The sequence below is a fragment of the Convolutriloba macropyga genome, chromosome 11 (assembly GCF_964194025.1).
Source record: "Convolutriloba macropyga chromosome 11, txConMacr16.3, whole genome shotgun sequence".
Taxonomy (NCBI): domain Eukaryota; kingdom Metazoa; phylum Xenacoelomorpha; order Acoela; family Convolutidae; genus Convolutriloba; species Convolutriloba macropyga.
In genome coordinates, this window is record NC_134478.1 from 32717800 (window position 1) to 32835299 (window position 117500).

The following is a 117500-nucleotide window of genomic DNA, read 5'->3' on the forward strand; positions in this document are numbered from 1 at the left end:
TGTGGCTAAGTTGTAGAAACTTCTGGCTAAGTATATAGAAACTTCTAGCTAAGTATACAGGAACTTCTGGATAAGTATATAGGACCTTCTGGATAAGTATATACGAACTTCTGGCATTTTGACTTCTGGCGCTGCAGACTTTCGGCATTTTAAAATGTGCGCGTGTTAATTAATACTGCGCTAATTTGTGCAATTTGGCGATAAAGGACAAAGAAGTTCCTTCGTCGCCATGATCCATGCTCCAAGGCTCTTTTCACATGCTTTAAGTTAATTTTGTGGGATTGAAGAGGTAAAATGGACCAAACGACGGTCCACTGTATTTGGTAAGGATGCTGGCTCGGAAATGTCCTCTAACTTGTTGAGTCAAAAATAGTAACTTGACAAGATTTTTGAGAGTGGAGTCTCCGGGCAATCAAAAATGTGCTGCTATTTAGGTACGATGGAGCGACACTGCTAAGTTCTGCCGAAAGGTTCGACCCTTTAGCCAATAAATGGAGTCCTGTCTCTGCTATGGCCACCCCTAGATGTGATGCTGGTATTTGCGTTTATCAGAGGTTTTGAAGCCTCTGCAATAAATTGAAAGCAAACTGTCAAAAATTGTAGATCGTTGTTAATTTATTAGTTATTAATAGCCGCCCTCATCTTCTCAGCCGGCTATTATTGCGCTCGTATTTTTTTTTACAATTCAAAGAATTTGAATTGTATTGGGGCGCTGTCTTTTTTTTTAAGATCTGTTCACACATTTTCACGATTTTTGAAGTCAAATTGGAGTAGTGATTTTGGTCACGCCGAAACAGGAAATGGAGCGAAAAAGCGAGTGGTTTTGCGGCGTGAATTTTTTTCGCTCTCATTTTAAAGTAGAGTGAGAAAACGGTGTTTGAACAAAAATTCGGTTTCTCGGTAGTGGTTTTTTGTTCACATGCGGCAATTTCACTCTGATTTTTACTGTTTTTTTTCGATTTTTTGGATCGGATTTTTTTTCTAAATGGTTTTCCCAATCAATTCGCAGCTCATTCTAGGCCTAGTTTTTTGTTTGAATTTTAATTCTCATTTCTCGCTAGTGGTTTTTTCGTTCACATGCGGCATTTTGATATTGATTTTCTGTTTTTTTCTTACTTTTTTTGTTCTGATTTTTTTAAAATGGTTTTTTCAATTCACTGATAGTCCTTTCTAGGTCTAATTTTTCTGTGTAGTCAATGAAAATTCTTTGAATTGTACGTCAGGACTTGTCCTGCTATGTTTTTTTTACTTCGTCAAACTTTTTTTCGCTTTACCATTTTGCCGCTTTTTCGACATTTTGCGTGAAATTTTTTTGACTTATCTAGGCTAGTTTCTCTCCTCTCATTCTGCTTAAAGTGAATTTGAAAATCAGTTGCTCAGCAAAGCAATTCAAAATGAACAGAGTCAGTATAAAAAATTGAAGTCAGTAATAGAAACGGGATAAACCCATAAAGCCCAATTTTAGATGCCCGCTATTTGAACGTCGTTCCTATAAGTCTTAGTTACCATCTCTTATGCTTATTGTTATTGATAGTAGCCCCTGTAGCCTCTCTCTAAGAAACAGAAGTGTTTTCAACTACGAAATGCCATCAAAATAAATCGGACTTAAAAAATATGTTTGTACAAAAATTTTTTTTTTTCAATATATTCTTTTCGTTCAATCCCAATCATGCTTATTGGAATCAACGGCGGCTATTTTCCGGCAATCTGCCGGGTATGTTTAGTTTGAATGCTGTCAGAGGCATGGAAAGTTTTGCAATGAAATTTGTAAATTTTGGTTAAATTTTAGTGCTGATAATAAACTTCAAATAATTTATGGTGCCAAATTGTTTTTGCGAAATTTTTAACCTTTGATGTTATGCATTCGTTATTATCCCTTTGCGCAAAATGGATGAGAAGTCGACCCGAAACAAAATGATCCTGAGCCACTTCACTCCCAAATTCAATCTATGCAACTTAAGTTTTGGACCCAAATTGGGTTGCGTAGTAGCTGCTTATCATTGATGTGTTGCCTTTCGACAACTGATTTGAAGTGAAACGCAATGAAAATTCAACGCAATGAAAATAAGCCAACAAACAGGTGACTTCCGGCGCTGTGCATATCGTTGACTTGCACGTCATGTTCCAAAAAAATAATCTGTCAGATCAAAACTTAGAGCTTTGCGAGATTATTGGAACAAATTGAGCCAAAAGAAAACAATTAAGCGAAACAATCAAGGAATGATAAAAGCTATCCATCGTTAACCGTGTCGTACGTTTGCGAACTGCATAGATTTAATTAGGTTGAGAGGGAACCATTAGCAGTACTTATTTGTTTAGAACCACCTAATAAGAAAGCATTTAGTATCAGCTGAGTGCGTACGATAGCGCATCTAAATACAACAGTTTCTAACGATTATAGGTGAAAAGCTTAAAGAAAGATTTTACCTAGTTTTTAAAAGTTTTTAACCCAAAGTTTTCCCTTTCATTATATGTAATTCTCTGAATTCAGAGTTTTATCGTGTGATCATTTGTTTTGTTTTGTCTCGACCGTACTCAAAAAGTTCACCTTATTTTTGAACAGAATCGAATGCGGATCGATGATGACGAGCTTTTCCGGAGCGAATGATGTTTACTCTATTGTGTAGAAGATATTTAGAATCGCAGTGCGATTGCTGTGTTTTACTGGGAAGCAAGAGAACAGAAGCAGTTTGATTACTGACTCAGTCGTAAGATGACACACAGAAGAATGATTTATAACATTTAAAGTTTACAGACATTCTGAAAAAACAACCATTTCTGAAGTCAGATGAAATATTTGTAAGTCAGGAAGGTTGATACAACAGAGATTACAATAAAAGTTGTCACTGACATGACTTCTTTTTGTCGAAAACGAACGGAAGTGACTTTCGACAAGAACCTCACAACACAAAATACAATCATGCAAAACACTCGCAATCAAAGGAAACTAATTTATTTAATCTAAATCAAAATAACAAACATTTTTTACTAGCACTTTCGAACGATAACCCCCACCCAAATTGATGTTTTGATAATTGCGTGCTCGAGGACGATTAAGATGATTGCGTGCTCGAGGACGATTGTCTAAAGCATTGAGACTAGACACTGCGCGCTTCCCGTTGATCCTAGATGGAAATAATCCGAGTGTTAGACTACTGATAAAACATTTTCACCAAACAAACATGCATTGTGGCACAGAACAAACTAGAAGTTTATTAATGGAACTCTATTGGATTCTTAGGTGCAGGGCGGTAGTCAAACAAACAGTTAGACAATGTATTCCATGCAGACGTATGATCCAAGAAGTAGCTGCCCCCCAAATGGCTGACCTCCCAGAGTTCAGACTACCAAGAGAAAATCATCACGATTTCCAAACCACAGGCTTAGACTTCGTAGGACCCTTTCCAGTTAAAGAACATGGAAGAAACAGGACTCGATACATACTCGTCTTCACGTGCTTAGTAGTACGCACTGTCCATCTAGAAGTTGCCGTCGACTTGGCAACAGATTCAACAATCAATTGCATCCGTCGCTTTATAAGCCGTAGATGAAAACCAAAAAAGTTTTTTTCCGATTGTTGAAAATCTTTTGTTGGATCAAATAACTCTTTGCAATCCAGTATTGCAAGCCTTAGAAATTCCCAAGACTTTGCAAGTCACTTGCATCTGATGCAGGTTGAAATTGAGTGGGTGTTTAACCCTCCTGCGGCTCCACACTTCGGTGGAAGTTGGGAACGCCTAGTGCAGATATTCAAGTTATCTCTGTACAAAGTAATTGGGTCAAGAACCCTTTCAGATGATATTTTGTGGACACTGGTATGTGAGATTGAATCCAATATGAATTCTAGACCTCTAACTAATGTCCCGAGTGAAATTAACGATCCTCTGCCTCTCACACCTAACCACTTTTTACTCGGAAGAGCGTCACTTAACTACCCTCCTGGTCTCTTCGAATCGCAAAAAGTCACCGTGTCAAGGTCATGGAAATCTGCTCAAGAACTAGCCTCGCACTTTTGGAATAGATTTCTTCGCGAATACATCCCTAATCAACAGACAAGGTCGATGTGGAACAAAACTTCTGAAAACCTCAAGGTAAATGATTTGGTTTGGCTACTTGAAGACTTCACGCCACGAGGTCTCTGGCCTCTTGCAAAAGTTATAGAAATTTACCCCGGTTCAGATGGTGTAGTACGCTCCGTGAAACTGAGAACTCCACATGGCGAGAAAGTAAGACCAGTCATCAAGCTAAGCAAAGTCTTAATAAACAAATGAGTTATTTTGTGTTCTCGTTCTCACGAGCAGATGTATTCTTTAGTTCTCAATAGGAAAAGGTATAGAATTGTAAGTCAAATCGTCTCCAAAAGTTGATGCAACAAGTTACATCATTGCAAAGTTTCACATCAAATGTCTAATTTTTGCGATCATTAGTCAAGCATTGTTACCATATTTGCAGTCCTTTTGCGTGTCAAACTTTTTTTGGGATATTCTTTTGCTCAATTTAGTTTGTCCCCCTTTCAGTCGCCCATAACTTTGGTTCCTCCCAAACTTCCCCTTTCCAATTATTATATTTGCAATCGATTATCTTATCTTGCTGATTTTACACCGATATCATACAGTACAGCAACAGTTCGTGATCCTACAGTTGGGGTCGAGGATGTCACTGACATGAATTCTTTTTGTCGAAAACGAACGGAAGTGACTTTCGACAAGAGCCTCACAACACAAAATACAATCATGCAAAACACTCGCAATCAAAGGAAACTAATTTATTTAATATAAATCAAAATAACAAACAACATTTTTTAATAGCACTTTCGAACGAGAACCCTCACCCAAATTAAGATGTTGTGATAACAAAAGTAACAGTTGAACTAAATTACTACATTCAGGTATTGTACTAAGTTTTTCTCCTTCAGAAAAATATTAGCTTTTTGTGTAATTTAAATATGCACTGTTTATCTCTTATTAAAACACAAGCTGTAACCAGAAACACAAATGTACTAGTTGTAATAGCCAGAGTTTATTTGCTTTCCAATTTGCTTTCAAATTATGCTTTGAGGACAATTTGAAATCACTCATCAAATTTGGAGACGAATAAGTTTGCACATCTGGTGCGATTGGGGTGAGCGTAGTCCGATATCATTGCTTGCGTCAGTCCGATTTCGCTCCTCGACTTTTTATTCGCAATAACGGACAACGAGTCTACATCTTAAGTTTTTTCGCTTCTTGCAGACGTCGATGCATTGCGATTGCTCTCATTTGTTCTAATTTCTCAATTTTCTTAGAAGGTATTGGACTTTGGCGGCAGAAGGCGATTATACTCCGATGCAACTTCATGTTTACTGCAAGAGAGTTTTTGAATTCTGTCTAATTTCTGCAGCTTTCAAAATATGCCCCACAAAAACTACTTGATCTTCATGCTTTGGTTCTTTACATTTTTTACTGTAAAGTCTACACATGGACAAACCGTTATCAGGTGAAAGTTCCACCTTTAGCTCTGGATTAAGCGGGATATCTGTTCATATCTTTCTTAATTTTACAGGAGAATACAAATTCGTACTTTTTTGAGTACTACATCCCTAGTGAACTTTGCTAGGAAATTCATAGTGAATCTAATATATTAAATGTAAGTCGCACTTGAACGCAATGGTTAACAACGCTTCTATCTTCACGTGTTTTAGCGATCTTTAAACATGCAGCCTACACGACCATGTTTAAGTGCCTGATCTGTAAATGTTTTTTCGCTCATTAAGCATACGGCTTAGCAAAAACAAGCGAGACAAAAAGCCATCGACCAATTTTCGTATGTAGCCACTACGGATAGACAATAGCAACAGGCGTCGGTAGCGCAATGGATTGGACCTGTGACTCTGAAGAGAGGGGCCGGGGTTCGATCCCGAGTGGTGGAGGAAAAGGATGCATCGTTTACTGGGATACAAAATTCGGGAGTTGGTTGTCGTTTTCTTCCCCTCTTCATTTCTTTGGTTTTTTGTTACTTATATCTTCTTTTCGTTCTTTCTTTATTCCTTTATCTTTTCTTTCTTTCTCCATTTATTTCTCTCCCTCTCATCTAATATTTTAAATGGAAGTCGCACTTGAACGCAATGTTTAGCAGCGCTCCTATGTTGACATGTTTTAACGATCCTTAAGAATGCAGCCCACACAATCATGCCTAAGAGCCTGCTCTGCAAATGTTTTTTTTCGCTCATTAAGCATACGGCTTAGCAAAAACAAGCGAAACGAAAAAGAAAATGATTAAAATTTTGCTTCGGTATATTAAATGTTAACAACGCTCCTATCTTCACATGTTTTAACGATCCTTTAACATGCAGCCTACACGGCCATGCTTAAGTGACTGATCTGCAAATGTTTTTTTTGCTCATTAATCACACAGCTTAGAAAAAACAAGCGAGTCTGAAAGCTATCGACCAATATTTTTAGTATGTAGCCAATTCAAGAGACAGCAGTAACAGTTGTCGCTAGCTCAAAGGATTAGACCTGTGGCTGTGAAGCGAGGGGTATGGGTTCGAGCCTGAGTCGGTGCCAAAAATGTCCTCTGTTTTTTGTGTCATAAATGCTGAATCTTGTTTTTCAACCACTACTGTGGTTCCTTCTTGCTCCCTCCTTCATTTCCATTCTTATTGATTCCTCTATATCTAATATATTAAATGTAAGTCGCACTTGAACGCAATGGTTAACAACGCTCCTATCTTCATGTGTTTTAGCGATCTTTAAACATGCAGCATACACGACCAATTTTCGTATGTAGCCACAACGGATAGACAACAGTAACAGGCGTCAGTAGTGCAAGGGATTAGACTTGTGGCAGTGAAGTGAGGGGCATGGTTTCGAGACCGAGTCGGTACGAAAAAAGCCTCTTTTTTGTCTCAAAAATGGTGAATCTTGTTTTTCATCCACTACTGTGTTTCTTGCTCCCTTCTTTAATTCCCTTCTTATTGATTCTTCTATATCTAATATTTTAAATGTACGTCGCACTTAACGCAATGGTTAACAACGCTCCTATCTTCACATGTTTTAACGATCCTTAAACATGCAGCCTATACAACCATGCTTTGGTGCCTGATCTGTAAGTGTTTTTTACTCATTAAGCATACGGGTTACCAAAAACAAGCGAGACAAGAAGCCATCGACCAATTTTCGTATGTAGCCACTACGGATATACAACAATGACAGGCGTCGGTAGTGCAAGGGATTTGAACTATGGCTGTGGAGCGAGGGGCATGGGTTCGAGATCGAGTCGGTGCAAAGAATGGCCTCTGTTTTTTGTCTCATAAATGGTGAATCTTGTTTTTCATCCACTACTGTGTTTCGTTCTTGCTCCCTTCTTTATTTCCCTTCTTATTTATTCTTCTATATGTAATATATTAAATGTAAGTCGCACTTGAACACAATGGTTAACAACGCTCCTATCTTCACATGTTTTAGCGATCCTTTAACATGCAGCCTACACGGCCATGCTTAAGTGACTGATCTGCAAATGTTTTTTTGCTCATTAAGCACACAGCTTAAGAAAAAACAAGCGAGACTGAAAGCTATCGACCAGTATTTTCCGTATGTAGCCAATTCAAGAGACAGCAGTAACAGGTGTCTTGCCACGGTATGTGGTTTATGTTACTGTGTCTGTTTGGCCTATTAAATATGGTAATATTTTATTTTTATTGAGCGCAATGGTTTGCATCGCTCCTGTCTTCACATGCTTTAACGATCCTTAAACATGCAGCCTACTCCACCATGCATAAGCTCCCAAACTGCACATGTTTTTGAGCTCATGAGAATACAGTTTCACAAAAACAAGCGAGACAATAAGCCAAATAACAAAAATTTGCGTATGTAGTTAGATGAGTAGACAAACGCAACAGGCGTGGGTAGCGCAAGGGATTAGACCTATGACTGTGAAGAGATGGGCTTGGGTTCAAGCCCGAGTAGGTGCGGAAAAGGATGCTTAGTGTACTGCGGTGAAGATCTTGGATTTGGATATCTTTTTTTTCTCTTTTTCATCTGTTTCCTTTTAATCGTTTTCTATATCTTCCTTTCGTTCTATATTCACTCATTCGTTCTGCATTGCAGTCTCTCCCTTTCATCTATCTATCTATTATTTTAAATTTAAGTCGCACTTGAGCGCAATGGTTAACAGCGCTCCTATCTTCACATGCTTTAACGATCCTTAAACATGCAGCCTACTCCACCGTGCTTAAGCTCCCGATCTGCACATGTTCTTGTGCTCATTATGAATGAATGCAGCTTAACAAAAACAAGCGAGACAAAAAGCCAATGACCAAAAATTTGCGTATGTAGTCAGATGAATAGACAAAAGCAACAGGCGTCGGTAGCGCAAGGGATTAGACCTATGACTGTGAAGAGAGGGGCAGGGGTTCGATCCCGAGCCGTGGAGGAAAAGGATGCAGCATTTACTGGGATAAAAAATTGGTGAGTTGGTTGTCTTTTTCTTCCCCTCTTCATTTCTTTGTTTTTTTTTGTTACTTATGTCTTCTTTTCATTCTTTCTTTATTCCTTTGTCTTTTCTTTCTTTCTCCATTTATTTCTCTTCCTCTCATCTAATATTTTAAATGTAAATCGCACTTGAACGCAATGTTTAAGAGCGCTCCTATGTTGACATGTTTTAACGATCCTTAAGAATGCAGCCCACACAATAATGCCTAAGAGCCTGCTCTGCAAATGTTTTTCGCTCATTAAGCATACGGCTTAGCAAAAACAAGCGAAACGAAAAAGAAATTGATAAAAATTTTGCTTCGGTAGCCAGTACCGATTGACAACAGCAGCAGGCGTCTGTAGCGCAAGAGATTATACCTGTAGCTGTCAAGTGAGAGACATGGGTTCAAGCCCAAGTAGGGGCGGAAAAGGATGTATAATGTACTCGGAATTAAATTTGGGATTTGGTTGTCCTTTTCTTCCCTTCTTCGTTTCTATTTTTTAAATTTATATATTCCTTTTGTTGTTTATTTATTCCTTCATCTTTTATTCCTTTCTCCATTTTTTTCTCTCCCCCTCATCTAATATATTGAATGTAAGTTGCACTTGAGCGCAATGGTTAACAGCACTACTATCGTCAGATGTTTAACGACCCTTAAACATTCAGCATACACCACCTCAACGCTTTAGCGTCTAATCTGTAATTGTGTTTTGCTCATTAAGCATACAGCTTAGCAAAAAGAAGCGAGACAAAAAAGTCATTGTCGAAAACTTTGCGTATGTAGCCAGTTCAACAGACAACCGCAACGGGCTTCATTAGCGCAAGGGGATTAGACTATGGCTGTGAAGCGAGGGTCATGGATTCGAGCCCATATAGGGGAGGAAAAGGATTTATAACTTACTGGGATAAAAAAAATGTTGAGTTGATTGTCTTTTTCTTCCCTTCTTCATTTCTTTGCTTTTATTTGTTACTTGTATCCTCTTTTGGTTCTTTCTTTATTCCTTCATCTTTTCTTTCTCCATTTCATTCTCTCCCTCTCATCTGTTATATTAAATGTAAGTCGCACTTGAACGCAACGGTTATCACCGCTCCAGCTTCTGTTTTTTGGCTCAAAAATAGTGAATCTTTTTTTCGTTCTTGCTCCCTTCTTTATTTCCATTCTTATTTATTCTTCTACATCTAATATATTAAAGGTAGATTGCTTTTGAACGCTATGGTTAACAACGCTCCTATCTTCACGTGTTTTAGCGATCCTTAAACATGCAGCCTACACGACCATGATTAAGTGCCTGATCTGTAAATGTTTTTTCGCTCATTAAGCATACGGCTCAGCAAAAACAAGCGAGACAAAAAGCCATCGACCAATATTCGTATGTAGCCACTACGGATAGACAATAGCAACAGGCGTCGGTAGCGCAATGGATTGGACCTGTGACTCTGAAGAGAGGGGCCGGGGTTCGATCCCGAGTGGTGGAGGAAAAGGATGCATCGTTTACTCGGATAAAAAATTGGTGAGTTGGTTGTCTTTTTCTCCCCTCTTCATTTCTTTGTTTTTTTGTTACTTATGTCTTCTTTTCATTCTTTCTTTATTCCTTTGTCTTTTCTTTCTATCTCCATTTCCTTCTCTCCCTCTCATCTAATATATTAAATCTAAGTCGCACTTGAACGCAATGTTTAGCGGCGCTCCTATGTTCACATGTTTTAACGATCCTTAAGAATGCAGCCCGCGCAATCATGCCTAAGAGCCTGCTCTGCAAATGTTTTTTTTCAAGCCCAAGTAGGGGAGGAAAAGGATGTATGATGTGCTCGGAAATAAATTTGGGATTTGGTTGTAGAAGCTCGTTTTATGCAAATTCATTACGCTCCTTTAACATAGCGCACCTTAATCACAGCAAAGCCAAAATTGTCGCTTAACCAAAAGTTGCTGTTAAATAAGGTAATGGACGCCAAAAATACTCGTCGGTAGCCTAAGAGGTAAGAGCTGTGGCTGTTAAACGAGGGGCAAGGGTTCGAACCCGAGTTGCCACGAAAAATCCTCTATTCTTTTAAACCTGTTCTGATATGATTTTGTGATGCTTATTTGAGTACTACATCCCTAGTGAACTTTGCTACGAAATTCATAGTGAATCTATATATTAATTCTAACTCGAATGCTATATACCACCATGTTTAAGCGCCTATCTTCACATGTTTTAGCGTCCCTTAAACATGCAGCCTAGCGTAATGCATGCATCCTATACCACCATGTTTAAGCGCCAATCTTCACCATGTTTTAACGCTCCTTAAACATGCAGCGTGTTCTGTGACTTGGTTTTATGTGTGTGCGTGCGTGTGTACGTGAGCGTTCATGCGTATGTGTGTGTGTGTGTGTGTGTGTGTGTGTGTGTGTGTGTGTGTGTGTGTGTGTGTGCACGTAGGCATTCGAATGACCATTTTGCTCTTTTCGGTTTTGGGACGTTCAATTCGTTTTCGAACGTTTGATTAGGTTTCGAACGTTTGCTTGCTTTTCAAACATTCGATTTGTTTTCGAACGTTCTTTTAACTTGACCGCTTACGTCTATGTGACTGTGTTTGTTTGTGTGTGTGTGTGTGTTTGTGACCTTCAACTGATAAAATTTAACTGACGTTAACCATGGCTCGGAGTACAACCGCTGATTTTACCCTTGTGCGTTTGTGTGTGAACCTGTTTGCGCGCGCGCAAGTGTGTGTGTGTGTGTGTATGTGTGTTTGCGTGCACGCGTGTGAGACCTTGAGCTGTTGACATTTAACTGACGTTAACCGTTACATTGAGTTGCTTTAATGCAATACTGATTGTTCTTTTTATATATTATCATTCCTTTTTGCATATCCCAGATGGCCAACGATTTGGTAAGCATCCATTGGTGATTAAAATTAATTAGGGAGGGCAGGTCTGAACTGGTCTAAAAATTTGTGAGGTTTTGCTCACATTTTTTTCACTTTCTCCGACTCTTATCCTGCAATTCAGTTATCCTCCTGACTTTTCTTCGCTAAAACTTTTCTTCGCTTTTCTTGGCTAAAACGTTCTTCGCTTTTCTTCGTTAAAGACAACTTTACCAGAAATGACAGCTTTACCAATAAAAGGACTGCAGCAAAGCTTTAAAGCTGAGATCGAAAAAATTGAGCAACAAATTATGGTTGCTGCTGAGCGGTTGCAGACGGCATTAAATTATTCTGTCTATAAAACGAAAAGCCAAGAGTCTGACAGAAAGAAACTTGAAAAGTTGAGCAGGGCCTTAAGAAAGTGCCCCGAAATAGATAGATTGAGAGCAACTATCAAAAAGACCTTCTTTTGCTCACTTTCCCTACTTTCTTTTCTCATTTTCTTTTTCTTTTCTCACTTTCTTTTCTCACTTTCTTTTCTCACTTTCTCTTCTCACTTTTTTTTCTCACTTTATCTTCTCACTTTCTCTGCTCACTTTTTTTTCTCACGTTCTTTTCTCACTTTCTTTTCTCACTTTCTTTTCTCGCTTTCTTTTTTCTTTTTCTCTCACTTTCTTTTCTCACTTTCTTTCTCACTTTCTTTTCTCACTTTCTTTTCTCACTTTCTTTTCTCACTTTCTTTTCTCACTTTCTTTTCTCACTTTCTTTTCTCACTTTCTTTCTCAGTTTCTTTTCTCACTTTCTTTTTCTTTTCTCACTTTCTTTTCTCACTCTCATTTCTCACTTTCTTTTCTCACCTTTTTTCTAACATTCTTTTCTCACTTTCTTTTCTCACTTTCTTTTCTCACTTTTTTTTCACACTTTTTTCTCACTTACTTTTCTCACTTTTTTCTCACTTTATATTCTCTTTCTTTTCTCACTTCTTTTCTCAATTTTTTCTCATTTTTCTTCGCACTTTTCTCACTTACTTTTCCCACTTTCTTTTCTCACTTTCTTCTTACTTTCTCTCCTCACTTTCTTTTCTCACGTTCTTTTCTCACTTTCTTTTCTCACTTTCTTTTCTCGCTTTCTTTTTTCTTTTTCTCTCGCTTTCTTTTCTCACTTTCTTTCTCACTTTCTTTTCTCACTTTCTTTTCTCACTTTCTTTTCTCACTTTCTTTTCTCACTTTCTTTTCTCACTTTCTTTTCTCACTTTCTTTCTCAGTTTCTTTTCTCACTTTCTTTTTCTTTTCTCACTTTCTTTTCTCACTCTCATTTCTCACTTTCTTTTCTCACCTTTTTTCTAACATTTTTTTCTCACTTTCTTTTCTCACTTTCTTTTCTCACTTTTTTTTCACACTTTTTTCTCACTTACTTTTCTCACTTTTTTCTCACTTTATATTCTCTTTCTTTTCTCACTTCTTTTCTCAATTTTTTCTCATTTTTCTTCGCACTTTTCTCACTTACTTTTCCCACTTTCTTTTCTCACTTTCTTCTTACTTTCTCTCCTCACTTTCTTTTCTCACTTTCTTTTCTCACTTTCTTTTCTCACTTTCTTTTCTCACTTTCTTTTCTCACTTTCTTTTCTCACTTTCTTTTCTCATTTTCTTATCTCATTATCTTTTCTCATTTTTTCCTCCCTTTTTTCTCACTTTCTTTTCTCACTTTCTTTTCTCACTTTCTTTTGTCACTTTCTTTTTTCACTTTCTTTTCTCACTTTCTTTTCTCCCTTTCTTTTCTCCTTTTCTTTTCTCACTTTCTTTTCTCGTTTTTTTCTCTCTTTCTTTTCTCACTTTCTTTTCTCACTTTCTTTCTCACTTTCTTTTCTCACTTTCTTTTCTCACTTTCTTTTCTCACTTTCTTTTCTCACTTTCTTTTCTCATTTTCTTATCTCATTATCTTTTCTCATTTTTTCCTCCCTTTTTTCTCACTTTCTTTTCTCACTTTCTTTTCTCACTTTCTTTTGTCACTTTCTTTTTTCACTTTCTTTTCTCACTTTCTTTTCTCACTTTCTTTTCTCCTTTTCTTTTCTCACTTTCTTTTCTCGTTTTTTTCTCTCTTTCTTTTCTCACTTTCTTTTCTCACTTTCTTTCTCACTTCCTTTTCTCGCTTTCTTTTCTCATTTTTGTCCCTTTATTCTATCTTTCTTTTCTCACTTTCTTTTATCACTTTCTTTTCTCACTTTCTTTTATCACTTTCTTTTCTCACTTTCTTTTCTCACTTTTGTTTTCACTTTCTTTTCTCACTTTCTTTTCTCACTTTTTTTTCTCACTTTCGTTTCTCCCTTTCTTTTCTCATTTTTTCCTCCTTTTTTTCTCACTTTCTTTTCTCACTTTCTTTTCTCACTTTCTTTTCTCTTTTTCTTTTCTCTTTTTCTTTTCTCTTTCTTTTCTCTTTTTCTTTTCTAACTTTCTTTTGTCGTTTTTTTCTCACTTTCTTTCTCACTTCCTTTTCTCGCTTTCTTTTCTCATTTTTCCTCCCTTCTAATTTTCTTTTCTCACTTTCTTTTATCACTTTCTTTTCTCACTTTCTTTTCTCACTTTCGTTTCTCACTTTCTTTTCTCACTTTCTTATCTCACTTTCTTATCTCACTTTCTTATCTCACTTTCTTTTCTCACTTTCTTTTCTCACTTTCTTTTCTCACTTTCTTCTCTCACTTTCTTCTCTCACTTTCTTTTCTCACTTTCTTTTCTCGTTTTTTCTCACTTTCTTTTCTCACTTTCATTTCTCACTTTCTTTTCTCACTTTCTTCTCTCACTTTCTTTTCTCACTTTCTTTCTCACTTTCTTTTCTCACTTTCTTTTCTCATTTTTTCCTCCTTTTTTTCTCACTTTCTTTTCTCACTTTCTTTTCTCACTTTCTTTTCTCACTTTCTTTTCTCTTTTTCTTTTCTCTTTCTTTTCTCTTTTTCTTTTCTCACTTTCTTTTCTCTTTTTTTTTCTCACTTTCTTTTCTCACTTTCTTTCTCACTTCCTTTTCTCGCTTTCTTTTCTCATTTTTCCTCCCTTCTAATTTTCTTTTCTCACTTTCTTTTATCACTTTCTTTTCTCACTTTCTTTTCTCACTTTCTTTTCTCACTTTGGTTTCTCACTTTCTTTTTTCACTTTCTTTTCTCATTTTCTTTTCTCATTTTTTCTTCCCTTTTTTCTCACTTTTTTTTCTCACTTTCTTTTCTCTCTTTCTTTTCTCTCTTTCATCACTTTCTTTTATAACTTTCTTTTCTCACTTTCTTTTCTCACCTTCTTTCCTCTTTTTCTTTTCTCACTTTCTTTTCTCACTTTCTTTTCTCACTTTCTTTTCTCCTTTTCTTTTCTCACTTAATATACTCACTTTCTTTTCTCACTTTTCTCACTTTCTTTTCTCACTTTCTTTTCTCACTTTCTTTTCTCACTTTCCTTTCTCACTTACTTTTCTCGTTTTTTCTCACTTTCTTTTCTCACTTTGATTTCTACACTTTTTTTCTCACTTTCTTATCTCACTTTCTTATCTCACTTTCTTATCTCACTTTCTTATCTCACTTTCTTATCTCACTTTCTTATCTCACTTTCTTTTCTCACTTTCTTTTCTCACTTTCTTTTCTCACTTTCTTCTCTCACTTTCTTCTCTCACTTTCTTTTCTCACTTTCTTTTCTCGTTTTTTCTCACTTTCTTTTCTCACTTTCATTTCTCACTTTCTTTTCTCACTTTCTTCTCTCACTTTCTTTTCTCACTTTCTTTCTCAATTTCTTTCTCACTTTCTTTTCTCATTTTTCCTCCCTTTTTTCTAACTTTCTTTTCTCGCTTTCTTTTCTCACTTTCTTTTCTCACTTTCTTTTCACACTTTCTTTCACTTTCTTTTCTCACTTTCTTTTCTCACTTTCTTTTCTCACTTTCTTTTCTCACTTTTTTTCTACCTTTCTTTTCTCACTTTCTTTTCAAGCTTTCTTTTCTCACTTTCTTTTCTCACTTTCTTTTCTCACTTTCTTTTCTCACTTTCTTTTCTCTTTTTCTTTTCTCACTTTCTTTTCTCGTTTTTTTCTCACTTTCATTTCTCACTTTCTTCTCCCACTTTCTTTTCTCACTATCTTTTCTCACTTTCTCTTTTCTCTTTCTTTTCTCACGTTCTTTTCTCACTTTCTTTTCTTCTTTTCTCATTTTTTTAAGCACGAATTTAAGATTACGTCGTATGTGACGACCTCATCTACTGTAATAGATTGTTATTATTCAGCTCCAATTATGATGGAGGTAGATTGGCCAAGTCCTTCACTTGGACACGTTTGGACTTTTCATCTCCAGCTTTCGCGCTCCCAGTTGGTCGGCACTTACAGCACATGTAATCCCCTCGGGGCTTTCAGCTGTAAGTGCCGCAGCTCTTTTGAATATGGGGGAGATGAATCGTTCATTCGTGTTTGGGTGTTGGACTTGGAGTTTATAGGTAATTTGGGAGTATAAAATGTGATCTCGAAAGATGCGATTTTTCGAAAAATTAGGGTTTAATTCTCATCCGCTCTTCGCCTGTTTTACCGCACCTTAAACATGTAGATTAATGTTTTATATGAGTTGCGCTCTGCCAACGTGTAGAAGTTCGTTATCTGTACAAGTCTTAGCAGTACTTACGTTTGCAAAATAGCTCAGCCAATTAAGTCTTTAATCAAAAATTGGTGCTACTTGGCGTAATATACTAAACCAAACACATCGGTAACGTAACGTAATACCTCTGGCTGTTGAAGGATGGGCATGGCTTACAGCCCGAGCTGGTACCAAAAAATCTCAATTTTAAACCTATTCTTTTAAATGATTTTCTTGTGATGCTTTTGCGGGCCTGCTAGTCTATATATTAATTCTAACTCGAATGCTATATACCACCATGTTTAAGCGCCTATCTTCACATGTTTTAGCGTCCCTTAAACATGCAGCCTAGCGTAATGCATGCATCCTATACCACCATGTTTAAGCGCCAATCTTCACCATGTTTTAACGCTCCTTAAACATGCAGCGTGTTCTGTGACTTGGTTTTATGTGTGTGCGTGCGTGTGTACGTGAGCGTTCATGCGTATGTGTGTGTGTGTGTGTGTGTGTGTGTGTGTGTGTGTGTGTGTGTGTGTGTGCACGTAGGCATTCGAATGACCATTTTGCTCTTTTCGGTTTTGGGACGTTCAATTCGTTTTCGAACGTTTGATTAGGTTTCGAACGTTTGCTTGCTTTTCAAACATTCGATTTGTTTTCGAACGTTCTTTTAACTTGACCGCTTACGTCTATGTGACTGTGTTTGTTTGTGTGTGTGTGTGTGTTTGTGACCTTCAACTGATAAAATTTAACTGACGTTAACCATGGCTCGGAGTACAACCGCTGATTTTACCCTTGTGCGTTTGTGTGTGAACCTGTTTGCGCGCGCGCAAGTGTGTGTGTGTGTGTGTGTGTGTGTATGTGTGTTTGCGTGCACGCGTGTGAGACCTTGAGCTGTTGACATTTAACTGACGTTAACCGTTACATTGAGTTGCTTTAATGCAATACTGATTGTTCTTTTTACATATTATCATTCCTTTTTGCATATCCCAGATGGCCAACGATTTGGTAAGCATCCATTGGTGATTAAAATTAATTAGGGAGGGCAGGTCTGAACTGGTCTTAAAATTTGTGAGGTTTTGCTCACATTTTTTTCACTTTCTCCGACTCTTATCCTGCAATTCAGTTATCCTCCTGACTTTTCTTCGCTAAAACTTTTCTTCGCTTTTCTTGGCTAAAACGTTCTTCGCTTTTCTTCGTTAAAGACAACTTTACCAGAAATGACAGCTTTACCAATAAAAGGACTGCAGCAAAGCTTTAAAGCTGAGATCGAAAAAATTGAGCAACAAATTATGGTTGCTGCTGAGCGGTTGCAGACGGCATTAAATTATTCTGTCTATAAAACGAAAAGCCAAGAGTCTGACAGAAAGAAACTTGAAAAGTTGAGCAGGGCCTTAAGAAAGTGCCCCGAAATAGATAGATTGAGAGCAACTATCAAAAAGACCTTCTTTTGCTCACTTTCCCTACCTTCTTTTCTCATTTTCTTTTTCTTTTCTCACTTTCTTTTCTCACTTTCTTTTCTCACTTTCTCTTCTCACTTTTTTTTTCTCACTTTATCTTCTCACTTTCTCTGCTCACTTTTTTCTCTCACGTTCTTTTCTCACTTTCTTTTCTCACTTTCTTTTCTCGCTTTCTTTTTTCTTTTTCTCTCACTTTCTTTTCTCACTTTCTTTCTCACTTTCTTTTCTCACTTTCTTTTCTCACTTTCTTTTCTCACTTTCTTTTCTCACTTTCTTTTCTCACTTTCTTTTCTCACTTTCTTTCTCAGTTTTTTTTCTCACTTTCTTTTTCTTTTCTCACTTTCTTTTCTCACTCTCATTTCTCACTTTCTTTTCTCACCTTTTTTCTAACATTCTTTTCTCACTTTCTTTTCTCACTTTCTTTTCTCACTTTTTTTTCACACTTTTTTCTCACTTACTTTTCTCACTTTTTTCTCACTTTATATTCTCTTTCTTTTCTCACTTCTTTTCTCAATTTTTTCTCATTTTTCTTCGCACTTTTCTCACTTACTTTTCCCACTTTCTTTTCTCACTTTCTTCTTACTTTCTCTCCTCACTTTCTTTTCTCACTTTCTTTTCTCACTTTCTTTTCTCACTTTCTTTTCTCACTTTCTCTTCTCACTTTTTTTTCTCACTTTATCTTCTCACTTTCTCTGCTCACTTTTTTTTCTCACGTTCTTTTCTCACTTTCTTTTCTCACTTTCTTTTCTCGCTTTCTTTTTTCTTTTTCTCTCACTTTCTTTTCTCACTTTCTTTCTCACTTTCTTTTCTCACTTTCTTTTCTCACTTTCTTTTCTCACTTTCTTTTCTCACTTTCTTTTCTCACTTTCTTTTCTCACTTTCTTTCTCAGTTTCTTTTCTCACTTTCTTTTTCTTTTCTCACTTTCTTTTCTCACTCTCATTTCTCACTTTCTTTTCTCACCTTTTTTCTAACATTCTTTTCTCACTTTCTTTTCTCACTTTCTTTTCTCACTTTTTTTTCACACTTTTTTCTCACTTACTTTTCTCACTTTTTTCTCACTTTATATTCTCTTTCTTTTCTCACTTCTTTTCTCAATTTTTTCTCATTTTTCTTCGCACTTTTCTCACTTACTTTTCCCACTTTCTTTTCTCACTTTCTTCTTACTTTCTCTCCTCACTTTCTTTTCTCACTTTCTTTTCTCACTTTCTTTTCTCACTTTCTTTTCTCACTTTCTTTTCTCACTTTCTTTTCTCACTTTCTTTTCTCATTTTCTTATCTCATTATCTTTTCTCATTTTTTCCTCCCTTTTTTCTCACTTTCTTTTCTCACTTTCTTTTCTCACTTTCTTTTGTCACTTTCTTTTTTCACTTTCTTTTCTCACTTTCTTTTCTCCCTTTTTTTCACACTTTTCTCCTTTTCTTTTCTCACTTTCTTTTCTCGTTTTTTTCTCTCTTTCTTTTCTCACTTTCTTTTCTCACTTTCTTTCTCACTTCCTTTTCTCGCTTTCTTTTCTCATTTTTGTCCCTTTATTCTATCTTTCTTTTCTCACTTTCTTTTATCACTTTCTTTTCTCACTTTCTTTTATCACTTTCTTTTCTCACTTTCTTTTCTCACTTTTGTTTTCACTTTCTTTTCTCACTTTCTTTTCTCACTTTTTTTTCTCACTTTCGTTTCTCCCTTTCTTTTCTCATTTTTTCCTCCTTTTTTTCTCACTTTCTTTTCTCACTTTCTTTTCTCACTTTCTTTTCTCTTTTTCTTTTCTCTTTTTCTTTTCTCTTTCTTTTCTCTTTTTCTTTTCTAACTTTCTTTTGTCGTTTTTTTCTCACTTTCTTTCTCACTTCCTTTTCTCGCTTTCTTTTCTCATTTTTCCTCCCTTCTAATTTTCTTTTCTCACTTTGTTTTATCACTTTCTTTTCTCACTTTCTTTTCTCACTTTCGTTTCTCACTTTCTTTTCTCACTTTCTTATCTCACTTTCTTATCTCACTTTCTTATCTCACTTTCTTTTCTCACTTTCTTTTCTCACTTTCCTTTCTCACTTTCTTCTCTCACTTTCTTCTCTCACTTTCTTTTCTCACTTTCTTTTCTCGTTTTTTCTCACTTTCTTTTCTCACTTTCATTTCTCACTTTCTTTTCTCACTTTCTTCTCTCACTTTCTTTTCTCACTTTCTTTCTCACTTTCTTTTCTCACTTTCTTTTCTCATTTTTTCCTCCTTTTTTTCTCACTTTCTTTTCTCACTTTCTTTTCTCACTTTCTTTTCTCACTTTCTTTTCTCTTTTTTTTTCTCTTTCTTTTCTCTTTTTCTTTTCTCACTTTCTTTTCTCGTTTTTTTCTCACTTTCTTTTCTCACTTTCTTTCTCACTTCCTTTTCTCGCTTTCTTTTCTCATTTTTCCTCCCTTCTAATTTTCTTTTCTCACTTTCTTTTATCAATTTCTTTTCTCACTTTCTTTTCTCACTTTCTTTTCTCACTTTGGTTTCTCACTTTCTTTTTTCACTTTCTTTTCTCATTTTCTTTTCTCATTTTTTCTTCCCTTTTTTCTCACTTTTTTTTCTCACTTTCTTTTCTCTTTCTTTTCTCTCTTTCATCACTTTCTTTTATCACTTTCTTTTCTCACTTTCTTTTCTCACCTTCTTTCCTCTTTTTCTTTTCTCACTTTCTTTTCTCACTTTCTTTTCTCACTTTCTTTTCTCCTTTTCTTTTCTCACTTAATATACTCACTTTCTTTTCTCACTTTTCTCACTTTCTTTTCTCACTTTCTTTTCTCACTTTCTTTTCTCACTTTCCTTTCTCACTTACTTTTCTCGTTTTTTCTCACTTTCTTTTCTCACTTTGATTTCTACACTTTTTTTTCTCACTTTCTTATCTCAATTTCTTATCTCACTTTCTTATCTCACTTTCTTATCTCACTTTCTTATCTCACTTTCTTATCTCACTTTCTTTTCTCACTTTCTTTTCTCACTTTCTTTTCTCACTTTCTTCTCTCACTTTCTTCTCTCACTTTCTTTTCTCACTTTCTTTTCTCGTTTTTTCTCACTTTCTTTTCTCACTTTCATTTCTCACTTTCTTTTCTCACTTTCTTCTCTCACTTTCTTTTCTCACTTTCTTTCTCAATTTCTTTCTCACTTTCTTTTCTCATTTTTCCTCCCTTTTTTTTAACTTTCTTTTCTCGCTTTCTTTTCTCACTTTCTTTTCTCACTTTCTTTTCACACTTTCTTTCACTTTCTTTTCTCACTTTCTTTTCTCACTTTCTTTTCTCACTTTCTTTTCTCACTTTTTTTCTACCTTTCTTTTCTCACTTCCTTTTCAAGCTTTCTTTTCTCACTTTCTTTTCTCACTTTCTTTTCTCACTTTCTTTTCTCACTTTCTTTTCTCTTTTTCTTTTCTCACTTTCTTTTCTCGTTTTTTTCTCACTTTCATTTCTCACTTTCTTCTCCCACTTTCTTTTCTCACTATCTTTTCTCACTTTCTCTTTTCACTTTCTTTTCTCACGTTCTTTTCTCACTTTCTTTTCTTCTTTTCTCATTTTTTTAAGCACGAATTTAAGATTACGTCGTATGTGACGACCTCATCTACTGTAATAGATTGTTATTATTCAGCTCCAATTATGATGGAGGTAGATTGGCCAAGTCCTTCACTTGGACACGTTTGGACTTTTCATCTCCAGCTTTCGCGCTCCCAGTTGGTCGGCACTTACAGCACATGTAATCCCCTCGGGGCTTTCAGCTGTAAGTGCCGCAGCTCTTTTGAATATGGGGGAGATGAATCGTTCATTCGTGTTTGGGTGTTGGACTTGGAGTTTATAGGTAATTTGGGAGTATAAAATGTGATCTCGAAAGATGCGATTTTTCGAAAAATTAGGGTTTAATTCTCATCCGCTCTTCGCCTGTTTTACCGCACCTTAAACATGTAGATTAATGTTTTATATGAGTTGCGCTCTGCCAACGTGTAGAAGTTCGTTATCTGTACAAGTCTTAGCAGTACTTACGTTTGCAAAATAGCTCAGCCAATTAAGTCTTTAATCAAAAATTGGTGCTACTTGGCGTAATATACTAAACCAAACACATCGGTAACGTAACGTAATACCTCTGGCTGTTGAAGGATGGGCATGGCTTACAGCCCGAGCTGGTACCAAAAAATCTCAATTTTAAACCTATTCTTTTAAATGATTTTCTTGTGATGCTTTTGCGGGCCTGCTAGTACTTTTGAAAGGACAGAATTGAAAGCGTAGAGATTCTTACACACATTTGTGGTTGAGTGCTGTGTCGTCGCGAAAACTTTCTTATGTGTAATTGGATTTTGAATGTCCGGTTGAGACGTTTTCAACGGTACTAGCTTGTGTGATCTAAATCTTGCGGGTGTAAATTGTTTGGCGGATTTAAGCACAGTAATTAGATTTTGTCTTGAAATTTTACAACAGTTTGATTGTAAATATCCGTCTGTATTGCAGACTGAAATTAGGCAGAAAGCAATTATTTACCTTTTGACAATTGTTCACTCGGTTTACGTTCTGAATTTGAGATTTTTTTTGTTTTCGCTCCCTTGCTTCCCTATAGGTAATTAATTTTTATAGCGTCATTTGGCTATGATGAAATGGAGTTTATATTGCTAACTTTTAAATTTTGTTTGGTGCAATATATACGTAGTTGTTTTTTTCTTCAGTAAGAAGTATGTCGCACTGTGTTGGATCAAATTAGTTTTATTAACTATAAGCTTTTCATCGTTACTGGAAAATTGCGCTAAATTTTTTTGCGGTTCGCCTGAAAGTTTCAAAACTAATCTCATTCTAGTGCTTTGTAAGTGTTCTATTTTGAAATTTGAATGAGAACAGACAGCCTATCCAACAAGTTACACAAATAACATCGTTTTTGAATCGTTTTTCATTAATAGGGCTCTACAACTTGTGATGGCGTTAATTTTTTTCCACTTCAAAGATATTTAAAGCATTCAATTCACCAAAATACCCCTAAAACTTTTAACTCATTAGCATTGCCGTAATCTTAAACACATTTTAAACAACGAAACAAAGAATGCTATTATTTTGCAGCCTTCTCGTTATTTTTTTGCCGAAGCACTCCTTAACGTGAAGCGTAACTTTTTTCTGGACCGACTTTACTAGTTTAATTTCAAGAGTTTTGCGATGTTTTTTAATCTTATGAAAATGAGCTTCATGTTTTTTGTCGGAAGGAAAATTTAATAATATTTAAAGTATTCAGTTGACCAAACTACCTCCAGCAATTCTAATTCATTAGCTCTGCAGAAATCTTCAACAGACTTAAGAAACAAAACGAAAATGCTGCTGTTCTGCAATTTTTATGGTATTGTCGTCAAAGTAGTCCTTGACGTAAATTGTTGCAGTGAAAACGTGTTTCTGGGTCTAGGATAAAACGTTGAACAACGTTAGTTTTGCTATGTCTTTTAATCTTGTTGATAATGGACTTCATGTTTTCCTGTTCAAAAGCTTTTTGTTGATTTTCTAAGCAAGGGTATCAGTGAATGGCATAATTATGATAAGTTTGTCATGAATTGAATTAAACGGTGAACAGAATCCAAAAAAAACAGGGCTAGATTTTCAAAAATTGTCGATGTATAAACATCCGATGCATTTTCTGCGGTCTTTATTTGTGCAAGTCTGATAAAACTTTTTGTTAATTCTTTTGCAACTATTTGAAATTTTTCTAGTAAAAATCCAATCTTGTTAATAACTCTCTGCTGATTATGATTTTGGTGTTTAGATATCAATATGTGTTCTTCAGTCCTATAAAAATCTAACCAATTGTTTTCGAAATTTTGGCTGACATAAACGCAAACCAATAAAAGCGTTGTTTTCAAGCCTTATGGCCTGTCATATCATCATAAATTGTGTACCAAATACAGTGCCGATTGGTATTAGTCCAATCGGCACAAATAATTTTTTTTAGTATAAGCGTACAAAACACCAATGCTTGTTAAATTTACAGTTTTTTGCTCTCGGGTTGAACTTAATTAGTATGAAATTTAATTTTTGAGACTGTCCTGATTTGACATTTAATATTTGTATTTGTGACCTGACTGAATTAACTTTCTCGAATAAACTGTTAGCTTATTTGAGTGGTCTCCTTTTTGCTAATATCAGTATTGGGAAATGAGTTTTTGATTTCAACATGCAGTTAATTTTTAAATGTGTCTTTGTTTATGAAGTTAATCTAAGTATGTTTCAACCCCCTTTATAAACGTATTGGAACTGGTGAACAGAGTTCTGTTTTTGTTATGAAATTTTCTGTATCAAATGTTGAATGAGAACAGGCAGTCTATCCACCAAGTTAGAAGAATATTTTTGGTTTTTGGAGTTAGTGTCCTTCTATTATTGATAGTAGCGCTCTATAATCTGTGATAAGATTTTTTTTTTCTCCATTCTGATGATACTTACTGCAATCAGTTGCCCAAACTATCTCTAATAATTCTAATTCATTAGCACTGCAGAAATCATAAACAGATTATACGAAACGAAACGATAAAGCTATTATTTTCCAGCCTTCACGAGGTTATTGTATTATTGGTTTATTGTGATGTTACTCCTTGACGTGAAGGGTTGCCTTTGACATCGACTTCATATGTTTAATCTCTTTGGTTCTGTAATCCTTTTTTAATCTTAAGAAAGCGGACTTCATGGTTTTCTCCCCGAACAGAAATAGTTGATTTTGCAAGCACAGGTCCCAATAGATGGCAAATTAAACGGAGTTTGGCATAAATTGAGCTAAACAATGAACCGATCCCTAAACAATGAGCCAATCCCAGACACACAAAATAAAACAAAAAATTCCCTATTTTGAGGTCAACCATGAAATAATGCACTGGTTATCTCATGTAACAATAAATCTGTATTATGAGTAATTGGATTTTATATGTATGTGCGGTTGAGAAGTTTTCGAAAATCTAAGCTGGCCCTGTGCCTGTTGTTGTGAAACAATCAAGTCAAGCGCATGAAAACTTGACTCAAGTCCTTGAACAAGTTGAAAACGGTTACCCGCAAATATGTAATCATCAAAAAAACTGTAACAAAAACCTTTACTCAATAAAATCTTTTGACTAGAGATTTTGTTCCCATATATCTATAGAACAAGTAATTGGTGACCCCGACGGACAGAAGCTTCCTTTACGGCCCTAAACGTCGGACTTGAGTCTCCCCACCGTTCTACATTCTGTGCTGGACACAACACAAAAGCACCACGTAACAACTGTCACAGCAAGGACGTGAGGCCCCGAGACTGTGCGACGCACGAAATACGGAACAGAAAAGACCAAAAGACTAAAGACAAAGGCCCTAAAGAAAAAGACACTTTTGGAGCCAAATTTTTTGGGTTACAGACGCTACCCAGAAGGACGATTTTTTTGGGGGGTGTCAGACGTTACCCCTTGAGGATTTTTTTCTACTACGGTTTCAGACGTCACCGTCGCTGATCGCCCGAGGTTTCAGACGTCACCTCCAGAAGTCCTGTTCCCCGGTGAGATCAATCCAAAAATCAGTGTTTTTTACAGGTCAAAAAAGAGAAAAAAAGACAAAACCTGAAATTTTTCCATTTTATCAAAATTTCACTGCTTTTTAGGCAAATTTCTTTGATGCATACTTGCCGAAATTGATTTAACGCAATGACAACTTCTTAGTGCAAGAAATTGTTCCTAAAAACGAAAATTGTCGAGAAAAACGTTTTTGAAAACAGAAATTCAAAAAACGTTCATCAAATTTTTAGCCTGATATTGTCATAGAGGCTACTTTTAATAGTTCAACCTCACTTTTGAACTTGTTGTTAATGAGCCAGAAAGGTCATTGATTGTAAAAATTCAATTAGCTATTCAGAAACGAAAATTGTCGAGAAAAACGTTTTTGAAAACAGAAATTCAAAAAACGTTCATCAAATTTTTAGCCTGATATTGTCATAGAGTCTACTTTTAATAGTTCAACCTCACTTTTGAACTTGTTGTTAATGAGCCAGAAAGGTCAATAATTGTAAAAATTCAATTAGCTATTCAGAAACGAAAATTGTCGAGAAAAACGTTTTTGAAAACAGAAATCAAAAAACGTTCATCAAATTTTTAGCCTGATATTGTCATAGAGTCTACTTTTAATAGTTCCACCTCACTTTTGAACTTGTTGTTAATGAGCCAGAAAGGTCATTAATTGGATAAATTCAATTAGCTATTCAGAAACGAAAGTTGACGAAAAATTCGTTTGTGACAACAGAAATCCAAAAAACTTTCTTTAATTTCTTGGCCTGATATTCTTATATAATCTTTATTCCATAGTTCAAAGTCACTTTTGAGCTAGTTGTGACAGAACCAAGAAGGTCATTACTTGGATAACATCCTTCAGTTTTTACAAAAAACGAAAATTGACGAAAAAAAAACGTTTTTGGCCAGATAAAATCAAAAGCATTCTTTTTAAACTGCCTGCTTCATTCTATTATGGAAAATTATCAAAATCCAAAAAACGTCCCTTAAATTCTCCTGTGAGTTTTTTGTTCTCAACAGAAATTAGCGAAAAAAACTTCATTTGTCAAAAATAACTGAAAAAATCTTTCCATACACAGCAAAAAACAAAAAAGAGCAAAAATTGTTTTTTGAAAGAAACCTATTTTTTGCAGAAGTCCACGGTCTCAGACGTTGCCGTCTGCGAAGTCCCTTAGCCCTATGGTTTCAGACGTTACCATACTGAGAAGAAGAAAATAACGGTTTCAGAAGTTACCAATCTTTGATTTTTTTTTTCAACATCAAAACGGATTCCTTTTCACAAAGAGATCTCAGACGTCATCTCAATCAATTCTTTGAAAATCTAGCCATATGCGACAACTTGGTCTAGTGTCATGGTTTTGGAGGGCACTAAAAGCACTACGAGATCACTCAAATTAACACAGAGTTGGAGAAAAGAAAAGTTTTCAGAAAAGAAGAAAGTTACAATTTCTACTAAGTTTTCAAGCTTCTTGTGGTTTATTACAGTTCTTCAACCTTTTGTGTTCTTCTCGTAGCCCTTGTTGCCTACACGCATCGTATTTAAAACAAGTTCTCAGGTTTTAGCCCTCAAAAAAAGAACTTGAAAAGAAACAAAAAGAAATTTGCTTCCTATAAATTTACGGAAAGGTCTGTCAGATTTTACTCGCTAAGGTTTTACGGTTAGGGTTAGGGAAATAAGTGAATTTTTCCGGTAGTTCTCAGGTCTGGTGGTGGATCATTAGCTATTTGTTGAGAACTTTTATCAGGTTTAAAATTTTACGAGAAAAAATTAATTTAATGTAACAATTATACGGGTTCTGGTCTAATATCGTTTCAACTGCATAATTTTAGCAAAGCACAAGTTTCCTGTCAATCAGAGTAGCCAAACACATTAGTTGAAACAGTCAAAGCCAGCTATTTAAGCAAAACTTGTGTTTTTTTAATAAAAAACAAGCAATTATTTGGGTCTGTTGAACAAAAGTCGACTAAAGCGCGCGAACGTTCGGAAAAAATTTCAAATTTGTTTTTAGCGCTAAAAAGCTAGATTTAGCAAGCAAAACACACACCCTAGGAAATCTGTTGTTGAGAAAAGTTGCGTCGCTGAATTTTTGAACAAGAAAAAACTAGGATCATTAGCATTCAAACCTTAGACAACTTTTACATCAATATTTGCGTCGCTCCGGTTCTTTAAGCCGTTTTTTACCTTCAATAAAGAATTTCAACGTCACGTCTACAACTGCAACAAACGCGGTCAACAGAACACAACAAGCAGCAAGATGTCTAAGCAGATCACTTCTGAATGCCAATTTGCCATCAACATGTTTAAAGCGACAGAAATGGCCATGAAAAACCAGCTCGACCTTTTGGAAAAAACCATTCAGCAAAGAAAGAGTTTTCGATCCTTGTCTCTGCTGATTGAACGAACCAGAGCAAACGAAAAGGAACTCAAGGAGATTTAGCAGAACGTGATGAAGCAGCAGCCTCATCAGAATACAGCAACATCAATTCTGAGCAGACAGACCAAACTAATCAACCGTCTTAACGAACTACAGTTGCAAGTTGATCTTTTGGACGATGACGATCAACTGAGCCAGTCCTCCCAACGGATCAGAGATGATATCAGCATGATCTCAAGCAGAGAAAACCGATCTCACCAATCTACGCCCGTCTCAATAGACAACAATGAAGACAAACAGCTCCCATGTAACCTGGAACAACAGAAAAGCAGCCCAGCCAACCCAATTCAGCCTCCCGCTATCCCACCTCGACCGGGAAGACCAACACTTTTACTTCAACCGTCAAGTGTTCCACAAATAAACTTCGAACGTGTTCTTGGCGCTCACAAAAGACCAACAGAAATGCAAAACTTGGAAATCAATCAGCAAGAACATAATTTTACAGGAACTGATAACCACGTTCACAATCCTTTCACACAAGCCCATGATACACTTGTCTTTAATAGTGCAACTGATGACATTCAATATGCCACTATCAACCCTAATAACCAAACAAGCTTGCCACCCTACACTCTCCACACAGCCCCGATCACTATCGACAACAGTGAAGCAAATGAAAACCATTTGATAAACCTTTTGCCGCCTATAACTAACCTGAGCATTTCAAGCGACAGTATTACAGCTAAATCGGAATATTGTGCGTCAAATATCCCTGAGGTCAGCATTACGGAGCATTTTTTTTCAAAACCAGTGACTGACAATAGATTCATATTTCAAACACCAAATCAAGCTTGTCATGATACCCAAAAGGAACAAATTGCTAGATATAACAAAGGCAAATCAAATCCTGTTATTCAACAGCATTCATTGCAAGTTTTTGCTAAAGAAACTGATTGCAGCCCAAGCAAGAACTCTAACTCAGGAAGGCAGTACCCCACTCAATTTCCAACAAATGCGAATAGTTGCCCGCAGCCAACAAAAAATCAATCAAGTGTTGTTGGGGGAAACATTCAATTACAAAATCCGCAGTACACATATGCCACGCATGCTGAGAAAGTAGCCCAACAAAAAAATGTTGTTCTCCCTTCTGAACAAGAGAATCCTCAACTGTTTCAGCAGCTTAATAACAGTTTGTTTCCACAAAACCACAATCAGTTTCCTAATAAAACTGCTATGCAGTTTTCATCACTTTCTACTCAAAGTTACACTCAGAAACAAACGAACGAAAAACCTGTGGCTCAACTTCGCTCACAACCAACAGTTTTGCCTAACAATTTGCAAAATTATCAAAATCAAACTGCCCCTGACATTCCAGCATCTTCAATGCCCTTTGGTGCAAATGTACCAAATTTCGTTGACTCACAGACACAGAGCAACGCAAAACAAGACCAAATTTTTCACTCAAACAAAGAGCCCAGCAATTTAATTGTGAACAACTCACACGCCAGTGCATCAAATGCTAATTTCAACCCCGTTACACAATTGACTAATCTTGATTATAAACATTCTATTAAATTACCTCAACTAAAGTTACAAAATTTTAATGGAGATCCTCTGCACTTCCATGAATGGATTAACAATTTCTACAGTATGATCCACCATAACACATCAATCACAGATACACACCGAATAACGTATCTACAGAATTCTGTGTCAGGGAAAGCCAAAGACTTGATACACGCGTATTCTTGCGACCCGTCGTATTACCAGACAGCCTTAAACGAGCTGATAAATCACTTCGGTGACCGAACCATCGTGGTTAATGCCTTTATCAACCAACTAGAAAATTGGCAAGTCAATCATCAGAACAAGCAAAGTTTTATTGCCTTTTCGTCCTTTTTGAAAAGACTTGTTCAGGCATTCCAGTACCTTGGTTTTATAGCAGACCTTCAATCAACAACGCTACTGAAAAAAGCCAAAAGAAAGGTTCCACGCAACCTCATCCTTAAGTGGACCGAGCACTGTCTCACTCAGTTCCGCTCAGACCCATCACTTGCAGAATTCCAACAGTGGTTAGAGCTTCAAGCTCAAGTTTATGATAAAGTTAACCGGGAAAACCCCATAAGAAACACATTCCCCAATTCGAAAAAGTTTGGAAGCTCAAACTTCAACGCTGGTACAGCTAACAGAAACTTTACATCACAACCTTTAAACTCTCTAGTTGATAATCAGGACAGGAACCAAAAGCATCAATTGCAACAGAGTCTGCAGCCGCAGTCAACCAATTCTTCTCCGAAGAGTTTCAACGCAAACAGATCTTGCGAAAAATGCAAAAGTAATCACAGCCTTGCAGTTTGCCCTGAATACCAGCTTTGTCCTCCTAGTGAGAGATACAGCATTGTTAGCAAAAACAGTTTGTGTACAAATTGTTTTAGCAATAAACACCACAAACAGACATGTCCGTCAACTAAACGATGCCAAGTATGCAGTGGTTTTCATCATACAACATTGCATGACCCAGCAAAACAAATCAAACGACCAACAGCAGCTTTTTCAACAGAAAACGCACAAAAACCTCAGCCTACTGTTTTGTCAAACAACAAGACAGCGGTTGAAAATACGATCAATATTTCTCAGACAAAAGGCCTGCCTGCAGAATAAAAATTCAAACAGCCGCTACGGGCAATCCTTCAACGTTCAAAACCAAACCAACCCTCAAAGACGAAACCTAAATGGAAGCAGTACCAATCAGTCTTTTAGCATCAACCAGAGTCCCGATGCACCAAAAAACTGGTATGAGCAGCTTCAACTCATCCCCGTTTCCTTTCTGAAAAGAAATAAAGCCTTCGATACATATGCCTTAATTGATCCTGGTAGTCAATTTAGTTTTGTTCTCGATGCCATTTCAGAATACCTTGAGCTTCCTTGCGAATCTCAACAATCAGTTCCTCTTCAGTTCCTTAACACTGAAAATAACATGACTCTCTCTAAAATAAATGAGCCAGTCACCATTACTCCTTACAAATCATCAGAAATGATCATTCTAGGCTCAAAACGACTCTCACTTGACGTATTCCAAACAATACTGGCAGAGAGCGAAGCCATCTTGAATTCAAGACCTCTCACAAATGTCGCTGATCTTCCCGATAACGAGATGCCTCTCACACCTAACCACTTCTTGATTAGTCGTCCATTCAACTCTCTGCCACCAGGAAAATTTGACAGCCAGACTCCAGCCAGCTTCAGGACATGGCGAAATCTGCAACAGATGATGAACCACTTCTGGAAGCGACTTGTCAAAGAATACCTACCGACACTACTCAAGAGATCAAAATGGAATGAGAACAACCAGTCGCCACTTAAAGTTAATGATGTTGTCTGGATCCTGAAAGACATGACTCCTCGTGGAATTTGGCCTCTTGGGCGTGTGTTGGAGGTGTACCCTGGACGAGATGGACAACACCGTGTGGTGAAGGTAAAAACGGCTTACGGTACGTTCGTTCGCCCCGTTTCCGCACTCGCACGCGTTTTGGCTGATTAGCCACGTTTTTATAGTTTTTTTCACGTAACGGTTTCTAGGCAACTTGGGTTACCCGCTCTTCAACGACATGTCCAAACGTGTTGCTGGCCCCTTCTTCTGCTTGGAGCTTGTTGTGAAACAATCAAGTCAAGCGCATGAAAACTTGACTCAAGTCCTTGAACAAGTTGAAAACGGTTACCCCCAATAATGTAATCATCAAAAAAACTGTAACAAAAACCTTTACTCAATAAAATCTTTTGACTAGAGAACTTGTTCCCATATATATATATATATATATATATATATATATATATATATATATATATATATATATATATATATATATACATATATATATAGAACAGCCCCCATCAGGGTAAATAGACCATTAATGGGGGGCTATATTTTGATGGGGGCTAGACCAAAAAAGCTCTTGCTATCAAAATCTCTGGCAACTTCGAATAAATACTTTGCAATGAAAAAAGAAAAACAAGTCTGGCAAGAACAAATCTGCAGTTATTATGCCTAAAAAAACTAAGATATTTCAAGAGAAGATGCACAAAGAGTGTGGTGGAAATACTGAACAAAAAGAGGAAACAACTTATCACAACGACAGTGGCAAACACAAGAACAGGAACCGAACTCCCTTGTCCTCTAACATAACAAGAAGGACATCAAACTATCACATAACCACATAACTGGTTGCTTACTTAGAGAATGAATGGAAACAACTGTTGCCACATTATCAAACGAAACTATACTCATAGAGCTCAAATTGTGTCCACCGCATAACAAAATGTAATGTTCATAGAATCAGCCAACATTGGTTGATCTCCGAAATATCAAGTCAAGAGTTAACAAAAGTCAAAGACCCAAAAACTGAACATATACAAACGTATTTTTGTACATATATATGCCCATGTTATTGGGCAAAATTTTATGTGCTTTAGATGAATTGTCTGCTTTGTCTTTATTCGTCAGTTTAAGACCCTTGTTAAGTTAGAGTGAATTCGCAACTCTTAAAGGAGAAAACTATTTGATCTTTTTTATTCAAGCAATATTTTTGATTCTTTAATTACCGCATTAGTAATTTCGTCATTTTTTACAGTTGCAAAATGATTTTAAAATAAACTAAATCATGGTTGGTAAACCCTGGCTTTTATTAGGCAAATTATTGGACAATTATTGGAGTTAAAAAAAATTATATTAAGTTGAAAAACTACTCATTCTATTAAAAACGTTTTCAGTGCTTGAAAAAATTATTTTCAATAGGAAGAATGGTTCTGCAACTGAACGTAAGATATTAAATCAAAATCCATTTGAATTTCAGCAGATTTTGTGTTCGTGCAAATTAGACTGTTACGAGCTTCATTAGTGACTCAGAAGAAAAGTCTTCTAGGAACAATATTAATTCAAAACATTTAAAATATGCAATTGAAATCACGCTCATAAAAGCAGCAAATGGCCAGCTGAAAAGTCAAGGTTTAAAATAAAATCGGCAAAAGTACTCTCAAGCTACTTGTGTGTGCTGCCTCTGAATGCCGCAATCTGAAGCACAAGGTAAATTGCAAACCTTGAGTTGAACAATTGCCATAGAATATAATTGATGAAAATTGCTATGGGAAACTTGAAACACTTCAATTCCCGATACCGCACAAATCGTAGCAGTACCGTCCTTGAACCTCACCTAGGCTCTTTTCTGTTATTGCCCCCCAGCCTTAAATAGCCAGTCTTTTTGCACAACCCAAATTTGTACTTTTTGGTTCATAGAGATCCCATATTTTAGTCATAATAAATCCACGGTACCGGTGTACGAATGGATGAATTTTTGTTTCCGTGGTCAAAAAAATTAGTGCCATAAAGCTATTCCTGTGTAAGAAAAGCGCAAAAATATTAAAAACACGCATTATTCTTTGTCTATTTTCAACATCAGCAAACATAGCCGGCAGATTGCCGGAATAGCTGCGAAAGAATAGACCTGCGTGCCATATAATAGAGATAGAAACAGATACAGATCTAAATTGAAAAAAAATCGACGCCGCTCAAAAAACTAAGTAAAAAACACTCAGCGATAAATTAATAAAGCTTGTTAAAATTCATTCCGCAGAAGCCTCTTATTAGGGACCTTTACTGCACAAATGAGTTCAAACTTAAGTTTTAAAGTGCAAAAGTCATTTTATTGAGTGAGGTAAGTCACGTATGATCAAAATCTAATCACGCAAATAACCTAAAAACTTTTGCTAAAGCGAGTAAGAAATGACGTCACGCGCGCAAATGCCGTTAGTGAGAGGAAGAAGCCATTCAGAAAATTTGACTTTTTCAGCTGTGCTGTGTGAACAAATGTAATACGAAAAAAGAGCGTCAGACGACAAAACAAAAAAACATAGCAGGACAAGTCCTGACGTACATTTCAAAGAATTTTCATTGACTAAACAGAAATACTAGACCTAGAATGGACTATGAGTGAATTCAGAAAACCATTTTAAAAAAATCAGAACAAACAAATAAGAAAACATAAGAAAATCAATATCAAAATGCCGCATGTGAACAAAAAACCCCTAGCGAGAAATGAAAATTTAATTCAAACAAAAAACTAGGCCTAGAATGAGCTGTGAATGGATTGGGAAAACCATTTAGAACAAAATCCGACCCAAAAAAATGAAAAAAACAGTAAAAATCAGAGTTAAATTGCCGCATGTTAACAAAAAACCACTACCGAGATACCGAATTTTTGTTCAAACACCGTTTTCTCACTCTACTTTAAATTTGGAGCGAAAACAATTCACGCCGCAAAACCACTCGCTTTTTCGCTCCGTTTCCTGTTTCGGCGTGACCAAAATAACTACTCCAATTTGACTTCAAAAATCATGAAAATGTGTGAACAGATCTTAAAAAAAAGACAGCGCCCCAATACAATTCAAATTCTTTGAATTGTAAAAAACAAGAGCACCGCAATATAGCTTCGCTCAGCTTACAGCTTCGCAGCTATAAAAACAAAGCTCAATTACCGTATAGGGCTTAACTTCAAAACTTCGCTGCTTAATTAAATTTTAAAGGCCGTTTGTATATAATTGTATATGTAAGTGTATCAAATGCAACCAATAGGCTATAAAATAGCCGAATAACGTCGAGCGAATTGCTCTCAAACGACAGGCGAGGGGTTAGCTTTGTCAGCAGCTTTAGCTTAATTGAAGGCGCGTGAGCTGAGAGCAGCGTAGGAGAAAGAGAGGGGGTGCACCGCATCGGGTGGGAAACGGTGCACGGCGAGGCACAGGTGGGAATGAATGATGTGGGGGCGAGGTGGGGTAGGGGATCATTTTCTAAGAACCGCCATTTACACCAAAAATATAAGTCTCCCAAATTTGTTTCTGTGAAAAGCGTACTTGGAAATTAGTGAGCTCAAAAGCTCTGAAAGAACTTAAAGCCCACTTTGCGCTGCCTCTTCATCCCGTTTCTGAGGACGAAAAACCAAATGGGCCAGACGAAAAATCGGTCACGCGAACAAATCGCATTTGAAAAATCAAGAGGATTAATGCAATTGCTACAAATTTTGTTTGAGATCTATTAACAATGATCTCCTAAAAAAAGCTATTTATGATAAAATATTTCTGCTAAAGTTCAGCGTGAATGAGGGTAATAGATGATATCATGCAACATGAAAGCAGCTGAAGCGCGGTATCAACAAAAGAGCTAAGGAAAGAGCGAGATAGTGTGAGAGATAAAGTGTAACCGAATAAGAGAACGAAGAAGCCCCAACCGACAGTAGAAAGCCCCAGGAAAATTTTTCACGGTGAGACTGGACTCTGCAACTTCTAGTTCCCTAGCCTTTTTAGTAATTAAATTATTAAAAAAAAACAAAACGGAAAATTTAAAAGAAAAGTTTCCCGATTCCGCAGTGAAAAAGATGTCCAAAACCATCTGTTGTCTCGAGTTCTGCCACGTAACCCATCTGCACGATTTGAAAAATTTCGCTGGCCAAAAATCAACATTTAACTCAGAAACAGACAAAAATAATCAATTTTAAATATAGTTTCAAATTTTTAAAAATCTTGCTACAATTTGTGATATTAATATATTCAGAAACAATTCATTGTCACAAGAAACTATTCAGTATCCTTATTTCACGCCTTGAAAAGTTTCACTGTCCTATACTGATCCATAAACTTGGAAAATGATAATAAATTGGATGATGATAATTCTAAAATTTTCAAAAAACTTGAAAAAACTTCAAAAAAAATTGAAAAATTTGAAACAAAGATTCGTAATATGATAATCTTAAAAACCTTTCATTACATCTAGCAACTGTGCAGTAACCTATTAATCAGAGGAGCTTCCTTGATACCTAGGGCTGAAAACACTCAAAAAATGACAAAAATTTGAAAAAAGATTGAAAAAAAATTGTGAAAATTAGTATAAATTTGCGTTTTTGTTTGGATTACCAAAATATGTAGCTCTTAAGATGGTCATCAAAAGTACTTGGGTCATGCCAAAGACCTTTATCAACTTTAGTCAGCCTCAATATTAAACTGTTCCAACGAAAATCCGAAAAATGACGAAAAACACAAAAATTTGCAACAATTTGGGCTAAAAAAAGTCCTAACCTTTAACCTTACACTACGGCCTTCCCAGTAACTTCATCACACTAAGCGCTTGAAGGACTACTAAACGCGGCTTAGGGCCTTCAATAGAAATTTAATGCCCGTTGGGCGCTACCTGTTTATCCCGTTTTTAAGGACGAAAAGTCAAATGCATCAGATGAAAAATCTGTCAAGCGAAAAATTGCAGAAAAAAGACTAACAGTACTAATGTAACTGCTACAAACTTCAGACTTGAGAGCAATTAAACATGTATAAGTGGGGGTGCAAATGCATGTGGGGGAAATAACAGAACATAGCTGGCAGATTGCCAGAAAATAGCCGCAATAGCTTCAGTCTCAAAAAACAGTAAAAAAAAACAGACCAAAAAATAGTCTTTTCATTGAAGTTTGCGATGTTAAATTTTGATTCAGAAACTGCATAAGTAATTGCTGTCTCTATTAGCAAATCTCAAATAACCTTCACTTAGAGTGACACACACCCATTTGACCTGATCTCTTTGAATTAAAGTAAATAAAAGGAAGTCATTTTTGAGAGTCAGTAAGTCAAGTGTGACCTAAAATTTAATCACGCGAATGAACAAAAAACTCTCTTCACTAAGAGCAGAAATGACTTCACACACGCGCTTCAGTTGAAACTGCATGAACGAATGAACAAAAAGCAGATTTGAAGTGGTTGTGACGTCATATTGTGACGAAATAAAAAACATAGCAGGACAAGTCCTGACGTAAAATTCAAAGAATTTTCATTGACTAAACAGAACACTAGACCTATAACGGACTATGAATGGATTGGGAAAACCATTTAGAAAAAAATCGGATCCAAAAAATCGAAAAAAAACAGTAAAAGTTTGTGAAATTGCCGCATGTGAACAAAAAACTAGCGAGAAAGCGAATTTTTGTTCAAACACAGTTTTCTCACTCTACTTTAAAATTAGAGCGAAAACATTTCACGCCTCATAACCACTCGTTTTTTCGCTCCACTTCCTGTTTCGGCGTGACCAAAATCACTACTCCAATTTGACTTCAAAAATCATGAAAATGTGTGAACAGATCTTAAAAAAACAGATCGCTGTGCGGCTATTAAAAAGAGCCCTCACCTAATCGCCTAATATATCGAACATCAAATCAATTTGAGCCGTCTTCTTAGAAACATCTATGCCTTGTAACGACAAGCAATAGGTCAAAATAACCTAAATGCAACTCCGATTTAACTGATAAAATAGAAAAATGAAGAAAAACAAAAAGGTATTTGAATTGACAAACTACTTACAAGTAGAAACATTAAATAGGATTTCAAATTTCACAAAACAACACTGAGTTTTCTCAACTGCATTTCATTTACAAATTCAGATTGTTGGAGCTGTCTGTACCTTCTCGGGGAAATAGATGCACACTATCAATTTATTTATTTATTTTGCTTCAGGACTCGCTGATTTGACTTGTTCGTGAGATGAGATCACATTGTATTTCTCATATAACAGCAGGTAGCTTGATATCGCAACACAGCATTTACTTCACCACAAACTTGTTCAGGCATAAAACTGGTTTATTTAGTTGAATGACAACTGTAGCAGTTTCTCAAGTCAGACTTAAAATCAACCACTCATTTGAAATCAGGAAATCGTTTTCTAGTAAACAATTGTTATTTTGATCAACATAGCAATACAAAAAGATAATGAAACCGTTATTCAGTCCACTCAAAATTTTCCTGAATCTCTACTTTTTCCTTTTTGCGGCGGAACCACCCCCACCTCCTCCTCCCCCCGCAGGCCGAGCACGCTTCTTGTCCACTGGTCCTCCTCCATTCCTGACTCGGTTCTCCGTCTCTATCTCCCTCTCTACCATATTGATAAGTGCAGTACATCTGTAATAAATACAAAAAATTAAGATAATGGTAGCTAAAAACAACAACCGTACAATGGGACTCCTGTACCGCCAGATTTTTCCATCAAAAAGAACATGCTCAGTTAGATGTGGTCCTAGCCAGAAAAGCTCACTCATCATTTTAAAATATGCATATGCACAATTGGACTTCACCCTAAAAGACTTTAAATCCCATAGCAAAACTCAATTCAGCAGCAGATGACCTCATAAAAAGAACCTTTAGAAATGTATTATGATCATCGCCTTACATTAGCCCATCCACAAATCATACCCACAAAAATGAATGGTAGTAAAACATTTTTGGCGGGTATCAATGTGGGTCGAGCATGAGGGATGGGTATCAATGTGGGTCGAGCAAAACAATATTTCAGTAACGGACATCAGACATTGACTAAGTTCTTTTTAGATTGCTTTGTTGAGCAACTAAAATGCAGAACAAACAATAGAAGAGAAGAACAAAACTAGCCCAGAGAACTCAAACATGGCCAGAAGATAGCCGAGATAGCTGCAAAATGGCCATGCATCCGTATAATACAGATAGAAACAGAGACAGATATGTAAGTGGAAAACAGTTGTCGGCGCGGCTCAAAATGCTAGGTACAAACAATCAGCGAAAATATTAAGGCTCACTAAAATGCATTACGCCGAAGCCTTTTTAGTAGGGACTGTCAGCAGGACTAAGGACACGGTAGCTCAACAACCGAGGATGCTGCAGGGCGAGTTTTGGTATGTTAGAAATTGAAGCTGTTTAAGCTCAAAAGATATTAGAGAGAATGAGGTGAATTATTTTCATAATCAAAAGAGAAGAGTGAAGGTTTTAACAAAAATTGGTCGTATAGTCTAGATATAAACATAATACTTACAGTAGAAATTGTCAAAAAGGTTAATCAAAAATCAGGCGAGTTTTGGGCGTATGATGGGTGTCATTTCATAATTACATTACTTGAGATCGTCCAAAACGTTGCATTTACCACTCAATATTAGTAGAAAAATATCAATATTTGACAAACACACAGCTCAAAACTGATTCCTATTCATTTTTTAAATTGTTAGCTGCCGTTGTCTTTATAAATAAGGTAAGATTGTTTTCGTTTTCTTTGTGAGTTTAGTTTAGCTTTCTAAGCTCCAAGATAAATTCGAAGTTCTTTTCTGTGAAGCAATAACCCCACTCAGATTTTTGCAGCTGGGTAAGAATCTGAATTGATTCGCCCAATAGTTGTTATCGATGTTGTTCTACTTTCTGCTGCGACAAAGATTTTGTCAGAAGATTTGCTGCCATTTCATCTTCGCGTGTAGATCAATTTGATAGGTGTTATCAACTCGTTCCCGGATGAAATAATATTTCGTGTCGATATGCTTTGATTGTTTGTGAAGCACCGGAAAACCGGAATAGTTGCAAGCTTTATACAACTCTGGTTGTCCTCTCCCATGGTTGTGGACTCACACTTCGTGCCCCACTTATTTAAGGAGACCACATAAGAAGATGACTTCTTGAACCTTGGCAGCTAAACCCTTGTATTAGCCTCACAAGATGAGTGACATTGATTGACTGGCTAAGTGACAGATCACCCACTGTCCCCACATGATATCTGGTCTAGTTTTCTTAGCCAGGTATGGTAAATGAAACTACTACAATTCCAAACTCATGTGAATCTAATCTTACTGAATCTTCATGAGCTACTTCAAGTTTTAGATTATTTTCTGCTGGTGCTTTGCTGGGTTTGCAGTCTTGCATTTTGAACTCTTCTAAAACGTTTGAGTGTGCTTTTCCAGATGTAAAGTTATTCCCTTTTCTGTTTTCAGAATTCGCATTTGAAGAAATCATTCAATATCTCCTCTGTCACACACTTTAAGCTTTGATTCAAGTATACTTTTCAATTTGTTGACCTGTTTGACTATTTTCTGCTCAGATTTAGTCATTAACCCAGGTCAGAACAAACAATTTTTCATAATTTCGGTTTATAGGAAAAGACAGTAATCGTGTTAACTTCTCTCCAAATCATGCTTAGTTAGAAAGTTTGAAAGCTCCTGATACCAATTTTTGGCCGCTTGCTTCAGTCCAAATATTGCTTTTTAAGCTTACAAACTAACTTGTTGCCATTGCTGTCTAACTTTTCAGACCTTTTGATTGCTCTAGATAGTTTCTTGTCTATTTTAAAATGCAAGTATACTGCTTTTACATCCGTTCTTTTTAGGTTTTGATAGCCGATAAAGCTAGTAGAATTTCAAAGGTTTCGGGTTTGCTTGCGGGAGCAAAGAACTATTCAATTCCCTGAATCTTTTTAAAACCTTTTGCTACATAACAAGCTTTAATTTATCAAAATTTCCGTTTGAGTCATGTTTAATTTTATACGCCATCGGCTGGCTCATGCAAAACTTTTTAAAAGCTTTGTTTTTGTATTCTATCAGAGTATCAGCTCGAAACATTTTTGGTCGGCCATATTATGCAACACTCTTTGAGTATGTAGCACAGTATACTTGCGTTTTGCATTTCATAATTTTTACGAAATTCATCTACGAAACAGATTGCATATCCGTTGCCGTCTATGCTTGATGGAATCACTGGTCCAAAATAGTCAGAGTAAACTCTTTCTAGTTTTTCAATTGCTTTATTATCGCGTATTTTTCGGTCAGGCTTTTCAAAACTTTTCCCGAAGCACAAGTTTCACTAAAATCAGAATCATAGAAAGATCCATTTGTTTTAATTGCTACATCTCTAAAGTTCAATTGTACTAGTCTTTTTTGCAAAGCTTTGCTTGAGATGTGCCCCCACTTAAATTTAAAAACGTGGCGCTTGGTATCTTTTCTATATGGTAAGAACAATTTAACTTATCTTATCAGTCTGAAGCTTTCTTTGCTTCTCAGTTTTAGTGCACATTTAGCGTTTGTGAAAAAACTCATGTTGCCTTTGAACTTGAAACTGAAATTAAGTTTGTTTTGCACTCTGGTACACGCACAAATTTTTCAAAAATCAACTCAAGTAGAACACCTTTAGTGTCTCGTAGCTCCATCTACATCATCAATTCATGCCATTTTGTTCTCCTCCATCTGGATGGTTAATTGTGGTTTCTATTTTCGATAACTTTTAAACCGAATTTCATGAATCATCATGTGATCAGTACTACTTGAACCTACTATAAAATCAGTTTGTGAATTTTCAAATGGGATTTCAGCGCTTAAATATGATTTTGAGGACTTTTTTGTTGATCTTTACATGTACTTGCCAGATGGCCTTCAGTCTTGCATACACTACAAACAGCGTTGTGTTTTTTGTAACAACTAGCTGCTTAACATCTAGCTGGTTAAATAGCAGGATTGTTACAAACAAATATTAAAACAAAAACCAAGGGCTTTTGGAACTACAAGGCGTAGACAAAATCTTCTTGAGATGTGATTTGAATGACGAGTGTATACTAATTAGATGAGATGCAATCTTTGCTGATAGGGCAACGTGCTGACATGGCCACGCGCATCCTCCACATCATCTCTGTCTGGGGCTCTCCTCGAAGTTGGTGAGAGGCTTCCTCAATTCCACAAAAATTTCAAGATTGAGTGCTCGTATCGTCGGGGATGGCCGTTCAATACCACTGCATTAAACAACGTCTCAAAAAGTTCTTCAGCGGTAAGATACAAGCAGGTTACCAGTCACTGCGCTCTGATTAAATACTGGTGGATGGCTTTGTCCTGTCGGAGTTTTAGTCTGGCCACCTGTCTCGTGGCTTATGACTGTGTTTGTCTCGTCACCTCTGAACCGCAACTGGAGAAATGCCAGACTTTCTGTCAATCACCCAGACCCTTGCTGATCACTAAGTCATGCCGATTAAGAATGAGGCTGCTGGCGTCTAATATCATCGCCAGCTAGCACCAAATCTGGTTTATTCGGCTCTCATTCTCCTGGAAAGCTCTGACTTAAGCTTGAGTCTGGGCTTCGTAACCTCGTGTTTGCGCATCTTCCCTCAGTGGTGCTGGCCTTCCAGGTAGTTCACTTAGGTCTGAGCGTTTCGAAGCGCCCTTGGTTTGTTCGAAGGCAGACAAACAAATACTCCAAGTAGGGTAGCCCTCTGCTAGCCCACTGAATATTATCCACTTTAAACAGTTGTTTGATGGTTCCGTTATCAAAATTAAACTTAAAACTTCTATTAAAACGTCTGATTTAGCTTTAATCAAAAATTCTCAAAAATTGTCTTGAAACTTTTGTCAATCTGGGGAGCAAAAACTGCCAACACTGACAAAAAATCTTGACCAAAAACTCTACTGGCGTATCAAAGGCCAAATGGCTGGGCCCATAATCTGTTGGCAGAATTAACGACACGGTAGCGCAACAACCACGATGCAGGACGAGTTTTAGCAAGTCAGAGACTAAAGCTAGTTAAGCTCAAAAAATATTAAAGAGAGATAAATTAAATTTAGCAGATTCAAAAGAATAGAGAAGAGTGAAGATTTGATAAAAATTGGTCGTATTTGTAGTCTGAAAAATAAATATTTACAGTACTTAATTGTTAAAAAGTTAACATAACAAAAATCAGATTTTAGGGCATATGAATGCTTCATTTCATAATTATATGCAAAAAATTACTTCATTTGAGATCGTTCACAACGTTGCATCTACCATTCAATATTAGTGGACAAATATCAATCTTTGACAAATGTACAACTCAAAACTGATTCACATTCACCATAAATTGTTAGCTGCAATTGTCGCTATATATCTGGCGAAGTTTGTTCTCTTTCTGAGTTATTAACACCAGTTAAGTTTCTAAGCTCTAAGATATTTTCTAAGTTCGCTTCTGTGATCCATTAGGGACCTATATAATACACGGATCAAAACGATCCCGGACAAAAATGGTCTCAAAACAGTCCCAGGCGAAATAGTCGCAACTAAGCAGAGTTAAACATTCACACAAATAATATAATTTAATGAAGAAACTGCTTATATTATTTTAATGATTGCAAGCCAATGACCAAATATTTAGCCAATTACAACTTATTTTTTGCCAAAATATTTTCTTTGAATCTTAAATCATCAAATAGCAATGCATTCAGAAGCTTAACTATGTTTGTGAACTGTTTGTAGATTATATTTACAATTGTTTCGATATTTTTCGGGACTACTTTGTCTGCAATTATTGGACCGCTTTTTCTGCGAATCTGTAGTCTGAAAAAACTTTGCAATTTGGAACTGCTCAGTCTGAAACTGTTATATCCGGACACGAAATGACTTAATTAAAAACTTAATTACTAAAATCAACAAAAAACTCGCTCCACTAATAGTAAGAAATAACGTCACGCACGCACTTTCAGTTGGAAATGCATGAACGAATGATCAAAAAGCAGATTTGAAGTGGCTGTGACGCCATATTGTTGTAACAAAATCTTGACGACGAAATAAAAAAAACAAGAAAAGGACGATAATGGACCCAGCTATTGTTGAGCGACTATTGAAAACATAACAGGACAAGTCCTGACCTAGAATTCAAAAAATTGTCATTGACTAAAAAAAACTAGACCTAGAATGGACTATGAACAGATTGGAAAACCCATTTAGAAAAAAATGTCAAATTGACGCATTTGAACAAAAAATCACATGCGAGAAATCGATTTTTTGTTCAAATACCGTTTTCTCACTCTGCTTTAGAATTAAAGTGAAAAACTACACGCCGTAAAACCACTCGCCTTTTTCCTCCATTTCCTGTCTCGGCGTGACCAAAATCATCACTCTAATTTGACTTCAAAAATCAGAAAACTGTGTGAACAGATCTCTAAAGACAGAGCTCCAATACAATTGAAATTCTTTCAATTGTAAAAAACCACGAAGACTGTAATATAGTTACGCTCAGCTTACAGCTATTGAAGTCATTACGCAAAATGTGGAAATTCGGTAAAAAAAAGGTAGTGGAAAAAAGGAAGTGGAGCGAAAAAGCGAGTGGTTTTGCGGCGTAAAATTTTTTTACTCCAATTTTAAAGCAGAGAGCAAAAAAGTTAATTTTGAAGAAACAACAGTAGGAGCGCATTAGAAATTGATTGATATGATGCGGCAATTCAATATATAAGACAATGACATTCGCCTAAGACCTTAGAAACTAGTCTTAGTACCACTGGCAGCAAAAGTTGATTATTTCCCCAATTTGAGTCTGGAAATAGAGCCACCAATTAATGCATTATTAAAAGTGATCCTCAAAAATTGCCAACAAGTTTATTACAACGGATTGGAAAGTCTGCTAAAGCATCTGCAAACACACGCTGTTAACGGCGCGGCATTAATGAGGCATCGCAAGAACATCAGTTACAGGAAAACATCGAAAACAGTATTTTTTACAGCAAATTTTCTGCTTCTAGCCAGAAATGCGTTTTCTAGCCATAAATTTGCTCAACATTAACGGCCTGCATAATAGCTGACTTGACGCTCAACTCTCAGCTTTTACCCACCTTTTCTGCAGTTCGGTTGAATTACGTGACTTGAGAAACCAGTTGAATCTGAACTGTGGGGCATTGCGCACAGCAGTTCGCAGTTCATCATACGCACTCTCCTTATCGAAGCCCAGTTTGTACAGCATGCAGAGTAGGAAGCGGTCTTCCTCTTCGTTGTATTGCTTGCCCTTTGTCTGGCCATAGTTGATCTTCATTTGGTAGAAAGGGAACTTGTATCTGTTCATTTTGGTGTCCAATGCCTTCTTAATTGATTCCTTCCTCTGGATCTTTGCCTCACCCCTACAAATTAAGTAATTATAATAATGGCTCTAACATATAAGAGCAAACAATGAACGATTTGGCCTATTTTTAACTTAGAGAGCATTTATTTCCAATATTCACATTAAAAAATGCAGTGTTTCAGAACACATCCAAAATATTCGCTTACTAGCCACTCAAACAAATATTTTTCTAGCTGAATACCACTAGCAATATTAATTATATCTCGACCTCCAGCTGATTTTGAAAAAAAAATGATGATGATACAAAATTGACATGTTTTGCAATTATTTTTGATGCGCGTCTGTTATCTTAATGGCTTAAATTATATGCATTCAAGTGACATATGCAGAAAAACGCAATGCTGGTCAAAAGTCACTCTGATGGCATGGGTCAGGACCTAGATTCATCGAAATTCGAAAATTAAACTTAGAGGCCTTCATGATCTAATTCATAAAAGACTGACGCAACAAGTGAGGAGCTACTGATTTTGAACATCCGAGCACGTTGAAGTTGCTTACAAAGTTCGATAAATCACCTTTTAGGTGGGGCAAATTAAGAGCTGAAGACAAACAAAAAATGAAAACATTGACCCGAATCAAAATTTTCATCAGTAAAAATCACTAAAACAAAGAGCAACAGAGAAAATAAATTGAAAATAAGTTAGAGAAATAGTCCTAATAATTTTTTTAGAAGTTTTTAGAAGCCAAAGCTTCTAACTCTATATCCTTAGACATTTTCATGCAAAAATTGAAAATTACGGTTTGGAGATAATGAAAAATGAATTTGTTTATAAGTAATACAAAACTGCGTTAAATAGTTGAATCAGACTGGACGTTAATATATGGTGTTCCACAAGGTACAGTTCTAGGGCCAATAGTTTTCATACTTCATGAAAATGATTTCAGTCTTACAATTCAAAGATGATACAGCAATTCTATGTTATAAAAATGAATAGTAATAAAAGTTGAAGCTGAGAAAATATTGATGGGAACTGCAAAATACATGCAACAAAACAAGCTAACTTTAAATGGAGGAAAAACATATTTAATGGTTTTCAAAAATGATAAGTTACCAACTGTCGTTGGTGATGAATTCAAACGTCACTCACTGAAACCAAGCAATGAATGCAGGTATTTAGGGGTTGTTCTTGATAAAGAGTTGACATACAAAAAACAACTTAAGATGGTCATCAGTAAAATAGCATGAGCCATCAGATCAATTTATTTGGTACAAATTTGACCTCGTGTTCATTCTAATTTACATATTTGAGATTTAAAATAAATCAAGAGTTTGCTTATCATAAATAACAATTGTTAACCAATCAACATGTTAAAAACCGGACTTGTCTTCACAAATAATACTAACATGGTCTACGATAAAATCTAGCTTATACTGTTTGATTCAACGCCGAGTCAAATCGGTCAGACAAGAACCGATCGAACAAAACTCGGTGAAAAGCAGTATGCCTAATATCAATACTACCAATTTCGTAGTACCAAAAAAAACGATTATTTACCTTTCAATCTGCGCCATAATTTTCTCGTGATCTTGCAGTTCATCCTTCCTTTCCCAAAACACCTTTGCATAGTCTCTAACCTCATCTGGCGTCTTCCCCTCAACCTCAACACAAATATTATCCAAATCTTTCCGTCCATACTTCTCGTTGGCCTTCACAAACTGCTGGAACTCCCGTTTACTCCAATTTTTGAAACCCTCTTCCAAATAATACTGTTTTTCTCCTTCCTCTTCCTCTGTTAAAGGCTCAGCATTATCGATTTTCAGTTGTTCTTCTTGCTGTCTCGCTTCCGCATTTGGCAATGTAGGATTCAATGGTACTTTATACGCCAAATTCTTACGATAAATGTACACCTCCTTGTCAAGTAACTCAAATAAACGAGGAGGATAGAATTGGAAATCTTGTAAGCTTGGCTGTTTAGGAGGTCTGGGTGCTTTTGGAATGGATTTATTGCCAGTTTGTAATTGCTCTTTGAAATAGTCTGAAATTTGATAGCCCGTTTTGCCTTTTCGCTCACGCTTCGGAGGCTCGATCCATCGTAAGCCGACGTGTTCTTTCTGTTTGTCACGCCAATTCTCGCCTTCAAATAGATATATGTTTGATTCTCCTTCCTCGCCGCCTTTACTCGCATCAAAGTTATCAATGGTAAAATTGCGCAGCTGTCCGTCGCTAATTTGTGCTAATTTAGCGTCAAATTCAGTAGATTTCTTCTCTGAATGTGACAAAATAATATCGATATCTTCATCAGTAATTTCCGAGTCTTTGCTTTTGAAAATGTGGTCTGCACCGTGTCGAATAATTGTCATCATTTCGTCCTTATTCAGGGTCTTACTGGCCTCAACAAGTCGCCCTTGTTGTATGACCAGGTTGTCTAGTTTGAGTTTCATTTGAGCCCTTTCAACTATTCTCTCCTCAACCGTGTTCTCTGTGATGAGTCGAAACACACGCACTTGTTTTGTCTGTCCAATTCTGTGCGCACGATCCATGGCTTGCAAGTCAGCCTAAATCGAGCAAATAGTTCTCTTAACAGAACTGATAGCATAAACTAACTATAAATAGAACACTCGACCGTTTCTAAGAATAAACTTTAATCTTTGAATTCAAAAAACAGAGAGATAAGGAGAAACAGAGTTAAAAAAACTGAACAAAATTTTGGTACAACACGAAACAATGCCACCCACCACTAAAAATTTGCTAGTGGTTTTGAAAACTTTTTTATTAATGAATTTTGTTTTTTTTTTACATTGAAGTCGGGTACCAAAAATTTAGTTGATGATTATAATAACAATGAGAGGTTTATATGTGAATGTAAATAATTCATCTAACCACTTGCAACTGCAACTAGATAAATTTTTTATCAAATTTACATTTTACAATAAGGCGTTCATTGTTGGGACGCGGTGTTATAAATACTCTCACAGCTAGAAAAAAATCATGGTGGCGAAAGAAGCTGAATTTAAAACTAAACCCCCACCACGAAATCACGAAGATTCTAGGTACAACTTAATGGAGTAGAAAAAAAATCGAGCCAATATAAAGTTCTCTTGTCACCTGTGGATTCCAATCGCTGTCGTAGATGATGACAACATCTGCAGTTGCGAGATTGATGCCGAGTCCTCCTGCTCGGGTACTCAGTAGGAAGACAAACAGTTCACTGCCTGGCTTGTTGTACTCGTTTATCATCCGCTGTCTCTCTGTGTGGTCTGTATTACCATCCAGTCTGAAGTACTTGTACCTAAACACAACATGCATCGCATTTACCAACGGCGCACAGTTGATAACAACAAAATAACAAACTTTATTCAACTAATGAAAGAAAAATTAGCCAGAAGTTTAATTAAACGAGAAATTAAGAAAATTAATTACATTTCAATTTCAATGTCATAATTTGATACCAAGAAGTTCATGTCATACTTTTAAAATTATGCCGAATTGGATATGATAATGCTTTCTTGAGATTTTTGCGTCATATTTGACTGACAGACAGCAGCGGGCTGTAATATCTTGAGAAACATCTGACTTCGGACCAATCATCAGCAGTGCGCCTCAAGGTTCAATTTTTGCTGTGCTTCTTTTCGTGTATATAAACGATCTACTCGAAATAGTTGTCAATGTGTGCTACTTATAAGCGGATGACAGAAAAACTATCAGCACTGTGCCGGAATGCGGCTGGAAAAAGATAATGAAAATGCTATTGTTTGGAGCAAAGAGAATAGGTTAAAGTTCAATTTCGATAAATTTAAAAGCGTGCAAATTTCCTTAGGAAAAAGGCAATTTGGCTCCTCCCCACCAATGAAACCATCTCACAGAAATGACACTCCAACATGGGCATATACTTCGAAAATTTATTGTGGGATCACTTGAGTATTGTTCAACAAGGCTTACACGTCTAAAAAAACCAATTCCAAGTGAAACCAAAATGTCAGTAAAATGCAATCCAGTCAAAGTTCACATAACATCGGTCTTGCTTTACTGATCAAATATTCGATATGCCAGTAAAAATATCCTAAGGCTAATGGAAAAGCTTAAAAAAGCTTCAGAGAAAAAGTCTAAACCAGGCACGTTCAAGCAGTCACTTTACTGATTAAGAATACAATGTTTGTCTTCGATCAGTAAATTTACTTCCAATCTCATCAAATAGTCTTCATGGCTATTGTGATTTTAAATAAAATTGTGACAGGTAAATTTAAACTTCGGGCACAGCGTTTTGGGAAATGAGATATGGACATCCCAAAACACGACCTTACGAGAAAATATTTGTATACTCAGAAGAATGTAACCACCAGTGTTGCCGATGTAGTCATATTCACTTCGAAAAAGTGCTTTTTAGTTAAATAAAACTATTTTCAATTCAAAATGGCGAAATCACATGAGCATTAGGCTTCAATTCAGCATTAAATACTCACATTAAAACAATACAGTGAGCCGAAAAAACGCTTAACAATGGAAATTAGAAACATGGGTGAAAAACATTCAAATTAGCATAAAATCCCTTTTGATCCAAAAAATTCAGAATAACCCAACCTGAAAATTGATGAAATATAAAAATTAAGTTTAAAAAGCTTCGCGGTGACAAAAAATTTTGCTCGATTATCGATAACTTTGTCAAAACTATAGTTCTCTCTATTTCAAAAAAAGATATGAACAAAATAACCACTCTTTTTTCCCCACTATTCAAATTTAATTATCGAAACAATTTTTTCAAACTTTATTTGCTCCCTAAAATTCCGTCTCGCTTCTTCGCTTAATATTAAAACAATCGAAAAACTGACCCTTCAATTAACTGGTACCTACTAAAACGACTAACAAAACTCAAACATTTAAGTCAAAAAAGAGTAAAAAAAAGACCCAAAAAATTCATTTACTTCTTTATACAACTGAAGAACACCTAACAACAAGACCGTTTCTTTATTCAATTCAAAACATCAAACTGCTCGCATAGAAACAAGTAGGCCACATCATGCATATAACCTCTGCCATCTTTGAGACATTGAAAAACGCAAGAAATTAATTTTCATTTTCTCGAAAAAAATGTTTCATACCAAAAAAATTTTTATCATTATACAACTTAAAAACCCTTTGAGATTAATCCGTCGTTTCCATTCCCAATGAACGCAATTAAACAAAACAATTGCAAAAAAATCACTAAAAAGCTCAAAATAGCTGACAAGTTTCAAAACTATCCAAACTTCGGATTACTTTAAAAATGTTTTCAAACCACTATGTACAAAATATAATAATCGCCATTCAAACCACAAAACCATCCTCACAAACCTAATGCAATTCCTATATAATTTCACTTAGCGTTTGGAAACAATAAGCGGAGAAATATACAGTGAAACTGAAAAAATGGATGTAGCATGTGATTTAACTTCAACCCAAGAAGCTTCAGCCAAAAAAAAAAACTAATGACTAAAGACCAGGTAGTACAAGTAACTTGCAAAAAAGCATAAGACAAACAATCTAATAAAATAAATTCACACAGATAAAAAGCGCGGCACGGAAAGAATCAAGGAAAAGGAAATGACAAACGGCAAACTAAAAACAATATTTTCCGAAAAATTCTCTAAAAACTTTAGAGAGTGCTTTTCCCAAGCAATATTTGTAGAAATTTTATAATTACAGCTTATGCTAGATCAATCTGCTAGCCAAAATGCGGTAGAAAAATATTAGGCATCAATTAAAAAAAGCAAAAAACGAGAAACTTGGAAATAAAAAAAACTGTATATTTTATTTTAACGAAATGTGCTATAATAGCTTTCAAGTGTCACCTCAGTGTAATTCTTCACCTGCAGAATAATTCGTAATACAAAATTGAAGAAAAAACTACAGTCAGGAACAAAAAAATCAAGAGTAAGGCAAAAATAAAACATAACCGACTAATGTCGGACGACTTGCTCTCAAACCACCGGCGAGCAGTTGGCTACGTCAGTAGCTAGACACGGTTTAGTGAAGCCAGCTTTAGCTTGATTCAAAGCTGCAACTTTTAGTTTTCTAGCCTTGTTAGTAAATAAATCAAATAAACTAATAATTTAAAAATTTGCAAAATAATACCAAATTTTAAAAAGCTTCCACATGATATTTTTCATGAATGGCAGTATTATCAATTATGTCGGAACCTACTCGTAATTTTTTCACATAAGGGAGTAGATCAATTGGAGAGCAAGTGTTTTGGCCTATTGGTTGGACACTAACCTCTACAGATTCCATTGTTATAGTTTCTTGAGTATTTATGCCATTCACGGTCAGCTTTAATGGGGTACCCTTCAACTGAAGACGACTAGCGAGCTCACTGGATATCCAAGAATGACTACAAGCTGTGTCACAGAGAACAAATGCTCTAGTGCGTACATCTGAGGGACTTAAAAGATCAACTTCAAGAACCTGAAGAAGCCCTTTTACATCAGTTATTGAAGTGAGTCCCGAGGAAATAGTCGTTCCAATAGACGTTGCACTTTCAGCTGTATTTGGTGACATTTTCGTGGAGTTTACTTTAGTCAGCGTGGCAAAATTACCTTTCTTCTCAGTGCTTACGGGAAAAACGCGTTCTGCCCCGTGGAGTAAATTGTTATGAGTGCTTCGACAGTCCTCAATCGTGCATTTTCGTTGACGTGGACATGTTCGGAATGAATGCTTGCCGTTCAAGCACGAGAAACAAAGTTGGCTTTCTGCAGCAATCTTAGCACGCTGGGTAGAGGTCTTTTCCTTGAAAAATTGACATCGCCCAATGGGATGTTGACACTTGCAAAGGGCGCAGGGCAATGGATCATTTTTGCACTCTGGGAAGCTTTACTAGAGATATGTTGTTTTGCATTTGCATTAGCAGCAGACTTTTGAGGAAATTTTTGTTCTTGTTACACTTATGTTACCATTATCCTCATTTAACTGAAATGTTCAAAACTAGTTTCTGACTATGGAGTTATGTCAAGTTACCATCTGCAAGACTTGAAAAACTTCGTTGGCCAGTAATGATCGTTAAACTCAAAAGGACAAAAACATTAAAAACTAAACCGCAAATTTTAAAATCTCGCTAAAATTCAAGATATTAAATTCTTAAAAACCATTTTAATCTCAATAGACTATCCAGTATCCCTATTTCAAGCTTTAAATAGATCCACAGCCTCAAAAAGATCCATAAACTTAAACTTCGAACACTACTTTTCGACAACCTCAAAAAAAAAACTAAATTTTATGAAAAAAATTGCTAAAGCTGGAGTCATTACAATAGTGATATTCATTCCATTAGCTCTAGAAAACATGCGACATTTATCATCAAGCCTGGGAGGAGGTCCCTAGGACCCTGTTGCGCTAAAAAGAAATTCAAAAAACTTGAAAAAATTGCAAATACTTTAAAAAAAGTGATATTAAAATGTTGAAAAACATTCCATTATATCTAGAAGCTAAGCAGTAGCTTATAATTAAACCCTAGAGTAGGTTATGTCACTCTTGAGGCTGGAGACACCTAAAAAGTGACGAACTCAAAAAAAACTTAAAAAAATTTCAAGTTGCATAAAAAAGTGCCTAAACTTGTGATGATAAAAGTTGAAAACTAATCCATGGCCAAAAAGCATTTTCCAGTTACTCATTTTCAAACACTAACGGAGTTCTCTGTTAGTTGAAAAACCTGAAATGACAATAAATGTCAAAAAAATTGAAAACAAAAATTGCAAATTTTGTAAAAAAAAATGCTAAAATTCCTGGTGTTGAAATCTTTATGTACATTCCGTTAAATTTAGAAAATATAGAATAACCTGTGTTGAAACCCTAGAGGAGGTTCCTCGGTCCTTCAGGCTGGAGAAACCTAAAACCTGACAAAAATTTTTAAATTTGACAAAAATTAAAGTTTTATCAAAAAGTTTGCTAAAATATATATTAAAAAAATGAAAGCTATTCCGTGGCAGATAAAACTATTTCAGTAACTTATTATCAAACTCTTAGGGATGTTTTCTGGCCCCTGCGTCTGAAAAGACGTGACTAATGAAAAATAGAGGTAAAAATTGAGAATATTTGCACGTTTTGTCAAAAAAAAAGGCTAAACTTCGTGATGTTAAAATGTTGAAACCATTCCACTACTAGTAGAAAATATGCAGTAACCTATTATAAAACCCTGGAGGAGGTTCCTTGACACCTAAGATCGAAAAAACTCAAAAAATGACAAACTTCCAAAAAGCTTGAAGGAAATTGTGAAAATTAGTATAAAATTGCGTGTTTTTAGCGATCGGTTGTTCGTCAGTAGCCACGGTGGGGGGATGCAACGGGGGGGGGGGGTTTGATTGGGAGGGACGGGGTGGTGGGAAACAGTGGCGTGGGGGCAACAGCGGGAGGGGTCAACAGTGGGGGTGTCTTCAACCTCTAAGAACCGCTCTTCACACCATAAGTATAAGTCTCGAAAACAGTTTTGAGCTGAAACAAAGCTGAAAGGATCTAAGATCACGTAATTCCCGCTGGGCGATACCTGTTTATCCAGTTTCTGAAAACAAAAAACAGGTCAAGCGAAAAATCGCATAAAAGAAGACCGACAGGACTAATATAATTGCTAAAAACATCGTTTGAGAGCAATTAAACAGACGAAATTCCGCAAAAATTGCTTATTTCTCTTTAAAAAAAACAACTCAAACTTAATGTGATGTCATTCTTAATGTCATGTCATAGCTAAATGTCATTCAATATGAAAGACAGCCAAAACTGCCAGAGCAACTAATATCAATCACAAATTCCCCGAATGCTATAAAAATTGAATAGAAAAACTGCTCAAAAGGCTTAAAACAAAGAAAAATGCCAGGCTGAAAATTGCATCTTAAAGTGTAATATTTTCTTTCGATGGTCAAAAAAGCTCCAAAAAACTGCAATATTACTAAACTAGATAACTGAGAGATACATCATCGATGAAACTGTTGGAGTTAAACTAAAGAAAAACTGCTTCAGAAAAGCAGCACAATCATAAATTTTGCTCGCTTAGGGAATTTTTCTCACCTACTTTTCTCGCGCTCTCCCGAAAAGGGAAAAGAACAGAAAATCACTCTCTCTGCTCTTCAGGTTTCTTTGGCAGTTCGGCCTAAACACTTTTTTGTTTTTGCACATTTCACTGCCTGTTACGAATACACTCCAACAAAATTACCGATAAAAAAGACGCTTCACCGATACCCATACCCGCTCCAATACTCCACTCCAAGTAGTAAGAAAGACAGCGCACGAGTACAATCCAGTTATGTTGGATTGTAGAAAAAACTAGCTCTAATAAGAGTGAAAATGACGTCACGCACTTGACCAAGTCGAAAATGCACGAATGAATAAACAAAAAGCAGATTTGAGTGAGCTCGATGTCACATGGTCATAACAAAAATCTTGAAAAAAACCAAGAGAAGGCCAATAATAGCTCGCTATCGCAGCTATTAATAATCGAACGAAAATCTCATTAAAAAAGCAACAGGGATATCACGAATTTTGTTTGAGAACAATTTATTATTCCAACCCTGTGAGCCAGAAGTAATCCTCGATGATGTCGAGCATTCGGGTCATCTGTGAGAAGATGAGCACCCTGGAACCCTGCTCCTTTAATTTGGGTAGCAGTTTGTTCAATACTGTCATTTTTCCACAGTTGTCATACAGGTGCCTGTCTGTTGTATAGGGCGGACCCGGCTCAGCACCTAAATTTGAATAATGTTGTGATGACTTCAAGCACATTTGTGAAGAAGTCATTTTTGGTTGAATTACTTCATGCACGATCAAATACCTTAACATAACCAACTAACATTGGGCGAATTGCTCTCAAACAATTGGCGGGCTGTCTACTTCGCGAGCGGTTGACTTCGTTAGTAGCCAGCTCTTGCTTAGGGAGGCTAGCTTCAACTTGTTTGAGATAGAGATCAGCAGGGCGAAAGGCCCTAAGAGCTAGCTGATCAGAGACTTAATGCTCTCAGGACTTTACCTTTTCAAGCCGCTTTTGAGGACGAAAAGTCAAAACATAGCTGGCAGATTGCCAGAAAATAGCCGCAATAGATTCGTAGATCAGCAGTCTAAAAAAAAACAGTAAAAAAGACAGACCGAAAAAAATCGTCTTTTCATTGAAGGCTGATCTGCTATATTTCGATTAAAAATCTGTATAAGTTATTGCTGCCTCTATTAGCTGATCTCAAATAACCCTCATTTAGAGTGACACACACCCATTTGACCTTATCTCTTTGAATTAAAGTAAATAAAAGCAATTTCAAAGTGAGGAAGTCATTTTTGAGAGTGAGGTAAGTCAAGTGTGACCAAAAATTTAATCACGCGCATGAACAAAAAAACTCGCTCCACTAAGAGCGAAAAATGACGTCACACATGCAATTCAGTTGAAATTGCATGAACGAACGAACAAAAAGTGGCTGTGGTCATATGGTCGTAACAAAAATCATGACGACGAAATAAAAAAACATAGCAGGACAAGTCCTGACGTACAATTCAAAGAATTTTCATTGACTAAACAGAAAACTAGACCTAGAACGGACTATGAATGGATTGGAAAAACCATTTAGAAAAAAATCCGATCCAAAAAAACGAAAAACAGTAAAAATCGAAGTCAAATTGCCGCATGTGAACAAAAAACCACTAGCGAGAAGGCAAATTTTTGTTCAAACACCATTTTCTCACTCTACTTTAAATTTGGAGCGAAAAATATTCACGCCGCAAAACCACTCGCTTTTTCGCTCCACTTCCTGTTTCGGCGTGACCAAAATCACTACTCTAATTTGACTTCAAAAATCATGGAAATGTGTGAACAGATCTTAAAAAAAAAAGACAGCGCCCCAATACAATTCAAATTCTTTGAATTGTAAAAAACCAAGAGAAGGCCAATAATAGCCCCAGCTATCGCTGTGCGGTTATTAATAATGAAAGGAAAAAATGATCAGAAGAAAAGTCAGTATCACAAAAAAGGCCAGCGGAAATATAAATGCTACGAACTTTGGTGTTTTGAGAGCAATTAAAAAGGAGACAGTACCAATGCAACCCAAACCCTTTTAATTGTTCCCAACTCATATATGCAACCAGGAAAGGAACTCTAACCAATAGTCGGGCTTTTTTGTTCCGCTATTATGGACCCTATATCCAACAACTTTTTAGCTTTTGTCTCTCAATAGTAACAGACTATTCACATCTTATCATTGTTCTGAATAATTGACGGCTTCAAATTAGATATTCAACACAATTACTTTGATACCACTTAATTAAAAATAAACTTAATTTTTGAGTTTTGCCCGTCCTTCATTCTGTTTTAAAAATTGTATGAGTACACAAGAAGCTGAAATAAAAGCCGGTTGTTACATTACAATATATGTCACGAAGTGAAATCCAACATAAGCCTGACTCAGCTATTCTCGCAGCGACTTGAAATTGAAAACATAACCGACCAACGTCGAAAGAATTGCTCTCGAACGGCTAGTGGGAGCTCTAATCAATTGCAACCTGCTTCAGTAGGGGGAGGGGTGTAGCCTGATTGAGACTAGGAATTTCACAAGGGGGCTTCACAAAACTTCATTAGAGGTTAATATATATACCACTATTAAGATTTCAAGTGAAAAAAGGCACCAATTTCGGTGCACTTATCATTGAACTTTTAGCATTAAATTGCCGCCAATTAAGTTCAGCTGCTTGAAATTGCGAATGAGAGAGAACTTCAGATCACGCAAAACGCAGAAAGTCAGAGGCGTAAACGTCACCCAAAAAGTCAGAAAAAGGTCAAGCAAAAATTTTGCAATAAAAAAGACGCACACGTTGTTCACCGTTCACAATAATTGCTTCTCTTCGAGAGCAATTAAACACTACTGACCAAGAAAGTAGCTCGCGCATTATAAATGCGAATTATAGCACTGTTATGTTCAAAAAATTTGTGGTGTATATGATGGTATTAAATTGAGTAGCTTGGCGCTTGCCTTCGAAGAGGTATGGATGATTGGTACACTTTCGTAGTTGCATGAGAATGTTGGCGAGTCTGAGTTTGTCCTGTCTGCCAGCTCCATTCACAATGTCGATGTCCTTCATCAGGATTTTAGTGTACCACTCTCTCTGCATCTTAGACAGTCCCACGTATATCTTCAACTCTTTCTTCGGCAGCAGACTCTTCTCTACATCTGCTTTAATACGACGCAAAAGGAACGGGCGCAGCACTGTGTGTAATCTAAAACACAACATCATATCTCAATGAAAATTGCGCCTTCGCAAGATAATTTGGATTCGGCGAACAAATGCATTTAGACAAAATATTCAAAAGTTGCTTGAGGGTAAAATGTTCAACTTGGAACAAATTCTCGACCAAAAAATCAATATCGACTATTAGACAATGCCTACCCTAAAATAGATATATTGAGTATGATCTTACACATTTAACAATTTCACATTCAACGCTTTTGCTTGATGCCTGTTAAAACGCGTTAAATAGAACATAGCCGGCAGATTGCAGAAATAGCTGCGAAAGAGTAGACCTGCGTGCCATATAATAGAGATAGAAACAGATACCGATCTAAATTGAAAAAATCGACGCCACTCAAAAAAACTAGGCTAAAAAACATTCAGCGATAAATTAAAAAAGCTTGTTAAAATTCATTCCACAGAAGCCTCTCATTAGGGACCTTTACTGCACATATGAGTTCCTTTGACCTTAAACAAATTCAAATTAAACTGAAGTTTTAAAGTGCAGAAGTCATTTTATTGAGTGAGGTAAGTCACGTATGCTCAAAATCTAATCACGCAAATAACCTAAAAACTTTCGCTAAAGCGAGTGAGAAATGACGTCACGCGCGCAAATGCCGTTAGTGAGAGGAAGAAGTCATTCAGAAAATTTGACTTTTTCAGCTTTGCTGTGTGAACAAATGTAAAACGAAAAAAGAGCGTCAGACGACGAAACAAAAAAACATAGCAGGACAAGTCAGTAAAAAACATAGCAGGACAAGAATTTTCTTTGACTAAACAGAAAAACTAGACCTAGAATGGACTATGAATGAATTGAGAAAACTCTTAAAGTATCAGATCAAAAAAAAAAAGATCAATGTCAAAATGCCGCATGTGAACAAAAAAACCACTAGCGAGAAATGAAAATTTAATTCAAACAAAAAAATAGGCCTAGAATGAGCTGTGAATGGATTGGGAAAACCATCTAGAAAAAAATCCGATCCAAAAAATCGAAAAAACAGTAAAAATCAGAGTGAAATTGCCGCATGTGAACAAAAAACCACTACCGAGAAACCGGATTTTTGTTCAAACACCGTTTTCTCACTCTATTTTAAAATTAGAGCGAAAAAAGTTCACGCCACAAAACGACTCGGTTTTTCGCTCCATTTCCTGTTTCGGCCTGACCAAAATCACCACTCCAATTTGACTTCAAAAATCATGAAAATGTGTGAACAGATCTTAAAAAAAAACATAGCCGGAAGAATTCCGGAAACGACTCGAAGTGGAAATCCGTTTAAAAGCCATCTAACTACTCATCAGACAAAACGTGCCTCCACTAAATTATGATTATTTTGAAACAAAACCATAAAACAAAGTAGTAAAAACAAGAAAATCAAATCTGTTAAAATATGATTAAAAAAATCTGATCAAATTTCGTCATAAATTGATATCCCGAAAAAACTATCTGTGCCAAAATTACTGATTCATACAACTAGTACCTAATAAAACCACTTATAAGAGTCTTTTTAAAATACCTGAAGCCAAATATTGAAAAAAAAAGCTCTTACAAACAACATGCACCAAAAAAAATAGAAAACGTTAAGTTTTTTAATTTTACAAAAAGCATATAAATCCAAAGAAAAACTCCTTTCAGCCAATAGGGCATCCAGATAATCGCAAAACAATAGGCAACCCATAATAGGCTAAGAAACCTGTCTAAAAAACAGAAAAAAAAACGAAAAACTGCCAAAAATTAAGAAAAACAGTTCAAATTTTCGGCATTTTTTGTCATATTTCTAAACAAAAAAATGATTCATTTCCACAAAACTAACCAATTGTTATCTAAAAAATGCACAATTCATAAGTGTCGTTTCAATGCCCATTTGCGGCAGTAAAACAAAACAATCGTCAAAAAATCGCAAAAATTAGCCCAAAAATCAGCAAAATACAAAAAAAACCTCCGAATTAGCAGAAAACTGATATGAATTTCCAGAAACCTTCAAACCACTGCATAATCCCCCCTAAAATTAAAACAAAATCATAACAAAACCTCTTAACCAAAAAAAATGAAAAAAAAACTGCTTTAAAATGCCGCACGTGAACAAAAAATTTCGCTCGCTTAGAACTTCAAAATCACTCCTAATTTTTTCACGCGTTTCATTTTCCGCTTCAAAAATCACTCCAATAAAATTGATTAAAAAAGAGGACTTCTCCAATACTCCTCTTCGAGTCGTAAAAAGACAGCGCCCCAATACAATTCAAATTCTTTGAATTGTAAAAAACCAAGAGCACCGCAATATAGCTACGCTCAGCTTACAGCTTCGCAGCTATAAAAAAGGACTCTATGAGAGCAACTATTGATTACTTTTGCTGATTCTGTCTTCGAGGGAATTTATAAAATTTTGCTCATTTTCAATTATCCAACTTTATTATAAATCAGACCTGAGAGCCAAGTCATTGTTTCCCATGACGTCGTTTTCTTGGAACCACTCGTCAAAATCCTCCGAGGAGTTGAATACATCTGGCAACAGGAAGTTCAACAAGGCCCACAGTTCATGTAGGTTGTTCTGAAGAGGAGTTCCCGTCAACAGCAATCGACTCTGAGATCTCAACTCACGCACAAACACTGACAACTTTGACTGCTCGTTTTTGATACGGTGTGCCTCGTCTAAAAATCATGCGAAAAAAGTCGAGAGCATTTATTGATTACAGTCACTTCGCTCAAGTCATAAATCAAAAACGTTGTTTCTTAATATTGTTAAAATTGATCTTTTAAGAGGAACTAATTCTTGCTACTATTGAAAGTTAAGATAGTAATTAAGAACGCCAGGACGTATTTTAGTAGAGAAAACCTAATTGCGAGAGTGCATTTGCAGATAACTCAAAGACCCAATTGTGTGGTAGCCCCTGAGAAGAAGTATTGTGTTGCTGCTTATTTCCATAACTTTTTATTTTAACTAACTATTAACTCTAATGACTATTAACTCTAAGATAATAGCGATATAAACTTTTTATTCAATTTTGCAGCATGAGAGTGGAGCAACTTGAGTGAAGTAGCAGAAGTGGCCCGAATCACTAACCAATGACGAGGTGTCTCCAGTTGAACTTCTTGAGAAATGCGCGTTCTAGCAGGATCATCTCGTAAGTCGTGATCAACACATCCCATTCACCGCCTAGAATCTTCTCATTAATCAGTTGCGCTCTTGCATCCTGAGTCCCAATAAGACAAACTGGCTAAACAACACAATGAACATGCAAAAAACATGCTCACAATGAACAGTTTTTACATTGTTTAACTGTTTTCCTGTAACAACTCACTTCATTTAATATATGTTCCAGGGATTAAAGTAACCGTCATTCTTTTAAATGCACAATTCTTTCGAGTCAACGAAGCAATTGCAAGAAAATTGTCTATTTACTGCTCAGAAAACTTTTTTCGGACTTTTGTTACTAAAGTAAAACAAAATTACTTCAATGGTTTGATGCCATTCATTCACTTTCAGTAGTTATAGTTTACAATTGACCTTTCGTATAGAAGTACATACAGAAATCGAGATTTTTACCTTAATTTCAGGTGTCCATTTTTCAAATTCAGCTTGCCAATTGGGTAGAGTACTTTTGGGCACGATCACAATGTGGGGTCCACTCATGTTCTTGTAGAATTTGAGGTAACCAATGAGAGAAATGGTCTGCAGTGTCTTACCCAGACCCATCTCGTCTGCAAGGATTCCGTTGATCCCATTGTCGTGCAAAGATATCAACCAGTTCAGACCTCGAATCTAAATAGTGGTGTGTTGCACAGATGAACTTGTCTTACTATTACAATGTACACGTTCTTGCACAGACTAGGAACAAGATTGAAACACAAATCATAATCCAATATCTTATACTGTAGTAATTTAGAGATTGGCACCGTTTGTATGTTCTAAATTATACGGAGTTAAGTTAGAGGTCATAAAAATAGGGGCGCACTACCCTATAACATATGTTAAAATTGGAAATGATGAAGATCGAATTTCATCTATGATCTGTTGATAACAGTTACGAACATACCCGGCAGATTGCTGGAAAATAGCCGCCGTTGATTCCCATAACTCTATTGGGATTGAAAGAAAAGAAAATATCAACAAAAATTGATTTTTGTATAAAAACATTTTAAGTGCGATTTATTTTGATGTCATTTTGTAATTTAACATACTCCTGTCTCTCAGTGAGAGGCTACAGGGTCTAGTATCAATACCAATAAGCATTATAGATAGTAACTAAAACTTATGAGAACAAAGTTCAAGTACCGGGCATCTAAAAATGGGCTTTATGGGTTTATCCCGTTTCTATTTCTGACTTTGATTTTTTTATACTGACTCTCTTCATTTTGAATTTCTTCGCTGAGCAGCTGCTGTTTAAAAGAACGTTGAGCAGAATGACAGAAGAGTGAAACTAGCCTAGAGAAGTCAAAAAGATTTCACGCAAAATGTCGAAAAAGAGACAAATTGAGTAAAGCGAAAAAAAGTTCGACGAAGTAAAAAAAAACATAGCAGGACAAGTCCTGACGTACAATTCAAAGAATGACGTACAATTCAAAGAATTTTCATTCACTAAACAATAAACGACTCATAACGGACTATGAGTGAATTGGGAAAACCATTTCTAAAAAAATCAGATAAAAAATTTTAAAAAAAAACAAACTCGGTGTCAAAAAGCCGCATAAGAACAAAACACCACTAGCGAGAAATGAAAATTTGGCTCACACATAAAATAGGCCTAGAATGACCTATTAATGGATTGGGGAAAACCATTTAGAAAAAACCCGATCCAAAAAATCGAAAAAACAGTAAAAATCAAAGTGAAATTGCCGCATGTGAACAAAAAACCACTAGCGAGAAGGCTAATTTTTGTTCAAACACCATTTCCTCACTCTACTTTAAAATTAGAGCGAAAAAATTTCACGCCTCAAAACCACTCGCTTTTTCGCTCCATTGCCTGTTTCGGCGTGACCAAAATCACTACTCCAATTTGACTTCAAAAATCATGAAAATGTGTGAACAGATCTTAAAAAAAAGACAGCGCCCCAATACAATTCAAATTCTTTGAATTGTAAAAACATAGCAGGATAAGTCCTGGCGTACAATTCACAGATTTTTCATTGACTAAACAGAAAACTAGACCTAGAACGGACTATGAATGGATTGGAAAACCCATTTAGAAAAAAATCCGACTCGAAACAGCAGTAAAAAAGTGAAATTGCCGCATGTGAACAAAAAACCACTAGCGCGAAAGCAAATTTTTGTTTAAACACCGTTTTCTCACTCTACTTTAGATTTAGAGCAGAAAAATTTTACGCCGCAAAACCACTCGCTTTTTCGCTCCACTTCCTGTTTCGGCGTGACCAAAATCACTAGTCCAATTTGACTTCAGAAATCATGAAAATGTGTGAACAGATCTTAAAACATAGCTGGCAGATTGCCACAATAGATTTCTAGATCGGCAGTCTAAAAAACAGTAAAAAAGACAGACCAAAAAAATTCGTCTTTTCATTGAAGGCTGATCTGTTATATTTTGATTAAAAATCTGTATAAGTTATTGCTGCCTCTATTAGCTGATCTCAAATAACGTTCATTTAGAGTGACACACACCCATTTGACCTTATCTCTTTGAATTAAAGTAAATAAAAGTCAATTTCAAATTGAGGAAGTCATTTTTGAGAGTGAGGTAAGTCAAGTGTCACCAGTCAAAAATTTAATCACGCGCATGAAAAAAACTCGCTCCACTAAGAGCGAAAAATGACGTCACACATGCAATTCAGTTGAAATTGCATGAACGAATGAACAAAAAGTGGCTGTGACGTCAAATGGTCGTAACAAAAATCATGACGACGAAATAAAAAAACATAGCTGGCAGATTGCCAGAAAATAGCCGCAATAGATTCGTAGATCGGCAGTCTAAAAAAACAGTAAAAAAGACAGACCAAAAAAATCGTCTTTTCGTTGAAGGCTGATCTCTTATATTTTGATTAAACATCTGTATAAGTTATTGCTGCCTCTATTAGCTGATCTCAAATAACCTTCATTTAGAGTGACACACCCATTTGACCTTATCTCTTTGAATTAAAGTAAATAGAAGTCAATTTCAAAGTGAGGAAGTCATTTTTGAGAGTGAGGTAAGTCAAGTGTGACCAAAAATTTAATCAGGCGCATGAACAATAAAACTCGCTCCACTAAGAGCGAAAAATGACGTCACACATGCAATTCAGTTGAAATTGTATGAAAGAATGAAAAAAAAAGCAGATGTGAAGTGGCTGTGACGTCATATGGTCGTAACAAAAATAATGACGACGAAATAAAAAAAAACATAGCTGGCAGATTACCAGAAGATAGCCGCAATAGCTTTGTAGATCTGCAGTCGCAATAGCAGTTGTAGTCGCAAGATAGCCGCAATAGCAGTTATAGATCTACAAAAAAACGGTAAAGACAGACCAAAAAATTTGTCTTTTCATTGAGGGCTGATGTTATATTTTGATTAAAAATCTGTATAAGTTATTGCTGCCTCTATTAGCTGATCTCTAATAACCTTCATTTAGAGTGACACACACCCATTTGACCTTATCTCTCTGAATTAAAGTAAATCAAAGTCAATTTCAAAGTGAGGAAGTCATTTTTGTGAGTGAGGTAAGTCAAGTGTGACCAAAAATTTAATCACGCGCATGAACAATAAAAATCGCTCCACTAAGAGCGAAAAATGACGTCACACATGCAATTCAAATGAAATTACATGAACGAATGAACAAAAACTGGTTGTGACGTCATATGGTCGTAACAAAAATCATTACGACGAAATAAAAAAACATAGCAGGACAAGTCCTGACGTACAATTCAAAGAATTTTCATTGACTAAACAGAAAAAGAGGCCAAGAATGGACTAGGAATGGATTGGGAAAACCATTTAGAAAAAAATCCGATCCAAAAATCGAAAAAACTGTAAATATCAAAGTGAAATTGCCGGATGTGACCAAAAAACCACTAGCGAGAAAGCGAATTTTTGTTCAAACCCCGTTTTCTCACTCTACTTTAAAATTAGAGCGAAAAAATTTCACGCCGCAAAACCACTCGCTTTTTCGCTCCACTTCCTGTTTCGGCGTGACCAAAATCACTACTCCAATTTGACTTCAAAAATCATGAAAATGTGTGAACAGAAAAGACAGCGCCCCAATACAATTCAAATTCTTTGAATTGTAAAAAACCAAGAGACGGCCAATAATAGCCCCAGCTATCGCTGTGCGGCTATTAAAAAAACATAGCCGGAAAAATTCCGGAAACGACTCGAAGGAATAGCCGGAAAAATTCCGGAAACGACTCGAAGGAGAAATTTGCCCATACTTATGACTAAACAACTAGAACAACTATTGTGAATCCTGAACCTCCACAAATGCCCATTGTAGCAATCGAAACCTCAAATCCAAACATCACTATGCATTTAAACTTTTGCATTGAGAAGTTGATGGTAGCTAACCTGGTAGTCTCTCATCTGTCCATTTTTGATGTAGAAGGGAGTGGTCTCGAATCGGATTCCTTCGTTGCTCTGTCCCTTGCCCTCCAGGTTCTCCATCAGCTCAGCGTCCTCCTCTTCTTCCGTTTTACGGTGCCTAAACGCAACCGAATGATAATACTCCTCAAATTCGGTTAACCATTTAAAATCAAAAAATATTCTCCTGAATTGTGTGAATAGAGAAAATTACCATTTCAATCATTATCTCAATGACTAAAATGACGCCAACAAAATTAGCACACTTGAGGTCATTGTTGCACCAACATTTCACGATCAAGTCAAAATGTTAATTGGAAGTCGCCTTCTTTTTGTACAACCCACTTGAGAAAATGGATACCCTACTAAAACAGTGGTACCAATGGATGATTCTGATTTTGATGGTTCTGATGATAGATTGGGTTAGGTCATCAAAGAATATTCTATTAAAATCGTGAACATAACTATCATTTAAATACGAAGAATTAGTAAAACTAAAGATAAAGCGAAGCAAAGAATCAGTTCATCTAAAAATATAGGATATAATAGTCGGTAAAACAAATAGCTGTACATTGAAATCTATAACTCTTTGCAAAAATGAGACCACCGACCTACGAATCAGAAAATAGTTTTTAAAAATATGGGTTTGTTTATTGTCGAGCAAGCTGGGCTACGGGCGGAACGATAACGATGTACAGGAGTGTGGATTGGGGGGTTCTGATGTGAGGGAGGGGGGGGGGGGGGGGGGGCTGAAGGAGGGTAAACTCTAAAAACCACCCTTCACACTATTTAAGTCTCCAAAACAGTTTCGGTGAATAGCAGACTTAAATTCTAGTAAGCCGAAAAGCTCTAAAAAGAATTTAAATGTCCTAGGGCATTACCTTCTTATCCTGTTTTTGAGGACGACAAGTCAAAAGGGTCAGACGAAAAAATCGCAATAGAAAAGACCAACGACCTAATACAATTTCTAAAAACTTTCTTTGAGAGCAAATGAAAACTTATTTTTTCGTGCAGTATTCACCTTTGCATCCTGTGAGAAGAGAAGTCACAAATTTTTTTTTCTAAAAAAGATCATCATAACACGTCTTCGAGTGGTAAGAGAACAGGAACGCCTAAATAAGAGGCTGGCGGCGGCTATTAAAAACCATTCTAGTAACATAGCCGACTAACGTCGGGCGAATTGCTCTCATACGACCGGCTGGCTTCGTCAGTAGCTAGCCACGGTTTTGTGAGGCTAGCTTTAGCTTAATTGAAGGGGCGTGAGGTAAGCCCAGCGTGGGTGCATCGGAGGGGGGCTGATGATGGGGTGGGGGTAAACGTGGGGGGAGGGGGGGGGGGGTAACAGTAGGAGGGGGTAATGGTAGGGGGGGTTCAACATTTAAGAACCACACTTCACACCAAAAGTATCAGTCTCCAAAACAGTTTCTGTGAATCGCATACTTTGAGACTAGTGAGCTGAAATTCTCTCAGAGTGCACTACCTGTTTATCCAGTTTTGAGGACCAAAAGTCAAATGGGTCAGACGAAAAATCGGCCAAGCAAAGAAGACCAACAGGACTAATACAATTGCTACAAACTTCTTTTGAGAACAATTAACAAGCATAGCCAGCAAATTTTCGAAAAACAGCCGCGCTTGACACGCTTGATGCACATCGGGATTGAAGCAGAAAAAAAGAAGAGATAGAAATTTACCGAAAAAGTGACCTATTTGGCGTGCAGTTTCAATTAGATTCTAAAGCTATACATAATTCAGCTTCTAAACTGAAAGCTGTTAAGCCTAATACTAGTGTCAGCTATCAACAACTCCAATTGCACATCCGCCTTATAACAATTTAATAAAAAGGAAAAACAAGATTAACAAAAAAGGGGCAAAACCTAAAAATTCTTCGAAACTTCTACGTTCGTTGAGTTGGCCCACGTCACATTGATTTTTTGGTAGTCTAAACTTTTCAGTGCATTAACAGTTGCAGTTTCAATTACATCCACTGAAAAAATGTGGCCTGACGCATTCACGTCAGTTTCTGTTTCTACTTCGCAACTTTCGGCGAGCTGCGCATAGCTAACGGGTAGAAATAATATAGTTAAACAAAAAAACAATTGTGGCTAAAACTCGTTGCGCATAATTAATAATGTTGTAATGGATTAAAAATCAAAAAACCATGAGAGAAAACCTTTAAAACGATAAGGTAAAACCTAGAAAGCAATGGCATTCTAGAAAATCTTTATTCATTTCTTAGAGCCAGATGAACTTACGACGAAGAAAAACTGCAGTGTGTAAAAAAAATTGAAAATATTTAAAAAAACATACCAGGCAAACTGCCAGAAAATAGTCGCAAAAGATTCGTAGATCTGCCGTCTCACAAAGATAGTAAAAGAAACAGACCAAAAAGAAATTCCTTTTTATTCAATGCTGAGATGTTACATTTTGATCAGGAATCTGTTAAATTATTGCTGCTTCCAGTAGCTGCTCTCACAAAACCTTCAATTAGAGTGACGCATTCACTTGACCTTATCTTTTTATACTAGAGTGAGGAAGTCATTTTGAGAGTTAGTAAGTCATGAATGACCAAAAACAATCACGCGAATGAACAAACAACTCGCTTCAATAAGAGTGTAAATGACGTCACGAACGCAATTCAGTTGAAACTGAATGAACGAATGAACAAAAGCAGATTTGAAATGATTGTGACGTTATATAGTCGTAACAAAAATGTTGATAAAAAAATAGCAGGACCAGTTCTGAAAAACAATCTAACGAATTAAATAAAAAACTAAGCAGTCAACCATCTGTCCAGCAAAACCAAATGATTATCACGAATCAAAAAAAAAACAGTCACAAATTTAGAGAAACAAGAACGTAATTCGAAAAGTAAAAACTTCTAGGATAATCATGTCAAATACCGTTCTTTAGCAAATGTGCTGCAGATCCACTTCAACTTTCGGATGTTAACTTCTTCAGAACCAAAGTGGTAATTTTATTCTGCAACAACGTCAAAAACCCTTAATGACGACTCTGAAAAACTGAAATCGACGAAATTTCAAAAAACTTTTAAACTATAATATGATTGCAAATTTTTCTATTATTACTAACAAAATAATCACATGTCTGTCATCACACCAATTTTTTGCAAGATAAAAGGAATAAAAAATTACACGCCAGAAATCGGATTGAGAACACATACGACATAAAGAGAAAAAACGACAAAAATGATTAAAAAAAAGGACGAATAAAGCCAAAAATTTTAAACCAATGTCCTCAAAAAACCAAATTTACGCCACCAAAATCTATTTAATAACATAAACAAGCTTGAAAAAGTTTCATTGGCGCCTAAAGATTGACAAAATCGAAAAAACACAAGAAATTTCAAACGTTAAAAGATGGCAAAATTTGAAAAATTGCTAAAATTCCTCATTAAAATATTAACTTTTTAATTGTCACAAAAACTAAAACTTTTCAGAAAACACGAAAAATGCAAACTTTATTTAAAAAATTGCTTAAATTCCTCAGATTAGTATCTTGAAAATCATATATTGTGACTAGAAACCAACTCGTAATCATCTTAAAACCCATGAGAAACTTCATTGTCCTCTAGAGACCAAAACAATTTCAAAATTATGAAGAAATTGGCAAATATTGAAAGTTTACTATAATTCCTTGGATTAATCACTTTAAAAATGATTAGTTGTAAAAAAAGTAACCAGTAACCATATTCAAAACCATGAAAATCTCCATTGGCCCCTAAAAACCAAAAAACTTAAAATAAGAAAAAAATTATAAAACAAGAAAAAAAATTGGCAAATTTATATGAAAATTGCTTAAATTCCTCAGATTAGCATCTTAAAAACTAAGTATTGTAACCAAAAACGAACCAGTAATCAACTTAAAATCCATGAAAAACAACATTGCATCCTAAAGACCAAAACAATCAGAGAATAGACGTCGAGAGAATTGCTCTCTAACGACCGGCGAGCGGTTGGCTTCGTCAGTAGCTAGCCGCGGTCTCCAAAACAGCTTTTGTGAATCGCACATTTGGAGACTAGTGAGCTAAAAAGTTCTATGACAACTTATTGCGCACTGAGTGCTACCTCTTTATCCCGTTCCTGAGGATCAAGAGTCAAATGGCTCTAACGAAATATCGCATAAAAAAGACCAATAGGATTAATATATTTGGTACAAATTTCGTTTCAGAGCTATAAAAAATGATTTTCTTGAAAGTGCTAGTGGGTCATTCATGATAAAACAATTCTACTATAATTCAGCTTAATGAGGGTAAAAGATGGTGACATCACGCCACATAAAAGCAGCTGAAGTGCGGCATCAATAAAAGAGTTAAGGAAAGAGAAAGATAGTAAGAGATAACACGTGAACGAGAAAGAGAAGGAAAGAAACCCCACCCGACAGAGCTAGGAACATTTTCTATGATGGAATTCAACTCTGCAGGTTCTAGTTTTTAAGCCTCGTTAGTAAATAAATCAAAGAAAAAAACCTGAAACGTGCAAAATTTGAAGTTTTCAGATTTTGCAGTGAAAAAAATGTTTAAAACTTTTTTTGTTTCTGGAGTTCTGTTATGTAACACATCTGCAAGACGTAAAAAAATTCGTTGGCCAGTAATGATCGTTAAACTCAGAATAGGCCAAAAATAATCAAAAATTTTCAAAACAATAGCAAATTTTAACAACCATTTCATTGTCTCATGAGACCATCCAGTATATCAAAAAATTGCTCAACGTGGATTCATTAAAAAATTGATAACATTTCAATTAATTTTAAACTACGCAACAGCTCATTATGAAACCTTGGAGGAGGTCCCTGAGCCCCTGACATCACAAAAAAAATATTGAAAAAACTTGAAATGGCAACTTTTTTAATAAAAATGCTAAATATCGTGATATTAAAATCTTGAAAAACAATCCATTTCATCTGGAAAAAATGCAGTAACCTATTATCAAAAACTAGAGGAGATTCCGCGGCTCTTCAGGCTGGAGAAACCCACAAATAACAAAATTTCATAAAAAAGCAAATTTTATCAAAGTGAAAAAATTTGTATTCAAAAGTTGATAACTAATTCTTGGCCACCAAAAAAAAATTCCAGTGTCTTATTATCGAACCCTACGGGAGGTGTTCTGAACCCTCAGGCTGAAAACCCCTGAATATTGACAAAAAATGTCAAACGATGAAAGTGAAAATTTTGTCAAAAAATGCTAAAACTCGTGATGTTAAAATCTTGAAAAACAATCCATTACATCAAGCGACTATACAGTAACCTATTATAAAACCGTAGAGGAGCTTCGTTGGCTCTTAAGGCTGAAGAAACCTAAAAATTGACAAAAATTTTCAAAAACTTGAAAGAAAAAGTTTTATCAATAAAAAAACTGCTAAAATTTGTGGTATTAAAAAGTTGAAAACTATTCCCAATAAAATGGCCAATAAAAAAAACTATAAGTAACCTATTATTATACTTTTAAGGAGGTTTTTTGAACCCTGAGGCTGAAAAAACCTGAAAAATGACAATAAGTTTAAAGAAAAACTCATAATGTTAAAATGTTAAAAAACAATAGTAACCATATTCAAAACCATGAACATCTTAAAAACTAAGTATTGTAACCAAAAACGAACCAGTAATCAACTTAAAACCCATGAAAAAAAACATCGCCTCCTAAAGAACAAAACAATCAGAGAATTGACGTCGAGAGAATTGCTCTCAAACGACCGGCGAGCGGTTGGCTTCGTCAGTAGCTAGCCGCGGTCTCCAAAACAGCTTTTGTGAATCGCACATTTGGAGACTAGTGAGCTAAAAAGTTCTATGACAACTTATTGCGCACTGAGTGCTACCTCTTTATCCCGTTCCTGAGGATCAAGAGTCAAATGGCTCTAACGAAATATCGCATAAAAAAGACCAATAGGATTAATATATTTGGTACAAATTTCGTTTCAGAGCTATAAAAAATGATTTTCTTGAAAGTGCTAGTGGGTCATTCATGATAAAACAATTCTACTATAATTCAGCTTAATGAGGGTAAAAGATGGTGACATCACGCCACATAAAAGCAGCTGAAGTGCGGCATCAATAAAAGAGTTAAGGAAAGAGAAAGATAGTAAGAGATAACACGTGAACGAGAAAGAGAAGGAAAGAAACCCCAACCGACAGAGCTAGGAAAATCTTCTATGATGGAATTTGACTTTACAGGTTTTGCAGTTTTGGAAGTTTTCAGATTTTGCAGTGAAAAAATTGTTTAAAACCTTTTTTTGCTTCTGGAGTTCTCTTATGTAACACATCTGCAAGACGTAAAAAAACTCGTTGGCCAGTAACGATCGTTAAACTCAGAATAAGCCAAAATTAATCAAAAATTTTCAAAACAAAAGCAAATGTTAACAGAACCATTTCATTGTCTCATGAGACTATCCAGTATACCAAAAAATTGCTCAACGTGGATTCATTAAAATATTGATAACCCTTCAATTAATTTTAAACTACGCAACAGCTTATTATCAAACCTTGGAGGAGGTCCCTGAGCCCCTGATATCACGGAAAAAATATTGAAAAAACTTGAAATTGCAACTTTTTTAATAAAAATACTTAAATTCGTGATATTAAAATCTTGAAAAACAATCCATTACATCTGGAAAAATGCAGTAGCTATTATCAAGCACTAGAGGATATTCCGCGGCTCTTCAGGCTGGAGAAACCTAAAAAGGTTTGATACCCTTCAATTAATTTTAAACTACGCAACAGCTTATTATCAAACCTTGGCGGAGGTCCCTGAGCCCCTGATATCACAAAAAAAATATTGAAAAAACTTGAAATTGCAATCCTTTTTTTTAAATAAAAATGCTTAAATTCGTGATATTAAAATCTTGAAAAACAATCCATTACATCTGGAAAAATGCAGTAACTTATTATCAAACACTAGAGGATATTCCGCGGCTCTTCAGGCTGGAGAAACCTAAAAAAGACAAAATTTCAAAAAATTTTAAAATAGCAAATTTATCAAAAAATTGAAAAAATTTGTATTAAAAAGTTGACAACTAATTCTTGGCCAACAAAAAAAAATTCCAGTGTCTTATTATCAAACCTTACGGGAGGTTTTCTGAACCCTCAGTCTGAAAAATGACAAAATGCCTAAAAAATTAAAGTGAAAATTTTGTCAAAAAATGCTAAAACTCGTGATGTTAAAATCTTGAAAAACAATCCATTACATCAAGAGACAATACAGTAACCTATTATAAAACCGAAAAGGAGTTTCGTTGGCTCTTAAGGCTGGAGAAACCTAAAAATTGACAAAGTTTTTAAAAACTTGAGAGAAAAAGTTTTATCAATCAAAAAACTGCTAAAATTTGTGATACTAAAAAGTAGAAAACTATTCCCAGGCCAAAAAGACAATGATAAGCGACCTATTATTAAACCTTCAAGGAGGTTTTGTTGAACCTTGAGGCTGAAAAAACCCGAAGAATGGCGATAAATTTAAAAAATGAAAATTGCAAATTTTGTAAAAAAAATTTAAAAAATGCTAAAACTCGTAATGTTAAAAGTTTGAAAAAAATCCATTACATCTTGAAAAGATGCAGTAACCTATTATCAAACACTAGAGGATATTCCGCGGCTCTTCAGGCTGGAAAAACCTAAAAAAGACAAAATTTCAAAAAAATTTTTTTTAAAAAAATAGCAAACTTTATCAAAAAATTGAAAAAATTTGTATTAGAAAGTTGACAACTAATTCCTGGCCAGCAAAAAAAATTCCAGTGTCTTATCATCAAACCTTACGGGAGGTTTTCTGAACCCTCAGTCTGAAAAACCCTGAAAAATGACAAAATGCCTAAAAAATTAAAGTGAAAATTTTGTCAAAAAATGCTAAAACTCGTGATGTTAAAATCTTGAAAAACAATCCATTACATCAAGAGACAATACAGTAACTTATTATAAAACCGAGGAGGAGTTTCCTTGGCTCTTAAGGCTGGAGAAACCTAAAAATTGACAAAAGTTTTTAAAAACTTGAGAGAAAAAGTTTTATCAATCAAAAAACTGCTAAAATTTGTGATACTAAAAAGTAGAAAACTATTCCCAGGCCAAAAAAACAATGATAAGCGACCTATTATTAAACCTTCAAGGAGGTTTTGTTGAACCTTGAGGCTGAAAAAACCCGAAGAATGACGATAAATTTTAAAAAAAATGAAAATTGCAAATTTTGTAAAAAAAAATTTAAAAAATGCTAAAACTCGTAATGTTAAAAGGTTGAAAAAAATCCATTACATCTGGAAAAGATGCAGTAACCAATTATTAAACACTAGAGGAGATTCCGCGGCTCTTCAGGCTAGAAAAATCTAAAAATGTCAAAATTTCAAAAAAAAAATTGAAAAATTGCAATTTTCATCAAAATTGCAAAAATTTGTAATATTAAGTTCAAAAGCAGATAAAAAAATTTCCCGTATCTGATTATCAAACCCAACGGGAGCTTCTCTGAACCCTCAGTCTGAAAAACCCTGAAAAATGACAAAAAATGCCCAAAAAAAGAAAGTGAAAAAATTGTCAAAAATGCTAAAATTCGTGATGTTAAAATCTTGAAAAACAATCGATTACATCAAGAGACTATACAGTAACCTATCATAAAACCGTAGCGGAGTTTCGTTGGATCTTGAGGCTGGAGAAACCTAAAAATTGACAAGAATTTTCAAAAACTTAAAAAATTTCATTGCCAATAAAAAATTGACAAGAATAAAATTGACGAGAAACCTAAAAATTGACAAGAATTTTCAAAAACTTAAAAAATTTCATTGCCAATAAAAATTTTGCAGTATCTTATTATCAAACCTTACGGGAAGTTTTCTGAACCCTGATGCCAAAAAACTCAGAATAATGACAAAATGCCCACAAAATGAAAGTGAAAATTTTGTCGAAAAATGCTAAAACTAGTGATGTTAAAATCTTGAAAAACAATCCATTACATCAAGAGACAATACAGTAACCTATTATAAAACCGAAGAGGAGTTTCGTTGGCTCTTAAGCCTGGAGAAACCTAAAAATTGACAAAAGTTTTTAAAAACTTGAGAGAAAAAGTTTTATCAATAAAAAAACAGCTAAAATTTGTGATACTAAAAAGTAGAAAACTATTCCATGGTCAATTAAAAAATATCAAAATCCATTATCAAACCTTTCAGGAGGTTTTTTGAACTCTGAGGCTAAAAAAGCATGAATAATGGCAATAAATTTAAAAAAAAATAAAAAAATTTTAAGTTTTGTAAAAAAAAAATGCTAAAACATTACCCCTAGAAACTAAGTAGTGACAAAAATTTTCAAAAAGCTTGAAAAAAATAAAAACTTAGTTTAAATTTGCGTGTTTGTTTGGATTACAAAAATAAATAGATCTTAAAAAGGTGGTTAAAAGTACTTATGTCTTGCAAAAGACCTTTATCGAGTTAAATCAGCCTCAATTTTAGACTGGTCCAACAAAAAAATCGAAAAATGACAAATCACGAAAAAATGCAAAATTTCGGGCTCAAAAACTCAAAATGACCTTTTAACCTTAAACTACTGCCTTCCCAGAAATTTCACCCCACTAAACCCTTGAGGGACTAGTAAACGCGGCTAAGGGCCTCTAATGAAACTTAATGTCCGCTGGACACTACCTGTTTATCCCGTTTCTGAAGACGAAAAGTCAAATGGATCCGACGGAAAATCGATCAAGCAAAAATTTGCATAAAAAGACCAACACGATTAATATAATTGCAACAAACTTCGTATGAGAGCAATTAATGACAAAATTTTTATTAAAAAATCATGAAAAAAGTGGCAAATTTGTAACATAGCTGACAGACTGTTCGAAAATAGCCGCAATAGCTGAAGAGATCTGCAGTCTCAAAAAAACAGTAATGACCAAAAAACTACTCTTTTCATTAAAGGTGAGATATTATATTTTGATGAGGAACCTTTATAAGTTATTGCTGCCTCCTCCATTAGCTGTTCTGAAATAACCTTCACTTAGAGTGACACGCACTAACTTGACCTTATCTCTTTGAATTAAAGGAAAGAAAAGTTAATTTCAAAGTGAGGAAGTCTTCTTAAGAGCGAGGTAAGTCAAGTGTGACCAAAAACGTAATCACGCGCATTGAACACAAAACTCGTACCACTAGGAGTGAAAAATGACGTCACGCACGCGCTTCAGTTGAAATTGTATGAACGAATGAAAAAAAAGCAGATGTGAAGTAGTTGTGACGCCATATGGTTGTCACAAAAATATTGACGACGAAATAAAAAAACCAAGAGAAGGCCAATAGTAGCCCCAGCTATCGCTGTGCAGCTAGTAATAAAAATTTACAAAAATTTCTAGGATTCATATCTTCAGAACTAAACAGTTGCAACAAAAATTCACCCATTGTCCCTATCCGAGCCCATGAAAAGCCTCATTGGCCTCTAAAGATAAAAAACTCTAACAGGACGAATGAATGATTTCAAGCTGTGTTCCAGTACTATTGATATCCATAATCAATGTTTTCCAGTTACTTAAGAATTCAGTTATATCCTATTTCTTCGCGGCAATGACATAATATACCCAACGCATCAAAAAAAGTTATATTTATCTTCTGGTCCGCTTTCCCAAAGAACTCGAATCAAACTTTTCCAAAGAAGTATCGTACTTTCGGGTTGAATTGCAGAGCCCCACCGTACTGTATACATAATAGTTTATTGTAAAACAGTAGAATCATAAAAATGGTGGTTAATTGACGTAACAATTTACCAAGTTTAAATTGTAATGAACATCAGTTTACTTCACTGTGACGTCTCTAACATTGCATTTTTGTCGGATATAATATCAATACACTTAAAATATGACAACCAATCTTCTTTAAAAGTTTCCCAGTACCTGTTGTTGCTAAAACAATGACAAATTTTATGCTTGCTTTTTGTCAATAATGGAGAGCTAAAAAAAATATTAAGTTATTCCTGAATAGCGTCATTCTTCAAAACAGGCGTAACGATAAGTTTCTTCAGTTGTATTCTGCTTAATTGTCTTTGACTCCTTTTAACTTTGCGAAAATTAAATCAGCCGTAAAATGGCTTACAACGTGTAGATTAATATTATGAGGACCAACCTGTTGTCTCCTGCCTTTGCTCTCATCAGCTTCTCTCGCTCTGTGACCTTTTTGCTGCTCCTACTGCGCGTGGACTGTGATCTGGAACTAGAAGTCCCTCCCCCTCCCCCTCCACCTGTTGAGTCATTCTTGCCCGCAGCATTACCTGCAGAATCCTCACCTTCTTTCTCAATACTACTACTCGCTGTTTTTACACCTGTAACGACAAAATAGCTCGTAATAAGACGTCTATTCATTTCGGTTTTTCGAACAAAGTTGAGATCAATGCTACCTTACTTAAGCATCATATAAATTAGCATCATACTAAAGTTAGCATCATACTAAAATTAGCATCATACTAAAGCCAGCATCAGTAATTTTTTTCATTGCAGCAAAAGCGCATCAAAATACTAGACAATTATTAAACCGTAGAGGAGCTTCGTTGGCTCTTGAGGCTGCCGAAGCCTAACAATTCACAAAAATTTTCAAAGACATGAAAAAAATTGTAAGTTTTATCAATTACAAAATTGCAAGAATTTGTGATATTAAAAAGTTGAAAACTATTCCATGGCCAAAAAAATATCAAAATCCATTATCAAACCTTTAAGGAGGTTTTTTGAACTCTGAGGCTAAAAAAGCATGAATAATGACAATGAATTTTTAAAAAATAAATTAAAAAATTTCAAGTTTTGTAAAAAAAAATGCTAAAACTCGTAATGTTAAAATGTTGAAAACCATTCCATTACCCCTAGAAACTAAGTAGCGACAAAAATTTTCAAAAAGCTTGAAAAAAATTGAAAATTAGTTTAAATTTGCGTGTTTGTTTGGACTACCAAAATAAATAGATCTTAAAATTGTGGTAAAAAGTACTTATGTTTTGAAAAAGACCTTTATCGAGTTTAATCAGCCTCAATTTTAGACTGGTCCAACAAAAAAAAATTGAAAAATGACAAAAAATCACGAAAAAATGCAAAATTTTGGGCTCAAAAACTCAAAATGACCTTTTAACCTTAAACTACTGCCTTCCCAGAAATTTCACCCCACTAAACCCTTGAGGGACTAGTAAACGCGGCTAAGTGCCTCTAATGAAACTTAATGCCCGCTGGACACTACCTGTTTATCCCGTTTCTGAGGACGAAAAGTCAAATGGATCCAAAGGAAAATCGATCAAGCAAAAATTTACATAAGACCAACACGACTAATATAATTGCAACAAACTTCGTATGAGAGCAATTAATGACAAAATTTTTATTAAAAAATCATGAAAAAAGTGGCAAATTTGTAACATAGCTGACAGACTGTTCGAAAATAGCCGCAATAGCTGAAGAGATCTGCAGTCTCAAAAAAAACAGTAATGACCAAAAAACTACTCTTTTCATTAAAGGTGAGATATTATATTTTGATGAAGAACCTTTATAAGTTATTGCAGCCTCCTCCATTAGCTGTGCGGCTAGTAATAAAAATTTACAATGACTTCTAGGATTCATATCTTCAGACCTAAACAGTTGCAACAAAAATTCACCCATTGTCCCTATCCGAGCCCATGAAAAGCCTCATTGGCCTCTAAAGATAAAAAACTCTAACAGGACGAATGAATGATTTCAAGCTGTGTTCCAGTACTATTGATATCCATAATCAATGTTTTCCAGTTACTTAAGAATTCAGTTATATCCTCACTATTTCTTCGCGGCAATGACATAATATATCCAACGCATCAAAAAAAATTATATTTATCTTCTGGTCCGCTTTCCTAAAGAACTCGAATCATACTTTTCCAAAGAAGTATCGTACTTTCGGGTTGAATTGCAGAGCCCTACCGTACTGTATACATAATAGTTTATTGTAAAACAGTAGAATCATAAAAATGGTGGTTAATTGACGTAACAATTTACCAAGTTTAAATTGTAATGAACATCAGTTTACTTCACTGTGACGTCTCTAACATTGCATTTTTGTCGGATATAATATCAAAACACTTAAAATATGACAACCAATCTTCTTTAAAAGTTTCCCAGTACCTGTTGTTGCTAAAACAATGACAAATTTTATGCTTGCTTTTTGTCAATAATTGAGAGCTAAAAAAATATTGAGTTATTCCTGAAACATGCGTCATATTTGCGAAATATTGCGTCATTCTTCAAAACAGGCGTAACGATAAGTTTCTTCATTTGTATTCTGCTTAATTGTCTTTGACTCCTTTTAACTTTGCGAAAATTAAATCAGCCGTAAAATGGCTTACAACATGTAGATTAATATTGTGAGGACCAACCTGTTGTCTCCTGCCTTTGCTCTCATCAGCTTCTCTCGCTCTGTGACCTTTTTGCAGCTCCTACTGCGTGTGGACTGTGATCTGGAACTAGAAGTCCCTCCCCCTCCCCCTCCACCTGTTGAGTCATTCTTGCCCGCAGCATTACCTGCAGAATCCTCACCTTTCTCAATACTACTACTCGCTGTTTTTACACCTGTAACGACAAAATAGATCGTAATAAGACGTCTATTCATTTCGGTTTTTCGAACAAAGTTGAGATCAATGCTACCTTACTTAAGCATCATATAAATTAGCATCATACTAAAGTTAGCATCATACTAAAATTAGCATCATACTAAAGCCAGCATCAGTAATTTTTTTCATTGCAGCAAAAGCGCATCAAAATACTAGAAAATTATTAAACCGTAGAGGAGCTTCGTTGGCTCTTGAGGCTGCAGAAACCTAACAATTGACAAAAATTTTCAAAGACATGAAAAAAATTGTAAGTTTTATCAATTACAAAATTGCAAGAATTTGTGATATTAAAAAGTTGAAAACTATTCCATGGTCAAAAAAATATCAAAATCCATTATCAAACCTTTAAGGAGGTTTTTTGAACTCTGAGGCTAAAAAAGCATGAATAATGACAATAAATTTTAAAAAAATAAATTAAAAAATTTCAAGTTTTGTAAAAAAAATGCTAAAACTCGTAATGTTAAAATGTTGAAAACCATTCCATTACCCCTAGAAACTAAGTAGTGACAAAAATTTTCAAAAAGCTTGAAAAAAATTGAAAATTAGTTTAAATTTGCGTGTTTGTTTGGATTACCAAAATAAATAGATCTTAAAATGGTGGTAAAAAGTACTTATGTTTTGAAAAAGACCTTTATCGAGTTTAATCAGCCTCAATTTTAGATTGGTCCAACAAAAAAAAATTGAAAAATGACAAAAAATCACGAAAAAATGCAAAATTTTGGGCTCAAACAAAAAATGACCTTTTAACCTGAAATTACTGCCTTCCCAGAAACTTCACCCCACTAAGCCCTTGAGGGACTAGTAAACGTGGCTAAGGGCCTCTAATGAAACTTAATGCCCGCTGGACACTACCTGTTTATCCCGTTTCTGAGGACGAAAAGTCAAATGGATCCAAAGGAAAATCGATCAAGCAAAAATTTACATAAGACCAACACGACTAATATAATTGCAACAAACTTCGTATGAGAGCAATTAATGACAAAATTTTTATTAAAAAATCATGAAAAAAGTGGCAAATTTTTAACATAGCTGGCAGACTGTTCGAAAATAGCCGCAATAGCTGAAGAGATCTGCAGTCTCAAAAAAACAGTAAAGACCAAAAAATTACTCTTTTCATTAAAGGTGAGATATTATATTTTGATGAAGAACCTTTATTAAGTTACTGCTGCCTCCTCCATTAGCTGTTCTGAAATAACCTTCACTTAGATTGACACGCACTAACTTGACCTTATCTCTTTGAATTATAGGAAAGAAAAGTTAATTTCAAAGTGAGGAAGTCTTTTTAAGAGCGAGGTAAGTCAAGTGTGACCAAAAACGTAATCACGCAAATGAACACAAAAACTCGCACCACTAAGAGTGAAAAATGACGTCACGCACGCGCTTCAGTTGAAATTGTATGAAAGAATGAAAAAAAAAGCAGATGTGAAGTGGTTGTGACGCCATATGGTTGTCACAAAAATCTTGACGACGAAATAAAAAAAACCAAGAGAAGGCCAATAGTAGCCCCAGCTATCGCTGTGCGGCTAGTAATAAAAATTTACAAAAATTTCTAGGATTTATATCTTCAGAACTAAACAGTTGCAACAAAAACTCATCCATTGTCCCTATTCGAGCCCATGAAAAGCTTCATTGGCCTCTAAAGATAAAAAACTCTTAAACTCTAACAGGACGAATGAATGATTTCAAGCTGTGTTCCAGTACTATTGATATCCATATTCAATCTTTTCCAGTTACTTAAGAATTCAGTTATATCCTCACTATTTCTTCGCGGCAATGACATAATATACCCAACGCATTAAAAATAGTTATATTTATCTTCTGGTCCGCTTTCCCAAAGAACTCGAATCATACTTTCCCAAAGAAGTATCGTACTTTCGGGTTGAATTGCAGAGCCCCACCGTACTGTATACATAATAGTTTATTGTAAAACAGTAGAATCATAAAAATGGTGGTTAATTGACGTAACAATTTACCAAGTTTAAATTGTAATGAACATCAGTTTACTTCACTGTGACGTCTCTAACATTGCATTTTTGTCGGATATAATATCAATACACTTAAAATATGACAACCAATCTTCTTTAAAAGTTTCCCAGTACCTGTTGTTGCTAAAACAATGACAAATTTTATGCTTGCTTTTTGTCAATAATGGAGAGCTAAAAAAATATTAAGTTATTCCTGAATAGCGTCATTCTTCAAAACAGGCGTAACGATAAGTTTCTTCAGTTGTATTCTGCTTAATTGTCTTTGACTCCTTTTAACTTTGCGAAAATTAAATCAGCCGTAAAATGGCTTACAACGTGTAGATTAATATTATGAGGACCAACCTGTTGTCTCCTGCCTTTGCTCTCATCAGCTTCTCTCGCTCTGTGACCTTTTTGCTGCTCCTACTGCGCGTGGACTGTGATCTGGAACTAGAAGTCCCTCCCCCTCCCCCTCCACCTGTTGAGTCATTCTTGCCCGCAGCATTACCTGCAGAATCCTCACCTTCTTTCTCAATACTACTACTCGCTGTTTTTACACCTGTAACGACAAAATAGCTCGTAATAAGACGTCTATTCATTTCGGTTTTTCGAACAAAGTTGAGATCAATGCTACCTTACTTAAGCATCATATAAATTAGCATCATACTAAAGTTAGCATCATACTAAAATTAGCATCATACTAAAGCCAGCATCAGCAATTTTTCATTGCAGCAATAGCGCATCAAAATACTACAAACAACGGCTGAATTAATTGTTACTAAATTTTACTAATGATGCATAAAAAGCGATTTTGATTTAACCAATCATAGCTGACTCAACACAAAATTTGGCTCAAGGCATATTGCTAACATGAGACAGCCACCGTAACGGTCCAGTGCATTTCGACGACTTCAGGCGGATCTATTCTGTTACGTCCCCCAGCTTCGTAAGCATATAACTTTAACTCCCCAGAAGCACGTGTTATTTTTGCACATGGTAACGTCTAAGTTGTGATCATAAAAACACACTGTGAGGGAGGAGGCGGGGGGGGGGGATAGATTCCTTCAGGCCAGGAAGTCGTCGCAAGATATGGTTTATCATTATCATCAATATTAAAACAGATCTCGAACTGAATTTGTACTCAACTTACCATGATTTTGACCTCACGGAACTCCAAAAACTAAGCAGAAAACCAAACCACCAGCAAACAGATGTTTACAGCAGTAGAAACCATTAAAAGTACTAACACGTTCTTCCTTTAAACTTCTTCCTGAATTATGGAGTCATAGATTTTAATAATCCCAACTGACTTAAAACACAACAACTAGATCAATCCGATTCAAATATGTAAAACATAGCCGGCAGGTTGCCGGAAAATAGCCGCGATAGACGCTTGTGGCCATCCATGAATTGAAACAACTAAAGAAATAAGATAGACAGATTGACCACCAGTCCTTTAAAAGACCACTAGACTTTTTGGTTAAACTAGGACTGTCATTTTTATGAGACACATACGCTCTATAAAGAAAAAGCCCGATTTGAGCTTTTTCAAAACTAATATTAAAAATAAAAAAATCAAGACTCTAATACTCAAGAATTAGAGCACATACGTTTGGTACTACTTAGATGCACACTATTGACCTTTCACTAGTAAATGTTCATAAAATATAAAGTTCATTAAGCGAGTTCAGAAGTCAATTTTTTGAGTGAGGTAAGTCACGCAATTGACCTCAAAACAGAAGACAAAATATAACTACAAAGCAGTAGAAATCACTAAATTGAAAAAGTCAATTCCAAGAAGTCAGGTCGCAAGAATCATCGATGGAGACGACGAATTAAAAAACATAGCAGGACAAGACCTGACGTACAATTCGAAGAATTTTCATTGACTAAACAAAAAATAGACCCAGAACGGACTATGAGTGAATTGGGAAAAACATTTCTAAAAAAAATTAAAAACAGAAAATCAATGTCAAAATGCCGCATGTGAACAAAAAACCATTAACGAGAAATGGAAATTTGGTTCAAACAAAATCTAGGCCTAGAATGAACTATTAATGGCTTGGGAAAACCATTTAGAAAAAAAATCCGATTTAAAAAAATCGAAAAAACAGTAAAAATCAAGTGAAGTTGCCGCATGTGAACAAAAAACCACTAGCGGGAAAGCGAAGATGCCAACAGATCTTTAAAAAAAAGACAGCGTCCCAATACAATAATTCAAATTCTTTGAATTGTAAAAACTATGAGGTCCCCTCCCCAATAATAGCCGCTATCGCTTCGCGGCTATTAAACAACTGATTCACATAAAAGGACTCCAACTCTTGCGCCTGTAAATTGATGCTATAAATTGAAACAATAGTACGAGTTTCGATACAAGAAACTATCTACGATTATGTATACAGAAAAAGATGAGGGCCAAGTATCAGTAACAGAAACAAGTATTGGTTTGTTCACGTTGGCTTGTCGAAACAAAAGCCGGAAGGAGAAGAAAGGCCGTAAAAAACAATAATTATGACCTGAAGAAACGAAGTGTGAGAAAATCTCTGTCTGTTTGAGGAGAAATTCAAATCTGCTGGTCCTGTCTTTCTCCATCTGGTCATCCAACTGTCCCTTGTCACCAGCATTTTTGGGCACCACCTTCATGGATGTCTTCTTGTGCTGCTTAGATGCACTCTTGGGTACCTCTCTCAGAGGCATATCGTCCTCCTCGTCTTCATCTTGTTTCACAATAGACTGTGGTTCTGAAATGACACCATAGTTCTCACACTGGTAAACTCTAGTATCAAATAGGTACCAAATTTTTATAGTTTCTTAAATGTGATAACCTATATAAAGAACTAATCTAATCTCCGGGTTATTTTTAGAAGCAGCAAAGTGCTGGAAGATCCGCTCATGAACAGACCTTGTCCGGAACAGACGTCGTTTTGTGCACTCCTTTGAACTTTAAGTTGAAGTAGGTAAAAGTCATTTTTAGTCCAGGCAGGTTTTTTAGGCTTTTAGTGAAAACTAATCACGCTATAGACCTTAAAATAATACGCCAAATGGTTGGAGAGGTCCCCAGTCCCACAAATTTGGTTGATGAACGGATTGCAGTCATTGATAAAACTGGAACTCAGATAGCAAAAACACTGCAGTAGAAGTCCTGAATTATAATCCCTAGAATTAAATGAACCTTCAATTGAATGGATTGAATGAAAGCTTGACTATCTGGCTCATCGAAAGACGCCAGCTCTAAAACCAATACCTTCACGCCTACATGAAGAGAAACTGTTTAAATTAGGCGTCCTGAGAAAGCACACACCACCTATTATGAAAAGCGCTTAGAACAAAGTAATCAACGGGACAAAAATCAAAAACTGGCGGGTGTTTTTGAAAACAAGTGGCGTATTTGCAATGTAGCAAATGGGACCAGAATCGAGAGCAAACCTCAAAAAAACTTTCCTTTCCGAAAACGTATCAAAGTCATAAGAACCATTCGCTACATATAATCAGTTTGAAATACAAAATATACATTATTAGAGAGCGCTTACGACTTGCCAATAGTGTGACAAAAACAAGAAAAAAGCAGTGATAGTAAAAAAAAATCAAGTTTCTATTCCAACGCAAGTATTGTAATTATTAATTACCATTGGATAAAACAAAAACGTTAAATAATATTACCTATTATTAGCATTCGTAAAAAACCAGAATAGTGTAAAAACAAGTCAAAAAGCCCGCACGTAAAACAAAACTCTCGAAAACCTTCTGTGTCACTAACTTGAAGAGTAGTATGGAACAATTTTACGTGGAGTTACATGAGGTTACTCGCATTGCGCTCCTTTAACAGCTTCGGGGTGACAAAAATTAACCGTCAAATCTAACTTAATTTATTTCAAAAAAACTTTGGATTCCAATAAAACTAAGATGAGGTCAATAATGGCTTCATGTTAGCTCGCCGCAGCAAAATAAAATTTATTTAATTCAGTAGAACTGATCAAATCAACATAACCGACTAACTTCGGAAGAATTGCTCTCAACGATTTGAGAAATCGAATCTATTACAGCCTGCTTCCGTCGGAGGGGGGGGGGGTGGTATCGCAATTCTCTACCACTAAACCACTAATAGAATTTAAAGTGAAATTTCGGCTCACTTTTTGACTTTTAGTAAACAATTGCCGCCATTTGAGTTCATCTGGCGACACTTGCGAATGTAGGAGATATTTAGATCACGCAAAACGAAAAAGTCAAGGGCGTGAAAGTCACTCGAAAAGTCAAAACGGTCAAGCCAAAATTTTGCGTAAAAAGACCAACGCGTTTAGAATAATTGCTTCCTTCGAGAGCAATTAGTATTCTTGAAACCAATGCAGTCAATTAGTCCATGAAAAATTACTCTTCCGTGAATGGCACGAAAATCAATTTGTTAGAAATTAGATTAACTCTGACTACCAAACGTGATTAGTAACTTAACAAACACGAATCACAACAAGAATTGCACCAAAACGGCTGCCGCGTGAGAAAACGTCATGAACAATGGGTGTAATTGAGAGCCACTCCAAAAATTGTCTTCTACACCAAGAATTTATACTTTCCCGGCAGTTCGGTCAACCGAGGTAAGCAAAAATAATATTACTGCGTCGTGCCTCGCGTTACCAGTTTATTTTTCGGGGAAAAACAGGAGTTGATATCTAGATTCACATTTTAGTTTCTCTTGACAACTAAATGCTTCTATCGAGTTCGACTTAATTAATAACTTGATTTGTACTTAGTATACCTTGAGGACTGGCAGCGTGACTGTTGTCTTCATCTTTATTTCGACTGCTAGCTGCGACAGAGGCAGTCACTGATGAACTCTCATCATCATCATCTTCTTCCTCCTCTTCCTCTTCTCCCTCTTCTTCCGCCTGCTCCTCTTCCTCAGACGAACTCCCACTACCTTCATTGTTGTCTTCATCCTCCCCTACTTCTTCATCATCTGGAGCCTAGACCATAAAAACTTGAAAATATTGACATCTCAAGCATAGTACAGAGGCAGCCAGACAATAGCCGTGACATGCTCCGATTCATCGTATAACAACACAAAATTACACGTACTCGACAATTTCTTATTTAAAAAAGTGAACTTTATGGCCTCCAAGCTAGTTTGTGGTTTTGCAGCTATTCTATCTGCCCGACAAGCTCAACTTACAGAGCTGCAAAACACGAAGCCTTACATAATAAGTACTCTGCTGAATTTACTTTAATTTAACCATTCTGGCCTCTCTTACACTTCACTTTTGAATGAAGAACGAGTCCAAAATATGTTTCAAGAGGATAGAAGCAAATATTATGCAAAGGACCGAACACGAGACGTTCAGCTAAAAAGGTGAACATAGCAGATACCGAAATAAAGACACAAAAGGGAAGTACTTCGCTTTTGATCTCTTGTTCATCTTGGTCTTGGTTGGATGCCATTTCCTCGTCAGCCCTTTCTGAAGCCGACTCTGAGGCCGCACTTGAGCTCTCGCGTTCAGACATATAATTTATATCTGAAAAATCATTATCCTAGTATTCAGCATTATTCCGAGAAACGTCTATTTGAGTATTTTCAAGTAAGAGCACAATTCTCTTTTATACTCCAAAAAGCTACCACGAGCTCTTTCTAAATACTCCAAAAAGTTCCACATCTTGAACTCTTCTCGCATTCCAACACTTACAGTTTGGACAATCATTCAAAAGAATAAATAATTGACTGCTAAAGATAAACACAAGGTCAGAGGACCAACAAAAAAGACCAAAGAACAGCTTGTAATCAAGATTGAATGCCTAGCGCGTTATAAGGTGGTATACAACGAGATGGTTCATCATTAAGACACCAATTAAAAACCGTTGGCTCATAAAAATTGAAAAACGACGTAAAACTTTCTGGCACAAGTTTGAGGGCAAAAGCGACAAACTAAAAGTGTTATAGAAGACCTGCACTGTGCAGTTTCATGCAAATATAAAATCCAATTGGCAATCTGGAGGCGATCAACAGGAAACTTAATTCAACCAATGTTGATTCAATTAATCTACTTTTTAAAGTTTAAATTAATCTCTTTACTTATTTATTATCTCATCTGATAATTAGTAACGTCTTGTGCGAGACTGTGCGTAGCACAGAATGTTCCAACTAACGCGTCAAGTTAGTAATTTTTTCCCTCTGTTTTGAGAGGAAGAGCTCGTTTGACAATCAGTTTTGCGAAATTCCATTTGAAGAAACTTTTTGGAGCAACCAGAATTACAACTTTTTAATGAACACAAAATCACAACCCTCAGTTCCACGTGATTTTAATATTAAATATTAATTTAAATAATAAATATTAATATTAATTATTGACAAATATTAAATGACACCCATTGTCAATTACTTTGCAACATAAAGCAGCTCCTCAGAAAAAAGAAATTCGCCAAGAGCAACCATTGGCAAAAAAAACTGATTTCAAACAAATGCAGACGGTAATTAGTAACATTAAAAGTGAACCGATCAGTTTACACGCTAGAAAAAGCAGACAACTAAATGAATCACTTTTTCTCCCTACTGATAAAATATCTACCAAAAAGTTGAAATCAACTTCAAATTGAAAATTTTCCTCAAAAATGTCAACGAACATCAAGCAATTATCAAAAATTGAGTTGATGATTGTTAAGTTTTGTCTCTTTCGTGCGAACTCAGTTTGAAATTATTTTCAATCCAATTGTTCTATATTCCAACAGCTACTAATTTTTTTTAAAAAAAATGAATCAAAACGACCCCACCCCCTATTAATTTTTTCGTCAATCATTAATTCTTTTGTTGGACGTTTATTTCAGGTAAGGCCAGGTTTGTAAAAACTATTTAATTTTTACTTGACCAATCAAAAAGTAGAAAAGCGAAATGCTAAATTTTTGTTTACTTCACGAAAGTGGACTCTCTATTTTGATTATTTAATCTTTTTTGAGTGAACTGAAGGAGTACGCTTTAAATTCAATCAAGCGTAAATTGAGAGGAGGGTTGCAATATTGGCAAAAATTTTGTTTGATTTTTGCCGAAATAAGCATTTTCCTCTCTTTTCTTCTTGTTGTAAGTTCCCCAGTTATAATCAATTCAGCTGATCACAGTCATATAGAACCCTTGATTAGGTAATAAAATTGATTATGGCCAGTATGTAGCAGCAATCGACAAAAAAACCTTTTCTACCTCAAAAAACCCGACCTGCTTTTATTTTTTGAATCGAAAATATATATGAAGTCCTCCTCTATCCCATTAAATCTGACTGCTAATTGTAATGAAACCATTTCGAAAGAGCAAACATCGAAATCAAATTAAGTCGGAAGTAAGGACGTCAAAAAAACTTTTTTAGCTATTTCCACAAGTGGGTGCCTTTCCCGTCTTTATGTTTTCGAATGTTGTTTGAAGAAGCACTTGTTATTTCATGTCATATTAACACAAGAAATGATCAACGGTTAGAAAGCGGAAGTTTAACAATGCACAACATTAGTTTGCAAAAATGTTTAAAAGAAAAATATGATTTTCTAAATCTCCAAAGTTAGGTGCCCAAAAAATTTATGAGAATGAGTCAATATCTTTCAAACTTCTGCTATTTTTTTTCCAAACTCAAGAAGTTAAAAAAATTTCCTTTGTCGTTGCGAAAACAGTCTCTGATATATGTTAACCAGAACTTTACACACGAGCTTGCGAGAAATCTTTTTTTCAAAAAAAATTTCAGTATTGTCATTTGAATACCTAATTTTTTTTAAAAAATTTAAAAGATTATTATTAGATATTTTAATCTAGCTTCATGACAGTTTTTCTAGCAATTGATTAAACATAAACCAACTAACGTCGGAAAAGATGCTCTCGAATGACAGGCGGGGCATAAAATTGTATGAGTGCAAAACATCAGACGAATGTAGGGTTCGAACCCCAACCTCCTGAGTCAGATTCCTTCACCTTGCCAGAGGTATTAAACACTCGGCTATCAGGGCCCCGTAATCGCATCTCTAACAATAGGTTTGTTTGCACACAAACTTTATTTTCGAGTGAGACCAATTGAAATCACTCAAACACCGAAAAGTGCGTGAAAAAGTTACTAGAACAAAAAATTTTTCCATAATAAAAGCACAAAACGGTCAAGCAAAAATTTTGCATAAAAAAGACAAGCGTTTACAATAATTGCTTCGCATTCGGGAGCAATTAACCATTAACACACTAACGCCGAAAGAAAAGCTCTCGGACGACCGGCGGAAGGCAATAACTTCTTTCGAGAGCAAATACACTTTATTAATTTAACTTCCTCAACCCCCTATCCATCCCCTAAAACTTCCTTTTCTTGTTTTCTTTTCAATCTTTTAGACAGCTCCTTTATTCCAACTTGCAACAAAAATGTGAATTGACGGAAGATAAAGAGCCGGCCTCGCATATATTCCCAATGTTGAAACAATAAATAATTTTTAAACAAATTGTAAGAACTCATTTTAAAAGCAAGAATTAGCTATCATGATGCAGATTAAGGTTCTGAAAATAGAAGACAATTCACCATAAACAACGAACAGGAAACGTTGAATAAAATCGCGATGAAGGTTTTGACAGAAATTTCAGCCGCCTTGTCATAGAAAAAGCACTATTCGATTAAATGTTTCAAAAGTGCATCAAAACGTTAAATACTTTTAGTTTCGAGGTGATGGGCAGCAAATACAAAATTTGTGTCCTGGAATAGATCCTTTGATCTGTCATCAAAAAAAGGACAATACACATTTGGCAAACATTTTACTATTGATTCGAAAGATAAAAACTAACTAAAATTAGCCACTTCAACGGATTGTCAGAAAGAAAAACTATTAAGGGAAAAATTCGTTTTCCACTTTTTCTCAGTTCCGACATTGACTAAAAAAAATAGAGCAGCAAAAGACGAATCCGACTGCATTCAGTACACATCAGACTATAGAGAAAGAGAAATCACATTTGCTGTTGCAATCTGTGTAGGTTGTTCTGCGTTCCCTCTTAAATATAAAATCAAGACTTAGATTATCCTATTTGTCCGTCATTAAGCATTCTCCACGCCGCTTGCGGCGCAAACCACTTGAGGCCGTATATAAAAATTTATAAAAACTCGTTTAATTCCTGTAATTCTTATCGGAGGACAATTCACTCAACTTCTCGACCCTTTGCAAGACTACAGATCGCTACCATACGTTGTTTAATTTCAGTCTGCTGTCAACATTAAAACTTTCGGATGTGCTCCAAATACTGTGTTTGTAATTTCATTCAGCTAACTACTTTCGAAAAAAGCCATTCAGCTAACACTATCCTTCATAAAAAGATCTTATATTAGACCAGACTTTTATACAAACTCAACACTCAATTTAATGTTTTATGTTTGTTTCCGTAGCTGACGCTATTAAAAAACATTCCACTGAAAGCAATAGAATTCAATTTGTATACCGCAGCTTGTCGGTTTTTTCAGAATTGTAAGTAAAATATAAAACTCAAATTTTCCTTTCCTGAATTCACCGTTAACTAACTTTTATTTAATTTATAATAATAAGGCTTTAATAGATCCAGAGGTCACAGGACCTTAGGTTAGAAGTAGTTCATATAGAGTTCGTTATTTTAAACTTTTTCACTTCCTGGTAGTTTGAGCATCCTCATGATGATCTCCTGGCGCATGGGTGCTCTCAATGCAGTTTTAATCAAGGAAAGCAAAGTAAAGCCTAAAAATTTTATTTGTGTAGTCCATTGAAAAATTAAATCGTATTTAACGTATTCGTTGCACAAATTTGCCAAGTGACAGGCCAGGACGTACAAGTCGGATTGACATTTTATCAAACATTTTCATTGTAGCAAACCTTGCAGATTTTGACATATTACCCCTAGTAGATATTAACTTCATTTCAAAATTTTCGCAAACAGAAGGATGTCATGAAGTTCCTGATACAATGAAAACTGTAGAATGTTCAGGAGTAACAAGTCCTATTTTTAGCTTTCTCGGCTAAGCTTTTCCAAGAAGCAGCTTTTCTTAGAGATCTCTTTTAGGTGATCTTTATAATGATGACCCATAATTGATGATCGATGCAATGAAATTAATGTATGAGTTTCTCCTGTTCAAAGTATTATTTTCTTGAATTCTTTTGGTTGAATAAAAAGCTTTGACCGCATATTGCACTCTTTTTACGTGATATGACTACGTGCGGTTATTCGTGACAATCAGACCCAGATCATTTATACTGAAACACCAAAACCACTGATTATTCAGACGCACATTGCGGTGACGTAAAGAGCACATATTTCTATGATATATTTATCACCATGGAATTTTTTCACAATGCTGAGCGTTTTTTGACGTCCGAACTCAAATAGAGGGCATTCGTTGTGATTAGCTTAATCAAATTAAGTCGGAAGTAAGGACGTCAAAAAAAAACTTTTTTAGCTATTTCCACAAGTGGGTGCCTTTCCCGTCTTTATGTTTTCGAATGTTGTTTGAAGAAGCACTTGTTATTTCATGTCACATTAACACAAAAAATGATCAACGGTTAGAAAGCGGAAGTTTAACAATGCACAACATTAGTTTGCAAAAATGTTTAAAAGAAAAATATGATTTTCTAGATCTCCAAAGTTAGGTGTCCAAAAAATTTATGAATGAGTCAAAATCTTTAAAACTTCTGCTATTTTTTTCCAAACTCAAGAAGTTAAAATAATTTCCTTTGTCGTTGCCACAACAGTCTCTGATATATGTTAACCAAAACTTTACACACGAGCTTGCGAGAAGAAATTTTTTAAAAAAAATTTCAGTCTATTGTCATTTGAATACCAATTTTTTTTTAAAATTTAAATGATTATTATTAGATATTTTAATCTAGCTTCGTGACAGTTTTTCTAGCAATTGATTAAATATAAACCAACTAACGTCGGAAAAGATGCTCTCGAATGACAGGCGGGGCATAAAATTGTATGAGTGCAAAACATCAGACGAATGTAGGGTTCGAACCCCAACCTCCTGAGTCAGATTCCTTCACCTTGCCAGAGGTATTAAACACTCGGCTATCAGGGCCCCGTAATCGCATCTCTAACAATAGGTTTGTTTGCACACAAACTTTATTTTCGAGTGAGACCAATTGAAATCACTCAAACACCGAAAAGGGCGTGAAAAAGTTACTAGAGAAAAAATTTTTCCATAATAAAAGCACAAAACGGTCAAGCAAAAATTTTGCATAAAAAAGACAAGCGTTTACAATAATTGCTTCTCATTCGGGAGCAATTAACCATTAACACACTAACGCCGAAAGAAAAGCTCTCGGGCGACCGGCGGAAGGCAATAACTTCTTTCGAGAGCAAATACACTTTATTAATTTAACTTCCTCAACCCCCTATCCATCCCCTAAAACTTCCTTTTCTTGTTTTCTTTTCAATCTTTTAGACAGCTCCTTTATTCCAACTTGCAACAAAAATGTGAATTGACGGAAGATAAAGAGCCGGCCTCGCATATATTCCCAATGTTGAAACAATAAATAATTTTTAAACAAATTGTAAGAACTCATTTCAAAAGCAAGAATTAGCTATCATGATGCAGATTAAGGTTCTGAAAATAGAAGACAATTCACCATAAACAACGAACAGGAAACGTTGAATAAAATCGCGATGAAGGTTTTGACAGAAATTTCAGCCGCCTTGTCATAGAAAAAGCACTATTCGATTAAATGTTTCAAAAGTGCATCAAAACGTTAAATACTTTTAGTTTCGAGGTGATGGGCAGCAAATACAAAATTTGTGTCCTGGAATAGATCCTTTGATCTGTCATCAAAAAAAGGACAATACACATTTGGCAAACATTTTACTATTGATTCGAAAGATAAAAACTAACTAAAATTAGCCACTTCAACGGATTGTCAGAAAGAAAAACTATTAAGGGAAAAATTCGTTTTCCACTTTTTCTCAGTTCCGACATTGACTAAAAAAAATAGAGCAGCAAAAGACGAATCCGACTGCATTCAGTACACATCAGACTATAGAGAAAGAGAAATCACATTTGCTGTTGCAATCTGTGTAGGTTGTTCTGCGTTCCTTCTTAAATATAAAAATAAGACTTAGATTATCCTATTTGTCCGCCATTAAGCATTCTCCACGCCGCTTGCGGCGCAAACCACTTGAAGCCGTATATAAAAATTTATAAAAACTCGTTTAATTCCTGTAATTCTTATCGGAGGACAATTCACTCAACTTCTCGACCCTTTGCAAGACTACAGATCGCTACCATACGTTGTTTAATTTCAGTCTGCTGTCAACATTAAAACTTTCGGATGTGCTCCAAATACTGTGTTTGTAATTTCATTCAGCTAACTACTTTCGAAAAAAGCCATTCAGCTAACACTATCCTTCATAAAAAGATCTTATATTAGACCAGACTTTTATACAAACTCAACACTCAATTTAATGTTTTATGTTTGTTTCCGTAGCTGACGCTATTAAAAAACATTCCACTGAAAGCAATAGAATTCAATTTGTATACCGCAGCTTGTCGGTTTTTTCACAATTGTAAGTAAAATATAAAACTCAAATTTTCCTTTCCTGAATTCACCGTTAACTAACTTTTATTTAATTTATAATAATAAAGGCTTTAATAGATCCAGAGGTCACAGGACCTTAGGTTAGAAGTAGTTCACATAGAGTTCGTTATTTTAAATTTTTTCGCTTCCTGGTAGTTTGAGCATCCTCATGATGATCTCCTGGCGCATGGGTGCTCTCAATGCAGTTTTAATCAAGGAAAGCAAAGTAAAGCCTAAAAATTTTATTTGTGTAGTCCATTGAAAAATTAAATCGTATTTAACGTATTCGTTGCACAAATTTGCCAAGTGACAGGCCAGGACGTACAAGTCGGATTGACATTTTATCAAACATTTTCATTGTAGCAAACCTTGCAGATTTTGACATATTACCCCTAGTAGATATTAACTTCATTTCAAAATTTTCGCAAACAGAAGGATGTCATGAAGTTCCTGATACAATGAAAACTGTAGAATGTTCAGGAGTAACAAGTCCTATTTTTAGCTTTCTCGGCTAAGCTTTTCCAAGAAGCAGCTTTTCTTAGAGATCTCTTTTAGGTGATCTTTATAATGATGACCCATAATTGATGATCGATGCAATGAAATTAATGTATGAGTTTCTCTTGTTCAAAGTATTATTTCCTTGAAATCTTTTGGTTGAATAAAAAGCTTTGACCGCATATTGGACTCTTTTTCTTACGTGATATGACTACGTGCGGTTATTCGTGACAATCAGACCCAGATCTTTCATACTGAAACACCAAAACCACTGATTATTCAGACGCACATTGCGGTGACGTAAAGAGCACATATTTCTATGATATATTTATCACCATAGAATTTTTTCACAATGCTGAGCATTTTTGACGTCCAAACTCAAATAGAGGGCATTCGTTGTGATTAGCTTAATCAAATTAAGTCGGAAGTAATGATGTCAAAAAAAAACTTTTTTTAGCTATTTCCACAAGTGGGTGCCTTTCCCGTCTTTATGTTTTCGAATGTTGTTTGAAGAAGCACTTGTTATTTCATGTCACATTAACACAAAAAATGATCAACGGTTAGAAAGCGGAAGTTTAACAATGCACAACATTAGTTTGCAAAAATGTTTAAAAGAAAAATATGATTTTCTAAATCTCCAAAGTTAGGTGCCCAAAAAATTTATGAGAATGAGTCAATATCTTTAAAACTTGTGCTATTTTTTCCAAACTCAAGAAGTTAAAACAATTTCCTTTGTCGTTGCGAAAACAGTCTCTGATATATGTTAACCAAAACTTTACACACGAGCTTGCGAGAAGAAATCTTTTTTTCAAAAAAAATTTCAGTATTGTCATTTGAATACCTAATCTTTTTTTAAAAAATTAAATGATTATTATTAGATATTTTAATCTAGCTTCATGACAGTTTTTCTAGCAATTGATTAAACATAAACCAACTAACGTCGGAAAAGAAGCTCTCGAATGACAGGCGGGGCATAAAATTGTATGAGTGCAAACATCAGACGAATGTAGGGTTCGAACCCCAACCTCCTGAGTCAGATTCCTTCACCTTGCCAGAGGTATTAAACACTCGGCTATCAGGGCCCCATAATCGCATCTCTAACAATCGGTTTGTTTGAACACAAACTTTATTTTCGAGTGAGAGCAATTGAAATCACTCAAAAACCGAAAAGTGCGTGAAAAAGTTACTTGAATCAAAACTTTCTTTTCAATCTTTAAAACAGCTCCTTTATTCCAACTTGCAACAAAAAAGTGAATTGACGGAAGATAAAGAGCCGGCCTCGCATATATTTCAAATGTTGAAACAATAAATAATTTTTTAAATCAAATTGTAAGAACTCATTTTAAAAGCAAGAATTAGCTATCATGATGCAGATTAAGGTTCTGAAAATAGAAGACAATTCACCATAAACCACGAACAGGAAACGTTGAATAAAATCGCGATGAAGGTTTTGACAGAAATTTCAGCCGCCTTGTCATAGAAAAAGCACTATTCGATTAAATGTTTCAAAAGTGCATCAAAACGTTAAATACTTTTAGTTTCGAGGTGATGGGCAGCAAATATAAAATTTGTGTCCTGAATAGATCCTTTGATCTGTCATCAAAAAAAGGACAATACACTTTTGACAAACATTTTACTATTGATTCGAAAAATAAAAACTAACTAAAATTGAAACTGAAATATGAAACAATTAAGGGAAAAATTGATGTTTAACGTTTTCCACTTTTTCTCAGTTGCGACATTGACTAAAAAAAATAGAGCAGCAAGAGACGAATCCGACTGCATTCAGTACACATCAGACTATAGAGAAAGAGAAATCACATTTGCTGTTGCAATCTGTGTAGGTTGTTCTGCGTTCCTTCTTAAATATAAAAATAAGACTTAGATTATCCTATTTGTCCGCCATTAAGCATTCTCCACGCCGCTTGCGGCGCAAACCACTTGAAGCCGTATATAAAAATTTATAAAAACTCGTTTAATTCCTGTAATTCTTATCGGAGGACAATTCACTCAACTTCTCGACCCTTTGCAAGACTACAGATCGCTACCATACGTTGTTTAATTTCAGTCTGCTGTCAACGTTAAAACTTTCGGATGTGCTCCAAATACTGTGTTTGTAATTTCATTCAGCTAACTACTTTCGAAAAAAGCCATTCAGCTAACACTATCCTTCATAAAAAGATCTTATATTAGACCAGACTTTTATACAAACTCAACACTCAATTTAATGTTTTATGTTTGTTTCCGTAGCTGACGCTATTAAAAAACATTCCACTGAAAGCAATAGAATTCAATTTGTATACCGCAGCTTGTCGGTTTTTTCAGAATTGTAAGTAAAATATAAAACTCAAATTTTCCTTTCCTGAATTCACCGTTAACTAACTTTTATTTAATTTATAATAATAAGGCTTTAATAGATCCAGAGGTCACAGGACCTTAGGTTAGAAGTAGTTCATATAGAGTTCGTTATTTTAAATTTTTTCACTTCCTGGTAGTTTGAGCATCCTCATGATGATCTCCTGGCGCATGGGTGCTCTCAATGCAGTTTTAATCAAGGAAAGCAAAGTAAAGCCTAAAAATTTTATTTGTGTAGTCCATTGAAAAATTAAATCGTATTTAACGTATTCGTTGCACAAATTTGCCAAGTGACAGGCAAGGACGTACAAGTCGGATTGACATTTTATCAAACATTTTTATTGTAGCAAACTTTGCAGATTTTGACATATTACCCCTAGCAGATATTAACTTCATTTCAAAATTTTCGCAAACAGAAGGATGTCATAAAGTTCCTGATACAATGAAAACTGTAGAATGTTCAGGAGTAACAAGTCCTATTTTTAGCTTTCTCGGCAAAGTTTTTCCAAGAAGCAGCTTTTCCTAGAGATCTCTTTTAGGTGATCTTTATAATGATGACCCATAATTGATGATCGATGCAATGAAATTAATATATGAGTTTCTCTTGTTCAAAGTATTATTTCCTTGAATTCTTTTGGTTGAATAAAAAGCTTTGACCGCATATTGGACTCTTTTTCTTACGTAATATGACTACGTGCGGTTATTCGTGACAATCAGACCCAGATCTTTAATACTGAAACACCAAAACCACTGATTATTCAGACGCACATTGCGGTGACGTAAAGAGCAGATATTTCTATGATATATTTATCACCATGGAATTTTTTCACAATGCTGAGCGTTTTTTGACGTCCAAACTCAAATAGAGGGCATTCGTTGTGATTAGCTTAAAATCGCCTGATAACCAAACCTATCACATATGACATTTGCTGATCAAATGTGGAATATAAATAGTTTCAGAGAGAGAGAGAGAGAGTGTTAATTTATCCTCGCTTGCAAAGTATAAATAAATAAAATAAATACAAAATAACAAAAATTAAATAAAATAGCACAATCAGCAGAGTATATTGAACTTAAAGCAAGGACAGGACACGCAACGAGGTCGTTCGACCTACTTCACAGCGTGCCCGGAAGAACGAGAAGCATTTTAAATTTCATCATTGACGAAAAACGTAATTAAAACATTATTCATTTTTTTTAAATAAAAACTGATTTTCCAAAACAAAATGTGATTCATTCAAAATTTAAAAATATTATAACAACTCATTTCTGTTTTCCGGCTTCTATCGTATTTAAGAGCTGACTTAAGAGAACACACAAACTTCGTTCAGTAAGAAGGAGAGAAAAAAAGGGAATTGTTGACAAAATTGCATATTAGAAGACAAAAACTCCTAAAAAACATCTTTCGAACTTAGAGAAATCAAATTTTGATTGCAGAAATCGAACCGCAGTGCCTTCTACGAAGGCACCGCAACTATTTTTTGTTAAGATCATCTTAATTTGCAAAGCACGCATCAAGGATAACAGGGTTCCCAACAATTAGCCCAAAAACTTTTCGATTAATTATATTTTAAGGAGGAAAGGGTCTTAGAAACTATTATAGCTAACTGAATAATGGCTAATGATTATTTCTACGACTACAGACCGAAGACTTCCCTTGACAGCTCTTGATTTCCTAAAATATAATTATCTTTAATCCTATGAACAGTCGACGAAAAGTTTTGATTTGTAAGGTCTTTACCGTCGATGATGGAATTTTCATGCAAAAGGCTATACAGTTTACTTCCACGATACTTTATAGAGCAGCGCTGTAGTTTGTTTTTTGTCATTGGAACACTTAGATAGTTTTTAGTTGATCTTCTGGTTGAAAAAATGCTTGTTTTTTCCAAAGAAAAAAAATTATTAAGAAAACTTTCTGCGTGCATCTTGAGGATAGATCGGGAAAAAAACTTAACTAACTCGTAAACCTAAAGTTCATGATTTGTCAGGTTGTTAGTTTCCAGCATTATCTTGGTAACGCTCTCTTTGAAAGATTTAAAATGAATTATACGCATAATTTTTCTTTGTATATCTTCAATAGGAACAAGGGCTGTATAAGATGTACAGCCATATACTAAAAGGCCATATTGAATTAATGGCTATATATTCATTTGATAGTACTGTAGTAAAAGCATTCGGGGAACGTAGTGCCTTAACTTACACAGTATTCCACATTGTCTACTGAGTTTATTGATAATGCAATTTACATGCTGCTTGAATGATAGTTTATTGTCAATGATTACGCCTAAATAACGACAATAGTTCTATTTTCACTTCAACGCCGTTTAGAACAAAGGGTGAACTAGAGGCACTTCCTAGTGATATGTTGACCTGTGTTGCTTTTTCGATATTTCGTTTAAGCTTGTTGCTATCGAGCCAATTGGACACAGATTTGATGTCTGCCGTTAGTTCTTCATGGGAGCACTTGATGGCAGTTACGTTTGTGTCATCAGCAAACTGAAAAACTTCACTGATCTTACAAACAAGCGGTAAATCATTTACGTAGAGCAGAAAAAGAAAAGGACCTAATACTGACCCTTGGGGTATCCCACAATTAATTGGTTTCTGGTCAGAATAAACGCCATTGCAGGAAACAAATTGCATTCTATCTTTTAAGTAACTGCTCATCCATTATTTGCATGGTCCTCTGATACCAATGAAATCTAGCTTCTTCAACAAAATGGCGTGATCGATGCAATCGAAGGCTTTTGATAAATCCAAAAATAAAGTAATCATGTGATTTGATTGATAGTTTTCTCTTACTTTTTCCGTGATTTCTGCAATAGCGTCGACTGTAGAATTCTTTTTTCGAAATCCCAATTGCTTTTTATGCAAAAGATCAAAACTTTCGACAAATGAGTATACTCTGTTGTACATTGCTCTTTCAAACACTTTGCTGAAAACCATTAGAAGAGAAATGGGACGATAATTATTCAGATCGCTTTTGCACTTTGTGAAGTGGTATTATAATTGATTGCTTCAACTCCGATGGGAAAATGCCTGTTTTGAATGAACTGATGATAACACCAGACAAAACAGGCGCTATTTGCCGGTAACAGCTTTTAACGATTATATTGCTTACGTGATCAGCACCAGATGAGGTTTTGTTATCGAGATCTTGAATGATGTTTTCTATTTCCGAAATAGTTTTTGGTCTCAGCCAAATTGAAAAATCCATTACACTCTAACAACTGTGTAGGACTGACATTTGATTCTTTTATAGTGCCATGCAATGTCTCCGCAATATTAGAGAAATGCTCATTGAATTTTTCAGCAATCTGGATATCTTCAATGATTATACTGCCTGTCTTTAAGCAGAGATGATCAATTCAACGAGCATCAGTACTCTTACCTCTCAAGTCATTCAAGAGTTTTGTTTTCTATCACCAATACATTTATTGAATTTAGAGAAATAAAAATTTTTCTTCGATTTTTTGAGTTCATTTTCTACACGTACTCTTAATTCTTTAAAGGTTTGGAGATACTGTGGGTTTTTGCTATTTTTCCATTTACGGTGCACTTGGTTTCGCTTGTTTCTTAAATTAATTATCCTGTTAGTTAAGTATTTTGGTCGGGAGAAAACCTTTGATGGAGCTACGCGTTTTATCGGCGCATATTTGTTTAAAACTTCGATGAAAGTGGAATGAAAAGTCCCAAAACTAGTTATTTCTTTGTTTTTAAGAACATGAACAAGGCACTCGCAAAAGGAATTGATTCTTTCACTTGATTTTAGACAACTGGTGTCTCTGAAAGTAATATATTTACTGGAAGGAGGGTTCTTTGATTTGAGATCCGCTTGGAAAAGCACAGGGAAATGATCACTATAATTTTCATGCATTAGAACTTCTACAGAGATCATCCCTAAATCAAAATTTTTGCAGATAGCATGATCTAAGCATGACCCTCTGTTTGAGGCAGGACGAGTTATCTTGTTGTTTAAAAAGTTGTATCCGTTTGCTTCTATAGTTGCTAGATATCTTAGAGTTGCATCAATTTGCTTTAGTACGTCTATGTTGATGTCTCCCATAATCAAGACAGGCAAGCCCTTCGATAAACTTTCCAAAAATTGACCAAGTTTATCGATAAAAAGCAGTTTATTTATTCTCGGTGGATTATAAACCACAGCTATCAAAAATATATTATCATGGTATTTGACGTTTAGGAAAAGGCATTCTTCAAACGGAGAGTCAAGTTCATCAATAAAAGAGACAGAGTTCAAACACTGTATCATTACGCCTCCCCACGAGTGTCTCTAGCTTTGTTAAACACTTTGTAATTTGGAGGAGCTAAGCAGTTAGGTTCATCATTAGGATTTAACCATGTTTCAGTAAGAGCTAAGATTTTAGGAGATTGTTGCTGACTTAGTATAAGTGCCTCTAGTTCATTATAGTGTTTTCTGAGAGAACGCGTGTTAATATGTAGCACATTAAGAGATTTCAGCACGAAAAGTATCATTGGATCTATAGCGCAACTTTTAGGATTTGGAGAGTTCCCTATCATACCCAGCACAAAGTCTTTCAATGTTTCGGGGTCTGATACTTTTTCCCTTAGGTCCTGGAGTAGCTGCTCATACCGGTCCTCTGCCGGAGTAGGCTCTCTTGCTCTCCTATTACCGATTATTGGTTGATGATAGTTGGCAATGGGATGGTAGGTCAATGGTGGTGGTTGAAGGCTTGAAGCAGTGAAGCTGTCTGACTGCACATTCGGATTGCCCAAAGCATTTACTTCCATTGGTTGTGACGGCACAGAGTTTACTTGTTTTCGAGTCCTCTTCTTAGTTGCCACGTTTTCAAATCTATCGACGTCATTTTTTGTTCGTACCTCCACAAACTCTCGTCTCCCTTCGTTGTTCGTTACTTCAGCTTTCACAGCAAAATTATTAGTAGAAACTTTGAGATGTTTCTCGGTTACAGCATAGTTTAGAATTTCCCTGTCTTTTTCAGGGAGGCACTCTTTCATGCTTATAAACTGTTGGTTTCGGCTGTTCTTAACTCCATAGAGAAATGATTGGCATCTCCACAAAAAGTTTTTGTCAGCGAAATAAACAAATTTAACAATCACCGAGCACTGCCCTTCTACTCCACTCTTGAGGAAATGACAGGCTTTCAGATTTTCCGGCGGGATATTTGAGTTGAATATGTCGTTGATGAAATCGATGACTTGGTCCTGCAGCGTCTTGTTAGATATCGGATCATAGAGAAAATTGTTGAATATAAGACAGTCTTTTCTACTGTAGCGCTCTAGTTGTAGCACTCTTTCGGAAAGGTCCTCTATACAGTTGGTGAGATACACGATGTCTTCATCTTTTCTCTGAATGTCTTTCTTGAGGGCAGTCATCTCACTGTTCACAATATATAATATATTTGCCAGGCTGGGGTTGTCAATACTCAGTTGATCAATAGCTTGGTTAACTTGAAGGTTAACCATGGTGTAGGAGCCCAGGTCTCAAGCAGTATCTGAAGCTATTTAATAAGTTTATCACAACAATTCAGAATATTTGAACAGCTAGGACAGCCGTTGTAGTCCAATTAATTCTATATTCGACAAACTACAGTGGAATCACAACCAACTTGTGCCCTCGGCGATCTCCAATTCTTCAGAAAAAATTGATATATTTTTTTCTATTGCTGTTATTGCTCACTTATCTTCCATCTTTTATGCTTTGCCTTCTTCCTGTGCTCGCCCTCTCCGTTGACAACAATTGATCCCAGCTTGCTGTTTCACTCCGTATCTGTCCGCGAGGAAAACTTCCTTCACCAATTGAAAGACCTGATTTACGCTTTTCCTGGCTTCAACCTTTATCCTCAGTCTGTAAACCATAAAAGAACGCGTATCGCTAACCGAAATCAAATTACACCTATTTCGGCGCACTTTTCATCTGACTTTTAGAAGTGAACTGCCGCCACTCCAGTTAAGCTGTTTAAAAAATGAAGGAAAGCAATTTAATTACGCAAAAAGATAGCGCAACTTTGATTGTCAAAATTCAGAAGCGTTAAGCACTCGAAAAGTCGAAACGGTCAAGTGAAAAATTTGCGTAACATAGCTGGCATATTGCCAGAAAAAAGCCACAATAGCTCCGCAGATCTGCAGTCTCGGAAAGATAGTAAAAAATGACCAGAAAACTTTTTTCATTAAATGCTGAGGTGTTATATTTTGAACAAGAATCAGTATACCTTATTACTGCTTCTGTTAGCTGCTCTTAAATAACATTCAATTAGAGTGACACACACTCACTTGACCTTATCTCCTTGAATTAAAGGAAAGAAAAGTTAATTTCAAAGTGAGGAAGTCTTCTTAAGAGCGAGGTAAGTCAAGTGTGACCAAAAACGTAATCACGCGAATGAACACAAAACTCGTACCACTAAGAGTGAACAATGACGTCACGCACGCGCTTCAGTTGAAATTGTATGAACGAATGGAAAAAAAGCAGATGTGAAGTGGTTGTGACGCCATATGGTTGTCACAAAAATCTTGACGACGAAATAAAAAAAACCAAGAGAAGGCCAATAGTAGCCCCAGCTATCGCTGTGCGGCTAGTAATAAAAATTTACAATAACAATAAGAGTGAAGTCATTTTTGAGAGCGAAGTAAGTCACGTACGACGAAATCACGAGAATAAACAAAAAACATAGCAGGACAAGTCCTGACGAACAATTCAAAGAATTTTCATTGGCTAAACAAAAAACTAGATCTAGAACGGACGAGTGAATTTGAAAAACATTTCTAAACAAATCAGATAAAAAAACAGAGTATCAATGTCAAAAGGCAGCATGTGAAAAAAACCATAAGCGAGAAATGGAACTTTGGTTCAAACAAAAAACATGGCCTAGAATGAACTACGAATAGATTGGGAAAACAATTTAGAAACATTTTGGAAAATTGCCAGAAAATAGCCGCAATAGCTTCATAGATCAGTAGTCTCAAAAAGAAAGTAAAAAGGACAGACAAAAAAACTTATTCTTTTCATTAAGGGCTGAGATGTTAAATTTTGATTAAGAATCTGTATAACTTATTGCTGTTTCTAGTTGCTGCTCCTTATGACCTTATCTCTTTGAATTAAAGCAAAGAAAAGTCAAATTCAGAGAGAGAGGAAGTGAGGTAAGTCACGTGTGACCAGAAATTTAATCACGCGAATGAACAAAAAAACTAGCTCCACTAAGAGTGAAAAATGACGTCACGCAGGCAATTCAGTTGAAATTGCATGAAGGAATGAACAAAAAACAGATTTGAAGTGGTTGTAACGTCATATGGTCGTAGAAAAAATCTAAACAAAATAAATAAAAACCAAGAGAAGGCAAATAATAGCCTCAGCTATCGCTTCGCGGCTATTAAAAAACAGTAAAAATCAAAGTGAAATTGCCGCATGTGAACAAAAAGCCACTAGCGAGAAAGCGAGTTTTTGTTCAAACACCGTTTTCTCACTCCACTTTAAAATTGGAGCAAAAAATTTCACGCCGCAGAACCACTCGCTTTTTGCTCCATTTCATGTATCGGCGTGACCAAAATCACTACTCCAATTTGGCTACAAAAATCTTGAAAATGTGTGAACAGATCTTAAAAAAGACAGCGCCCCAATACAATTCAAATTCTTTGAATTAAAAAACTCGCCCCAGAGAGTGAAAAAAGACGCCATTCACGCAATTCATTCGAAAGAACATGAAAGAATGAATGCACAAAAAAACAGATTTGAAGTGATTTTGACGCCATATCGTCGTAACAAAAATCTTGGAAACAAGTCAAATTGCCGCATGTGAACAAAAGAATCAAAAGTGAGAACTTTTGCTCAATCATCGTTTACTCGCTCTGCCTTAAAATTAGAGTAAAATTTCACGCCGCAAAATCACATCCTGTTTCGGTGTGATCAAATTCATCAATTCATTTTTGACTTCAAAAATCATGAAAATGTGTGAACAGATATTAAAAAAAGACAGCTCACCAATACACTTCAAATTTGAATTCTTTAAAATGAAAAACAATTTGCAGCTATTAAAAAATTAAAAACGTTTGCCCTGCCCCATTCAGTACGTTGTGTATGCACTTCTTCTAATCTGGGGGATGGGAAAAGACCCAATGATACACACGTTGACAATAATTGCTTCATACTTTGTCCGAGAGCAATTAAATACCATCAAAGTTAAGGTTGGAGTTATCTGAGAAAGTAGTAGTAGTAGATAAGGCTTTAGAATATTTGTTCAAGGGTTTTCACCCGTGTTTCAACGTCAGTTTACAGGGTTCAGTTTTATTTTGTTCAGGGGATTGCAATGTCCACATCTGCAGAGTATTCTCCATGTGCATTTATTATTTTACACGGCTGCCCAAGCCTCGATGTACTCATAAACTGATCACACATTATGCAACCCACTCGAAATTTTGTCGATGCTCTTAAGAAAGAAAGCAGAATTCTGTCACTTTCAAATACTTAATTTCGTACAAAACAATTAAGAATTAGACTATAAATAAAAGCTCCAATACAAATGAATTAAGTTTGCGCGGTCGTTGACTGTTGTCTAGCAGAGCATCCAATCAGTTCACTGATTGGTGTATACATCCAATTGGTGGCTTCTAGTTCAGGTAAAAGATTTCTCAACTTAACTAATCTCTGCTTATGTGGAATTTTACTACTGACGGAGGCTATTTTGTCGACTTTGAAGTTGATTTCTTCTTTATTCAGAATCGATTCACATTGAGTTTCGGTATTTTTTGAGTCGTTGTTTGGAGAGCGATACAGATTGGAATCAAAATTTTCCGAGCTTCGGGAGTTCATAACGCACCTTAAAATATTGGTCACAATTGACAACTTTTAATCTCATCTCAATGGCGCAAGAGACGCCGAACTTCCAGTCGTAACATCAAGCTGCTGAAAACGTTTTTCTAAATCTTTTCGGCTCCTGAAACATCGAATGTTAAAGACCGGCATTTGGCACTCCTTGCATATCAAGTCGCGCAGACCGAGCATAGATTAAAGAGTAGAAGCGCCTACTCGCTAAGAGACTACAGGAGTCAGTTCAACTTAGATAATGGTTTTGTAATTGAATCACAGTAGAGCGGGGTCTTGACGAAGAAGAATACTTAAGGTTTTGATCAGGCAAATGATTAATTAAAATTAAACACTTGAATTCCGACGGTTCATAAATAGCAGCACTACATAGCGACTCGGAAGTTTATTTTACTTAATATTACTTGATATGTCTTTTACAAAATTAATTCCATTGAATTTAGACTGTTAAAAAATTCAGACTGTTAAAAAAGGGGGAAAAAGTTTTAAGAATTCTAAGCCCTGGTTAACACAAGAATTGAAGCAATTGATCGCCCAAAAACATTTTTTGTTCAATAAATGGAAAAAGAGTCCTGAAAGCGAGACGTACAAAGAATTTAAGCGCTTAAGAAATTTAATTAAAAGGAGACTCAGGGAAGCGCACAACAATTTTTGCATCAATTTATTCCAAAAATTACCCACAAGTAAGGAACAATGGAAATTCATTAAACAGAAGACCAGTGCGAGTGAAAAAAAGTGTCAAGGTTGATGAAATCTGATTAGACAGTGGTGAAATTTCAAGCGAACCAAAAAATATCGTCAATTGTCTAAATAGATCATCTGCTAATCTAGGTGTTTTCAAAGGTTCGGACATTGGCTGTTAATACCCTGATAAACTTAATATACCTGAATTCACATTCAGGACTGTGACGAGAAAAGAACTTTATTGTCATTGACTCGCTTGACGATAACAAAGCAGCAAGATCTGGTGAAACCTCAATTCGACACATAAAGTCTTGCAAATTATCTATAGGCGTACATCTACAGTTCGCCTTAAATGAGTGCATTAAGGAGAAATTTTTCTCAACTAAATTGAAACTAGCCTATGTAACACCAATTTTCAAAAATGGCGATCAATTAGATAGCACAATTTAACGACCGATTTCTGTAACTCCGAGTTTTGCACAAATCTTTGAGCGCCTTCTTCTGACTCAGATGATGGAGTTCATTGATAAGCATAAAATTATAAATAAAGAGCAATTCGGATTTTTAAAAAAAGTCTGCAAAAGATGCAGTTTTAGAACTGGTTGAAACAGTTTCGGCTAATTTAGATCAGAGCAACGAAACTGTTGCTATTTTTCTAGACCTTGCAAAAGTGTTTAATTCCGTTTCGCATAATGTTTTCCTTAAAAAAATTGAAATGTATGGTTTTTTTTCCCTGGAAGCGAAAAATTATTTTTTCATTTCTTGCCAACCGCAGACAAATGGTAAAAATAAAAGGAATGTTCTCTGAATGTGAAATTGTGAATCACGGTGTGTCACAAGGAACTGTTTTAAGCCCACTCATTTTTTTTATATGTGGACGATTTCTCATCAAATGCAAACACAGCGGAAAAATTCGCAGATGACACAAGTATTGTCTGTTGTGGACAGAAAAGTAGCTTACATGGAAAAGTCATGGAAGTCTTAAAAAAAACAGAAGAATATGTAGAGATCAACAAAATATCTTTGAAAACAAACAAAACCAAATTAATCTATTTCTCGCGCGATAGTTCTGATTTCGGATCTATTTTTTTACAAAAACGAAGTTCTCACAACAAAATATTTGCAGATATCCTAGTATTCAAATTGACAGTAATCTTAGTTACGAGGAGCAGCTGAATAAAACCTTGAAAAAGATGATTCATGCTATAAGATCAACTCACCTTATAAGACATCAAGTTCCCATGAACGCGCGCACTCTTCTTCAAAAACCACTTGTGCTTTAACACATTCATATCCGGCATTTTTTTCAAAATTTACCTAAAAAAATTTTAAAAGTCCTTAACCAACAGGTTAACTGGGTTAGGTTAAAGGTGTGATTTCTATGCAAAAAGTATGACAACGCGGGATATCTGTTAATCCAAACACAGACCTTGCTAGCTGAGCTAATAATAGCAAAAATATCGCTAATCAATTTTCCTTATGATATAGCTAGGCTAGAAAATTCTGAAAATTTTCACGGGTATCTGAGTGTTCATCAAAATAATCGAACAAAACAATTCAAAATTAGACAAAATGCCAACACCAGCTTTTGAACGAATTCGATTATTCGTCAATACGCAAAAAAAATGTAATAAATTACCACAGTGCCTTCGGTTGGCAAAAAATGATATTGTTTTTAAGAAAACGTTGAATGATGTCTTGCTCTCACATGAGAAAGTTCTTTTGAATAGTAACGTAAGAGCTTTTAAAAATTAATTTTTTTAGGAAGAAAATAATCGGAAAAAAATCTTACATGGTGATTCTTTAAGAAATTTGTTGAGATTTAATTTTTTTTGTTTGAATGATTTGAAATATTTTTTCTGTTTCAAGTATATTTAACCCTATGGTTATAATTTTAATTTACTTCTTGCAAAAAAAAATCATCTCAAAGAATAGAAAAGACATTTATCTATTCATCGATATTGAATGAGAATGTGAGCCCAGCAAATCAAACGCTCTTGAACTCAAAATCAAACCAGGATGAATTACGACAAACCTTGAAATGGACCACCACCTAGGAAACCTTCAGCAACTAAGACCCATTGCTGTAAATGGTTTTAAAAAGAAGAAGGTATAGAAATACCAAATTACTCTCAAGCTCAACCTGTTTAGTTGAAAAATAGGAAAGATTTTTATCACAAAAATCTGTTTCAGTTCTTGATTTTTGTCATTTACTGTGGTATCAGAGGCCGGATTTTGTTTGGATAGCCCCTATTACCGAAGATTTTAGACTCCGACGGAAGAATCTACAGGAGAATTATCTATGATTCCACATTTGTTATCAAATATTTGGCGAGAGAGCCCTCCGCATCTGCTTGATTGATTTGATTCCTTACATTTAGGGCCATACTAAAAGTATTTTTAGAGTCAGACATTTAGTGTGAGTGTTTTCCACATTTCTTTCACTAATTAGCCGACGACCCTAGTGTTCACTTCGCTTATAACCCCTTTTCCCAAGTTTCGATGGTGCCCCCACCACCGCTGCCAACTCCCTAACCTCTTTGCAATATTTGTAACGAGCCTTGCAATGTCACCTGAAATCTTTCCATTGTGCATGCAAATATGATGAGGAAAATGTTGAGTTACCTGATTTCTGGCCTGAAAACGTTACTGTGTCAAGATTTTACCTGAATGAAGCTGCTCGTGATTGATTAAAAACAGTAATTGACCTTGAGCCACTTCTCAATTTAAACAAAGCTTAAAACAGAACTAAACATTTGTTTACATATTGTACGCTCTGCCAGGAACAAAGCGAACAATGTACCTCTTAGAAGTAAAAACAAATTAGTTATGGAGTATTTATAGAATCGTGGATTACGAACAACACCGATGACAATTTTATTCTATAGCAGTGTTGTCCCGCAGGATTTATTTTCTATAGTACACCAAGCGTTAATAACAGTAGAGGTGGAATCTGAATAACGATGCATCAAAAAATTGGATCTTATTTTTTGAAGACTTCGGACTGACTCAGTACGTGTGTGAGAAAACGCATAGAAGTGGTGGGATTCTTGACCATATTTTAACGTCAGACAGTATTTCAATTAATAATACATTGCTTAGCTTCATTACTTCTTCGGACCATTTGTTTATTTGCCTCTCGCTCAGAAATGTGGAACATCCCAAATCTCAAAACCAGTTGATCTATAGAAATTGGAAGAAGTCTGACTCTGAAATTTTCATTAATTTATTGAAGCCGTGCATAAAGTTCGATTTCGCCTCAAGTATTGATGAAGCATGGGATATGTATCTAAGGTTTGAAGAGAGTATTTTGGATTCCTTTCTAGCACTCAATATGAATACATTTACAGAATATCAATGCACATTTTTTGACAACAAGTTTTTTGAGTTTGAAACGAAAGAAGAGATAAGCAGAAGGTAAATATAGGAAGTGGAAAACATCTGTAATTAAATCTGAATATGAAAATCTTACCCATGAAAATTTTGAAAAAGATTCAGAGAAGCGTAGATTACACATTGAGAATGCGTTGATGCAAAATTGTAGCCACAAAAATATGCCACCTTAAAACTTTTTCTTGGTCAAGATGTAGCAAAATATGAAAATAAAAACCAGCTCCCAAATATGAAAATAAAAAAACAGCTTGCAAACAACTTCGACGAGTTCTTTATGTCTAAAGTGGAAACTATTATTGCATCGATTCCACTGCAATAGGTCCTGAAACTCCGAAAGCTGAATTAAATCAATGAGTTTGTTCACAGAGTTGTCGATAGGACAGTTTAGAGATTTCATTTCGGCGTCGTCAAAGAGAACATCTCCACGGGACATCATTCCGACGCATGTTGTAGAGTCATTATCGGACCATTATTTTCTCGACCTCGTGAAACGGAATAATTTTTCGCTAAACGCGGTATGTTTTCCCCCAAGTCCTTTAAAATGGCCATTGTTAAACCCCGCTTGAAGAAAACGAATTCTAAAAATGAAGATTTTTCAAATTATCGACCTATCTCTAACCTAAGTTTCATTTCAAAAATATTAGAAAGCGCGACCTTGAAAAGAATAGCCTAATTAGTAAATACCTAAGAGCCTAAAGGAAGTTTTTTCTACAGAGACAGCACTCGTTAAGATGACGAATAATTTTCTCCTAAAATTAGATCGGACAAAAAGCACTTTAATATTGAACTTGATCTATTAGCTGCCTTCGACAATCTCGATCATGAGTTACTTCTTTCAATTTTTGAAACAAGTTTGGGTTTCAAAGACAAAGTTCTTAGCTTTTCAAATAGTTGTCTGATCTCAAACTGTTGATTTATGGTAAAAATTCGATGCATAGAACTAATAAAATGGGTGTTTCTCAAGGATTAGCTCTAGGTCCCGTTCTCATTTTATGCTATCTTGTTCTCCTGGAAGTTCTGTTTGAACGTCTCGATGTCAATTATCAATTTTATGCCAATGACACTGTTATCTATTTTGTTTACTATGCTTCGATAAATCAAGGGAATTTTGATTTGATACTTATGACTCTGCAAAAGTGGTTCAGTGGTGCTAAGTGCCTACTAAAATCGACTAAATATGAGTACATTTTTATTAGTAGAAAGAATAGTTTAAATAATGATAATGAATTTCCAGCAGAAGCCAATTTTTTTAAATAATGTTACTTTGTTGGGCTTCAACTTAGATTACAGACTTTAATATAAGAAACAAGTTAGTTCTGTGTGTCGTGGATGTTATTATTTCCTGCAAAAAATTTGTTCCATCAGAAATATATTCGACAGAAAGTCGTTGATCAAGATGGTTCGGGTAATGATTCTCTCGCGACCAGATTACTGCAACTCACTGTACTATGGTCTGCCTGCGTAAGATGTACAGAAAAACAGCGTATTTCATTCAAGAGCTTCATTGGCTACCCATGAAATATCGTGTCCTCTAAACTTCTATATTTTGGTCACCAGTTGGTTCATCATCCGCGGAAAAATCACGTGTATCTTGACGCATTAGTTTTTCGAAATGATAAGGTGACTAGACACCAATATGCGTACAATCTGAAGGTTCCGAATGTCAAGAGTACATTTGGGCAAAGATCATTCAGTTTTGCAGGTCTTTTTGAATAGAGTAAGTTGAAAGATGTCTTGCTCTCAAAACATGAAAAAAATCTTTTGAATAGTAACATAGGAGTTTTTAAAATTTATTTTTTTAGGAAGGAAACAATCGGAAGAAAATCCTACATTGCGATTCTTTAAGAAATTTGTTGATGTTTATTATTTTATTTTGTTTGAATGATTTGAAGTATTTTTTTTTTGTTTCAAATATATTTAACCCTATGGTTATTTTTTTAATTTACTTGTTGCAAAAAATTTCGTGTTAAATAGTAGACAAGTCATTTATCTATTTTTTGATAATGAAGGAGAAAATGTGCCCAGCAAATCACACGCTCTTGAAATCAAAATCAAGCCATGATGAATTAGTAAAAACCTTGAAAGGGACCACCACCGAGGAAACCTTTTGAAACAAAGACCCATTGTTGTAAATGATTTTAAAGAGAGGAAGATATAGAAATATCAAATTATTCTCAGGCTCAATCCATTTAGTTGAAAAATAGGAAAAAGTTATTATTACAAAAATCTGTTTCAGTTCTTGATTTTTGTCATTTACTGTGGTATCAGAGGCCGGATTTTGTTTGGGTAGCCCCTGTTACCGAAGATTTTAGACTCCGACAAAAGAATCTACACGAGAAGTATCTACGATTCCACATTTGGTACCAAACATTTGGCAAGAGAGTTCTCCGCATCTGCTTGATTGTTTTGATACCCTACCTTTATGGCCATACTTAAAATTTTTTCAGAGTCAGACATTTGGTATGAGTGTTTTCCTTTTTTGTTTGACTAATTAGTCTAGGACCCTAATGGCCACTTCGCCTATGCCCCTTTTTCCCAAGCTTCAATGGTGCCCCCACCACCACCGCCATCTCCCTAATCTCTTTGCGATATATTTAACGAGCCTTGCAATGTCACCTGAAACCTTTGCACTGTGCATTCAAATTTGATGAGAAAAAAGTTGGGTTACCTCATTCTGGCCTGAAAACGTTACTGTGTCAAGATTTTACCTGAATGAAGCCGCTCGCGATTGGTTAAAAACAGTGGATCAAAATTGACTACTAGCCAGTTCTCAATTTAAACAAAGGATGAAATAGAGATTTACAGAACTAAACATTTGTATACATTTTGTACGCTCTGACAGGAACAAAACAAAGGATGTACCTCTTAGAAATAAATCAAATTAGTTATGGATTATTTATAGAATCGTGGATTACGAACAACACCGATCACAGTTTTATTCTATAGCGGTATTGTCCCCCAGGATTTGTTTTCTATAGTGCACCAAGGGTTAATAAAAGAGGAGATGGAATCTGCCTCTTTTACAGATGTGATCTCCATTTGGAAAATTCTAAAAAGGTTGCCTCTGATTTTTTTTGAATGCTGCTATGCCTCTTTAACTGTTGGGACTACCACTTCTATAGTAGTTGCTGTTTATCGACCACCTGGATTGATTGTTCAATTTTTCATTGATCATTTTACTGTTTTTTTTGAAGAAAAAAGTCTTTAATTCGACAAGAATTTTCTCATGGGTGATTTCAATGTTTCACTGAATGTAAATAACGATGCCTCAAAAAATTGGATTTAATTTTTTGAACACGTCGGACTGACTCAGTACGTGTGTGAGAAAACGCATAGAAGTGGTGGGATTCTTGACCATATTTCATCTTCAGACAGTATTTCAATTAATGTTAAATTGATTAACTTCATTACTTCATCGGACCATTTGTTTATTTGCCTCTCGCTCAGAAATGTGGAACATCCCAAATCTCAAAAGCAGTTGATCTATAGAAATTGGAAGAAGTCTGACTCTGAAATTTTCATTAATTTATTGAAGCCGTGCATAAAGTTCGATTTCGCCTCAAGTATTGATGAAGCATGGGATATGTATCTAAGGTTTGAAGAGAGTATTTTGGATTCCTTTCTAGCACTCAATATGAATACATTTACAGAATATCAATGCACATTTTTTGACAACAAGTTTTTGAGTTTGAAACGAAAGAAGAGATAAGCAAAAGGTAAATATAGGAAGTGGAAAACATCTGTAATTAAATCTGAATATGAAAATCTTACCCATGAAAATTTTGAAAGAGATTCAGAGAAGCGTAGATTACACATTGAGAATGCGTTGATGCAAAATTGTAGCCACAAAAATATGCCACCTTAAAACTTTTTCTTGGTCAAGATGTAGCAAAATATGAAAATAAAAACCAGCTCCCAAATATGAAAATAAAAAAACAGCTTGCAAACAACTTCAACGAGTTCTTTATGTCTATAGTGGAAACTATTATTGCATCGATTCCCACTGCAACAAGTCCTGAAATTCCGAAAACTGAAGTTAACTCAATGAGTTCGTTCACAGAGTTGTCAATAGGACAGCTTAGAGATTTCATTTCGGCGTCGTCAAAGAGAACATCTCCACGGGATATCATTCCGACGCATGTTGTAGAGTCATTATCGGACCATGATTTTCTCGACCTCCTAAAACTTAATAATTTTTCGCTAAAGGCGGTATGTTTTCCCCCAGTTCTTTAAAATGGCCATTGTTAAACCCCGCTTAAAGAAAACGAATTCGAAAAATGAAGATTTTTTAAGTTATCGACCTAAGAGAAAATACCTAAGAGCCTACAGGAAATTTTTTTCTACAGAGACAGCCCTCGTTAAGGTGACGAATGATTTGCCCCTAAATTTAGATCAGACAGAAAGCACTTTTTATATTGAACTTGGTCTATTAGCTGCCTTCGACAGTCTCGATCATGAATTACTTCTTTCAATTTTTGAAACAAGTTTGGTTTTCAAAGACAAAGTTCTTAGCTTTTTAAATAATTATCTGATCCCAAAAAGTGTTGATTTATGGTGAAAATTCGATGCACAGAACAATTAAAATGGGTGTTTCACTTAAAATGGGTGTCTCAAAATGGGTGTTTCAAAAAGGATCAATTCTAGGTCCCGTTCTCTTTTCCTGCTATCTTGTTCTCCTGGAAGTTCTGTTTGAACGTCTCGATGTCAATTATCAATTTTATGCCCATGACATTGTTATCTATTTTGTTTACTATGCTTCGATAAATCAAGGGGCTCTTAATTTGATACTTACTACTCTGCAAGAGTGGTTCAGTGATGCTAAGCTCCTACTAAAATCGAACAGAGATGAGTACATGTTTATTGGTAGAAAGAATAGTTTAAATAATGATAATGAGCTTCCAGCAGACGCCAATTTTTCTTATAATGTTACTTTGTTGCGATTCAACTTAGATTAGACTTTCATATACAAAACAAGTTAGTTCTGTGTGTCGTGGATGTTATTATTTAATGCGAAAAATTTGTTCCATCAGAAATACAGTCGACAGAAAGTCGTTGATCGAGATGGTTTGGGTAATGATTCTCTCGCGACTAGATTACTGCAACTCGCTGCACAATGGACTACCTGCGTAGGCTATACAGAAAAACATCGTATAAGGAAATTAGCATGTCGCCTCATGTTGAGCCTATCAGCTGGAACATCAACAGCAATTTATATCAAAAAGCTTCATTGGCTACCCATGAAACATCGTGTCCTCTAAAATTCTACTTCTTGGTCACCGGTTGGTTTACCATCCGCGGAAAAATCACGTGTATCTTGACGCATTAGTTTTTCGAAATGATAAGGTGACTCGATACCAATATGCATACAATCTGAAGGTTCCTAATGTCAAGAGTGCATTTGGGCAACGATCAATCCGTTTTCCCGCTCCTTTTGAATAGAATAAGTTGCCTTTTGAAATAAAACTAATGCCCAGTGAGTTTACTTTTCGGAAAAAACTGAAAACTTTTTTATTTAACCTTTGATATTGAAAGCACTTTTGAGTTTGTTAAGAGTGCTTAATTCTGTAATGATAATAATAAAAATAATAATAATAATAATAATAATAATAATAATAATAATAATAATAATAATAATAATAATAATAATAATAATAATAATACGAAAAACATTCAGCTTCAAGTTTTCAATAATCCTGTACATCTTATCGTGACTATAGACTCTCATGTAGTTAACTGGGGTTCTAAAATCTTCCGGATCCTTTTGAAAAATTCAAAAGCTTTCAAACAGTTGAATTCAGAAAAAAACACGTAAAACTCAGCTCAAAGAAAAATTATTCCCAATTAAGTTTAGCGAAAGTGAAATGTAGGGAAGGCAGCCTCTGAAAAGGGATTAAAAGTTATTATGATCTGTCATACTCAATTTTTACCGGTTTAGCCCACGATGTTATCTCTACTTGAATATACCAAGATAACTGGGTCCCAGAGGCCTTGGTCTGTTTGTTTTTCCCACTGTGTTTGGTCCCAACGATAATGTTTGTACATCATAGTTATTCTCTGACATAACCTCTGTTATAGTGTTTGAATGTTTGAATCATAAATTTTTATGACAGGTGGTTAATTACACTGTCTCATATATAATAAGCCATAAATTAGCGGATTTATCTGTCTCTTTCAAGTGTTTTTTGTGAAAGTACATTGAAATTTAATTTTCGAAAGCTTCTGCTTTTAAAACATGGGTTGCATGTTTAGGTGAACTTTCAGGGTCACTACACCGCCATACCCTGTAAAAGCATAATGTTCAACATAATATTAACTTAGAGACTCCATGAGATTCGTGAGATTCATATATATTTCGCGCTCAATCGTCCAAAAGCACGCGCTTTATTTTATTCAAAAAACCTGAATTTTTCTGTGTCGCCTCATTTATCGGGGTGAAACCACAGAGCCAACATTTTGAAACGACGTTCAATTTCCTCAAAAGATGCGGTAGGTGGCACCTAAAGAAAATCATATATGGATAACGGTTCATTGCGGGTTGAATTCTTCTCCATCTCCTACAGTTGATTTTCAATCTACTGGTTGGTGTTTATCTCCTCCTTTAGGTTAATTTATAATTTCCTAACTTCTGCTGCCGTTTTCCAAAACTTTTTAAGAGCTGCATCCAGCCCCCCTTTGTTTTCAACAATTTTTTTAAGACCTGTCTTTAGCTCCCCAGACAAAACGTCAGATTCCGTTCAAGCATACTCGCAGTCGAGTTGAATTTGCTGCAGATGGCATTCCAACTCAGTTAGACTGTTTTTAGCAATAAATTTAGCACGAATGCACTCCTGTTGCTCTTCAGCAACGACTAGCTGTTGCTTTAACTCAACAATTTGCCCTTTTAGCACCTTGTTTTCTTTTTGAAAATCTTTAAGTTGCTCCTGTAATTCTAGAGATCCAACTCTCACCTTTTTGCTGTTTTCTACCCGGACTTTTATCCGATTCCATTCCTAAATAGTACTATTCGGCCCTTGGCTTATTTATGTAAGATAGATTTCATCCTGGGCCACGACCATTCTTAAGCGGTTTTTGATCCCGCAGATTCTGTACACTCGACGTCGGACAACTGCTTTAACTTTGAACAATTGTGGCAGATTATACACATACTCTCCCACTTTCGGTTCCTGCTTTGTAAACAAAACATGAATAAGCATAATTAAATTTAATAATTTCACTCCAGATGTTCCGTTCACGTCGCAAAATTTTCAAGCTGAAAGACTTCAGGTTTTTAATGGTTAGCAGCCCCCGGCTCAAGTGCCGTTTTATCTATAGCCGACCCCTCGTTTACCTTTTTTCAACAACATTTTCAAGACTGCATTTTGTTGTAAATGTTGATTTTTGAAAACATTTATTGAATTGAGTTCAACCAACGGATTATTCGGCTATAGTGCAACTTTCCGTTGAACACCCTCAAAAAAAGGTAGAGGATAAAATTTTTTGTTTTAAAAAACCTAGAATTCGAGCAATTAAAAAAGGTCATTGGATACAAGGTCAATTCTCGCACTATCTGCCAAAATTTCAAAGAAAAAATTGCCTATCGGTTTAATCCATGGAAGTTCATGCCAATCCAAATCACTTGTGTATCTGTCAAAGGCTATGAGATGTTCGTGTGTATACTTTCCACTTTGGCCCAGGAAAATTTCGCTTCCTGCTATTGTTCTTCGACTAAACCTGTACATTTCTGCAAGTCAACTTTCTTCTAGTTGCTTCTCTGTAAATTAAACATCAACCACTTCCATGAAAGTAGGATTTTCATTTCTCCGTTGTTCAAAATAAAACAAAATCTGATGGTTATCTACTATCGTCACATTCTGTCGAAATGCCATCCAAGAAACATTACCTAGTTGAAACAGATTAGGGAACAGAGGGTTGCAATTGATAAGCGTGTAATTTCTATATAGAATTTCAGATATTAGGTTCATAGCGCACGTAGCTTTGGCTATCATTTCGTCTTACAAATCTGGGTACTTCCTCACAACAATAGTTTAGAGTATTTATTTCGACTATACTTCATGAGGATTTTTAATTTAGGAGCGAGACACAATCAATCGCAACAAAATTTCAAATTGAATAGATTTTAATCTGAATTTTTCAAAGATAACAGAAAAGTATGTTGCCTTGAGGCTGTCAAAACTTGAGGAAAGCAGGGTAAACAACTCAGATTAAATTGGTAATAGATCTCAAGAAAAATATTTGAAATAACTGTTACAAACCATGGCCGACAATGGACTGTACCCGTCTCCTCACGAGAATATGTGCCCTTGTTTTAACGACGTAGACCAATTGGATATTGCGGACCAAAAAAACTGCTGTGTAAAATCTCCAAAGTGTTTGAGAAAAAAGTCTTGGAGTCAAACCATCGTAATCTATAAAACCAGTTGCGTCTGAACTAAAGATAGAACTGCAACACTACACTTAATAACTTTGTTGATCTTCTATGAGGTCTGTTGGACAATCTAATATCCACTGACCTAAATAGTTAGGCTTTTCATTGGCATTCGAGAACGTACCGCACTGCCGACTGCTCGAGAAGCTGAAACACTGAGGTATGAGAAGATAATTATCGAAATTGATTTTGTATTATCTCTTGAAAAGAAATCAGTTAATCGCTATCTCTGTTCAGTACTGTCACAATCGGAGTGACGCAATGATGCTTTCTAGGTGCCCTGGCGTTCTTAGTGTTCATAAACGACCTTCCAGAAATAATAATGGTGTGCAATTGCGTCGGCTATACTGATAACTTTGAGAATACAGCAAGCAGGAAACGATAGGTTGATGATTGTGCAACTGCTAATGAAAATTGGTGTAAAGCAAACCAAATCTTTTTCAATGTTTGCGAATTTAACCTAAGAAAACTCAAAATTATCTGGAAGAGTTTATCATCAGTATATTGGTAGCATGTCAGGCAATCAATAAGGACATAGCTTTGGTTGTTGCAAGAAACCTAAATTAAACTGATAGTTGCCAAAAAGGAAGGAGAAAGCTGCATGATTGCTTCAACAGATGAAAAGAAACCTCTTAAGATCATGCATGCTCAAAACGCGCCTGAACGCATATGTTGGCTACATTGTTCCGACCTTGTTGTATTTTCCCCAAGCTTGGGCTCTAAAGTAAAAATGGCTTTAAAATTGATAATGTGCGATAGAAAGACACAAAGAGAAATACTGAAACAACAGGACCTGCTCCCCGTGACTTACTACTTTTAGCTGCAGCACGTTTTTTTTACTTCATATCAATTTTGAAGGTAAAATATGATGCTAACGTGGATAGGGTATCCTTCTGTTTTTAAAACGTTTATATTGAATTCATTTCACACTATGAAATAAGTAATTGCAAAAATATTGTTTTTACTACGCTGAACAAAACGTTTTTACAATGATATACACCCACATATGTATTAAACACAATCGCAGCAATTTTGTGAAGTATACAGATTTTTTTCGAACAGTTCTCGTCAACGAGTCTCAATGGCAATTTTAGATTGTGGTACTTCGTGTCTAAAGTTTTTTCTCATCGAACATAATTGCTAATTCTATTCACCATGCGACAATTTCTAAATAAAAAAATTTCTATCTTATTTTTTCACTTTGTTCTTCTTAATGCGAAAACTATGTCAACTCTGCTGCGGCCTGGTGTCTTGTGTGGGTTTTGATTTTGTGTTGTTATCTGTTCTCACAGATCTTCAAAATGTCAAGAGCTATGCAAGATTATCAGAAGAAAAAGCAGATTCATATGCCGCATTTGCTCCATTTAGTTCTAATGTCCTTGGTCATATACTCATTTGATCACTTTTAAAGGACACTAAATGTTTATTATGTAAGGGCGAAGAAAATTTTGCACAATAAACTGAGACAAGAGGACGTATTATACCTGAACGAAAACACTACATAACAAGGAACACTGGAGAATTTATAGCGCCGAAAACAACACAACAAAAGACTGACAGTAACTTCCAAGTAGGAAAAGAACGCGTGGCAAAAATCTTCAAGCACGCTCTAAATGTGGAGCCACGACTATATGGTAAAAAGAGTATCCCGCGTCAACGCTCATACAACTTTCTTTGATTTCGTACTAGGTCATATATGATTCTTAGTAATCATACTTG

General features: G+C 35.5%; 1 protein-coding gene across 1 annotated transcript; it reads right to left on the bottom strand.

Annotated features, from left to right (window-relative positions):
• Positions 1–36543: 36543 nt before the first annotated feature.
• On the bottom strand, positions 36544–99988 carry LOC142349105 (SWI/SNF-related matrix-associated actin-dependent regulator of chromatin subfamily A member 1-like). The gene is made up of 18 exons (XM_075400517.1): positions 99966–99988; positions 84484–84602; positions 83849–84056; positions 81615–81839; positions 79462–79657; positions 79190–79242; positions 76901–77093; positions 74653–74919; positions 63556–63688; positions 59613–59828; positions 59130–59283; positions 58492–58717; positions 55815–56059; positions 53378–53552; positions 46957–47140; positions 45406–46406; positions 43626–43907; positions 36544–37179 (listed from the first exon to the last, which is right to left on the bottom strand). The coding sequence occupies exons 2-18, from the start codon at positions 84589–84591 to the stop codon at positions 37032–37034; spliced, it is 4014 nt and encodes a 1337-aa protein (XP_075256632.1). The 5' UTR covers positions 84592–84602; positions 99966–99988; the 3' UTR covers positions 36544–37031.
• Between the last annotated feature and the right edge of the window lie 17512 nt (positions 99989–117500).

What these genes read in the sequence shown, in the direction of transcription:
- LOC142349105 (XM_075400517.1), bottom strand. Translation starts at nt 84,591, where the DNA reads ATGTCTGAACGCGAGAGCTCAAGTGCGGCCTCAGAGTCGGCTTCAGAA. An exon ending in GCAAAGGCAGGAGACAACAG is followed by an intron (nt 63,689 to 74,652) that starts GTTGGTCCTCAT and finishes GGTTGCGTTTAG; the next exon opens with GCACCGTAAAACGGAAGAAG. An exon ending in TCAACCGAACTGCAGAAAAG is followed by an intron (nt 37,180 to 43,625) that starts GTGGGTAAAAGC and finishes TATTTATTACAG; the next exon opens with ATGTACTGCACTTATCAATA.